The sequence below is a fragment of the Pristiophorus japonicus genome, chromosome 7 (genome assembly GCF_044704955.1).
Source record: "Pristiophorus japonicus isolate sPriJap1 chromosome 7, sPriJap1.hap1, whole genome shotgun sequence".
NCBI lineage: Eukaryota > Metazoa > Chordata > Chondrichthyes > Pristiophoridae > Pristiophorus > Pristiophorus japonicus.
Genome location: NC_091983.1, coordinates 32102538 through 32246716, shown reverse-complemented (window position 1 = coordinate 32246716; position 144179 = coordinate 32102538). Strand labels below are relative to the sequence as shown.

General features: G+C 45.4%; 2 protein-coding genes across 5 annotated transcripts; one reads left to right on the top strand and one right to left on the bottom strand.

Moving 5' to 3' along the window:
- Window positions 1-37853: 37853 nt before the first annotated feature.
- klhl31 (kelch-like family member 31) lies at window positions 37854-53921 on the bottom strand. Of its 4 annotated transcripts, XM_070884889.1 has the most exons (5): window positions 53751-53921; window positions 52730-52795; window positions 51562-51660; window positions 46389-47588; window positions 37854-40034 (listed from the first exon to the last, which is right to left on the bottom strand). In XM_070884889.1, exons 4-5 carry the CDS (start codon window positions 47558-47560, stop codon window positions 39302-39304), a joined length of 1905 nt encoding a protein of 634 aa, XP_070740990.1. In that variant the 5' UTR covers window positions 47561-47588; window positions 51562-51660; window positions 52730-52795; window positions 53751-53921; the 3' UTR covers window positions 37854-39301. The 4 variants fall into 4 exon arrangements, with proteins under 4 accessions (XP_070740990.1, XP_070740993.1, XP_070740989.1 ...); XM_070884892.1 differs by lacking the exon at window positions 52730-52795; XM_070884888.1 differs by lacking the exon at window positions 51562-51660 and having other exon boundaries at window positions 53751-53920.
- A 4-nt stretch (window positions 53922-53925) lies between these two features.
- Window positions 53926-141928, top strand: eloal (elongin A, like). Its single transcript, XM_070884172.1, has 9 exons — window positions 53926-54064; window positions 75251-75307; window positions 94483-94595; window positions 103554-104520; window positions 112319-112424; window positions 114123-114278; window positions 114851-114948; window positions 134208-134388; window positions 141903-141928. The coding sequence occupies exons 1-9, from the start codon at window positions 53993-53995 to the stop codon at window positions 141926-141928; spliced, it is 1776 nt and encodes a 591-aa protein (XP_070740273.1). The 5' UTR covers window positions 53926-53992.
- Window positions 141929-144179: the final 2251 nt, after the last annotated feature.

Here is a 144179-nt window from a genome sequence, read left to right as displayed (position 1 = left end):
GATATCTGTCGGGAAACAGAACCAATAGCATTGGTTAGGTCCTGACAGTATGATAACAAAGTGTCACTCATTAAGTGAGCATCAACTTTCCGTAAATCGATAGTTCCTGGCAGCGACATAGGTCTTCCTGTTATAATTTCAAATGGGCTTAGACCTGTAGTTCTGTTCGGGGTTGCCCTAATGCTACATAGCATTATTGGTAGTGCCTGGGGCCATGGTGTTCCTCCTTGGTGATATTTGGCAAGCTGTTGTTTCAGAGTTCGATTCATTCGCTCTACTTGTCCTGATGATTATGGGTGATAAGGACAGTGTAAATCCCATGTAATGTTCAGTAACCTACATACTTCTTGGCAGACAGCACCTGTGAAGTGTGTTCCGTGATCTGAGTCAATGCTACTCGGGACTCCCCATCGGAGAATGTAATCCTTACACAAGACCTTTGCAGTGTGATTGGCTGTGGCTCTTTTAGTTGGGACAGCTTCTACCCATCGAGAGAATCTGTCGACCATGACAAGAATGTTAGTGTATCCTTGGCATGAAGGAAGAGATATATAATCAACCTGCAGATGCTGGAATGGTCCGACAGGGGCAGGGGGCCTCAGTTGGGGCATTACCGTGTTGGGTCCAGAATTATTTTTCCAGAATCCACACAGCGGTCTGCTACCAGCTGGGCGTTTTTTAAATCCCCGACCCCACGAGCTTTTCTGGAACCGTGCCGTCATCTGTTGTGAGGCCAAGTTTCCCCACGAGTGGATCTGTTGGGCTAAAAAAGGCATAAGCGCTTGTGGCGCGACTGGCTTGTCGGTAACTCTGTCTCCAGACACCATCTTCGCATAGCTTAATTCCTGCCACAATCCATGTCCATTTTTCCCCTCGGGAGCACTCGCCTTGCATTGTTTGAAGGTCTCGTGTCAGAGTCCTGAGTGCTTTCAATCTGCACATCTGTCATGGTTCTTCTGGGGGAGCGCCCTGTGAGGCGGCATCTTTAGCTGCCTGGTCGGCTAGGGCATTTCCCTGTGCTTCCATGGTATTTTCCTTGGTATGGGCCTTACACTTCAGGATGGACACTTCCTGAGGTAATTGTATGGCCTCTAGTAAGTCTTGGACTTCTTTTCCATTTCGGTTAGGTGTACCAACAGCAGTGAGGAATCCTATTTTCCGCCACAACAGACCAAAGTCGTGAGCGACTCCAAAAGCATAACGCAAATCTGTGTAGACATTAGCTGTCTGTCCTTCTGCTATTTGACATGCTTCTGATAGGATCCGTAACTCGGCCTGTTGTGCTGACATTCCTGAGGGTAAACATCCTTTTGCCACTACCTCATATAAGGTTGTAACTGCCCATCCTGCTTTTCTGGTACCATTGTCAACAAAGGAGGAACCATCTGTAAACAGGATGAGGTCTGGGTTGTGTAGAGGCTCCTCTGCTGCTAAGTCTGCTTCTTCTGTTTCTTTTAAAATCTCCACGCAGTCATGCTCTTCACATTCTCCCCGCTCTTGCTCCCTCGATTCTGACAGCGGGAGCATAGTTGCGGGAATAACCGGGCTGGCCCGGACGATATGGCGATTAGGAGCTTCCAAAACTGCTATCCAGCGGCTCCAACTAGCTGCTGTCACCTGAGACATTCTATCATGGACAGCAACGCGTGTACGGTGTGGGGACACTTGACAATCAGCTTTTGGTCGAGGACTAGCCCCTCAGTGATCATTACCGCTCGACATGTAGCTTCCATGGCCCTTAGGCAACTTCCCCATCCGAGGGCTACCGCATCCAATTTTACGTAGAAAATAGGTGCAGGAGTAGGCCATTCGGCCCTTCGAGCCTGCACCGCCATTCAATGAGTTCATGGCTGAACATACAACTTTAGTATTCCTTCCTGCTTTCTCGCCATACCCCTTGAACCCCCTAGTAGTAAGGACTACATCTAACTCCTTTTTGAATATATTTAGTGACTTGGCCTCAACAACTTTCTGTGGTAGAGAATTCCACAGGTTCACCACTCTCTGGGTGAAGACGTTTCTTCTCATCTCGGTCCTAAATGGCTTACCCCTTTTCCTTAGATTGTGACCCTTGGTTCTGGACTTCCCCAATATTGGGAACATTCTTCTTGCATCTAACCTGTCTAAACCCGTCAGAATTTTAAACTTTTCTATGAGATCCCCTCTCATTCTTCTGAACTCCAGTGAATACAAGCCCAGTTGATCCAGTCTTTCTTGATATGTCAGTCCCGCCATCCTGGGAATCAGTCTGGTGAATCTTTGCTGCACTCACTCAATAGCAAGAATGTCCTTCCTCAAGTTAGGAGACCAAAACTGTACACAATATTCCAGGTGTGGCCTCACCAAGGCCCTGTACAACTGTAGTAACACCTCCCTGCCCCTGTACTCAAATCCCGTCGATATGAAGGCCAACATGCCATTTGTTTTCTTAAACGCCTGCTGTACCTGCATGCCAGCCTTCAATGACTGATGTACCATGACACCCAGGTCTCGTTGCACCTCCCCTTTTCCTAATCTGTCACCATTCAGATAATAGAAACATAGAAACATAGAAAATAGGTGCAGGAGCAGGCCATTCAGCCCTTCTAGCCTGCACCGCCATTCAATGAGTTCATGGCTGAACATGAAACTTCAGTACCCCCTTCCTGCTTTCTCGCCATAACCCTTGATCCCCCGAGTAGTAAGGACTTCATCTAACTCCCTTTTGAATATATTTAGTGAATTGGCCTCAACTACTTTCTGTGGTAGAGAATTCCACAGGTTCACCACTCTCTGGGTGAAGAAGTTTCTCCTCATCTCGGTCCCAAATGGCCTACCCCTTATCCTCAGACTGTGACTCCTGGCTGTCTCTCTGTTTTTATCACCAAAGTGGATAACCTCACATTTATCCACATTATACTTCATCTGCCATGCATTTGCCCACTCAACTAACCTATCCAAGTCGCTCTGCAGCCTCATAGCATCCTCCTCGCAGCTCACACTGCCACCCAACTTTGTGTCATCCGCAAATTTGGAGATACTACATTTAATCCCCTCGTCTAAATCATTAATGTACAGTGTAAACAGCTGTGGCCCCAGCACAGAACCTTGCGGTACCCCGCTAGTCACTGCCTGCCATTCTGAAAAGTACACATTTACTCCTACTCTTTGCTTCCTGTCTGCCAACCAGTTCTCAATCCACGTCAGCACACTACCCCCAATCCCATGTGCTTTAACTTTGCACATTAATCTCTTGTGTGGGACCTTGTCGAAAGCCTTCTGAAAGTCCAAATATACCACATCAACTGGTTCTCCCTTGTTCACTCTACTGAAAACATCCTCAAAAAATTCCAGAAGATTTGTCAAGCATGAATTCCCTTTCACAAATCCATGCTGACTTGGACCTATCATGTCACCATTTTCCAAATGCGCTGCTATGAGATCCTTAATAATTGATTCCATCATTTTACCCACTACCGATGTCAGGCTGACTGGTCTATAATTCCCTGTTTTATCGCTCCCTCCTTTTTTAAAAAGTGGGGTTACATTAGCTACCCTCCACCCCATAGGAACTGATCCAGAATCTATGGAATGTTGGAAAATAACTGTCAATGCATCCACTATTTCCAAGGCCACCTCCTTAAGTACTCTGGGATGCAGACCATCAGGCCCTGGGTATTTATCGGCCTTCAATCCCATCAATTTCCCCAACACAATTTCCTGACTAATAAGGATTTCCCTCAGTTCCTCCTTCTCACTAGACCCTCTGACCCCTTTTATATCCGGAAGGTTGTTTGTGTCCTCCTTCGTGAATAATAGCGAATAGGTCTTTGCCGATCCCCATGGTCTTGTGTCAGTATAGCTGTCATGTATCCTTCTTCCTCATGGACAAACAGGGTAAATGGCTTACCACTGTCAGGGATTCCCAGAGCCGGTGCCAAAAACAAAGCCTTTTTCAAACTCAGGAAGGCCTCTTCCTGTTCCTTCGTGAGGGTGATGGCTTCTTTCGAGGCATGTTTCCCCTTTAAGATATCATTCAATGGCTGAGCAAGCTGTGTGAAGGAGTCAATCCAATTGTTTTAAAGTTACACACTCCCAAAAAGGACCTTATTTCCTGAATAGTGGTGGTTTTTTTAGCAGTCCGAATGGCTGCAGTTCTATCCTGGGTAAGTTCTCTCTTTCCTTGTGAAATTTTTTGTCCCAGGTATACAACCTCTTCTTGGATATTTGTGCTTTGTCGATGTTGGCTTTATGTCCTTTCAGCCAAATGTGGTGCAGCAAAGCTCGTAAATCTTGTTCATGCTGTTCTTCAGTGTTTGAAGCTAGCAGGATATTGTCTACTTATTGGATGACTGTGGATGACAGGGGAGGTAATTCTCGCAAATGGCTTTGTAAAGCCATGTGGAATAACGTAGGGCTGTTGTGGAAACCCAGCAGTAACCGAGTCCAAGTATACTGTTGTCCTTTGTCCGTGAAAGCAAACCACTGTTGAACCTCCGGTGCCAGAGGCACCGACCAAAATCCGTTGGCCATATCTATAACCGAGAAATATTTATGTTCCAGTTTGAGGGCATTAAAAATGGTGGAGGGATCTGCGACCAAAGGAGCTTTTTGATCAATACACTGGTTAGCTTTCCTATAATTGACAAACGGCAAGTCTCATTAGATTTCTGTACCGGCCACACGGGGCTATGCGTTTTAATAAGCACTCCTTGTTTCTCCAATTGCTGAATAACCGGTAAGATTCCCGCGATGGCAGTTGGACTGATGATCTTCTGTTTAGTGCATGGAGGCTTGGTCCCTGTAAATGACGCAGGCTCCATCTGGAGTAGGCCACAATCGTTCTCATCTTTAGCTCATATCGGGTGTTCCTTCAATCTTCAAAGTTCTAATTGACCATGTCACCCGGCCATCCTCGAAATGCAACGATGAATCTACTTGGATTAGAACATCCATTCCCAAAAGGGGTTGATCTATCTAGACCAGTGTGGTTAATTCATGTGGACCCAGCCCTATAAGTACCGGTGTTGTCCTTTTAATTTCCATTTTATGGCCCCCAACTCCATCGGCTGTACATGCCCTACCATCCAACAGCAAAGAGTCTCCATATTGTAGGGGTAAGCATGTTAATTCCGCCCCTGTGTCTAAAAGACAGTCCACATCCTTATCGCCCACCCTCACAGTTATATATAACCCATTTCCCCTCTGTTATATTAGTGCGAGGAGAGGGGCCAGGGCGGGCACTAATCGTTTTTTGCTATCCCAAGTAACTCCTTCTGTTGTTGTATCGTCAGTCATTTAAATGCTTCTATGAGGTCGTTATCTTGTGACAAGCCTGGTTTGTTGGCTGAATTGTATCCCTGGCTGCGTCCTCTTCCCCGGCCGTGAACTTGCTGTTTCGCCCTGCACATCTTGGCCCAGTGACCTTCTTTCCCACAATAATGACATTTTCCGGGTAATTTTCCTATTGACTGTTTATCGAAATCCTGGGATTTCCATCCCATAGCCTGCATAGCTCGGACTTTAGCTCCCATATCCCTGACTAATTGGTTACATCGATCCGCCAACGCTGCAAAGGTAGTTCCTCTACCTTCCCAGCCCGGTATCACTACCTTAAGCATTTTGGACAGTTCTGGCTTTCGATCTGCCACGAAAGCTGCTTTCAGGGGTCCAAACTCTTGTTCATCCATTTCCTCATCCGTATTATTCATACCCGAATGTTCTAGCCACGTGCATCTAAACCGCTCGTCATACTCCAGGACCTCCTCTGTTCCTTTCTGTTGGCAGGCTGCAATTTTTCCCCAGTCTGTCTCAGCTGGACTGAAGGCTTGCAGCCAGTGTTTAATCGTCTCCCATCCTACGTTTAATTCTTGCTCATCCTGCCCCAAAGCTTCTTTTACCTTGTCGTACAATTTCCTTCCTTGTGTTTTTGGCACCATTATGGTCAAAATTTGCACTCCGTCCCAGGGATGAAGTTGATATATATTTCTTAAGCGGTCCAATTGGTCCCACGTTTTTACTCCCCCTTTCTTTGGATTGGGCAACTCCTTGGGCCATTTATCAATTTTCTCTGGGTCTGCCGGATCATGAAATAAGTATTCTTCGTACACCCTTCTCTTTGTTTTTTTGGTTCTGTCCTCATCCGCAGTCTCTTCTGATTTGACCACAACTCGTCTTTTTTTTAAAATGGGGCAAAGCGCACCCCTAATTTTTCATCCTTCGACCCTGTATCGTCGGAGGATTCAGAATCCGTATCTATTCCTCGGTCGTGTCTTCGCACTGGCCAGCAAAAGGTTATCCAGTCTAATCCCAATTACCAGCTTTAGTCCGTAACCCTGTAGGTTATGGCACATCCAACTATCTTTTAAATGTGGTGAGGGTTTCTGCATCCACCACTCTTCCAGGCAGTGAGTTCCAGATCCCCACAACCCTCTGCGTAAAGAAGCCCTCCCTCAAATCCCCTCTAAACCTTCCACCAACCAGCTTAAAACAATGCTCCCTCATAATAGACCCCCTCCACCAATGGAAATAGGCCCTTACTATCCACTATGTCGAAGCCCCTCAATATTTTGTACACCTCAATGAGGTCTCCTCTCAACCTCCTCTGTTCCAATGAGAACAAACTCAGCCGATCCAATCTGTCCTCATAACTAAGATTCTCCATTCCAGGCAGCATCCTAGTAAATCTCCTCTGCGCCCTCTCGAGTGCAATCACGTCATTCTTATAATACGGCGACCAGAACTGCACACAATACTCCAGCTGTGGCCTAACCAAAATATTATACAATTTAAGCATAACCTCCCTGCTCTTATATTCTATGCCTCGGCCAATAAAGGCAAGCATTCCGTATGCCTTCTTAACCACCTTCTCCACCTGGCCTGCAACTTTCAGGGGTCTGTGGACAAGCACGCCACAGTCCCTTTGTTGATCTACACTTTTAAGTGGCCTACCATTTAATGTGTATAACCTTTCCTCATTCGCCCTCCCAAAGTGCATTACCTCACACTTCTCTGAATTAAATTTCATTTGCCACTGCTCTGCCCACCTGACCAGTAGATTGATATCCTCCCGCAGCCCATGACTTTCCTCTTCATTATCAACCACATAGCCAATTTTAATGTCATCTGCAAACTTCTTAATCATATTCTTAATATACAAATCTAAATCATTGATATATACCACAAAAAGCAAGGGACCCAGTACTGAGCCCTGCGGAACCCCACTGGAAACATCCTTCCAGTCACAAAAACATTCATCAATCATTATCCTTTGATTCCTACCTCCAAGCCAATTTTGGATCCAACTTGCCACTTTGCCCTGGATCCCATGGGCTTTAACCTTCATGACCAGTCTACCATGTGGGACCTTATCAAAAGCTTTGCTAAAGTCCATATACACTACATCGTATGCACTACCCTCATCGACCTCCTCAAAAAATTCAATCAGGTTCGTCAAACACTATCTTCCCTTAACAAATCCGTGCTCACTGTCCCTAATTAATCCTTGCATTTCCAAATGTAGATTTATCCTGTCTTTCAGGATTTTTTCCAATAATTTTAGCACCACTGACGTTAGGCTGACAGGCCTGTAATTACTCAGCCTATCCCTTTCTCCCTTCTTAAACAAGGGTACCACATTAGCAGTCCTCCGGCACCATGCCCAGATCCAAAGAGGACTGGAAAATGATGGTCAAAGCCTTTGCTATTTCCTCTTTTAATTCGCTCAACAGCCTGGGATGCATTTCATCCGAGCCTGGGGACTTATCTACTTTCAAAGATGCTAAACCCCTTAATATTTCCTCTTTCACTATATTTATTTCATCCAGAATATCACACTCCTCCGCGATAGCAGTATCTGCATTGCCCCTTTCCTTTGTGAAAACAGACGCAAAGTAGTTACCCTTAATATATGTATAGGACATCTTAGGGTTTTCCTTAAATTTACTAGCCAAGAATTTTTCGTGCTCTCTCAGCATTCCCAATATCCTTTTTAATTTTACCTCTTAAGTTTCTATATTCCTCTAAAGATTCTATAGTATTTTAGCCGTTGGTATATGACATAAGCTCCCTTTTTTTCTCTATCCTCCCCTGTAAGTCCCTAGACAACCAGGGGGCTCTAGAATTATTATTCAATGCAGGGAGATAGAGGGAAACAAAAAGGAGACAAAAGCAAAAGACAGAAAGGAGATGAGAAAAAGTGGAGGGCAGAGAAACCCAAGGCAAAGAACAAAAAGGCCACTGTACAGCAAAATTCTAAAAGGACAAAGGGTGTTAAAAAAACAAGCCTGAAGGCTTTGTGTCTTAATGCAAGGAGTAAACGTAATAAGGTGGATGAATTAACTGTGCAAATGGATGTCAACAAATATGATGTGATTGGGATTACAGAGACGTGGCTCCAGGATGATCAGGGCTGGGAACTCAACATCCAGGGGTATTCAACATTCAGGAAGGATAGAATAAAAGGAAAAGGAGGTGGGGTAGCATTGCTGGTTAAAGAGAGATTAATGCAATAGTTAGGAAGGACATTAGCTTGGATGATATGGAATCTATATGGGTAGAGCTGCAGAACACCAAAGGGCAAAAAACGTTAGTGGGAGTTGTGTACAGACCTCCAAACAGTAGAAGTGATGTTGGGGAGGGCTTCAAACAGGAAATTAGGGATGCATGCAATAAGGGTGCAGCAGTTATAATGGATGACTTTAATATGCACATATATTGGGCTAACCAAACTGGAAGCAATACGGTGGAGGAGGATTTCCTGGAGTGCATAAGGGATGGTTTTTTAGACCAATATATCGAGGAGCCAACTAGGGGGGAGGCCATCTTGGACTGGGTGTTGTGTAATGAGAGAGGATGAATTAGCGGTCTCGTTGTGCGAGGTCCCTTGGGGAAGAGTGACCATAATGTGGTGGAGTTCTGCATTAGGATGGAGAATGAGGCGGTTGGTTCGGAGACCATGGTCCAGAGCTTGAAGAAGGGTAACTTTGAGGGTGTGAGGCGTGAATTGGCTAGGATGGATTGGCGAATGATACTGGAGGGGTTGACTGTGGATGGGCAATGGCAGACATTTAGGGACCGCATGGATGAACTACAACAATTGTACATCCCTGTCTGGTGTAAAAATAAAAAAGGGAAGGTGGCTCAACCGTGGTTATCAAGGGAAATCAGGGATAGCATTAAAGCCAAGGAAGTGGCATACAAATTTGCCAGAAATAGCAGAGAACCCGTGGACTGGGAGAAATTTAGAACTCAGCGGAGGAGGACAAAGGGTTTGATTGGGGCAGGGAGAATGGAGTACGAGAAGAGGCTTGCAGGGAGCATTAAGACGGATTGCAAAAGTTTCTATAGATATGTAAAGAGAAAAAGGTTAGTAAAGACAAACGTAGGTCCCCTGCAGTCAGAATCAGGGGAAGTCATAACGGGGAACAAAGAAATGGCGGACCAATTGAACGGGTACTTTGGTTCGGTGTTCACTGAGGAGGACACAAACAGCCTTCCGGATATAGGGGGGGTCGGAGGGTCTAGTAAGGAGGAGGAACTGAGGGAAATCCTTATTAGTCGGGAAATTGTGTTGGGGAAATTGATGGGATTGAAGGCCGATAAATCCCCAGGGCCTGATGGACTGCATCCCAGAGTGCTTGGGGAGGTGGCCTTGGAGGTGGTGGATGCATTGACGGTCGTTTTCCGGCATTCCATAGACCCTGGATCAGTTCCTATGGAGTGGAGGGTAGCCAATGTAACCCCACTTTTTAAAAAAGGAGGGAGAGAGAAAACAGGGAATTACAGACCGGTCAGCCTGACCTCAGTAGTGGGTAAAATGATGGAATCAATTATTAAGGATGTCATAGCAGTGCATTTGGAGAGAGGTGGTATGGTAGGTCCAGGTCAGCATGGATTTGTGAGAGGGAGGTCATGCTTGACAAATCTTCTGGAATTTTTTGAGGATGTTTCCAGTGGAGTGGACGGGGGAGAACCAGTTGATGTGGTATGTTTGGACTTTCAGAAGGCTTTCGACAAGGTCCCACACGGGAGATTGATGTGCAAGGTTGAAGCACATGGGATTGGGGGTGGTGTGCTGACGTGGATTGAGAACTGGTTGTCAGACAGGAAGCAAAGAGTAGGAGTAAATGGGGACTTTTCAGAATGGCAGGCAGTGACTAGTGGGGTACCGCAAGGTTCTGTGCTGGGGCCCCAGCAGTTTACACTGTACATTAATGATTTAGACGAGGGGATTAAATGTAGTGTCTCCAAATTTGCGGATGACGCTGGGTTGGGTGGCGGTGTGAGCTGCAAGGAGGATTCTATGAGGCTGCAGAGCGGCTTGGATGGTTTGGGTGGGTGGGCAAGTGCATGGCAGATGAAGTGTAATGTGGATGGGTGTGAGGTTATCCACTTTGGTGGTGGAAGCAGAGAGACAGACTATTGTCTGAATGGTGACAGATTAGGAAGAGGGCAGGTGCAAAGAGACCTGGGTGTCATGGTACATCAGTCATTGAAGGTTGGCATGCAGGTACAGCAGGCGGTTAAGAAAGCAAATGGCATGTTGGCCTTCATAGCGAGGGGATTTGAGTGCAGGGGCAGGGAGGTGTTGCTACAGTTGTACAGGGCCTTGGTGAGGCCACACCTGGAGTATTGTGTACAGTTTCGGTCTCCTAACTTGAGGAAGGACATTCTTGCTATTGAGGGAGTGCAGCGAAGGTTCACCAGACTGATTCCCGGGATGGCGGGACTGACATATCAAGAAAGACTGGATCAACTGGGCTTATATTCACTGGAGTTCAGAAGAATGAGAGGGGACCTCATAGAAATGTTTAAAATTCTGACGGGGTTAGACAGGTTAGATGCAGGAAGAATGTTTCCAATGTTGGGGAAGTCCAGAGCCAGGGGACACAGTCTAAGGATAAGGGGGAAGCCATTTAGGACCGAGATGAGGAGGAATTTCTTCACCCAGAGAGTGGTGAACCTGTGGAATTCTCTACCACAGAGAGTTGTTGAGGCCAATTCACTAAATGTATTCAAAAAGGAGTTAGATGAAGTCCTTACTACTAGGGGAATCAAGGGGTATGGTGAGAAAGCAGGAATGGGGTACTGAAGTTGCATGTTCAGCCATGAACTCATTGAATGGCGGTGCAGGCTAGAAGGGCCGAATGGCCTACTCCTGCACCTATTTTCTATGTTTCTATGTTTCTATGAGTGCATAAGGGATGGTTTTCTAGACCAATAGGTCGAGGAACCAACTAGAGGTGAGGCCATCTTAGACTGGGTGTTGTGTAATGAGAGAGGATTAATTAGCAATCTCGTTGTTCGAGGCCCCTTGGGGAAGAGTGACCATAATATGGTGGAATTCTGCATTAGGATGGAGAATGAAACAGTTAATTCAGAGACCATGATCCAGAACTTAAAGGAGGGTAACTTTGAAGGTATGAGGCGTGAATTGGCTAGGATAGATTGGCTAATGATACTTAAGGGGTTGACTGTGGATGGGCAATGGCAGACATTTAGAGACCGCATGGATGAACTACAACAATTGTACATTCCTGTCTGGCGTAAAAATAAAAAAGGGAAGGTGGCTCAACCGTGGCTATCAAGGGAAATCAGGGATAGTATTAAAGCTAAGGAAGTGGCATACAAATTGGCCAGAAATAGCAGCGAACCCGGGGAGTGGGAGAAATTTAGAACTCAGCAGAGGAGGACTAAGGGTTTGATTAGGGCAGGGAAAATGGAGTACGAGAAACATAGACATAGAAACATAGAAAATAGGTGCAGGAGCAGGCCATTCAGCCCTTCTAGCCTGCACCGCCATTCAATGAGTTCATGGATGAACATGAAACTTCAGTACCCCATTCCTGCTTTCTCGCCATAACCCTTGATCCCCCGAGTAGTAAGGACTTCATCTAACTCCCTTTTGAATATATTTAGTGAATTGGCCTCAACTACATTCTGTGGTAGAGAATTCCACAGGTTCACCACTCTCTGGGTGAAGAAGTTTCTCCTCATCTCGGTCCTAAATGGCTTACCCCTTATCCTCAGACTATGACCCCTGGTTCTGGACTTCCCCAACATTGGGAACATTCTTCCTGCATCTAACCTGCCTAAACCCGTCAGAATTTTAAACGTTTCTATGAGGTCCCCTCTCATTCTTCTGAACTCCAGTGAATACAAGCCCAGTTGATCCAGTCTTTCTTGATAGGTCAGTCCCGCCATCCCGGGAATCAGTCTGGTGAACCTTCGCTGCACTCCCTCAATAGCAAGAATGTCCTTCCTCAAGTTAGGAGACCAAAACTGTACACAATACTCCAGGTGTGGCCTCACCAAGGCCCTGTACAACTGTAGCAACACCTCCCTGCCCCTGTATTCAAATCCCCTCGCTATGAAGGCCAACTTGCCATTTGCTTTCTTAACCGCCTGCTGTACCTGCATGCTAACCTTCAATGACTGATGTACCATGACACCCAGGTCTCGTTGCACCTTCCCTTTTCCTAATCTGTCACCATTCAGATAATAGTCTGTCTCTCTGTTTTTACCACCAAAGTGGATAACCTCACATTTATCCACATTATACTTCATCTGCCATGCATTTGCCCACTCACCTAACCTATCCAAGTCACTCTGCAGCCTAATAGCATCCTCCTCGCAGCTCACACTGCCACCCAACTTTGTGTCATCCGCAAATTTGGAGATACTGCATTTAATCCCCTCGTCTAAATAATTAATGTACAATGTAAACAGCTGGGGCCCCAGCACAGAGCCTTGCGGCACCCCACTAGTCACTGCCTGCCATTCTGAAAAGTTCCCATTTACTCTAACTCTTTGCTTCCTGTCTGACAACCAGTTCTCAATCCATGTCAGCACACTACCCCCAATCCCATGTGCTTTAACTTTGCACATTAATCTCTTGTGTGGGACCTTGTCGAAAGCCTTCTGAAAGTCCAAATATACCACATCAACTGGTTCTCCTTTGTCCACTTTACTGGAAACATCCTCAAAAAATTCCAGAAGATTTGTCAAGCATGATTTTCCTTTCACAAATCCATGCTGACTTGGACCTATCATGTCACCATTTTCCAGATGCACTGCTATGACATCCTTAATAATTGATTCCATCATTTTACCCACTACTAAGGTCAGGCTGACCGGTCTATAATTCCCTGTTTTCTCTCTCCCTCCTTTTTTAAAAAGTGGGGTTACATTGGCTACCCTCCACTCCATAGGAACTGATCCAGAGTCAATGGAATGTTGGAAAATGACTGTCAGTGCATCCGCTATTTCCAAGGCCACCTCCTTAAGTACTCTGGGATGCAGTCCATCAGGCCCTGGGGAATTATCGGCCTTCAATCCCATCAATTTCCCCAACACAATTTCCCGACTAATAAAGATTTCCCTCAGTTCCCCCTCCTTACTAGACCCTCTGACCCCTTTTATATCCGGAAGGTTGTTTGTATCCTCCTTAGTGAATACCGAACCAAAGTACTTGTTCAATTGGTCTGCCATTTCTTTGTTCCCCGTTATGACTTCCCCTGATTCTGACTGCAGGGGACCTACGTTTGTCTTTACTAACCTTTTTCTCTTTACATACCTATAGAAACTTTTGCAATCCACCTTAATGTTCCCTGCAAGCTTCTTCTCGTACTCCATTTTCCCTGCCCGAATCAAACCCTTTGTCCTCCTCTGCTGAGTTCTAAATTTCTCCCAGTCCCCAGGTTCGCTGCTATTTCTGGCCAATTTGTATGCCACTTCCTTGGCTTTAATACTATCCCTGATTTCCCTAGATAGCCACGGTTGAGCCACCTTCCCTTTTTTATTTTTACGCCAGACAGGAATGTACAATTGTTGTAATTCATCCATGCGGTCTCTAAATGTCTGCCATTGCCCATCCACAGTCAACTCCCTAAGTATCATTCGCCAATCTATCCTAGCCAATTCACGCCTCATACCTTCAAAGTTACCCTTCTTTAAGTTCTGGACCATGGTCTCTGAATTTACTGTTTCATTCTCCATCCTAATGAAGAAGCTTGCAGGGAACATTAAGACAAATTGCAAAAGTTTCTATCGATATGTAAAGAGAAAAAGGTTAGTAAAGACAAACGTAGGTCCCCTGCAGTCAGAATCAGGCGAAGTCATAACGGGGAACAAAGAAATGGCGGACCAATTGAACAAGTATTTTGGTTCGGTATTCACTAAGGAGGACACAAACAACCTTCCGGATATAAAAGGGGTCAGAGGGTCTAGTAAGGAGGAGGAACTGAGGGAAATCCTTATTAGTCGGGAAATTGTGTTGGGGAAATTGATGGGATTGAAGGCCGATAAATCCCCAGGGCCTGATGGACTGCATCCCAGAGTACTTAAGGAGGTGGCCTTAGAAATAGCGGATGCATTGACAGTCATTTTCCAACATTCCATTGACTCTGGATCAGTTCCTATGGAGTGGAGGGTAGCCAATGTAACCCCACTTTTTAAAAAAGGAGGGAGAGAGAAAACAGGGAATTATAGACCGGTCAGCCTGACATCGGTAGTGGGTAAAATGATGGAATCAATTATTAAGGATGTCATAGCAGCGCATTTGGAAAGAGGGTGACATGATAGGTCCAAGTCAGCATGGATTTGTGAAAGGGAAATCATGCTTGACAAATCTTCTGGAATTTTTTGAGGATGTTTCCAGTAGAGTGGACAAGGGAGAACCAATTGATGTGGTATATTTGGACTTTCAGAAGGCTTTCGACAAGGTCCCAAACAAGAGATTAATGTGCAAAGTTAAAGCACATGGGATTGGGGATAGTGTGCTGACGTGGATTGAGAACTGGTTGTCAGACAGAAAGCAAAGAGTAGGAGTAAATGTGTACTTTTCAGAATGGCAGGCAGTGACTAATGGGGTACCGCAAGGTTCTGTGCTGGGGCCCCAGCTGTTTACACTGTACATTAATGATTTAGACGAGGGGATGACACAAAGTTGGGTGGCAGTGTGAGCTGCGAGGAGGATGCTATGAGGCTGCAGAGTGACTTGGATAGATTAGGTGAGTGGGCAAATGTATGGCAGGTGAAGTATAATGTGGATAAATGTGAGGTTATCCACTTTGGTGGTAAAAACAGAGAGACAGACTATTATCTGAATGGTGACAGATTAGGAAAAGGGGAGGTGCAACGAGACCTGGGTGTCATGGTACATCAGTCATTGAAGGTTGGCATGCAGGTACAGCAGGCGGTTAAGAAAGCAAATGGCATGTTGGCCTTCATAGCGAGGGGATTTGAGTACAGGGGCAGGGAGGTGTTGCTACAGTTGTACAGGGCCTTGGTGAGGCCACACCTGGAGTATTGTGTACAGTTTTGGTTTCCTAACCTGAGGAAGGACATTCTTGCTATTGAGGGAGTGCAGTGAAGGTTCATCAGACTGATTCGCGGGATGGCGGAACTGACCTATCAAGAAAGACTGGATCAACTGGGCTTGTGTTCACTGGAGTTCAGAAGAATGAGAGGGGACCTCATAGAAACGTTTAAAATTTTGATGGGTTCAGACAGGTTAGATGCAGGAAGAATGTTCCCAATGTTGGGGAAGTCCAGAACCAGGGGTCACAGTCTAAGGATAAGGGGTAAGCCATTTAGGACCGAGATGAGGAGAAACTTCTTCACCCAGAGAGTGGTGAACCTGTGGAATTTGCTACCACAGAAAGTTGTTGAGGCTAATTCACTAAATATATTCAAAAGGGAGTTAGATGAAGTCCTTACTACTCGGGGGATCAAGGGGTATGGCGAGAAAGCAGGAATGGGGTACTGAAGTTACATGTTCAGCCATGAACTCATTGAATGGTGGTGCAGGCTAGAAGAGCTGAATGGCCTACTCCTCCACCTATGTTCGCTGTTTCTATGTTTCTCTTTAAGGGCACATGTTTGGCCTGAGCCTTCCAGATCTCCTCTCTGAATGCCTCCCACTGTTCCCACACTGATTTATCCACAAGTAGCTGTTTCCAGTCCACTGTGGCCAAATCACTCCTTAACTTAGCAAAATTTGCTCTTCCCCAATTCGGGACTTTTATTCCAGGCCTGTCCTTGTCCTTTTCCATAACCAACTTCAATCTGTCTCAATTATGGTCACTGGCACCCAAGTGCTCTCCCACTAATACCCTTTCAACCTGCCCAGCTTCATTCCCCAAAACGAAATCCAAGACCGCTCCCTCTCGTGTTGGGCTTGTTACATACTGACTAAAAAATTTCTCTTGAATGCATCTCAAGAATTCCGCACCCTCTATATCTTTCACACTACATTTGTCCCAATCAATATTAGGATAGTTAAAATCCCCGACTATTATTACCCTCTGGTTTTTGGACTTTACAGCAATTTGCCTACATATTTGCTCCTCTATCTCCCTCCCACTGTTTGGGGGTCTATAATACACTCTCGGCAGTGTGATCGCCCCTTTTTTATTTTTCTATTTGACCCATATGGCCTCATTTGATGATCCCTCTAACATTTCATCCCTCCTCGCCGCTGTAATAGTTTATTTAATCAATACCACAATGCCGCCCCCTCCCCCTTTTATCCCCCTCTCTGGCTTGTCTAAAAATCCTGTAACCAGGAATATTGATCTGCCAAACCTGCCCCTCTTTCAGCCATGTTTCTATAATGGCTATAATGGCATACTCCCAAGTATCTACCTGTGCTCGTCGCTATACTCCTTGTATTAAAGTCGATACCATTTAGTACAGGAAGACCTCCTTACTTACTACTTACTAAGCCTTGTTTCCTCTGTCTTACAGATTTGCTTTTTAGATTCTTGCTATCCAATTTCTGCTTTACTTCCTTCCCTACTGAATTTGTTTTCAGGTTCCCAACCCCCTGCCAAGCTAGTTTAAACTCTCCCCAATAGCACTAGCAAAACTCCCTGGAAGGATATTGGTCCCGGCGCTGTTGAAGTGCAACCCGTCTGGTTTGTACACGTTCCATCTCCCCCAGAAGCGGTCACAATGCCTCAAGAATTTAAAGCCCTCCCTCCTACACCAATTCTCCAGCCACGTGTTCATCCTCTCTATCCTTCTATTCTTGTACTCATTAGCACGTGGCACTGGTAGTAACCCGGTGATTACTATCTTTGAGGTCCTACCCTTTAATTTTCTTCCTAGCTCCCTGAATTCTGCCTGTAGGACCTCATCCCTCTTTTGACCTATGGCGTTGGTCCCGATATGGACTATGACCTCTAGCTGTTTACCCTCCCCTCCTCCAGAATGCCCTTGCATCTGCTCTGTGACATCCTTGACCCTGGCACCAGGGAGGCACCAAACCATTCGGGAGTCACGTGTACAGCCGGAGAAATGCCTGTCTGTTCCCCTAACTATACAATCCCCTATCACTAGAGCTCTTTTATCTTCTCAGTCTTCTAAACTCCAATGAGTATAGGCCCAACCTGCTCAACCTTTCTTCATATGACAACCTCTTCATCTCATGAATCAACCTCGTGAACCTTAAATAACCTGTCCAGATTTTTGGGTCTTTTTTTGAGTGCTGGTCTGAAATGAACGCAGGAGCCGCATTGCAATATTGAAATGAGGCCTGTTCTTACTTCAGGCATCACCTAAAAAATGCCCCGACCAATTTAGCAGTGGCCGAAGCTCTCGTGCAGATTAGGCATGGGCCTGTGTACTGCCACATTGGTTGTTGCCACTGCGTTAGGCCAATAAAATGGATGCAATGATGTTAAATTTAGACACCACTGTTTTTAATATTTCATAGATACATTCTATTTATATCACATACTCTTTTCCTGACTTTATTTGTGTTATTCCCAGAGATTTGTTAAGATTACATTCTAAAACTTAACTGGGCCCAAGTTTCGGGTGGAGTTGCTCCTATTATTTTGGGGCAACTAGTTTAGTTTGGAGTATCTGAAAAATCGTAATTCTCGGCAATTTAGTTTGCTCCAGTTCTAGTGTGAGTTAGTTTAGTTTTGTTTTAGTTCCGTTCTTTTTTCAAAAAGGGGTGTTTTACCAGCCACTTATGCCTGTTTTGCAAGTTTAGGCAGCGAAAAGTTATCCCAAACTACTAACTTAGAACGGAGTAAGTGTTGACTTTTGTACACTCAGAAAAACCTTGCGTATACTTTAGAATTAGGCGCAGGTAAGACAGAGATTGCGGGGGTGGGGCGGGGGGGTGGGCGGGGAGGGAAGAGTTTCCAAAGCATTAAGCACCACTTTTAAAAATAAAGAACCATCATCAATAATAAATGATCAATAAATCAATAAATGAATAAATAAAAAGTTCCTACCTCACCTACCCGTTCTGGAGCACCGGGAGCCCGGCCAGGGCTAGGGGCTGCGTGCTTCGGGCCCGTCCCACACTGCCAGCAGCACACGCACACAGAAGTTGGGGGCCAGGAACTACTGCGCACGCGCGCAGCTGCTGGCTCTCTTTTTGGCCCAGGGCTGTAGCTCTGCCCCCTGCTGTTGTGCTGCGTCGCACTGACTGCTGAACAGGCCTGCTGCACTCGGAGAATTGCGAGGTAAGTTTTTGCTGCGCTTTTCATTCCACAAAATAGGCGGGCCTCTTGGAGGTGCGCCGTTCAAGTGGATATCGGAAACTTGGGCCCAATGTTCCCTAAAAGTTGTGCTAGTACTCATGCCTTTCTTGATCACAGGTTCATTTAAATAATGGGTATCCTTTTCGGTGATCAAAGCAGAGTGTTGAAAATTGAAATGCATACAGTACTTTCCCCACCACCAGATTCATATCAAAGTTTTATACCTTCTTTATGACTATGAGCATGAATGCAGCACTTATATTCCAAGGACTTAGCAAAATATAAAGAGCAGGTATACCAGTAACTGGAATAAACGGACATAAGGCTAGAGCTTCCACTATTTGTGCATGCTTAACACTCACTTAACACACATTTTACTGCTGAAATGACGTATAACACCCAGATATCGCCCATTCTGGCACAAAATAGAAACTGACGGGCTTTTTAGGAGCCTTATCGCCGAGCGTTATTTTCCCAATGGGCTTAACGCCGAGAAAAATATCACCGCCCGCCTACTTTTTTGGGACAGAATCAGCAGAATGGGCGAATTCAACGCCCATAATATCACCCAGTGTTACTTTCTGAATGGAATTAATGCCGAGATTCAATATTAACACCCGCCCTCTGTTTTTTGTCGTAAAAAGCATATTTACCCAAACTAGCAGCCATGGAGTTCGCCCATCTTCAATTTCACCACCTCGCACACATATCGCCTACAATATCGCTCGTTCAAAAAACCGCCCACAAAAAGTGGAACTAACCGAAACAAACGCCAGCAGTATGGTTTAATACCAATATTGTTCTGAAATTATAAGTATCACAGCCAATAACACCCAATCCCCGCCCACATCCCACTTTTTCCACCATTGGCATCAATCACATGTTCAACATGTCCAGGAACACAGAATACAAAGCAAAGCAGGAGCGAGGTCCCCAGCCCCCATACATTGCAACAAATTGCATACAGCCTGTTGGAGATATAACGCAGACATCACCTGCGCACATGCACCTCACTTTTTTCCACCCTCTCCTTATTCTCCCCATCTCTACTCCATCCCCTTCTTGCTCACGCGCCTGGCCGAGGAGCTCCTCGGGTGCTGCCTCATTGCGGGGGGGGGGGAATGAAGGCAGAGGCGATGGTTGGACGGGTACAGGAGTGGAGGTTGCTGAGGGGACAACATTCTCTGATGCAGAAGCGAGATCTTGGTCCTTGCTCTCATCTGTCGTTCGCAGTGGTGGTGGGGAACTTAGGGGTGGAGTGCCACGCTCTCGGACCACTGGGAGGGCTGTGGCAGCAGTGTTCCTGGCTATCACATCCAGGGACTCCGCCATGCGTGGAATGTACTCGGTCATGGTGGCCAGGTGTCGGGATATGTCCCCCAAAGCTTCGATGAGCTGGTCACCAATGTCTACAGTCCTCCTGGACAACTGTGCCATGTCTCCACTGTCATGTCACACTCGTGGAACAGACCTGCCGTGTCGACGAGGCCTCCGCAGGGTCGGCGCCATCCTGGGGACAAATGGGGTGCCCTGTGGAGAGGTGTTTGGGGCCGGCACCTCCAGAGTGGAGGCGGGAATGACCGGAGGACCAATAGATGGCCTTGGGGTGGAATGGGTTCTGGAGCGTGACTAGTTGGTTCCTCGACATATTGGTCTAGAAAACCATCCCTTATACACTCCAGGAAATCGTCCTCCACCGCAGTTTAGTTAGCCTAATCAATATGTAGATTAAAGTCGCCCATGATAACTGCTGTACCTTTATTGCACACATCCCTTATTTCTTGTTTGATGCTGTCCCCAACCTCACTACTACTGTTTGGTGGTCTGTACACAACTCCCACAAGAGTTTTCTGCCCTTTGGTATTCCGCAGCCCACCCTAACCAATTCCACATCATCCAAGCTAATTCCCTCCTTACTATTGCATTAATTTCCTCTTTAACCAGCAACGCCACCCCGCCTCCTTTTCCTTTCTGTCTATCCTTCCTAAATGTAGAATACCCCTGGATGTTGAGTTCCCAGCCTTGGTCACCCTGGAGCCATGTCTCCATGATGCCAATTACATCATATTCGTTAACTGCTCTCTGCGCAGTTAATTCGTCCACCTTATTCCGAATACTCCTCACATTGAGGCACAGAGCCTTCAGGCTTGCCTTTTTAACACACTTTGCCCTTTTAGAATTTTGCTGTAATGTGGCCCTTTTTGTTTTTTGCCTTGGGTTTCTCTGCCCTCCACTTTTACTATTCTCCTTTCTATATTTTGCTCTGCCTCCATTTTATTTCCCTCTGTCTCCCTGTATAGGTTCCCATCCCCCTGCCCTATTAGTTTAACTCCTCCCCAACAGCACTAGCAAACACTCCCCCTCGGACATTGGTTCCGGTCCTGCCCAGGTGCAGACCGTCCAGTTTGTACTGGTTCCACCTCCCCCAGAACCAGTTCCAGTGTCCTAGGAATTTGAATCCCTCCCTTCTGCACCATCTCAAGCCAAGTATTCATCTGAGCGATCCTGCGATTCCTACTCTGACTAGCACGTGGCACTGGTAGCAATCCCGAGATTACTACTTTTGAGGTTCTAATTTTTAATTTAGCTCCTAGCTCCCTAAATTCGTCTCGTAGGATCTCATCCCGTTTTTTACCTATATCGTTGGTACCTATATGCACCACGACAACTGGCTGTTCACCCTCCCTTTTCAGAATGTCCTGCACTCGCTCCGAAATATCCTTGACTCTTGCACCCGGGAGGCAACATACCATCCTGGAGTCTCGGTTGCGGCCGCAGAAACGCCTATCTATTCCCCTTCAAATCTAATCCCCTACCACTATAGCTCTCCCACTCTTTTTCCTGCCCTCCTGTGCAGCAGAGCCACCCATGGTGCCATGAACTTGGCTGCTGCTGCCCTCCCCTGGTGAGTCATCCCCCCCCCCCTCCCACAACAGTACCCAAAGCGGTGTATCTGTTTTGCAGGGGGATGACCGCAGGGGACCTCTGCATACCTTCCTTGCACTGCTCTTCCTGTTGGTCACCCATTCCCTATCTGGCTGTGCACCCTTTACCTGCAGTAAGACCAACTCACTAAACGTGCTATTCACATCATTCTCTGCATCGTGGATGCTCCAGCGTGAATCCACCCACAGTTCCAGTGCCGCAATGCGGTCTGTCAGCAGCTGCAGCCAGATACACTTCCCGCACATGTAGTCATCAGGGACACTGGAAGCTTCCCTGACTTCCTACATAGTACAGGAGGAGCATAACATGTGTCCGAACTCTCCTGCCATGACTTAACGCCTAGATTAAATTAATTTGGCAACAACTATGCTAAAAGGTTACTTACTGATAAAGAAAAGAAAAAGAAAAACTACTTACCAATCACCAGCCAATCACTTACCCCCTTGGCTGTGACGTCACTTTTCGATTTCTTTCTCATTCTTTTTTGCCTCCCTGCACCAGCTGGCCTCTTGTAGGCCTCCCTGGAAACCTGCTCCGCCTCCTCTCCGACGGCAAACTCCCGGCGACTGATGGACCTCTTGTAGGCCTCCCTGGAAACCTGCTCTGCCTCCTCTCCGATGACGAACTCCCGCCGATACTGGGAAGGCGATCGGGGGCCTTGTGTGGAGTGGGGGCGGGGGTAGAGGGTAAGCTGGAAAGGAGATCAAAGGCCTCGTGGGGGTGGGGCCAGGGTGCGGGGAGAAATCGGAGCCTTTGTGAGAGGTCTCTGATCGCGGAGGGAGTTAGGCAGGTACGCTTGATTCTGGAGGTGCGTGTAAAGGAACTTATCTCCTGGATCAAGTAGTCTTCATCTTCCATTAGCTGTCGGGTTTCCAGAGGCCAGCAAAATTCTATTTCCAGAGTCTGGGAGGCCCTCTCGGCTGATCTTCCGTGAAGCTTGGGCCGAGGCGGCTGTCGCGGTGTCGGGCATCTTAATAGTGAAACACACATCAACTCAGTGCTGATAGAGGTTCAACGACACCATTTGAGTGGTGAAACTAAGTACATGCTGCCCCAACTACTGAACTGCAACCTCTCAGCCTCTGGCTCCTTCCCTAAACATTCCATACCAGTCTATGTGTGCACTCAGCAAACCACCATTTCAATGAGGACTCAACCATATATCATCTGTGCAGGGACAAATTAAGGGGGGAGGGCAGCTGGAGCAGTCTCCCAGGGCCCAAGACTAGAGTGGGGCCCATACAGCGTCAGATTAAGGGTAAGGCTAAACAGTATTGAGATAAGTGACGTAGCAAGAACGGAGCGGAGCCACAAGGGCTCAGGCGCATGTTATTCTCCACTTGATGTAAACAGACTCTAAATGCCCTTTTTCTAGAGATGCATTCTACACACAAATCGGGGGCGAAAAAAAGGAACGAGCACCAGCTACGCGAGAAGCAAAAGAAATGAGAAGTAGCTAAACTGCTTAAACTAGATAATTTTTTCCAACTAAAAACTGAAGATCATGAAGATGAAGGCCAAGACAATGCTGTGTGGTCAACTTCAACAACAAAACCACGAGTGGCACCAGACCCGGAGTTGGCCGAATTGGAGCTCCAAGTTCAAAAAGTTGAAGAAGAAAACCAACTGGCGCATACTGAGCTGAAAGAGGCGCAACTTACGAGTGACATTGGGGTGTGGGAAGACAATATCTCAGAAGAAATGCAAAGGCAATGGATTGCAAAAGGTAGTGAAGACTGCCGAAACTGTGATAAAGACAACCAAAACCCTGCCGTGATTTATGCCAAGGAAGGATGTTGCTGATACTGCTCCAAGTCCTTCTTCACACGTGTGCACCCGCTGACAGGGCAATGTGCGGAGTGAAAGTGGCTCTGTTATTCACCTTCAAACGGTAGAGTATACTGCTTTGCTTGCAAGGTGACAGCACGAACGTAGCCACTTTATTCATGGGTTTAATGACTGGAAGCATGGAGATGAGAGAATTTCATCTCACGAAAACAGCCACCAGCATAGAGAAGCCATGGTAGTAATGTGAACTTGACAAGCAGGCACTGGTTGTGTGGATGGTCATATTGTCTTCCAGTTTGAAAATGAACGGCAGTACTGGTTAAAGGTGCTCGAGTGGGCTGTCTGTGTGATGTTTCTCTGTGAACGAGGTCTTTCATTGCGAGGCAGAGAGGAAATCTTAGGGTCTCCAAGTAATGGTAATTATCTGGGTGTATTGGTGGTTCTCGCAAACAATGATGCATTTCTTGCTGAACACATCAAGTGGTTCACCAACAAAGGCAAGGGGCATACTTCATACTTGTCCTCCACCATTTTTGAAGAACTGATTAGTCTGATGAGTGGCAAAGTACTTGAGATGATTATCCAGGAATTGAAATCAGCGAAATTTTATTCAATATTTGTTGATTCAACGCCAAATATCACACTCAGATCACCTGGCATTTGTCGTCTGCTGTGTTCCACCGACTGGTCCTCGGGATAGGTTCCTAAAATTCTTGCTGATAATTGGTCATACTGGACAAGAAATAGCTGAAATAATATTGGCCTTTCTGGATGAGAATGAGATCACCATACAACATTTTTGCAGACAATCTTATGATATTGCTTCAAATATGAGTAGGAAATACATTGGTGTCCAAACTATCATCAAAGAGCAATGCCCATATGCGACGCTTATACCATGCACTGCACACTCACTCAACCTTGTGGGGAAAAACAGTGCCGAATGCAGCCCAGTGATCGTGACATTTTTTTGACATTGTACAAAAGTTGTACACTTTTCTCTCTGTATCGATGTATAGCTGGCGACTGCTTTATGAAAAACTAAAGTCTTTAGGGCTGTCTGTCATCAAACAGTTCCTGCTACTCAATGATTAGCAAGGTATGAAGCAATGTCAGCCCTACTCAAAGGTTACACTGTCATATACAAATTGTTGGAATTCCTGGCAACTGACGTGGAACATTGTCTGCCAAAATGAAGCTCAGTTGATCCTTGACAAACTGGGCGAACTGGATTCAGCTATTCTCATTGTTATTTGGAACACAGTCTTGAAGCGTTTTCACCTGACCAATCTCTCGCTTTAAGAGACCGGCTTGAATCTGAATGTCATGGTGTCCTTACTCGAGTCCCTTGTCGATTTTGTCAAGATCCAGTGGATAGAGTTCGAGGACTGCAAAGTGCTAGGGATTAAACTGTGTGGCCACAACGAGTATAATTTAGCTCAGAGGCGCATGGGATACGCAACCTATGACGATGGAGCTGCTGAAAGCACTGTGCCATCACCCAAGGAGAAATTCTAAACTGAAGTGTTCCTTGTCATCATTGATCAACTAATCAGTACCTTGAAACACCGCCTTGAAGCATACAAGGAAATCAATTATAAGTTTGGATTCCTGTCCAAGCTAGCAGCTCTCTCGACTCATGAGATCAAGCAAGCCACAGCAAATCTTGCCCGCTCCTATCCCAAAGATCTGGAACCTGTGATTGAAAGTGAATTCATCCAGTTTTCTAGCTTGGTGACATCCTCAACAGAGCTTCAAAGTTCAATTTGTGTCAAACAAACCAAGTCAACAGAGCTGGGAATGTACCAATTCCTCCATACACATACCTCACACAAACCTTTTCTAACATTGAAATAGCTCTTCGGATATATCTGTCCCATGATGGTATCAAATTGCAGTGGTGAGCGGTCCTTCTCCAAACTAAAATGCATCAAGGATGAGGTCAGGAACCGAATGGGACAAGATCAACTTAATAGTCTTTCAATCATGAACATCGAGAGCGAAGTACTGAGATGACTTGACTTCTCGAAAATCATTGACAAGTTTAGCCGACAAAAATCTAGAAAAAGTCCAATGTAATGTTATACCTGTAGTTGCCTCTGTGGAGAAAATGGAGTGCAAATGACAAATGATGGTCTTCCAAAAAAATTGCGCTGTCTTGTTCTAAATTGTTGCCATCTTCGATTTAGTTTCAAAATGTAAAGATTTTTTTTATTAAAGCATTGTTGTTTACTGTTTATACAGGGTTTCATCAAGGTATCGGTTTGATTGTTTGGAAACATAATAAAATATTAAATGAGTGTCATCATAGTATCAATGGGAACATAACCTGAGATGTAGACCTGACCTGACCTTGACCTGATGCATACTCAGTATAGTGTCCTGTGACTTAGCTCACTAATGTCATATACTGCAGGATGTGAATGGGAGTAGGGGGCCCATGGCCGAGGTACTGCCTGGGGTCCGAGGCATCATTAATCCGTCCCTGCATCTGTGCCTACTCACACTTGTTGCATCCTTTCATTTGTTGCTTAGAATTACAGCTCCTTAAGCTGCGCATCCTTCCACATCCCTGGCTGGACTGTTACTCACCAATCTTTCTTTGCACATAACTGTCATGAGCAGCATAGAGCCGAAGGTGGAGAGGGCAACTGCGCCAGCTCAATGATGTGGAGGAAAGGCGCTGCAGTCTGCAGCCTGGGCCAGAGCTGGTCGAGGGTGTCCTAGAATGGCATCTGTAGCATCTGGACGTGAAAGAGAGCAGCCTTCCACCAGCCCTGCTGCAGCCACAGGGGGAAGACACTGCGGCGTAGTTCTAGATTAGGTATACGTAAAAGGGGCTATAAGGAAATGTACAAGGGCGAGTGAAAGATGTTATGTTGTTGCTGCACTTTTTGTTCCACAAATGTCGATTGGAAACTTTGTTTGTTGTTGTGTCTCATTTCAGTGTGGGGAATCATATGTGTCAGGGCTCACTGCTGAGAGCATGGGGGCTGCACAGAGGAAGGTGCAAGTGGCGAGCACTTAATCGGAACCGAGCTGCTGTGAGATGGTCGCGACCTCCCTTGCAGGATCCGGATGGTGACGGCTTCTCCTGCGTGTCGCTAAGCCTCCTTCTGCATCTCCTGCTGAACCTCCTCCTCCTCCTCCACTTCCTCCTCCAGCGCAACGGCTATATCGTCGGCCAATGGCTGTACCCTCGATTGCCAGCTTGTGAAGCATGCAGCAGACGATGACGAATAGGGACACACGGTCAGGTGAGTACTGCAGGACTCCTCTTGAGGGATCAAGGCAGCGGAAGCGTTATTTTAAGATTCCAACAGTCTGCTCAATGATGCCCCTGGTGACGGCATGACTGTCACTGTAAGGTTTCTGGGCAGGAGCGGTGGGGTTGCGGAGGGGAGTCATGAGCCAGGTGCATAGCGGAGCCAGCCGTGACCTTCATTTGAGGGCTCAAACACACCTGGCACAGATCTGGTGCAGGATGAAGGCATCGCGGCTGCTGCCAGGACAGTGGGCATCAGCGGCCACGATTTGGTGGTTGTGGTCGCACACCAACTGCACATTGAGTGAGTGATATCCCTTTCGGTTTCGGAAGATCTCCGGATTGTTCTGCAGCGACCTCAATGCGACGTGGGTGCAGTCTATTGCGCCCTGAACTCTGGGGAAGCCCGTTATCCTGAGGAAGCCAGTTGACCGCTCCATCTGCTTCTCTCTGGTCATTGGAAATGAGATGAAGCCCCTCCTCCTCTTGTAGAGAGCATCTGTGACCTGACGGATGGAGCAATGGGCGGCAAACTGGGAGATGTTAGAGATGTCTGCCGTGGCTCCCTGCAAAGATTAAGTGGCTTAGAATTTGAGGATGATGGTGACCTTGGCTTCCACTGAGAGGGCCATACTCAGCCTTGTCTGAGGCTCCAACTCTGCCTGCAGGAGATGGCAGAGCTCCGTGACCATGTCTTTCCTAAATTGCAGTCTCCAGAGACACTGCTCATCAGTCAGTGAAAGAAAACTGGTGACGGAAAACCCTTGCAGCATCGGGCCTTCCGCCACCATGTCTTGGTCTGGCCACCTCCTCATCGCCCAGTGCGTCCTGGTCGTGACCCTCTGCTGCTGCTGTTGCCTTCTCCTCTCTTTGTCCCTTTCTCTCTGGCTGTGTGGGTCTGCATTCCTGCCCCTCCTCCTCGCTGCATGTCCTTCCTCACGGCCTTCTCCAGGGCCTCCTCCACGCCTTTCCCCACCACCCTCTCTATGGCCAACTGCTAGCCAACTATATGCCCACCTCCCATCTGCCTGTGGGATCATATCTCTCTCCCGCTCTTGATACCTCTGCATCCCTAATTGCTGGCACTGTTGTCTTCTCCGAAGCATCCTGCGATATAGAATGTGGAGGAGGCGGTCGATTGCCACCACGGACCCCATCAGTTGCAAGCAGTGGCTGGCTCTGCTAATCGTCACTGTGTAAAGCAATGGGAAGGATGGCAGGCAGTGTGAATGGAGGGCCAGTAATCAGTGAAGGCGGCTTCAGCTGCCAAAAGTACAAGCCCTGAACTCCTCAGAAACGTTTCACTGACAAAAGTAGTAGCATCCTCAATGCGCCTTTAAATAGCGTTGGCGGTTCAGCCTGCCGATTTGACGGCGACAGGAAAAGCTGTTGTTGGCACCGCCAAGCGTTGCTTAAATGATTTCGGGGCAAGTCCTCTTCCGGGGCGGTGACCAGGCGCGGCGCACGGTGATGACGTCATTCTCGCTGTGTGCGGACGGTGGTGGAGCGGGGCGGTAAGCATTTGTGCCTCCTCAGATTAGGAGGGCAATGTCGTGATCGTTGCTGCGGCCTACCCGTCCCGGCGGTGACTCCTTTCCGGCCCGTTACCACGCGGTTACGGGCCTTTAAAAACACAAGCAATTTCAGCTCCTCGGTGTGTTTTATTTTTTCTACATGAAGAAAAAAAATAAAGGAATGGAAGGACTTGACCAATGGATACAGCAGCTTTGTCTTGGCTGCCGAGTGTGACTTTTGCTATGTGATCACAGCAATCAACATTGAGAAATGTTAGGAATGTGATATTTAATCACAAACCTATTTCAACATTCATCCCAGTTTAAGTTCCAGAATGAAAGGTTACAGTTTATAAAACCAAAATGATTGAGTTTCTCTCCTAATGAGTCAGATCAGTTTGTGTGAGGATGTTGAAGAGATTCTTTGTTTATAAGTTAAGATTAATCTTAATTCTGAAATAGTCAATAGGCTATTTATGGACATTTGTAACCTTGGGCATTATAGGAAGTGTGTTTCAATGTAGGAAGTATTTCTATTTTATGTTTGAAGGTTTTTCAATTTAGCTTTATCTCAGTCTTGCAGTAGTTGTATTTTGAGTGGAGAAGATCAGCCGCAGTGTTATACAGTACTTGGCCCTGTCGTACACTCAGAAATGTGGAAAATAGCCATTTTTTAAAAAAAAAAGCTTCAACACACTGGTTTTATCACTTGAAGTCATACATTATTTCAAATTACAGAAGTAAATAAATGAATGTATTCCCAAGCACAAAATATGTTGTATTTGTTTGTGTGACTGAAATGACCAAATAAACAATTAAATGATAACTTGTGTCTGTCTGCATGCTTGACACAGTTAAATGCTGATGCAAAGGCATTTAACTGCCGGAACAATTTATTGCAGACTTAAGATTAGAATACAACAGTAGGGATGAAACTATATGCTATATTAATATGGTTCTGTTTCTTCTGACTCCTGCTGGAATGTTCATGTGTATGGACTTTGGGTGAGGACGAAATCAGGCTTGGCTGTGATACAGAACACCAACAAAAACTTTGCCCCTGAATTTTAAAATCTGTTGATAAATTCCAACTTGAAGTTTCACCAAAAATACAACTGATTTGCAGCTAAGATTTCAGCCTTAAAAATGCATTTTGTTTCAAAATATGCAAGATAAACTTGCAAATCTTGTATACTTTGGAAACAAATCTATTGGATCTACACAACCATATATGCACCAACGTTAGAATCGTCGACCAGGCTAATATCCACAGTACTGAAGCACTGACCACACTTGATCAGCTCTGCTGGGCAGGCCACATATAGTTCGCATGCCAGACGCAAGACTCCCAAAGCAAGCGCTCTACTCGGAACTCCTTCACAGCAAACGAGCCAAAGGTGGCCAGTGGAAACATTACAAGAACACCCCCAAAGCCTCCCTGATAAAGTGCAACATCCCCACTGACACCTGGGAGTCCCTGGCCAAAGACCGTCCTAAGTGGAGGAAGTGCATCTGAGAGGGCGCTGAGCTCCTCGAGTCTCATCACCGAGAGCATGCAGAAATCAAGCGCAGGCTGCGGAAAGAGCGTGCGGCAAACCAGTCCCACTCACCCCTTCCCCTCAACGACTACCTGTCGCACCTGTGACAGAGACTGTGGTTCTCGTATTGGACTGTTCAGCCACCTAAGAACTCATATTAAGAGTGGAAGCAAGTCTTTCTCGATTCTGAGGGACTGCCTATGATGATGAAAACAAACTTTGTCCCGTTCACCACATAGATGGGCTAAAATAAGTTGGACCAGCTCTTTGGCCCCCTAATTTAGCCAGAACTGTGCAAATGTATAATGGCCCTAATTCGAATGTTTTACATCTGTAGAAAAACAGATAGGCCTAGAATATATTTGATACTGTTTCTCGCATTCTTTTCACTTATTTTAGTCTTCCCTTCTTGGTACAATCTATTGGTTTTTAAATCCCAAATTTAACTATGACTTTGTATGTAACCTGCTTTCCACTTTTTCCAACCTTGGTCGTGACCTACGTAATGGGCCTTCGACCTTCATCTAGATTTATTGCCAAAAAACAAAGTGAGTTTGGCAGTTTACCTGCTGAGACTGAAAGTTGATCCGTGAAGACAACAAGACCGCAAGCATGCAGTGGCTGTTTTGCTTGGAAATGCACATGGAATATCATACACTAATCGTAAACCTCTTCAATTGGTGTTCCGTTAACAAAAATGCTGGTCAAAATTCTTATTGGTTTTGTTTGTGGGTGGATAATGGCCCATTCATCTATATAAAAATGAGTTGATAAACCTAATGCTGAATGAAGTTTATTAATACATCTTTGTCACAACATAGATGGTCTGTTTTACAGCTTTTGTAGTTTATATTTTTGCCAAGTTATAGAATTGTTCTGCTGATTGTCATTTATTGAACAGGGTCATTGGAAACCAATAAATGGGACATTTCTAAAAACAACAACAACTTGTATTTATATAGTGCCTTTAACGTAGTAAAACGTCCCAGGGTGCTTCACAAGAGCGTTATAAAACAAAATTTTGACACTGAGCCACATTAAACGAGAAATTAGGGCAGATGACCAACAGCTTGGTCAAAGAGGTAGGTTTTAAGGTGCGTCTTAAAAGAGGAAAGAGAGGTAGCGAGGCGGAGAGGTTTAAGGAGTGAATTCCAGAGCTTAGGGCCTTGGTAGCTGAAGGCACGCCCAACAATGATGGAGCGATTAAAATCATGGATGCCCAAGAGGCCAGAATTAGAGGAATACAGATATCTTGGAGGCCAGAGGAGATTTCAGAGATAGGGAGGGGCAAGGCCATGGAGAGATTTGAAAACAAGGATGAGAATTTTAAAATTGAGGTGTTGCTTAACCAGGAGTCAAGGTAGGTCAGCAAGTACAGGGGTGATGGGTGATCGGGACTTGGTGCGAGTTAGGATACAGGCAGCAGAGTTTTGGATGATCACAAGTTTACATAAAGGTTACACAGGGTAGAATGTGGGAGAACAGACAGGACTGTGTTGAGATAGTTAAGTCCAGAGGTAACGAAGGCATGGATAAAGGTTTCAGCAGCAGATGAGCTGAGGCAGGGGAGGAGTCAGACGATGTTATGGAGGAGGAAATAGGCGGGGGGGAGGGTCTTCGTTGTGGTGCGGATATGCGGTCGGAAGATTATTCCAGGGTCAAATATGACACCAAGGTTAAGAACAGACTGGTTTAGCCTCAGGCAGATGCTAGCGAGAGGGATGGAGTTGGTGCTTAGGGAACAGAGTTTGTAGTGTGACGGAAAACAATGGCTTATTTTTTTGGAGGAAATTTCTGCTCATACAGTACTGGATATCAGCAAGCAGTCTGACAATTTAGAGTCATTGGAGAGATCGAGAGAAGTGGTGGTGAGGTAGAGCTGGGTGTCGTCAGTGTACGTGTGGAAACTGATGCTGTGTTTTTGGATGACCTCATTGAATTTTTTGAAGAGGTAACAGAGAGACTAAACAAGGGCAATGCACTAGATATAATTTTTTTACATTTTCAAAAGGCCTTCGATAAAGTACCAGATAATAGACTAATGAAGAAGGTCAGAGAATGCGGAGTCAGGGGACAAGTAGCAGAATAGATAACTAACTGGCTTCAAGACAGAAAGCAAAGAGTAGGGGTAAAGGGCAGCTAGGTGGGAAGTGGTGTTCCACAAGGATCAGTGCTGGGACCTATGTTAATGATTTAGACTTTGGAATAAAATTATAATTTCTAAATTTGCAAATTACATCAAATTGTGAGGGCGGGGGGAAGAGAACAGAAATAGTCAATACTGAGGAGGACTGCAACAAATTACAAGAAGACACTACTAAACTTGAAGAATGGGCATATAATTGGCAAATGAAATTCAACGCAGATAGATGTGAGGTATTACATTTTGGTAAGAAAAATAGAAAAGTCACATATTACTTGGAAAGTCTGAATCTAAGTGGGGTAAAAGAGCAAAGGAATCTCGGAGTACAAATACACAAATCACTAAAAGTAGCGACATAGGTTAACAAGGCCATAAAAAAGCAAACCAAGCACTAGGGTTTATTTTTAGAGGGATTGAATTGAGAAGTATAAGAGTAATGCTAAACTTGTATTGAACCTCGGTTAGACCACACTTGGAGTACTGTGTACAGTTCTGGTCACCATATTATAAAAAGGATATAGCGGCACTGACTGGAGAGAGTGCACAATAGATTTACAAGGATGATACCAGAAATGCAAGGGTTTACCGATCAGGAAAGGATGAACAGGCTAGGTCTCCTTTCTCTTGAAAAGAGAAGGCTGAGGGGTGACCAAAAGAGGTCTTTAAAATTATGAGAGCTTTTGATAGAGTGGATACAGAGAGAATGTTTCCACTTGTGGGGAAGAGCATAGCTAGAGGCCATCAATATAAGACAGTCATCAAGAAATCCAACGGGGAATTCAGAAGGAGCTTTTTTACCCAGAATGTAATGAGCATGTTGAACTCGCTACCACAGAGAGTGGTTCAAGCATATAGTACAGATGCATTTAAGGGGAGGCTAAATAAGCATATAAAAGAGAAGGGAATAGAGGGTTACGCTGATAGTTAGATGAGGAAAGACAGGAGGAGGTTCGAGTGGAGCTGACAGAGCAGTTTCTGTGCTGTATATCCTATGTGATGTCGCCAAGGGGCAACATGTAGTTGAGAAATAGGAGGGGGCCAAGGATAGATCCTTGGGGGACACCAGAGGTAACAATGCGGGAATAGGATGATTCTCTGACTATGATTAGATAGATAAGAATGGAACCAGGATGTCATTTGTGACTTTGATAAGAACCGTTTCAGTACTATGGCCGGACGGAAACATGATTGCGGGTGGGGGGGGCGGTGGGGGGGGAAATTCAAACATGGAGTTCCGGGAAGGTGCACATGGATTTGGGAGGCAACAATACGTTCAAGGACTTTGGAGAAAGGAGGATGCAGATGGGGTGGATTGCAAGGACAGGGGGGGTCAAGGGTTGTTTTTTTTTATAAAGAGGGGTAATGACGGCAGAGGGGACAGTATCTGAGGAAAAAGAACTGTTAACAATTTCAGCTAATATGGGAGCCAGGAAAGGAAGTTGGGTGCTCAGCAATTTATTGGAAATAGGGTTGAGGGAGCAGGAAGTGGATCTCATGACCAAGATGAGCTCAGATCTGGATATTGCCATGTGCAAGAAGTACACAGCATTCTACAATTTTATACATTTTCTAAAGCTCCTGTTAAAACTTACAAATGTTTATGAAAGTCTACAACTTGCACTTATCTACTGTCTTTAACATATTGAAATATCCCAAAACACTTTACAAAAGGGATAGAACAGACACTGAGGAGAGAGGAGATTGGGGAGATGAACAAAGGCATAATTGGAAAAACTTTAAAGGAGCCTTTTGAAGATGACAAAAGGATTTAGACAGAGAATGATAAATCTGTGCCGCTGATGGAGGAGTGGCGGAGGAGGTGCTGGGAAACAGGGTGAGCACTGAAATCACCGCCTTGGAGGACGGGGAAGTTGTACAATTTAATGAGAACAGGGCTGATTGGTAAGCAGGACTCAGTGGAGGATACATGGGCAGTAGAGGTTTAGTTGAGTTGGCGTTTATGTAAGATGAAGCTTAGGAGGCAGTAAAGTGTAGGTGAAGAAGGGATTGATAAGGGGTCTTGCAGCAGTGAGGTTGACGTATGGAGAGAGCCAGGAGATGTTGTGGAGGTGAAAATACATAATCTTGATAATGGACAGGATATTAGGTTGGAAGCTCAGCTCTGGGTCTAACAAGAGTTTGTACACTTGGGATCAGCCTGAGTGAACTGCAAGGAAGGGGACGGAGATCAAAATTAGGGTATGGTCTTACCAGTGCGATAGTTCTTGCTTACCCATGATTTGATGTTGGACAAGCAATCAGACAACGACTTGTATTTATAAAGTGCCTTTAACAGAGCCGGCAGGGAAGTGGAGCCGAGTCCATGATCTTATTAAATGGCGGAGCAGGCTCGAGGGGCCAAATGGCCTACCCCTGCTGCTATTTCTTATGTTCTTGTGCTCTAACATAGTGAACTGTTTCAAGGTGCATCACAGGACTATTATGAGATAAAAAATTTGACACCAAGCCGCATAAGTAGAAATTAGCACAGGTGACCAAAAGCTTGGTCAAAGAGGTAGATTTTAAGGAACGTCTAGAAGGAGTAAAGAGAGATAGCGAAGCAGAGAGGTTTAGGCAGGGAGTTCCAAAGCTTAGGGCCTAGGCAACAAAAGGCATGGCCACCGATGGTTGAGCGATTATAATCAGGGATGCTCAAGAGAGCAGAATTAGAGAAGCGCAGTTAGAGAGGGGCGAGGCCATGGAGGGATTTGAAAATAAGGATGAGAATTTTGAAATTGAGGCATTGCTTAACAGGAAGCCAATGTAGGTCAGTGAGTACACGGGTGATGGGTGAGCGGGACTTAGTGCGAGTTAGGACACAGGCAGCCGAATTTTGGATCACCTCTAGTTTATGTAGGGTAGAATGTGAGAGACCAGCCAGGGGTGTATTGGAATAGTCAAGTCTAGAGGTAACAAAGGCCTGGATTAGGCCTTCAGCAGCAGATGAGCTGAGGCGGGGTGGAGACGGGCGATGTTATGGAGGTGGAAATAGGCAGTCTTGGTTATGCTGTGGATATGTGGTCGAAAGCTAATTTCAGGGTCAAATATGACACCAAGTTCGAACAGTGTGGTTCAGCCTCAGACAAAAGTTGGGAAGAGGGATGGAGTTAGTGGCTCGGGAACGGAGTTTGTGGTGGGGACCGAAAACAATGGCTTTGGTCCCCCCAATATTCAATTGGAGAACATTTCTGCTCAACCAGAACTGGATGTCGGACAAGCAGTCTAACAATTTAGAGTCCGTGGAGAGGTCGAGAGAAGTGGTAGTGAGGTAGAGCTGGATGTCATCAGTGTACATGTGGAAACTGACGCTGTGCTTTCGGATAATGTCACCAAGGGGCAACATGTCGATAAGAAATAGGAGGGGGCCAAGTTTAGATCCTTGGAGGACACCAGAAGTAACGAAGCGGGGGTGGGAAGAGAAGCCGTTGCAGGTGATTCTCTGGCTACGATTAGATAGGCAAGAATGGAACCAGACGAGTGCAGTCCCACCCAGCTGGACGGTGGTAGAGAAGCGTTGGAGAAAGATAGAGGGGTCAACCATGTCAAAGGCTGCTGACAGGTCAAGAAGGACAAGGAGAGATAGTTTAGCTTTGTCACAGTCACAAAGGATGTCATTTGTGACTTTGATGAGAGCCATTTTGGTGCTGTGGCAGGCGTGGAAATCGGATTGGAGCGATTCAAACATGGTATTGTGGGAAAGATGGGCACAGATTTGGGAGGCGACAACACGTTCAAGAACTTGAGAGGAAAGGGAGGTTGGAGATGGGGCGATAGTTTGTAAGGACAGTGGGGTCGCGGATTGTTTTTATTGAGAGGGGTGATGATGGCAGATTTGAGGGAGAGGGGAACAGTACCTGAGGAGAACCGTTAACAATGTCAACTAACATGGGAGGCAGAAAAGGAAGTCGGGTGGGCAGCAGTTTGTTGGGAATAGGGTCAAGGGAGCAGGAAGTGGGTCTCATGGACAGGATAAGCTCGGAAAGGTCGCAAGGGGAGATCAGAGAGAAACTGAACAAAGTTGTGGTTTTAGGGCTAGGGCAGGGTGGATCCTTAGAGGAAGTTTGGCCTGATGGGCTAGGGGAAGGAAGGGAAGATGGTCTCAATCTTAGAGACAAAAAAGTCCATGAGCTCCTCACACTTATTGTCGGAGCTGAGGTGGAGACTGGGGAGAGGAGTTGAAAAAGACGGTTAGCAGTGGAGAATAGAATCCTGGGTTTATCTTTACATTCCAGAACGAGTGGAGAGTGATACGAGGAAGTGGTCAGAGTTGGTCTAATCTGCGATTGACACGATGGGAGTGCAGAGGCCACAAGAGATGGCAAGGTCGAGGGGGTGGCAGTGAATATGGGTTGGAGAGTTCATATGGAGGGAGAGATTAAGGGAGGATAAAAGGCTAGTGAACTCAGTGGCGAGAGAGCATGATGAATTGAGATAGAGGTTGAATTCATCAAGGATGAGAAGTCTTTTGGTGCAGAGGCTGAGGGAGGAAAGCAGTGAAGAAATAATCGGTAATAACATCTTTATGGTACTTACATAGGCGGTAGAGAACGAGAATTTTAAATGAGAGGTGAGAGGGGTGGAATAGGGTAAGATGCTGAAAGGAGGAGAAAGTGCCGGAGTAGTAGGGGGACAGACCAAGGTGTGATTTGCTGATGAGAGCCACACGTCAGTCTGGGCAGGGCAAGTGGTGGAAGTTATAGCCGGGCGGAGAGGCTTCATTTAAGGATAAGGTGTCATCACCCCTCAACCAGGTTTCCGTCAGGGCCATGATGGTGAAGCTATCATCTATGATAAGCTCATGGATGGGAAGGGTCTTGTTCGCAAGTGAACGGACGTTCTGGAGGAAGATAAGAAGAGGGTCAGTGATGGCTGCCTCACTGCCTGCGCCCACAGTGTCAGCGCTGGGGGGGGGGGGGGGGGGCGGGGGGGGAGATGGCAAGATTAGCCCCAATGGGCGCGCTGGGCGGGAAGGTCGACGAGAGAGTGGGATGGGACAGTTGGAGTTGCTGCTTGTAAGGAGGCAGCGATGAGTGTCTCGATGGGCCTTTCGTAGGATGCCAAGAGAGGCACAGAAGAAAGCTGTAGGCTTATCTAGGAGAGAGTCAAACCTGGGACGGTGGCAGGAGAATAGGAAGGTCAAAGAGTAATGAAGGATTGGGGTAGGGATTTGGGAGGGCCAAGTATCTGAGAGAGGAGAGAAGAAAGGAGGCATGACAACAGGAGAGAACGGTCAGGGAGGGATAAAAATAATAACTTTTATTGATTATAGTGCCTTTAACATAGTAAAACATCCCAAGGCGCTTCACAACAGTGTTAACAAGATAGAACAGATAAATTTGACATCGAGCCATAAAAGAAGAAATTAAGGCAGATGACGAAAAGCTTGGTTAAAGAGGTAGGTTTTAAGGAGCGTCTTAAAGGAGGAAGGACAGGTCGAGAAGTGATGAGGTTTAGGGAGGGAGCTCCAGAGTTTAGGGCCCAAACAACTGAAGGCACGGCCGCTGATGGTTGAGCAGTTATAATGAGGGATGTTCAAGAGGCCATAATTTGAGGCATAAAGAAAATAAAGAGAAAAGAGACAGCACAGTAAGAGTTGTGGAAGTGAGGGTGGTGGCAGAAATTGTGATATTGTGATATCTTGATATTGTGAGCATACATAAGAAAGCTGACTCAATGCTTGTGGATAATATCACTGGTGTGCGGAACCATGGGGCTTGATGGAGGTGACCACGTGTGTTTAGGAGATAATTCATTGCAGATATGCTATATTGGGACATGTATCATTGAAAGCATGAGAGGGTGGTGCTACAGGGATGGATCACAAAGAAGTAACAGTGGAGAAGGCTTGAGTGGTCTATGATGTCCAGAGCTGCATTAAGACATGGGGAGATAACACATTGCAATCACAAAGAAGGGTGACTTTGAACAGATGCTGTAGCCTGGACAGAAATCAGAGTGAATGTATTTGAACAGTGAGTGGTGGGAGAGTTGTGCATGAGACAATCTAGCAACAAGCTGTTTTGAGGACACAAGAAAAGAAAATTAGATTAGAAGTGAAAGTGGTAGTTAAAGGGGTCGAAGGTGAAATTCTACAATGCCTGTAGAAAAGAAATAATTTATAATGATACAATGGGGCTCATGGATATGAAGGTGCAGCGGGGAATTGTGGTTTCAGGATTGGGTGGGGGTGGGAGGGGGTGAAACTGGTGAGGGAAGGTCGCGGTAAGTCAGGTGCATTGGCTGTGGAAGAAGAGAAGTCGGTTGAGGCAGGGGAATGGATAACCTTAATAACGGGAACACAAAATTCCATGAGTGTTGGCAGGAAGTATAGAGGGAGTAGATGTAGGGAAGTGGTTGATGCTGGAGGAATGAGAGATTGTCATTACACTCCAGGATAATCTTGAAACAGTAAGACGAGTCAGCCACATCGAAGGAGAGGCAATATTGCTTGCAATATTCAACCCATGGCCAGTTGTATGCCACATGACTCATTCTGAATGTATGTTACATTACATTTCCCTCAGTTTGTCTTATTATTCTAGAACATTTAAAATAGCTAACACATAATCCTCTAAAGGCTTATAGATAAATGTACAATCCGCTGTGGTACTGAGTTACACTGCACAAAATGCTTTAATTCACAAAATAGTAGGTTAAAGCATATGATTAATAAAACATTGCTGTATTAACAAAGTTCAAGTGTGCTTAGGCTAAATAGATATTCTGTTGTTAAATGCATCTGTTTTACTGCTGAGTAAACAGCCTTGGGTGTGGTGAAACCAGCTCTCAAATTCCCCTGCAGAGTTCACCAAAAACCTCTCCAGAGCTTACCAATATTCTCCACGGATTTCCACTATTTATCGCTGACCATTTCCTTTCCCGTGTTCACAGCAGAAGGCAACTGAAATGTATATCGTTTCAATCTGATTTACAGAGACATCAGTTATAAATTGAGAAATAGCATGCCGTTCTCTGAATGATTGTCACATCATTCAGAATTCTGAAAATGCTTCAACCTCAGCTAAACATTTTTGTCTGCATTGCATTGAGTGGAAAAACAAAGGGAAGTTCAGCCTTTGGAAATTGGGCCCTGGTTCTCTTGTCAAAGGTTAGGTGACTAGCTCTTACTTCACACTTTCCCCAATAGAGTTACAGGTCAGCTCATTGCAGTGGATACTTTAAAAATAACTCAATTTCCACTGGAAAAAAACTATGACTGTAATAAATGAACTATGAAACCAATAAACTCTCAAATCTTTTAGTTTTAAACATTAGTAAAAAATTTGGCAGTTTGAGAAATGTTGAGAGCACTAAATAAGTGTATTATCCTTGGCTGAAGCTAACTGCCTTTGTGACTACAGATACCTGTCGATGCAAGTCACACTGGGTCTGAAAGGCACATGTTTCGGATGGATTTTTCTCCCCCCTGTAAACAACTAACTTAAGCACAGCATCATAATATGTACATCTTTTGAAGGCAATGATCTGCATCATTGTTCCAGTGGTTCCCTTTTAATTTAATTATGAAAATCATTTGTATCTAATTTTGAAAGCTGATTTAAGCATCAGTTTAAGCCTGAGCTTCTTTTTGTGAAATGATTTGATTTTGATTTAATAGGTGGTCATCAGATACTGACTGGAACCGATGATACTGAACTGGTACTGGATTCTCGTGTTCTTTGACTCGGCATGGTAAAAACACAGCAGGATAAGCCGACTGTGGCCTCTGGCAGGTCATCTTCATCGGTCCAATCATTAAGATCTGGGTTAAAACACTGGACACATTTCTTATATTTCTTTTCTACCTCATTCCAACCTCCCACTAGATAGATTTTACTGTCAAGAATTGTAACACCAGCAGTACTGACACCAACATGGAGAGGAGCAGCGTAGCTCCACTGCCCAGTATTTGGGCTGTAACATTCAACGGGGAGCACATCAATCCTCTCACCCCGAGCTCCTAGCTGACTTCCGCCCAACACATACGCACGATCTGAAAGGGAAATGGCACAGTGCCACCCTCTGGGTGTGCTTAGATTAGCCTTATCCTGCCAACTGTCTGCTGACAGATCGTAGGCACAGACCGATCGGGAATATGCATTATTGATGTATCCTCCACTAACCAGGATTTTCCCATCTATGACAGCACTAGCATGACAGCACCTGGCTACTTCTAAGGGTGTCTTAAACTGCCACTTGTTGGTTGCTGGAACATAGCATTCAACAGAGGCAAGAGGACCATCTGAATTCCTCCCCCCAATTGCAAAAAGTAAACCATTATAAACATTTAGGCTGAAGTGGGTGCGTCTCTGGACCAAGTTTCCCAGATGAATCCAACTGTTGAATCGAGGATCATATCTGTAAAAATGAATAAAAAGAAAATACAAATATTTATACAACTAGTCTTCATAATCTTTTCCAACAATAGCTTAAGAATTTGTTTGCAGTAACCCAAGAACTTTGACTGCAAATCATGGAACAGAATACAATACTTTCAAGATCTTGGGGATTAGTTAAACGTTGAGTTACATAAGAACATAAGAACATAAGAGTTAGGAACATGAGTAGGCCATCTAGCCCCTCGAGCCTGCTCCGCCATTCAACAAGATCATGGCTGAGCTGGCCGTGGACTCAGCTCCACTTACCCGCCCGCTCCTCATAACCCTTAATTCCCTTATTGGTTAAAAATCTATCTATCTGTGACTTGAATACATTCAATGAGCTAGCCTCAACTGCTTCCTTGGGCAGAGAATTCCACAGATTCACAACCCTCTGGGAGAAGAAATTCCTTCTCAACTCGGTTTTAAATTGGCTCCCCCGTATTTTGAGGCTGTGCCCCCTAGTTCTAGTCTCCCCGACCAGTGGAAATAACCTCTCTGCCTCTATCTTGTCTATCCCGTTCATTATTTTAAATGTTTCGAAAAGATCACCCCTCATCCTTCTGAACTCCAACGAGTTAAGACCCAGTCTACTCAATCTATCATCATAAGGTAAGCCCCTCATCTCCGGAATCAGCCTAGTGAATCGTCTCTGTACCCCCTCCAAAGCTAGTATATCCTTCCTTAAGTAAGGTGACCAAAACTGCACGCAGTACTCCACGTGCGGCCTCACCAATATCCTGTACAGTTGCAGAAGGACCTCGCTGCTTTTGTACTCCATCCCTCTCGCAATGAAGGTCAACATTCCATTTACCTTCCTGATTACCTGCTGCACCTGCAAACTAACTTTTTGGGATTCATGCACAAGGACCCCCAGGTCCCTCTGCACTGCAGCATGTTGTAATTTCTCCCCATTCAAATAATATTCCCTTTTACTGTTTTTTTTCCCCAAGGTGGATGACCTCACACTTTCCGAAATTGTATTCCATCTGCCAAACCTTAGCCCATTCGCTTAACCTATCTAAATCTCTTTGCAGCCTCGCAGTGTCCTCTACACAACCCGCTTTCCCACTAATCTTTGTGTCATCTGCAAATTTTGTTACACTACACTCTGTCCCCTCTTCCAGGTCATCTATGTATATTGTAAACAGTTGTGGTCCCAGCACCGATCCCTGTGGCTCACCACTAACCACCGATTTCCAACCCGAAAAGGACCCATTTATCCCGACTCTCTAATTTCTGTTAGCCAATCAATTCTCTATCCATGCTAATACATTTCCTCTGACTCCGCGTACCTTTATCTTCTGCAGTAACCTTTTGTGTGGCACCTTACCGAATGCCTTTTGGAAATCTAAATACACCACATCCATCGGTACACCTCTATCCACCATGCTCGTTATATCCTCAAAGAATTCCAGTAAATTAGTTAAACATGATTTCCCCTTCATGAATCCATGTTGCGTCTGCTTGAATCCACTATTCCTATCTAGGTGTCCCGCTATTTCTTCCTTAATGATAGCTTCAAGCATATTCCCCACTACAGATGTTAAACTAACCGGCCTATAGTTACCTGCCTTTTGTCTGCCCACTTTTTTAAACACAGGCATTACATTAGCTGCTTTCCAATCCGCTGGTACCTCCCCAGAGTCCAGAGAATTTTGATAGATTATAACGAATGCATCTGCTATAACTTCCACCATCTCTTTTAATACCCTGGGATGCATTTCATCAGGACCAGGGGACTTGTCTATCTTGAGTCCCATTAGCCTGTCCAGCACTACCCCCCTAGTGATAGTGATTGTCTCAAGGTCCTCCCTTCCCACATTCCTGTGACCAGCAATTTCTGGCATGGTTTTTGTGTCTTCCACTGTGAAGACCGAAGCCAAATAAACGTTTAAGGTTTCAGCCATTTCCACATTTCCCATTATTAAATCCCCCTTCTCATCTTCTAAGGGACCAACATTTACTTTAGTCACTCTTTTCCGTTTTATATATCTGTAAAAGCTTTTACTATCCGTTTTTATGTTTTGCGCAAGTTTACCTTCGTAATCTATCTTTCCTTTCTTTATTGCTTTCTTAATCATTCTTTGCTGTCGTTTAAAATTTTCCCAATCTTCTATTTTCCCACTAACCTTGGCCACCTTAAATGCATTGGTTTTTAATTTGATACTCTCCTTTATTTCCTTGGTTATCCACAGCTGGTTATCCCTTCTCTTCTTTTTCACTGGAATATATTTTTGTTGAGCACTATGAAAGAGCTTCTTAAAAGTCCTCCACTGTTCCTCAATTGTGCCACTGTTTAGTCTGTGTTTCCAGTCTACTTTAGCCAACTCTGCCCTCATCCCACTGTCGTCCTCTTTGTTTAAGCATAGTACGCTCATTTGAGACACAACTTCCTCACCCTCAATCTGTATTACAAATTCAACCATACTGTGATCACTCATTCCGAGAGGATCTTTTACTAGGAGATCGTTTATTTTTCCTGTCTCATTACACAGGACCAGATCTACGATAGCTTGTTCCCTTGTAGGTTCTGTAACATACTGTTCTAAGAAACAATCCCGTATGCATTCTATGAATTCCTTCTCCAGGCTACTCCATGCGATTTGATTTGACCAATCGATATGTCGGTTAAAATCCCCCATGATTACTGCCGTTCCTTTTTCACATGCCTCCATTATTCCCTTGATTATTGCCCGCCCCACCTTGAAGTTATTATTTGGGGGCCTATAAACTATGCCCACCAGTGACTTTTTCCCCTTACTATCTCTAATCTCCACCCACAATGATTCAACATTTTGTTCATTAGAGCCAATATCGTCTCTCACAACTGCTCTGATATCATCCTTTATTAACAGAGCTACCCCACCTTCTTTCCTTTCTTGTCTATCTTTCCGAATTGACAGATACCCCTGTATGTTTAATTCCCAGTCTTGGCCACCCTGCCACCACGTTTCTGTAATGGCCACCAAATCATACCCATTTGTAATGATTTGTGCCGTCAACTCATTTACTTTATTTCGAATGCTGCGTGCGTTTAGGTGGAGTGTTTTAATACTAGTTTTTAAACCATGATTTTTAGTTTTGACCCCTCCTGCAGCCCCTTTATATTCAGTGACCCTTGGGTTTCTCTGCCCTCCACTTTTACTCATCTCCTTTCTGTCTTTTGCTTTTGTCTCCTTTTTGTTTCCCTCTGTCTCCCTGCATTGGTTCCCATCCCCCTGCCATATTAGTTTAACTCCTCCCCAACAGCACTAGCAAACACTCTCCCAAGGACATTGGTTCCGGTCCTGCCTAGGTGCAGACCGTCCGGTTTGTACTGGTCCCACCTCCCCCAGAACCGGTTCCAATGCCCCAGGAATTTGAATGCCTCCCTGCTGCATCACTCCTCAAGCCACGTATTCATCTGAGCTATCCTGCGATTCCTACTCTGACTAGCACGTGGCACTGGTAGCAATCCTGAGATTACTACTTTTGAGGTCCTACGTTTTAGTTTAGCTCCTAGCTCCTTAAATTCGTCTCGTAGGACCTCATCCCTTTTTTTAACCGATATCGTTGGTACCAATGTGCACCACGACAACTGGCTGTTCACCCCCCTGTAGTTTTCAAATCAACCACCCTCCTTGAACTGAGGCTCTAATCCATGTCTGTTTATGTGTTTTTTTTTTAATTCTTGCTCTCCTTGTTTGAAGACAATGACAATGGTTTGCAGTTTCATGGGCAATGCTTTGCCAAAGTATCATTTTACCAGCAATCATAATGTTCTTCAAGGGGGACTGGATGGTATTAATTGGTTTATACTTTGTACTTTCAACTTAGGACCTAGAGGCTGATTTTCATCTCGGCCGCCGCCCACCTAAGTGCCGCCGATGGCTGCCGAGATACCGGACGGTACTTTGGGCGGGATATTCATGGCCGAGGTCCCTCGAAGGTTGGCGGGTGGCAAATGGACGATGCACGCTGCCAATCTGGACGGCAGCGGACGGGAGGTCTCATTCTCGGCAGCAGAGGCGCTTGCCGCCCAAGTGCCGCCGAGGATGGAGTCAGGCCCACGGAGGGTTGGAGACCTGGAAAAAAAAAATGCAGCAGTAAAAAAATTAAAAAACTATCAGAAGACCCCCATGTAGGTAAGTCGCTGTGGAAAAAAAAAACTTAAAATGTTTCACTTACCTTTTTTTCAGGTTCTTCATACTCACCGTCGGGGACAGACCAGCCTCCAGCCAGTGGTCCACCCGTGTTCTGCCACCGAGTCCCGCTGACTCCCACCTGCAGGAATCTGGGAGCTCGGCGGACGGGAACTCAGTTGCGCCACTCGGCCGGCCGCTGATGTCAGCGGGCTGTTCCTGGCAGCTCTCCCCTCCTGCCCGCTCCAGGCCACCTCCAAAGTGGCACTGGGCGGATCAAGAAGAGCTATGTCGGCGGCAGTGGGCGGCAGTCAGCGATAGCGGGTGCTGAGGTGGTGAATTTCAGCCCCCTAGTTTGCAATACAGTCTGGAATGGATCAAAATCTTTACCCTATGTGAAATAAGTTTGAACTATTTCAACCCAGTCTCCAATCAGCTCAAGTAACCAACACAAAACTGATCATAATCAGCATTAATGCCGTCACCTCACTGGTGTAGAAAGGGTCCTCTTCTGAGGACTGGGTTGAAGCTGAGTAAAAGGGCTTTAGTCTACAACTAGTCCATGTTGCATTTGAATGGGATTGCTCGGTGCCAACACTGGGTTTAAAAAAAAGTGGAAAAGTGTTCAGTTCCCCGTACTGACATTGCTTCCCTTGAAGAGGAGTAAGGAAACATCATAAATGATGTGCTTCATATTCTTGTCAAAAGGTAAATTTTATGTTAAATTTGTGAATCATTAATAATTCAGTGTTGCATTTTGCTAGGTTTTAGGGAGGGCATGTATTTTTTTTTTATTTTGAAGGTTAACTTTTTTTTTAGCTTTTCAATGGTAATTTTCGAAAAAAAAAAGAATCTAACTGCTATAGAGGCAAATCTCATGATACAATTTACTATTTACTTTGTTACAATGAGTAAGATGAATAAAAATTTAACAAGATTAATGTTTGTATTGGCATTTTGGAACATGAACTAATTCTGGAATCATACTGGCAGTTAAAACATTCCTATTACATGCTTAATTGTGCCATTACTGTTATGTCGATCATCTTCAGATTATGTGATCAAAATCTGTGCATTTTCATAATTAAATTTAAAACAGCAGAAGATTGAAAATAATCCATGCTTACGGTAGGGAAGCACAAAGCTTTCTTTGTTTAATAAGAGAGGCACATTTCAATATAATTAGGAACACCAAAATTATTTTAACTCTTGGAAGTGTTGCCAAAAAGCAATCTCACTAGGGCCATTAATGGGGTTCTCTTTGAGCGGTAGTGCTCTCCAGTTGATGCTTAAACATTACATCAGAAATTGGACCATATGAACATAATCTTTAGCCCGGATTGGCTGAAAAATAGCCTTTCTATGTGGTTTACAATCAATGAGACACAAATTTGCAGAATGTGAACCCCACCTCCAAAAAATACATCAGACTTTAAAAAAAATGAGGGGGTTAGAATCTAGCACGTTAATTTGAAATAAACTGAAAGTTAAAATATTTTTTTAAAACAAGAGAGAAGGTGGAGGAGAGCATAAGGGAAGAAAAGATGTTGAGCAGAAATAGTAAAATTATTTTCTGCTATTTTTGTAATTTAGTCTTAATACTTCAGTGCTAAAATTACTTTCAGTATCCAAGTAACTTTGTTGCTATGAGATTAGGGTTTGAATCAGTGTCATGGTGCACGAGGTGAAAATGTTACAAAATGTCTGGAAGCTTAGAATTTCATGCAGATACTGATAATCCAAAGGTTAAATGAGAAGTATTAAAATATTACCATGCATTTGTGAAACATAAAATGTATCATTGAGAAACAGCTAAGAGTACTAATATTTTGGTTGGTTTGTCCTAGCTAGGAAAATTAAACCCTGATAGGAACAAGATGAATGTGAGAATAGGTATACTTAATTTAAATCAGCATTTAAAGCTATACTAGAACATAAAAGAAAAACATGGAAATCCAAAAAGGAAACACAATGAAAATGACCTTAATAGCATTCCACTACAGCGAGAGATGGTTACAATCAACATTAAAATGCAACCTCAATCCATAATATTGTTCCAAAAATATTTTATCCCAAAATGCTTAGTAGAAATTTTTAAATTTCATTTGTCATGTTTCTATTTATTGGGGCATGGAGTCTATTCTGGGATGTTACTGTGAGATGTTGCACACTTGCATCATATTGATTCTTTGTAATGTCTATAGAGTTACCTGCAGAAGTTGCTCACAGCATGCTTGGCCTGATTCCTGGCATCATTTTGATCTTCTCCACCGGCAACATACAGGAATCCATCCATCACAGCCACACATTGATTGAAGCTTTTGTAAGGCATTTCAGCAAGTTTGTTCCAAACCCGTTCAGGATCTCTGTATACAATATCTCTGCTAAGTGACTTTTCTGTTAGTGCTGGTCGGCCCCCCACCATCACTAAAACTCGGAGGCCACTGCGCACCTTTGTTCTTCGGGACTGCAAGGTGTTCTGCTGATAGGGAAGCAAGTGGTAATTCATGGCCTCTACCAGAAATCTGTGACATTCTAGGTCTTGCATCATTCTCGGCACAGTCTGAACATAGTTCACCAGGTCTTGTGCTGAGATGGTACCAAACCGAATGGTGTTCAGTAGATCTGCTGCATACTTCACCCTTTTATTGTCAAAATCCAGCCATTTCATTGCAATCTGGAATGCTGTGATTTCTGATGGCAACTGCAGGTTATCATCCAGCATAAATTCCATTATTTGTTCAAAGGTGAGTTTCAAGAAGTGGTCCCTTTCTGAAAACTCGAGGAAATTGTCACGAATGAATTTATGCGCTGCTTCCTTGGTATTTTTGAGTCCATAAGTTTCTGCAATGTTCGCGATGTACATGCAATTCTCAACATTGATTTCCTGCATCAAAAAGTCACAGCACATCTTTATGAGAGAGTGCATCTGGAGCAGGTTGGCTGTTGCTATTGTGCTGCCAATGGTGTACAATGACAGCGTTATCTTTCCACAATAGGCGTAAGTAATAACTGTGACAAGACCAACGGGAGCTATGTCACTGAGGTCTACTCTCGGGGTGGATGGATCTTTCTTCAGAATATTCCTGAAGTACTCACTGCAAGAAGCCATCACCACTTTGTGAACATCAAAAGATTTGGTTTTTGTAGCAATGGTTAAATCACACAGAAACATTTCTTGTTTCATTCTGCTGAGTGCTTCCAAGAGACTGGAGCTGTAGGATGGGTTGGATATCTCAGTGGAAATACAGTTAAAACCATTGCCTCCATCTAAAAGGCCATTCACGCCATTCAAATGGATGATTGTACTTTCTTCTACAATGACAGCCCCCTCCTTGTTCTCCGCTTTACTCTTTTTAACACTTTTCTTCTTTGGTGCCATGGCTGTAATGCTGTGTCACAGTCACAATCTGGAACATATGGATTTATTTACAAACTTAGTACATATCTCTGTAACGCTCTTAATAAATGCATAAATATTTAAAAGTCCTAATAAGTTATAGACATATAACATGCATTATATTATGGAACTTGGATTGCAATTCTCCTCCCCCAGTAAAGTTAATCTTGCAGTTGTCTTTGCTTATCATGTTTAATATATTAATAAATCAATCTTAAAATAAAAAGAAAAAAATCATAAATTTTGAAAATCTGAAACAAAAATCAGAAAATGATGGAAATTCACACCAGGTCACTGCTGTGCATTTCCAGCAATTTCTGTTTTTACTTTGATCTTAAAGTAATATTGTCATAAGAATAAACATTTTTTACATAACTCTTTGACACCACTGAAGTTACTATATCTACATTTTTCCAAGATCACAAACCTTAGTTTCTACACAATCAAGCTTTGTGTTAATTAACTGAATGAACATTTGATGCATGTTAAGTTTGTTAATGTTAAACAATACGGTGAGAAATATAGTGGTTTAAATAAGATTGGAACAATCAAAAGCACATATCAAGCTACAGTAATTAATAGGATGCTGTGGAATCTCAAATTGTATACAATGATACACCCACTTTAGAAGTCCTCAGCACCAATTGCAAAAGGAGCCCAGAAACAGGCAGCAACCACCTGAATAAGGAGGATCCAGGATGGGCCTGGTTCCTCAGTTCCTCAACCTGCAAAGCCGAGTAGGCAAGCCGGGGCCTAGCTTGATCACTCACCAGCGCTGTACCACCACATTATTCACTGAACCTTTGGGAATGCTCCATAACTTCCCAGTGGCAGAAGGTGGATAGTGGCATTCCACAAGAATCAGTGCCGGGACCACTGTTGTTCACAATTTATATTAACCAATTAGACTTTGGAATCAAAAACACAATCTCTAAATTTGTGGATGACACCAAATTGGGGGGGGTGGGGTGGGAGGATCGGGGGGTGTTTAGTCAATACTGAGGAGGACTGCAACAAATTACAGGAGGACATTAATAAAATTGCAGAATGGGCATATAATTGGCAAATTAAATTCAACACAGATAAATGTGAGGCATTACACTTTGGTAGGAAGAATAGGGAGGTCACTTATTGCTTGGAGGGCGAGTCTAGGTGGGATCTAGAGAAACAAAGGGATCTCAGAGTACAAATACACAGATCACTAAAAGTTGTGACACAGGTTAGCAAAGCCATAAAAAAAAAGCAATAGGATTTATTTCTAGAGGTATAGAATTGAAAAGTAGGGAAGTATGCTAAACCTGTAAAGAACCTTGGTTAGATCACACTTAGAGTACTGCGTACAGTTGTGGTCACCATATTATAAAAAAGATATAGACGCACTGGAGAGGCTGCAGAGAAGTTTTACAAGGATGATAGCAGAAATGCGACTGTATACATATCAGGAAAGGATGAACAGGCTGGGTCTCTTTCATTTGAAAAAAGGCGGAGGGGTCTTTAAAATTATGAAAGGTTTTGATAGAGTGGATACAGAGAGAATGTTTCCACTTGTGGGGAAGAGCATAACTAGAGGCCATCAATATAAGATAGTCATCAAGAAATCCAATAGGGAATTCAGAAGAAACTTCTTTACCCAGAGAGTGGTGAGAATGTGGAACTTGCTACCACAGAGAGTGGTTGAAGCGAATAGTATAGATGCATTTAAGGGGAGGCTCGATAGGCATATGAGGGAGAAGGCAATATGCTGCTAGATTTAGATGAGGAAAGAAGGGAGGAGGTTTGAGTGGACTGGCTGGGCTGAATGGCCTGTTTCTGTGTCGTATATCCTATGTAATCCTATAACTGAGTTGAATGCTTACTGCTCTCAAGAGTGCAACAATATTTTACAAACTGCATTGAAATTGCTTTTTATTTCAATTTTCAAGTAACCATAATCCAAAATTTTCCCATCAGTAAATATTTCATTCATGTTGAACTGAAATACATCATTTATTCCCAGTTAAAAGTCTTTGAGTAGCATATTTTTCAGTACAAGTGAAATAAATGCATAAAACAAAAAGCAAAATCTGCAGATCCTGAAAATCTGAAATAACAACAGAAAATGCTGGAAACACTAAGGGAGATACCAAGGAGTATCTGTGGAGAGAGGAAGGTAGGATAGGCGTTTCAGGTCGATGACCTTTCAGACCCAAGGTTCTGATGAAAGGTCATCGACCTGAAATGTTAACCCGACCGTCCTCTTTTCACAGATGCTGCCTGACCTGTTGAGTGCTTCCAGCATTTTCTGAAATAAAAAAAGACTTGCAATTATATAGCACCTTTAATGACCTCAGGACATTCCAAAGCGCTTTACAGCCAATTAAGTACTTTTGGAGTGTAGTCACTGTTGTGATGTGAGAAATGCGGCAGCCAATTTGCACACAGCAAGCTCCCACAAACAACAATGTGATAATGACTAGATAATCTGCTTTAGTGATATTGGTTGAGGGATAAATGTTGACCAGGGGATAACTCCCCTCTCTTCTTCAAAATAGTGCCATGGGATCTTTTACGTCCACCTGAGAGGGCTGACAGGGCTTCGGTTATCGTCTCATCTGAAAGACAGCACCTCCAACAGTGCGGCACTCCTCAGCACTGCACTGGAGTGTCAGCCTAGGTTTTTTTTGCTCGAGTCTCTGGAGTGGATCCTGAACCCACAACCTTCTGACTCAGAGGTGCAAGTGCTATCCGCTGAACCACGGCCATGTTGTACAGTGTTTACTGAGTATCATATTCAGACAATACATACACTATGAAACAGGCTCCCTGGTAACTCAGCAAGTTTACCTGGAAGGTGGCTGAGCCACATGAACTTAAAACAATCACTTTCACTAGAGAAAAAGTACTAAGCAAAATAACGGGACTAAAGGCGAACAAGTCCCCTGGACCTGATGACTTGCATCCAAGGGTCTTAAAAGAAGTGGCTGCAGAGATAGTGGATGCATTGGTTGTAATCTATCAAAATTCCGTGGATTCTAGAGAGGTTCCAGTGGATTGGAAAACCACAAATGTAACCCCCCTATTTAAGAAAGGAGGGAGACAGAAAGCAAGAAACTATAAACCAGTTAACCGAACACCTGTTGTTGGGAAAATGCTGCGGTCCATTATTAAGGAAGCAATAGCAGGACATTTAGAAAACCATAATGCAATGAAGAAGAGTAAGCATGGTTTTATGAAAGGGAAATCATGTTTGACAAATTTGCTGGAGTTCTTTGAGGATGTAACGAGCAGGGTGGATAAAGGGGGACCAGTGGATGTCATGCCTTCTGGAAATCCAACTACATTCGATAAGGTGCCACATAAAAGGTTACTGTACAAGATAAAAGTTCACGGGGTTGGGGATAATATATTAGCATGGATAGAGGATTGGCTAACTAACAGAAAACAGACAGTCGAGATAAATGGGTCATTTTCAGGTTGGCAAACTAATTAGTGGGGTGCCACAGGGATCACTGCTGGAGCCTCAATTATTTACAATCTATATTAATGACATGAATGAAGGGACTGAGTGTAATGTAGCTAAATTTGCTGATGATACCAAGATACTTGACCAGCTCCGTTGGGCGGGCCACCTTGTCCGCATGCCGGACACAAGGCTCCCAAAGCAAGTGCTCTACTCGAAACTCCTACATGGCAAGCAAGCCCTAGGTGGGCAGAGGAAACATTTCAAGGATACCCTCAAAGCCTCCTTGATAAAGTGCAACCTCCCCACCGACATCTGGGATTCCTTGACCAAAGACCGCCCTAAGTGGAGGAGGAGCATCTGGGAGGGCGTTGAGCACCTCGAGTCTCGTCGTCGAGAGCATGCAGAAAGCAAGCGCAGGCAGCGGAAGGAGCGTGTGGCAAACCAGACTCCCCACCCACCCGTTCCTCCAACGACTGTCTGTTTCACCTGTGACAGAGACTGTAATTTCCGTATTGGACTGCTCAGTCACTTGAGAACTCACTTTTGGAGTGGAAGCAAGTCTTCCTCGATTTCGAATGACTGCCTATGATGATGATGCTGATGAGGTGGGAAAGCAAGTTGTGAGGAGGACTCAAATAATCTGCAAAGGGATATAAATAGGCAAAAATTTGGAAGATGGAATATAACGTGGAAAAATGTGAGGTTATCCACTTTGGTAAGAAAAATAAAAAAGCAAATTATCATTTAAATGGGAAGAGATTACAAAATGCTCCGGTACAGAGGAATTTGGGGTCCTTGCATGTGAAACTCAAAAAGTTAGCATGCAGGTACAGCAGGTAATTAGAAAAGCAAATGGAATGTTGGCCTTTATTGCAAAGGGGATGGAATATAAAAGAAGGGAAGTCCTGCTACAACTGTACAGGGCCGCACCTGGAGTACTGCGTACAATTTTAGTCTCCTTATTTAAGGAAGGATATACTTGCATTGGAGGCAGTTAAGAGAAGGTTCACAAGGTTGATTCCTGAGATGAAGGGGTTGTCATAGGAAGAAAGGTTGAGCAGGTTGGGCCTATACTCATTAGAGTTTGGAAGACTGAGAGGGGATCTTATTGAAGTGTATAAGATTCTGAGGGGGCTTGACAAAGTAGATGCAGAGAGGATGTTTCCCCTCGTGAAGGAATCTAGAACTAAGGGGCTAGTCTTAGATAAGGGGTTGCCCATTTAAAATGAGGAGGAATTTCTTCTCTCAGAGGTTTGTGTGTCTTTGGAATTTTCTACCCCTGAGAGCTGTGGAGGCTGGGTCATTGAATATATTTAAGGTGGAGATAGATGGATTTTTGAGAGATAAGGGAGTCAAGGGTTATGGGGAGAGGGCAGGGAAGTGGAGTTGAGCCCAATATCAGATCAGCCATGATCTTATTTGGTGGCGGGGCAGGCTCGAGGGGCCGGATAACCTACTCCTGCTCCTATTTCTTATGAACCAGCAAGATCCAACATTTGATCTGCAGTCCATGATGCATTAGTTGATCTCAGCCCAGGATGTGGTAGGGCTTTATAACTTGGAGTAGGGAAGGAAACAACAATGTGGAATCCAGCTCCTGCTCGTTACTTAGCAACTCCTACTGGAAATGTGCAAATGTGGAGGCTGGGTGAGGACAGGGTTGAGCTCAATGCTCCTGTGATGAGGTTGAATAGCCTGCCGACACTCACCGTCAAGGCTCACACATGAATAACAGGCACTTGGGCACGATTCTGGAACGTTGTGCAATCGAATCCCTTCAACAAAACCGAGAGAGGAAGCGAGGAAAGAACATTTGTGAGAAATAAGAGTTTATAACTTTAGAATTTTGTTTGTTAGCACACAATTTGTTCTAAACACAATTATTAAAACATGTTTATATCTAAAGATCATATGCAGATTCAAATGACAAAAATCATTAACTTAACCTGGTGAAGGAACTCTCTCAAAACAATGAATAAACAAAACATGGACTATATATCTGAAGTAAAAAAACTATTTTTTAAAAGTTCAAAATGACATTAAAAAAAATAAAAGTGTAGGATTTAATCGTTGATATTCTAGTTAGTAATCAACACATGGAGCGGCTGGCAAAGGACTAAGGTCCGAGTGAGCTGAAGCTTCAGCCCCCTACATTCTTTCTCTCCTTGCATCTGCTGAAGGACATCACCCATCTCCAAGAATAGTAACACTGCAGCTCAGAACCCAGCAGCTCTCACAGGGCTTTCCATATTAAGATTGGTTCAAATAAAGATACTGCCATTCTGGCAAAAGGTGGTTTGGGGGAAGGGTCGACATTTCATTCATTAGAATTAATTTATCAGCATAAAACAGCTACTTTAAACCAAAAAGGAAATCATTTACTTCAAAGGGGAGTTATCTCACACACTAACGTTAAAGATCTGAATTCATGTACAAGCACTCAATGAGTTATTTAAACTGATGTTATAAGTAAAGGCATGACAAAAAGTTAACACTTGTCATCATCTAATACTTCCATTTAACAATCTCTAACATAAACTGATATACAGTGAATCCATTATTAAGAGATCGAAATAATGTAACGGATTTTTTTCTTAATATAAGAATATTTAGTTGTATAAACGCGTTCCTTTTGAAATTTAATCTGAATATAAACCTACAAGTTGTAAGTTAGAATACAAAGTTACTGCTTTTTAATGGTCTACCGATTTCACACATAGGAAAGCCTACCCCTAATGATGAACTTTCTTCCTGTAAGTATTGGAGGACGGCCGTGTGTTCTCTCGCCTCTATTGCTGAAGACTGTCAAGACAAAGCCGGCGTCGGCTCGGTAAAAAAAATGATTCTGCGCATTGCATCTCTGTTAAATCAGGAGACTGGGTAGCTTTCAACGCGTTTCCGGGAGTGGAGCTCAGCTCACTTACAGCAGCAGCCTCAGGTGAGCCTGTGTGCTCAGTCTGAAGGAGTCAAGTATGGCAGAAGAGATAGTGCAAAATATATTGCATCTGAAAGAACGACTCGTCGAGGTCAGCGACCCAAATAAGGTGTGTTTGTGGGGTAAAAGTTCCAACGTGAACTGTCCCCGTATTGCAATTGTTCACAACATTGTTACCTACACAGGCAGAAGTGAGGTCTGGGGTACTTCAGTGCTCAGGAAGGAAATGGAGCAACTAATTCAATTCTCGGGTTGATGTGGCGAAATCTTATACCAATGTGTTACTCTGTTCTACTTCATGGAATTAGAGTTAAAGTAGGCAACAAAATCTATTCAGTTGCTACCTGAAAATTATTTGGGCCCTTTGTATGGTTTACTTAATTATATGTAGAATGTGTATATGAAGGATGGCAATCTAGACAAACTACCAAAAGCTGGCTCAGTGGCTGTAAGAAAACTGACATAGACTCCCCGCCCCCCCCAAAAAAAGTTTGCAATTTAAAAACACTTCTGAATAGAGACTGATGACCTATAATTGCACTGAAAATGCAGTCTGGGCATAGGAATGTTAGCTGAAGGTATACCCAGCATTCCATCTTTCATTTCTGGTGGTAAAATTGTGGGCTACTTTGGTCCTATATGGTCCTGTATCACTTGATAAATCTGATCAGCCCTCCTGCTGTCTAAATTATCTGTTTCCTGAAAAGAACATCAACCATTTTTGCAAATTAAGTGATGTTACAAATTTGGGTCTTCCATAAATACTTTCTTGGGTTCTGTTGTTCCCATAAGTGGTTTGAGTCTGGCAGTTTTATTGGAGCTGCCTGACATAGTCCTGTATCTACTTGTATAATCTTCAACACACTAGTAATGTAATGGTGACACAGTCTTATGACCTGGACTGGATTTTTGTGTCCTTTCCGAGGATACGTCATGCTCCTGAAGGTAGATGAAATAAACAGTTGGTGAAACCAAGTTTGATATGAATCAACGAGCTGCTTTTTTTTGACATGTAGAGCACAAGGGTAGGATCAGAGTCGCCATTCAATTGGTACAACAATATCTTCATTTAATATCCAATAAAAAAAGTAGTGTGCTTCCCCCACATCAGCTTACTTGACATAAGCAAAGTGTCTGCATTTCTAACCTCTTCACCTCTGTGCTAGCTCACAAACTTTCCCTTTAATGAATCTGAGTGCTTTTGCAGCTTTCCTCTTTCTAATGCTTCATTTTCTGTGTGTCTCTTTTTAAACCTCCCTCTTCACCGATCGAGATCAAAGAGCTTTTTAACACAATTGGTGTGAGGTGCTCTTCGGTTATCCAAAACAATTACTTATTGTTCAGTTTCTGGGAGAAACAACTTCTGCTTAGCCACCTATTGTCTATGGATAAGAAAACTGAGATTCTTGCCAAGTAGGCTCAGCTGGTAGTGTCTGCATTGGCCTGAACCTGTTTCTTGACAATAGTGTGAACTTGAGTGGTAGCCAAGTAAATTTGTACAAACGTGATTCGGTCTGCTTGGTAAGCCGTATGCATTTGGAGTATTTTATGCAAGTTCAGCTTCTTGTCACGTATTCAGTTGTGGCTTTTCTAGTAAGTTAGAGGATGGCTATGGAGGCAGAAGCATGAGAACATAATGTACCTATTCTGCATGGTAGCTACCTGATATTCCAAGATCATTTTTGGCTTGCACTGGTTGAACCAGTGGCTGCACACTTATCAATCTGAAAGTGGTGGGGTGGTGGGGGGAATGGTAGAAGATCATGCAGGTAAAGGAGTAATAAAGTAGTGTGTGTTACTTTTAATTTAAAAGTGTATTACTCCAGCCATTAACTCTCACCACTTTACATGTCTCACTGCAACATACCCCTATTGCCAATTCTACGCTGATCGATCTTTCATCTGCTTCACCGGCTCAAGTTCCTCCTGCTTGAGTCCATGGCTTCGCTCTGCTTTGCCCTAGAGATGCTCTGCTGTGCTAATTGGCTCTATTGGTTGTCCCAAAGTAGCACACTATCATTTCCCCCAACCCCACTCATAGTCACATAGTATTTACAGCACAGAAACAGTCCATTCAGCCCAACAAGTCACCTGGTGTAAACTTCTATAGATTTTTCCTGTTTCTCTCTCCCCTCGCCAGCCCATTGCTTCCCTTTAACAGTCCTTCCACCATCAGTCCACTTGTCCCTTTAAAATGCCTGCTCCCTTGCAAATGAGACCCTTCCCATCCATGACTTAGTCCTTGATGAATCCATTGACATCCTAGATCTAACCAAATTCTTTCTCGCTGACAGTGATACCATTCCTCCCCATATTAAAGCCATTATGTCATGTGCCCACAGTGGTAAAGCTCTCAAATCTACTCCCAGCTCCCTTTCTGGCATTCACTCCAACCTCATCCCTTGTTTTGAATGAGCTGTGAAACCAAGGCCCTATTTGCTTTCTCGAGTAAACTTAAAAGATTCAATGGCACTACTTAAAGAAGAGCAGGGGAGTTTTCCTAGTGTCCTGCAAATATTTACTGGGCCAGGCCGTCACACTGATCCTGCCGTTCCCTGGCCTGCTCCGATGGTGCTCACAGGCCGCGGGCTGCTCAGCCTGCTGGGCCAGGCCGTCATACTGCTCCTTCCGCTCCCTGGCCTGCTCCGATGGCCAGGGGCCGAGCACCATCGGAGCAGGCAGGGAATGGCAGGATCAGTGTGGAGGCATAGCACTCCAGGGAGCAGCACATGCTGGAGCAGGAGAGCAACGGCAGTGAAGAGGGACGTCACCGAGATCGTGGGCAGGAGTGGCGAGGTCAGGGTGAAGGAATGGCGAGAGATTGTAGAGGGCCGTGATCGGAGCCCAGAAGAGGCGTGGGCCCAGGGGAGGCATAGGCTATCCCACACTGCGATATGTGTGTGCACTAGGCCTGTGCACTAGGCCTGTTCAGCAAAGCTGGTCTCCAGTCGTCTTGGTTAATCGTTGCCCGTGTGGTGGCTGGTGGCCACCACACATTTAAAAAAATCCACGCACAGGCATCTTCCACCCTTCAAGATTTAGTTCAGGACTTGGAATTTTAGGTCCTTCATTGAAACACCTGTGAACTTTTTGACGTGGAAGCAAGTCATCCTCGATTCGAGGGACTGCCTATGATGATGCAAATATTTATCCCTCAATCACCATCAGTAAAACCAGATTATCTAGTCATTTTACTCATTGCTGTTGCTGGGACTTTGGGTGCAATTTGGCTGCCACATTTCCTTGCATTACAACCTGTAACTTCAAAAGTGTTTTAATTGGCTGTGAAGTGTTTTGGGATGTCCTGAGGTCATGAAAGGTGTCATTCAAAATGCAAGTTTGTTCTTTTCTGGTTCTCCACTCTTATTGACCTACTGAAAGTTCCTTGTTTCTGTTTTCAATGCCCTTATTTCCATCCAAACCTTTGTAGTCGTCCACTCCTGCTGCTCCCTGTGTTCTCAAATCTGAGTGTCACAGGCTCAAGTGCAGATTACGAATGACTGACATCCTTGTCTGTTGCCAGATTTGACTCAACTCTCTGAAACCTTTGTCGGTTGATATAAAGGGGAGGCTTTCAGCGCTCACTGTTATTAAAGTGTAAATTGGACAGCAATTTCCAGCGACCGCACATGCGCAGTTAAACGCACAAATCAGGAAGTCGCTGTCCGAGTTGCCCTGTTCCTTCAGAAACTTTGTCATAATGGTATCTCGCTGAGAGACACAGCATTGAAATGCATGGCAGGGAATGAAGTTGCTGTTTTTTGTTTGTTTGGAGCTGATTTGATGTTAAATATTCTTAATTGACACTTCCTGGTTTAGACTCTGTGCTGCTCAGTAATCATTCTTTAATCTGATTGGTTAAGGAGATGCACAGTTGCTTACCCTGTCCACACAAGTCTCCGATCCCCTGCAGAGGGTGGTGTACTGAAATGGTATTCTAATCACAGCAAGTTCCAGTGCAAAAGCCCATAGAAAGTCTGTGGGCAAGTGTAATGAATGGCTGCGTTATTACGTTCTGCTCTATTACTGTAGGATTGTCATTGGCAAGTGCATTCCCGAACCCTTACTAATAACTTCCTATTCAAGTTTCTTAAAGCTATCATTCTCACAGCTGATGACTGTTGCAAGCAGTTGGCTATCAACAATGACAACTTGCAGCATCTTTAACGTAATAAAATGTCCCAAGGCGTTTGACATGAGTGTTATAAGACAAAGGTTTGACACCAAGCCATATAAGAAGAAATATGGCAGATGACCAAAAGCTTGGTCAAAGAGGTAGGTTTTAAGGAGCATCTTAAAGGAGGTGAGGCGGGGAGATTCAGGGAGGGAGTTCCAGATCTTGGGGCCTAGGCAGCTGAAGACACGGCTACCGATGATTGAACGATTATAATCAGGGATGCTCAAGAGGGCAGAATTTGAGGAGCAAACATATTTCTGGGTGGGGTGGAGGAGAAAGGCCATAGGGGGATTTGTAAACGAGGATGCGAATTTTGAAATCCAATGGAGGTCAGTGAGCATGGGTGATCGGTGAACAGGACTTGGTGTGAGTTAAGATACGGGCTGCTGAGTTTTGGATGACCAAGGTTGCGAACAGTATGATTCAGCCTCAGACAAATGCTAGGGAGAGAGATGGAATCGGTGGTTAGGGAACGGAGTTTGTGGCAGGGACCAAAGACAATGGCTTCAGTCTTCCCAATATTTAATTGAAGAAAATTACTGCTCATGTAGTACTGGATGTCGGACAAGCAGTCTGACGATTTAAAGACTGTGGAGGGATCGAGAGAAGTGGTGGGGAGGTAGAGCTTGGGTGTCATCAGAGTACATGTGGAAACTGATGCCATGTTTTCAGATGTCACCAAGGGGCAGCATATAGATGAGAAATAGGAGGGGGCCAAGGATCGATCCTTGAGGGACACCAGAGGTAACTATGCGAGAGTGGGGAGAGAAGCCGTTGCAGGTGATTTTCTGGCTTTGATTCGATAAGTAGGAATGGAACCAGGCGAGTGCAGTCCCACCCAACTGGACGATGGTGGAGAGGCAGTGGAGGAGGATGGAGTGGTCAACTGTCAAAGGTTGCAGACAGGTCGAGAAGGATGGGGAGGATAGTTTACCCTTATCACACTCTCAAAGGATATCATTTGTGACTTTGAGTGCCGGTTTAGTACTGTGGCAGGGGCGGATACTGGATTGAAGGGATTCAAACATGGTATTCTGGGAAAGATGGGCACAGATTTGGGAGGCGACAACATGTTCAAGGATTTTGGAGATGGGGTGGTAGCTTGCAAACACGATGAGGTCGAGTTGTGTTTTTGAGAAGAGAGGAGATGACGGGAGATTTGAAGGAGAGGGGGACTGTACCTGAGGAGAGAGAACCGTTAACAATGTCAGCTAACATGGGAGCCAGAAAAGGAAGTCGGATGGGCAGCAGTTTAGTGGGAATAGGGTCAAGAGAGCAGGAACATAAGAACATAAGAATTAGGAACAGGAGTAGGCCATCTAGCCCCTCGAGCCTGCTCCGCCATTCAACAAGATCATGGCTGATCTGGCCGTGGACTCAGCTCCACTTACCCGCCCGCTCCCCATAACCCTTAATTCCCTTATTGGTTAAAAATTTATCTATCTGTGATTTGAATAAATTCAATGGGCTAGCCTCAACTGCTTCCTTGGGCAGAGAATTCCACAGATTCACAACCCTCTGGGAGAAGAAATTCCTTCTCAACTGGTTTTAAATTGGCTCCCCTTATTTTGAGGCTGTGCCCCCTAGTTCTAGTCTCCCCGACCAGTGGAAACAACCTCTCTGCCTCTATCTTGTCTATCCCTTTCATTATTTTAAATGTTTCTATAAGATCACCCCTCATCCTTCTGAACTCCAATGAATAAAGACCCAGTCTACTCAATCTATCATCATAAGGTAACCCCCTCATCTCCGGAATCAGCCTATTGAATCGTCTCTGTACCCCCTCCAAGGCTAGTATATCCTTCCTTAAGTAAGGTGACCAAAACTGCATGCAGTACTCCAGGTGCGGCCTCACCAATGCCCTGTACAGTTGCAGCAGGACCTCCCTGCTTTTGTACTCCATCCCTCTCGCAATGAAGGCCAACATTCCATTCGCCTTCCTGATTACCTGTTGCACCTGCAAACTAACTTTTTGGGATTCATGTACAAGGACCCCCAGGTCCCTCTGCACTTCAGCATGTTGTAATTTCTCCCCATTCAAATAATATTCCCTTTTACTGTTTTTTTTTTCCAAGGTTGATGACCTCACATTTTCTGACATTGTATTCCATCTGCCAAACCTTAGCCCATTCGCTTAACCTATCTAAATCTCTTTGCAGCCTCTGTGTCCTCTACACAACCCGCTTTCCCACTAATCTTTGCGTCATCTGCAAATTTTGTTACACTACACTCTGTCCCCTCTTCCAGGTCATCTATGTATATTGTAAACAGTTGTGGTCCCAGCACCGATCCCTGTGGCACACCACTAACCACCGATTTCCAACCTGAAAAGGACCCATTTATCCCGACTCTCTGCTTTCTGTTAGCCAGCCAATTCTCTATCCATGCTAATACATTTCCTCTGACTCCGCGTACCTTTATCTTCTGCAGTAACCTTTTGTGTGGCACCTTATCGAATGCCTTTTGGAAATCTAAATACACCACATCCATCGGTATATCTCTATCCACCATGCTCGTTGTATCCTCAAAGAATTACAGTAAATTAGTTAAATATGATTTCCTCTTCATGAATCCATGTTGCGTCTGCTTGATTGCACTATTCCTATCTAGATGTCCCGCTATTTCTTTCTTAATGATAGCTTCAAGCATTTTCCCCACTACAGATGTTAAACTAACCGGCCTATAGTTACCTGCATTTTGTCTGCCCCCATTTTTAAACAGAGGCGTTACATTAGCTGCTTTCCAATCTGCTGGTACCTCCCCAGAGTCCAGAGAATTTTGGTAGATTATAACGAATGCATCTGCTATAACTTCCGCCATCTCTTTTAATACCCTGGGATGCATTTCATCAGGACCAGGGGACTTGTCTACTTTGAGTCCCATTAGCCTGTCCAGCACTACCCCCCCTAGTGATAGTGATTGTCTCAAGGTCCTCCCTTCCCACATTCCGATGACCAGCAATTTTTGGCATGGTTTTTGTGTCTTCCACTGTGAAGACCGAAGCAAAATAATTGTTTAAGGTCTCAGCCATTTCCACATTTCCCATTATTAAATCCCCCTTCTCATTTTCTAAGGGACCAACATTTACTTTAGTCACTCTCTTCCGTTTTATATATCGGTAAAAGCTTTTACTATCTGTTTTTATATTTTGCGCAAGTTTACTTTCGTAATCTATCTTTCCTTTCTTTATTGCTTTCTTAGTCATTCTTTGCTGTCGTTTAAAATTTTCCCAATCTTCTAGTTTCCCACTAACCTTGGCCACCTTATACGCATTGGTTTTTAATTTGATACTCTCCTTTATTTCCTTGGTTATCCACGGCTGGTTATCCCTTCTCTTACTACCCTTCTATTTCACTGGAATATATTTTTGTTGAGCACTATGAAAGAGCTCCTTAAAAGTCCTTCACTGTCCCTCAATTGTGCCACCGTTTAGTCTGTGTTCCTAGTCTACTTTAGCTAACTCTGCCCTCATCCCATTGTAGTCCCCTTTGTTTAAGCATAGTATGCTCGTTTGAGACACTACTTCCTCACCCTCAGTCTGTATTACAAATTCAACCATACTGTGATCACTCATTCTGAGGGGATCTTTTACTAGGAGATCGTTTATTATTCCTGTCTCATTACACAGGAAGTGGGTCTCATGGACAAGATGAGTATGGAGAGGTCAAGAGGGGAGATCAGAGAGAAACTGGAGAGATGCAAGTTCAGGGCTAGTACAGGGGGGAATCTCAGAGGAAGTTTGGCCTGGTGAACTAGGGGAAGGAAGGGAAGTGGCAGAGGCAGCTGATCGGATGGTCTCAGTCTTTGATACAAAGAAGTCCATGAGCTCCTCACACTTGTTGTTGGAGGTGAATGTGATGGAGACAGCGGAGAGGGGTTTAAGAAGACGGTTAGCAGTTGAGTAGAGTTGATTAATCTAGAACTTCACTAGTTCTGCTTATCTATCATCTGTGTCCTTGACCACCGCAACTGATTTCCCCTTCCTATTGCCTATCAATGAAAAAGGCCATCCTGAATGCAAATCTTTCTATGGCCTTGTTCCAGCCTAACTCTGTGATCTCATTCAGCTCTTTAATCCCTGTTGATGTCCTCCTTTTTTCCAAATCTGGCCTAATGTGCTTTTCGCTCTCCCTCTACTTGTTTAACCTTTGTACTTCATTGGCTGTAAAGTGCTTTGAGACATCTGGTGGTCGTGAAAGGCGCTATATAAATCCAAATCTATCTTTTGATGTTGGAGCCTTCAGCCATCTTGCCACCATGTTCTCTCCTTTTGCGTGACTCCCAATGGTAAATTGTGCTGGCATATTTTGCTATATTAAGTCTTTATGAATCCAAGATTTAAAAAAAAACATCTTACTCTTAAAATCTCATGGCAAATATATAAAATTGTTTAAATGACAATGAAGCCACAAAAAATCCGTGTTTCATATCATTTTTGCTTCTGATCTACTTCGTAAATATATATGCTTGAAACAAACTATATGTTTGAACCCCTCCAATCAGGTTTCTGACCTGCCACAGAATTAAAACAGCCTTTATCAAAGCCACAACTTGCATCCTATGTAATTTGACCATGGTAAACTATCTCTCCTCATCCTTCTTAACCTTGCTGCAGCCTTTGACATGTTTAGCCACGCCATTCTCCAACACCTCTACTCTGTTGTCCAGCTGGGTGGGACTGCACTTGCCTGGTTCCATTCATATCTATCTAGTCATAGCCAGAGAATCACCTGCAATGGCTTCTCTTCCCACTCATGCACGGTAACCTCTGGAATCCTCCAAGGATCTATCCTTTGCCCCCTCGGCAACTTCATCTGAAAACACATCATGCTTCACATGCCACTGACTATACCCAGCTTTGCCCTCCACTGCCTCTGATTTGTCACACTGCTTTTTTGACATACAGTATTGGATGAGCAGAAATTTCCCCCAATTAAATATTGGGAAGACTGAAATCATTGTCGTCGGTCTCCGCCACAGTACTCTGTTCCCTAGTCACCGACTCCATCACTCTCCCTGGCCACTGTCTGAGGCTGAACCAGACTGTTCACAACCTTGGCGTCCTACTTGACTCTGAACTGAGCTTCCGCCCCCATATCCTCTCCTCACCAAAACCGCCTACTTCCACTTCCATAGTATCACCCATTTCTGCCTTGCCTCAGCTCATCTGCTGAAACCTCATCCATGCGTTTGTTACCTCTAGGCTCGACTATTCCAATGTTCTGCTGGCTGGCCTCCTACCTACACCCTCTGTAAACCTTGAGCTTATCCAAAACTCTAATGCCCGTGTCCTAACTTGCACCAAGTCCCGTTCACCCATCACTCCTGTGCTCGCTGACCTACATTGGCTCCTGGTCCGCAACGCCTCAATTTCAAACTCCTCATCCTTGTTTTCAAATCCCTCCATGCCTTGCCCCTGCCTATCTCTGTAACCTGCTCCAGTGCTACAACCCTCTTGGATCTCTGTGCTCCTCCAATTCTGGCCTATTGTACTTTCCCAATTTTCGTAGCTCCACCATTGGCGACATTGCCTTCAGCTGCTCGAAGCTCAGGCATTCCCTCCCTAACCCTAACTGCCCATCGACCTCTCTTTAAGACGCTCCTTAAAACCTACCTCTTTGATTAAACTTTTGCTTTTCTGTCCTCGTGTCTGCTTGTGTTGCTCAATGTCATAATCGCTTGAGTTGTTTGATAATTGCTCCTATTAAGCACCTTGGCAAGTTTTACTACGTTAAAGACACTAGATAAATACAAGTTGCTGTTGTATGCCACATTGTCTGATGTAGTATTCCCTCAATGTGTTTTAATACATACTATGATCACTGATACTGCAAACGTGTTTATCTTTTAAGTTGTTTAACATAAGTATAACTAAGTCATAGTTTGGTGCACATTACACAAGTATTAATAGCAATAGATGCTGCTGCTGTTTGTTGAAACAAATTAAGCTTGTACGAAGGCGAAGCATAGAGATTCCGCGGGAGAGATATAAAGAACGGCTAAGGGATACTAAAAGTAGTAAGGTCTACAAAAAGGAATATGAGAAAAGGCTTGCGAGGGATAGTCAGGACACCACTGAAGGTTTTTAACAAATATGTGAAACGAAAGAAGGTTATGAAGAGTAATGTGAACTCCTTAATGGCAGACACAGGTTATATTGTAATTGGTAATCGGGAAATGGCAGCCTTACTAAGTAACTCTTTTGTATCGGTCTTCACAGTGGAGGATGAGGATAAATACCAGAGATATGAGAAAAACTAAAAATAAATCAAGCGGAGAAACTAACTAGATTCAATATAAGTTTTTTTTTTAAATGGTGATGGAGAAACTAATGAGATGAAAGATAGACAAATCTCCAGGACCCAATGGTTTCCACCCCAGGGTATTAAAAGATGAGGAAATCCAGAAGTGTAAGTCATGATCTTTCAAAATACTCTTGATTCTGGAATTGTCTCCTTGGATTGAAAAATTGCCATTATTTAAGAAAGATCGGAGAGATAAACTAGAAAATACACTTATTGGTCGAATGTCTGTTGGGGAAGCTATGAGAATCTGTTATTAGGGACAGAGTGGCTGTGCATATGGACAAGGACACGACTGCTGCCAACGAACCAGAAGTCGTTGCGCATGCGCAATTCTAGCTTTTTTGTTTGTTGTCGTCGAGCTTCCCAAAATGAGGAATAAAGAAGTGGATTTAGAAAATTCTGTTAGAACCGTTAATTTTAAATAAAATTCGGTGTGAGTTTATTTTTTAAAGTTGTTTGTCTTTCGAGACAGTGGGTCTTAAACTGGAAAAATCACCAGTAACATTAACGCAACCTAGTAACATATTAATCAAACTATTCATGAAACAAAGTTAAATTAGTCCAGCCATAGTAACCTGAATGAATTTTTATTAGTGATGTGCTTCAGCACTTCTCCGATCTGTTGTGGTGAACGTGGCCCAGAAATTGCGGTCGGAGGCTTCCCACGGGCGGATGCCTCTGACCGAAAGTACATGGTGGCCCCAGAGGTTAGGAGACTTCTGGTTCTGGGCCTGTATGCAGAGGCCTGCCGAGAGACCCACGCATCCCAGGGACTTAAGTGGTTTGTACACATCGCTGGGATCACGTGGGCCGGCCCAACCTATCAAAATGAGGATATTCCCATTCATGCATTTGGTGAGTTCTGTTTCTACGGAGCTGCCATAAGTATGAATGGGAATACCCCCAAAACACACAAACACATATACATTTAAAAAACACATTGCAAATTTAAAATGAATTAAAATGCAATATAATTAAATATTTAATACAAACATTTATTTTTTTGAAATGTTTAAAATATGTTTTAACAGTGTTAAAAATAAACTTTCCTTAATGGAGAGGGTATGTTTTAAAACTCTTACCCTGATAAAAACAGACCTTACTCCTGCTTTTAGCAGGCATAAGAATTTGAAGGACATTTGCTGGGCAGGAGTTGGGCAAAGAGTCCAACTCTCCGTCGGCGGAGGCCCTTTTCCTTCGGATGCAGTGGATCTCCGATCGTAAGTTCCGAGTTTAGGCGCATGTGCTTCGCATACCTAAACCCGGAACTTACTGGGCGCCTAAGGGCACTTGTGCACTTCATATGATTTCAGGCCCATTATTTTTAAAATTTGGGACCTGACCGTTGTGCGCAGAATGCCTCGGCAGCTTCAGGTAGCTTCTGGTTCGTTGGCAGGAGTCACTACGTTGGGACAAACATAAACTGATTAGAGAGAGCCAGCATGGGTTTGTGAAGGGTACATCGTGACTAATTAACATGGTTGAATTTTTTGAAGATGTAATTAACGTGGTGGATTAGGGAGTGTCGAAGGATGTCACTTGTATGGAATTGCAGAAGGCACTCGACAAGGTTTCACCTAAGAGAATGTTAACAAAAATGAGAGTGCATGGAATTGGAGGCGATCTATTGGCTTGGGTAAGGAATTGGTTAGGGAGTAGGAGACGGTAGGTATACCTTGTCGAATGTACTCCAATTGGCAGGATGTACATTAATGATTTAGACGAGGGGATTAAATGTAGTATCTCCAAATTTGCGGATGACACTAGGTTGGGTGGCAGTGTGAGCTGCAAGGAGGATTCTATGAGGCTGCAGAGCGACTTGGATAGGTTAGGTGAGTGGGCAAATGCATGGCAGATGAAGTATAATGTGGATAAATGTGAGGTTATCCACTTTGGTGGTAAAAACAGAGAGACAGACTATTATCTGAATGGTGACAGATTAGGAAAAGGGGAGGTGCAAAGAGACCTGGGTGTCATGGTACATCAGTCATTGAAGGTTGGCATGCAGGTACAGCAGGCGGTTAAGAAAGCAAATGGCATGTTGGCCTTCATAGCGAGGGGATTTGAGTACAAGGGCAGGGAGGTGTTGTTACAATTGTACAGGGCCTTGGTGAGGCCACACCTGGAGTATTGTGTACAGTTTTGGTCTCCTAACCTGAGGAAGGACATTCTTGCTATTGAGGGAGTGCAGCGAAGGTTCACCAGACTGATTCCCGGGATGGCGGGACTGACCTATCAAGAAAGACTGGATCAACTGGGCTTGTATTCACTGGAGTTCAGAAGAATGAGAGGGGACCTCATAGAAACGTTTAAAATTCTGACGGGGTTAGACAGGTTAGATGCAGGAAGAATGTTCCCAATGTTGGGGAAGTCCAGAACCAGGGGATACAGTCTAAGGATAAGGGGGAAGCCATTTAGGACCGAGATGAGGAGGAATTTCTTCACCCAGAGAGTGGTGAACCTGTGGAATTCTCTACCACAGAAAGTTGTTGAGGCCAATTCACTAAATATATTCAAAAAGGAGTTAGATGAAGTCCTTACTACTAGGGGAATCAAGGGGTATGGTGAGAAAGCAGGAATGGGGTACTGAAGTTGCATGTTCAGCCATGAATTCATTGAATGGCGGTGCAGGCTAGAAGGGGCGAATGACCTACTCCTGCACCTATTTTCTATGTTTCTATGTTTCTATGTGACGAGTGGTGTCTTCCAGGGATCTATATTGGGGCTGCAGCTTTTCACCTATATTTAGAAATTACTCCAATGAAGGAATAGAGAGCCGTATATGTAATACAAAAGTAAAATACTGCAGATTCTGAAAATCCGAACTAAAAACAGAAAATGCTGGAAATACTCAGCAGGTCAGGTAGTATCTGTAGACAGAGAAACAGAGTTAACGTTTCGGCTCAATGACCCATCGTTGATGTTTGTTGACGACACTACGTTAAGTGGCACAGTAAATAGTGTAGATGGGAGCAGAAGGTTGTAAAGGGACATTGATAGATTAAGTGAGGTGGCAAATGGAGTTCAATGTGAGAAGTGTGAGGCCATCCATTTTTGACCTAAAAGATCGATTGCAGTATTTTTCTAAATGGTGAGAAGCTGGAAACTGAATAAACAGAGTTTTTGGAGGTCCAAATACAGAAATCACTAAAAGCTAATGAACAGGTACAAAAAAATAATTTAAAAAGGCTGATGGAATGTTGGCTTTTATCTCAAGGGGGCTGGAATACAAAGGAGATGAAAAGTTGTGTTGCAGCTGTGCAGAGCTCTAGTTAGACCCCATCTGGAGTACTGCATTCAGTTCTGGGCACCGCAACTTACGAAGGGGATAGTGGCCTTGGAGGGATGCAGTGCAGATTCAGCAGAATGATACTGGGCACGTTGTATAAATTAGGCTTGTATTCCCCTGAATATAGAAGATCAAATCCAAGAGAAATGCAGGGAACAGCACCAACCTCTTTACGTGGCCGCCTTTGACCTCACAAAGGCCTCCGACACTGTCAAACGTGAGGGATTATGCAGCGTGCTCCTCAAATTCGGTTGTCCTCAAAAGTTTGTCACCATCCTTCGCCTGCTTCATGATGACATACAAGTTGTGATCCTGACCAATGGATCCACCGGACCCAATTCACATTCAGAACGAGGTCAAGCAAGGCTGTGTCATCGCACCAACCCTCTTCTCGATCTTCCTTGCTGCAATGCTCCATCTCGCCCTCTGTAAGCTCCCTGCTGGAGTGGAGCTAATCTGCACAACAAACAGGAAACGGTTCAACCTCCCGCCTCCAGGCCAGATCCAAGGTCGTCCCATTCTCTGTCATTGAACTGCAGTACGTAGATAACACCTGCGTCTGCGCACAGTCTGAGACCGAATTCCAAGCCATCGTCAACACCTTCACTGAAGCGTAGAAGAATACTAAACATCTGTAAGACAAAGGTCCTCTACCAACCTGCCCCCACCACACAGTACTGCCGCTCGATTATCAAAATCCACGATGAGGCCTTGGACAATGTGGACCATTTCCCAAACCTTGGGAGTCTACTGTCAACAAGGGCAGACGTCGATGAGTAAGTCCAACACTGCCTTCAGTGTTCCAGTGCAGCCTGAGGAAGTGTTTGAAGACCAGGACCTCAAACTCAGCGCCAAGCTCATGGTCTACAGAGCAGTAATGATACCCACCTTCCTATATGCCTCAGAGACAGGGACCATGTACAGCAGGCACCTCAAAGTACCACCAACGTTGCTCCGCAAGATCCTGCAAATCCATTGGCAGAATAGGCACACCAACGTCAGTGTCCTCGCTCAGGCCAGTATCTCCAGCATCAACCACTCTCTATCAGCTCTGATGGACGAGCCACATCGTTCACATGCCCGATACGAGACTCCCAAAACAAGCGCTCTATTCAGCTCTGACACTGCAAGCAAGCCTTAGGAGGGCAGAGGAAACGCTTCAAGGACACCCTCGAAGCCTCCTTGGAAAAAGTGCAACATCCCCACCAACACCTGGGGATCCCTTGACTAAGGCCGTCCTAAGTGGAGGAAAAGCATCCGGGAAGGCGCCGAACACCTCGCGTCTCTATGCCGAGAGCAAGCTGAAGCCAAGTATCGACAGTGGAAGGGGCGCGCGGCAACCCAGGCACCCCACCCACCCCTTCCTCCAACCACTGTCCGCCCCACCTGTGACAGAGGCTGTAAGTCCACATTGGACTCATCAGTCACCTGAGAACTTTTTATAAAAATGTGGAAACAAGTCATCCTCGACTCCGAGGGACTGCCGAAGAAGAAGGGAAGATGGAAGATTAAGCGGTAAACGAATTCAGGTGTTTATCATGGTTAAAGGAGTTGATGGGATACATAGAGAAACTATTTGCTCTGGTGGGAGAGGCCAGAATAAGGGACATGGCCTTAAATTTAGAACTAGTTTGTTCAGGGGTGATGTCAGGAAGTACTTCTTCACACCACACCAGGTAGTGGAAATCTGGAACTCTCTTTCCCCCCCCCCCCCCCCCCAAAAAAGTTGTTGAGGGTGCAGGGGTCAATTGAAAATGTCAAAACTGAGATTTAGATTTTGGTTCGGCAAGGTTATTAAGGGTTATGCAACCAAGATGGGTAGATGGAATTAAGATACAGATTAGCCATGATCCAATTGATGGCGGAACAGGCTTGAGGGGCTTGAATGGCTTATTCCTATTTGTATGTTCCTAAGCCATTTTTTGTGTGAAACATAGAACCACAGAAGGAGGCTATCTGCTCCGTTATATTAGTGATCGCTCTTTGTTTGATAAATCATACATAAATACCACTGCCCCTCTCCTCCACTTTTTGTCGCTTTAAAAGATGTAATGGTGTCTGCTTCAATGACTCTCTGTGGAAAAGAATTCCATGCTCTTAAATTCCTCCTAACCTTACTCTTCACTTTCATAGTCACTGATCCCCAAACACAGGGAATAGGGTAAATAGGGAAAGATGATCCAAACCTTCAGGTATTATAACCTCTCTTGGGTGTCCTCTTGGCCTTCTCTGCTCCAGTGGGAATGTACTCAGTTTGGATGTCGGCATGCTCAAAACTTAAGGTTACATTTTAGTGTGGGATATGATTTCATTTTGGGACCTTTTTTATAAAGATGGGTAAATCCTGATTTAAGGCCTTAATTAATGGCTGAAGGAACTGAAATATGCCTGATCTCATGAAAAGTGTGGGTTTTACTGACTCCTAAATACTCCATCTACAATTAGAATTTTTGGTCCTGTGATGTTTGAATATGTTTAATTTTGTGTTTGCTTTGCTTGTTCTTGGTTGAACTACTAGTTGTTAAATAGAAGCTGTTTGTGTTGTGCTTCGAAGTGACAGAAAGCCAATAGTTGGGTTGAGCAAAGAAGAGACCTAATCTAGCATGACTCGTGCTGTCCTGTGATCATGCACCTATTGCCTTCCTTTATTGTGGTATGTCTCTTGTGTATGAACCAGATGGGCCTCACTATTCTATTTTTCCTGCTGAAGTTGAAATGATGTGAGGCAGCAATAAGAGACATGCACACAAAAATAGTAATACTGTGCACTAATTTCTATGAATGTTGGGTAACCAGGCTGAATATAGAAAGTTCAGAGGGGAAGTGAAAAAAGAAATGAGGGGAAAAGATAGAATATGAGAATAGATTGGCAGCTACCACAAAATAGAATTCAAAAGCCATATAAATAGTAAACAAGAGAAGGGCTGGGCTCGATTAGGGACCAAATTGGAGACCTACGCATGGAGGTAGAGGGCATGGTTGAGGTAGACGCCTCAAATCACTGGAGAAATACCGCCAACGATGTCTCCGCAAGATCCTGCAAATCCACTGGGAAGATAGACGCACCAACATCAGTGTTCTCGATCAGGCCAACGTCCCCAGCATCGAAGCACTGACCACACTCGACCAGCTCGCTGGGCAGGCCACATCATCAGCATGCCCAACACAAGACTCCCAAAGCAAGCGCTCTACTCTGAACTCCGACACGGCAGGCGATCCCCAGATGGGCAGAGGAAACATTTCAAGGACACCCTCAAAGCCTCCTTGATAAAATGCAACATCCCCACCGACACCTGGGAGTCCCTGGCTCAAGAGCATCTGGGAGGGTGCTGAGCACCTTGCATCTCGTCGCCAAGAGCATGCAGAAATCAAGCGAGGCTGCAGAAGGAGCATTCAGCAAAGCAAGCTCCCCACCCATTGTCTCCTTCAACGACTGTCTGTCCCACCTGTGACTGACTGTTCAGTCCAATATGGGAATTACAGTCACCTGGGGACTCGCTTTGAGTCTTCCTTGATTTCGAGGGACTGCCGATGATGGCGATTAAATGAATAGTTTACATCTGCCTTTACCAAGGAAGAAGATACTGCCAAAGTCATAGTGAAAGAGGAGGTAGTTGAGATACTAGATGGGATAAAAATTGATGAGAGGGTTCTTAAAGTAGATAAGTCACTAGGACTGGATGGGATGCATCCTTGGCTGCTGAAGGAAGTAAACATTGAAATTGAGGTACTGGCTGTAATCTTCCAATCCTCCTTGAATAGGGGACTGTAACAGAAGGTTGATGAGGGCAGTGCAGTTGATTTGGTTGTACTTGGAGTTCTAAAAGGCGTTTGAAGTGTTACAGAACAGACTTGCCAGTAAGCTGAAGCCCATGGAATAAAAGGGACAGTGGCAGCATTGGTACGAAATTGTCTAAGTGACGGGAAACAGAGTAGTGGTGAATGGTTGTTTTTCGGATTGGAAGAAGGTATACAGTGGTGTTCCCAAGGAGTCTGGACTATCCACTGCTTTTCTTGACATATTAATGACTTTGACTTGGGTGTACAGGCATTATTTCAAAATTTGCAGATGACACAAAACTTGGACCTATAGTGAACAATGAGGAGGATAGTGGAAAAAACTTCAAGATGACATAGATAGGCTGGTGGAATGTACGGATACACGGCAGATGTAATTTAACACAGAAAAGTACGAAATAATACAGTTTGGTAGGAATAAGGAGAGATAATATAAACTAAAGGGTGCATGAACAGAGACCTGGGGGTATATGTGCACAGATCGTTGAAGTTGGCAAGGCAGGTTGAGAAAGTGCTTTTTTTTTTAAAAAAAGCACACGGGATCCTGGGCTTCCATAAATAGAGGCACAGAGTACAAAAGCAAATTTACGATAAACCTTTTATAGGAAGGATATGAAGGCCTTGGTGAGTGTAGTGTATAGAGAAAGAGTCAGACTGAACACTGAGCTCAAGGTAAAGTGTGACCTTAGTCTTTTATTGCAGGTCTCCAGAGTGCCTCTCCAACCTGTGAAGCCTCCTTAAATACCTGTGCTCCCAAGGGATTATGGGATCCCTTGGAACTCTGGGGAATGAGCCCTCTGATGGCTGTACAGAGTAAATACAAGTCCACATATAACCGTGAGGGTGTAGGAAAGATTTCCAAGAATGGTTCCAGGGATGAGGGACTTCAGTTACGTGGATTGACTGGAGAAGCTGGGGTTGTTCTCCTTAGAGCAGTGAAGGTTGAGAGGAGATTTGATAGGCGTTCAAAATCAGGAGGGATCCAGACAGAGTAGACAGAGAGAAACTTTTCCTCTTGGTGGAAGGAGCGAGAACCAGAGGACACAGATTTAAGGTGATTGGCAGAAGACCCAAAGGCGACATGAGGAAAAACTTGTTTACGCAGTGAGTGGGTTAGGATCTGGAATGCACTGCCTGAGTGGGTAGTGGAGTCAGATTCAATCATGGCTTTCAAAAGGGAATTGGATAAGTACCTAAAGTAAAAAAAATTGCAGGGCTATGGGGAAAGTGCGGGGGAGTGGGACTAGCTGAAGGGCACTGGCAGAGAGCCGGCACAGGCTCGACATGCATTCTGTGCTGTAACCATTCAGTATTCTAACCATTCATGTGAATCTGACCCATTATGTATGGTATTCCTTGGCGTAAACTTGTTGTTATATGTAGTGATTTAAAAAAAATACAAATGGTGGAAATTTGAACTAATAAATAATGCTTGAAATTCATACCCTTCAGTATCTGTAAAGAGTAAAGTTGGACCCCTGTATCTATTCTGCAACCAGGTTTAAATTGTGTTTAGAAATAATAACACTGAAAAAAGCATTTTCAAATCATGCTAGATTTACCTCACAAACTCCAAAGACTTGCATTTATATAGTACCTTTCAAAACCTCAATGTCCCAAAGTGCTTTACAGCTAATGAAGTACTTTTGAAGTGTAGTCACTGTTGTAATGTCGGAAAAGTTGTCTTAAGACTTGGGTAACTAAAGTTGGCTCTGCTCTACTTTTTTCCTCTTGTCCTTCTGTTCTGGTTTAGTAACTAATAGCTACATAATCCCGCGAGCTGAGCATAGCTTCTGCCAAAAAGTAAAGCTGTTGTAAGTTGTACACATGCCATGTAGAGTAGATGGAATTTGACATTGATGAGCCACACTCGTGATGCAGAGCCATATTCTGTTTATTTTATCAGCTGGATGGAGCCAGAATGCAAGTAGTGTACATCTTGTATTTGCATCCAAAAATACTATATCCTGATTTTATAAATGCTACTCAACGTGACACAATTTAAAGGTACCAAATATTTGCATCTTCCCTTTGTTAACAATATCTCTCATCACAAGACTAAACTTAAAATACATTTTTTTACATTACAAGAATACGTAAAATAAACGAGCTCCAAGGGATCACTGTCTTCTATTAAATATTTAAGTTGGAAGTTAAATATTTTCTTTTTTAAAAAAAATCCCTTGATCCAATCTGTCTAATTTGTGGTTACAATTTTAACAAAACCTCACTGTTTCCAATTTATTTAGAGAACATAAAAACAGATATGAAAGTGTCTCCAAGTATTACATTAATTGTGGTTGCTTTAAGAGTTGAAGTTTGCCAGGCAGGAGCTTCCAGGCTTGTTTCTATTTTCATTCATCTTTACAAATTATATTTACTTCCTTTTTCTCCTCTTTCCTCTTCCTCTTCCTCCCGATATTTTTCCCGATTGTGCTCTTCACTGTTTCCCCGGCCATGAGGGTAGGCACAGGAGCCTGTGTTAGCGCTGCTGTTGAGCTGGCTACCAGGCGATGTGTGAACATGAGACAGATTTCCACCACCATCTTTTTTGGGTGAATTGCTTGGCATCTACTGGAGGGCATGGCCTTAAGAATGTACTGTGTGGGGCTGATGGGTGCAAATCTGTTTCCTACCATTCTGTGCTTCAGCAATACAATGTGCCACCATCTAACTACATTTTGAATATTCCTCTGACATGATTTTCTCACACAAGCATGTTATGCAAATACATGCTCCTAACATCTTAGCAGAAGAATATATTTACACAATCCAATGATTTGCAAACATAAACTTCTGCCAGCAAACTTTTGACAGTTATTGAAATGAAAATGTACATCATGAAGCAAAGCAGGAGTGAGAATATTGAAAGCATAGCTGTAAAATTCTCTGGTAATCTTTCTTTCATAATACGCCCACCACTATTCTCTGCCAAATGCAGCTGATGCATTTTGCATGCACAAGAAATGGCATTAGAATTTTTGGGACGCAGACTCAAGAGTGACCACTGCAGATGCTTCAGTACAGTACATGTAGAACAATTCTTAAATTCTTAGTAAATGGAATGTATCCTGATTTATCTTGCGTCCTTGATGCATTGTTGCCGTGAACGTAACTGCCCTGTGGTAGCTTTGAGTTTACACTGATTTCCGCAGCGTACGCTGTGAACTTGCTTTTGCCGGTGATTAGAATTAAGGTCAGCCCCAGCGAGGTCAAGCTATTTTTGCTGCCTGTGTAACTGCTGTCATTTTTAAGTTGCTCATTTATAGTACATGGTAAATGGAGTAGGCCAATCTAGCATTCCCATAGATAGGCACTGAGCTCACTGCAGACTCAGCCATTCCATGCTTCTAAGAGGACAGGGGTCATTTGCCATACATGGTACTTAGCCAACTAAATTATTGAATCTTAACATTAATGTTATTAAATGTTGCTATTCTAGTTAAATAAATGTTTAAAGATTGTATTCCTTCAAAAATTACAGAAACCATATTTTTGTGATACACTTTAGACATTTTGCAGAATTTAGTAAGTGAAATGTTCAGCAATTAAAAGTAATGACTTGGTGTAGATTTTCTTTCCTCTTTAACTGTAAATTTTCAAATACAGTATTTCTAATTATTAGCAAAATCCTGGCTAAGTTTCTGTGAAATGGAATGCATTTAATCTGTCACAAAACACCCCTTGCCCCTCTTCTAAAGACACCTATTTTTGGATCCCTTCTAGGTTCTGAAGTTGTTGAAGCGATTGCAAGATTTAAATATTACAGTGGATATTCTGGTGGTAAGATACAACATCTGTATAAAACATTTTGTCACTTAAACACAGATTTGCACTGTTCTATTCAGAAAATCTTGATGTAGGTCTGATTGAAGTGTGCATGTGTGAAATGAGCTATTTGTGTAAATGTGTGAAAAGATTGAGACTTCTCGTGCATAAACTCAGCTGGGGAGTCCTTTCAGTAATTGCCTGACATATCTTTAGAAAAACCTTTGAGTTGCTTGTGCAAATCCCTTGGTCAATCAATAGGCCCCGCCAGCTTACGAGAGCACAAAAATTATTGTACCATGTAATGTGACAACTGCCCTGCCAAATCGGTCCTATTTTTAAAGATGCCACAAGTGAGAGTGGATGTTACCGGATGAACCTTCGCTGAAAAGCCTCACCCTGCAGGATATTTACAATTGCAGGTCAACTGAATTGGAGCAGAATCTGCATTAAAGCAGCCACGGTAAAATTTCTCACATCATTTGGAACTATTATTGGTTACTAACTTGAGAAAACCACTTTTTCTTTGCAAAAACTGTTGAGCCAAACATCCAAGGTGTCCATTTACACTATGTATGAAAGAAACTATGGTACACTAGCCATAAACTAGTTAAAACTAAGCAGTGCTCCTGAATTTTGTGGCTTATGACAAATGACACACATTTTGAAGTAGTAGCTTCCTTTTTCTACCTGTCCTAGCAGGCAGATTGAAAAAATTGATATCGTAGCTTTGTGCCTCAAGAGTGTCTCACAACATACCTTTTTAAATATGGTAAAAGCATTGCACGCCACAGAGCAACAAACAAATTGGCTCAAATATGAAGTTAACCATGCAAAGCAAGCAAAAAACAGTTCCAGTCACTTAAGATTCACTAAGAATTCACTCAATTCAAACTCGGCAATGTGGTACCAGCTCTGAGAAACAATTTTTTTTTTTCACATTTGACCACTTTTTTCTTTCTTCACTCCGGTCAGTGCATAATATTTTTGTTTTCTAAATTACAACTTATTCACAAAACTGGTCATTTAGGGCCCAAGTTTCGGGCCGCGCCTAGAACGGCGCAGCCCCGACCTGGACGCCCGTTTTTCGTGCCACAAAGTGCGCCTAAAAAAAACTTACAGATTCTCCGGCTCCCTGCTGGTCCTCTTGAGTCGGGCACAGCGCAGCACAAGCTGTGGGGGGCGGAGCTAGGTCCCTGCGCTGAAAACAGTGCCGGGACCTCTGCACATGCGCGCTACAGTGGGCGCGCATGTGCAGTAGCTCCAGGCGCCCAAAACTATGTGGGAGGGGCCCGAAGCATGCAGCCCCTAGCCCTGGTCGAATGGCCTCACTGGGGCTGCGTGAATAAGGCTGCCTCCCTGCCTCCCACGCCCAGCTCCTGCTTCCTCCCGACCCGACTCAACTCCCGCTTCCCCCCCCCTCCCCCCGCCCGCCCCCGGACCGGACCCGCGCTCCCCCTCCCCTCCCCTCCCCTCCCCTCCCCCACCCGACCTGACCTCCCTCTCCCTCCCACCCTCCCGCCCCACTTCCCCGACCCGACCCACGCTCCCAACACCGGACCCCGGACACGACCCGAACCAATGCCACCTACCTGTAAATCTGGTGCTGGGGATGTGCCCTGCTCGAAGTCTTGGGCCCGGCCGGGCCCGGCCCGTTCAGCTTCCCCCCCCCCCCACCCCTTCTCCTTCCCCCACCCCCCCACCCCTTCTCCTTCCCCCACCCCCCCACCCCTTCTCCTTCCCCCACCCCCCCACCCCTTCTCCTTTCCCCCACCCCCCCACCCCTTCTCCTTCCCCCACCCCCCCACCCCTTCTCCTTCCCCCACCCCCCCACCCCTTCTCCTTCCCCCACCCCCCCACCCCTTCTCCTTCCCCCACCCCCCCACCCCTTCTCCTTCCCCCACCCCCCCACCCCTTCTCCTTCCCCCACCCCCCCACCCCTTCTCCTTCCCCCACCCCCCCACCCCTTCTCCTTCCCCCACCCCCCCACCCCTTCTCCTTCCCCCACCCCCCCACCCCTTCTCCTTCCCCCACCCCCCCACCCCTTCTCCTTCCCCCACCCCCCCACCCCTTCTCCTTCCCCCACCCCCCCACCCCTTCTCCTTCCCCCACCCCCCCACCCCTTCTCCTTCCCCCACCCCCCCACCCCTTCTCCTTCCCCCACCCCCCCACCCCTTCTCCTTCCCCCATCCCCCCACCCCTTCTCCTTCCCCCATCCCCCCACCCCTTCTCCTTCCCCCACCCCCCCACCCCTTCTCATTCCCCCCCCCCACCCCTTCTCCTTCCCCCCCCCCACCCCTTCTCCTTCCCCCCCCCCCACCCCTTCTCCCTTCCCCCCCCCCCACCCCTTCTCCTTCCCCCCCCACCCCTTCTCCTTCCCCCCCCAACCCCTTCTCCTTCCCCCCCCAACCCCTTCTCCTTCCCCCCCCAACCCCTTCTCCTTCCCCCCCCCAACCCCTTCTCCTTCCCCCCCCAACCCCTTCTCCTTCCCCCCCCCAACCCCTTCTCCTTCCCCCCCCCAACCCCTTCTCCTTCCCCCCCCAACCCCTTCTCCTTCCCCCCCCAACCCCTTCTCCTTCCCCCCCCCAACCCCTTCTCCTTCCCCCCCCCAACCCCTTCTCCTTCCCCCCCCAACCCCTTCTCCTTCCCCCCCCCAACCCCTTCTCCTTCCCCCCCCCAACCCCTTCTCTTCCCCCCCCCCCACCCCTTCTCTTCCCCCCCCCCCACCCCTTCTCTTCCCCCCCCCCCACCCCTTCTCTTCCCCCCCCCCCACCCCTTCTCTTCCCCCCCCCCAACCCCTTCTCTTCCCCCCCCCCACCCCTTCTCTTCCCCCCCCCCCCACCCCTTCTCTCCCCCCCCCCACCCCTTCTCTCCCCCCCCCCCCACCCCTTCTCTTCCCCCCCCCCACCCCATCTCCTTTCCCCACCCCTTTTCCCCTTCTCCTCTTCCCTTCCCCCTCTTCCCTTCCCCACCCCTTTCCCCTTCCCCCTCTTCCCTTCCCCACCCCTTTCCCCTTCCCCCTCTTCCCTTCCCCACCCCTTTCCCCTTCCCCCTCTTCCCTTCCCCACCCCTCTCCCCTTCCCCCTCTTCCCTTCCCCACCCCTTTCCCCTTCCCCCTCTTCCCTTCCCTTCACCCCTTTCCCCTTCCCCCTCTACCCCCCTCCTCCCCCTCCCCTCAGTGGCTGTGTTTCTGACAGCGACAGACAGAGAGTGAGAGACACTGACACAGACACACTGGGGGTGGGGGGGTGGGGCATCCTAGCACGCTGTTGGAGGGCTCCTGGTGCTGCAGTCAGTAAGTAGAAAATGTTTTATTTTATTGATTTTTTAAATTATTTCTTAATTTTCTTTGATTTTATTGGTTGATTTATTGATGTTTTTATTATTTATTATTGATGATGGCTCTTTATTTGTAAAACTGAAGTGTTTAATGTTTGTAAACTTCCCTTCCCTTTAAACCCACCCATTCCCTACGCCTGATTTGTAACCTACGCCTGATTTTCTAAAGTGTAGACAAGGTTTTTTCGAGCGTACAAAAATCTTCACTTACTCCATTCTAAGTTAGTTTGGAGTAAGTTTTCACTGACAAAACTTTGAAAACAGGCGTCAGTGGCTGGACACGCTCCCTTTTTTAAAAAAAAAAAAAAATTCTGTTCCAAAGTGAAACTGTTCTAAGTGACTAGAACTGGAGCAAATAAATTTGAATTTCTAAGATACTCCATTCTACACCAGTTGCTCCAAAAAATCAGGAGCAACTGAGGCCGAAACTTGGGCCCATAATGTTTTTTTTAAAAAAATGCCTGCTTTCAATCTCCCTTCCTAGACCTACCTTTTTGAAGAAGCTTCAGTTGGAAATTTTATCAGGGCCTTGGGCGCCATGCCTTGTGAGATGTAATTAATGAAGTTATTCACAGCTGGGAAGCCCTGGTTGTGCAAAGGGTTCTGGGTAGCATTCTTCAAATTCTGGTGATATTTTTGCAGTGGTTGAGTCATTGGGAATGGATCTGACTGGAGGTAAGTTGCCTAGCAGGTGTGAATTTGAGTTCTATCTTTAGTCCATACCAGCTGCTTACCTATATCATCAACTAAGTTGTGTTGCATTTTGTTCCTGTCTGTGTCATCTGCCCTGCAAGTATTAGATTATACACCTTTTGGCATTGTATTCTCTGGTTTGGTATGCAGGTGCAGCATTGAGAATCTGGAACCCTTGGAACTGAGGCTGTTCTGGATTCTGGGCTTTTCCGGACTTTCGATCGTCTTTCTGACGTCACGAATCCGGAAACTCCCGAGCCCAGGTTTGGGTATTTCCGGATTTCGGAACATCAGAAAGGTCCCCATCACCACCTCCCCCCCCCCCAACCGAGGAGCTGTTTGGGCCGCCGGCCTCGTCGATGAGGTCGTCTGGTGTGGCCCCAGCGCTGAGGAGCTGTTCAGGCGAGGAGGATCCGAGGTAAAGGCAGCGGTGGTGAGGCGAGGCCCAAGGTTGGGCAGCGGTGGGACCCCGAGGTCAACGGGTCCGGATCTCCGAACATTTTACGGATTCCGAACGACTCTGCCACTGATCAGTTCAGATTCCTGAACTCTGGACTTTTGACGCTGCACCTGTAGTGAGTTGTCATTGTTGTATTCTTCAATGTGATCCAGCATTAAAATATTCTGCAACTAGCATTCCAAATGGCCTAGTGGACAAAAGCATTGTCCACCCAGTGCATTATTAAACTCCGCTCAGATTGGTTGCAGTGTTTTAAGTCCACACTGTGTCTTACCTAGACAGTATTTAGGAGACAACCATTGTTCTCAGCACCCCTGAGATAGGGAATGGAAAAGCAGCAGTCAGGGTCTCTGCTATCTAGTGACCTTTCCTGGGACAGTAAGTGTGTGGACATTGGATAAGAACAGGATCAGACTGAGTTGTGACAGGCATTACTGATGAATGGCCAGTTGGCAGCACAGGTGGAATTGTACCTCAACAAGAGTCGCTACCTCCAGGAGAGGAGGGGAGAAAATATGGAGGGAAAAAAAAGTATTGCGAGTGATAGCTTTGCGGACTTTGCAACTTTCTTTGTAGCCTAGTGAGCACCATTATACTTCTATTGTGAATAGTTTAATGTGGACATTGTGAATCATGGACTGTAGTCTCTTATTACTTGTGGACATCAATGGTGTTCTCAGTCATTTTTAGACAAGAAAAGACTGCGGTTTATGTAATTTGCCTTCAAGCATCCTGCAAGTTGCGTGATACAACAACGACTTGTATTTATATAGCAGCTTTAACGTAATGAAACGTTCCAAGGTGCTTCACAGGAGTATGATGAGGCAAAAATGTGACACTGAGCCATAAGGAGAAATTAGGCCACGTGACCAAAAGCTTGGTCAAAGAGGTAGGTTTTAAGAAACGTCTTGAAGGAGGAAAGAGAGGTAGAGAAGTTTAAGTAGGGAATTCCAGAGCTTGGGGTCTAGGCAACAGAATGCTTGGCCACCAATGGTTGAGTGATTTATAATCAGGGATGCTTAAGAGGGCAGAATTAGAGGAGCGCAGACACCTCGGGAGTTGTGGGGCTGGAGGAGGTTACAGAAATGGGGAAGGGTGAGGCCATAGAGAGATTTGAAAACAAGGATGAGAATTTTGAAATCGAGGCTTTGCGTAATTGGGATCCAATGTAGGTCAGCGAGCACGGGTAATGGGTGAGTAGAGGGACGTGATCGGGGCCCAGGAGAGGCATGAGTTTGGGGCCCAGAAGATGCGACCCAGGGGCAGCATGGGCCAGCCTACACTGCGATATGTGTGTGCACTAGGTCCATGCAGCAGAACTGGTCTCCAGTCGTCTTGTTTAATCCTTAGCACTGGACCAAGACCGAGCTCTGTCAAGCCCGTGTGGTGGCTGGTGTGCAACGGCCACCACATGTTTTTTTAAAAATCCACGCACAGGCATCTTCCACCCTCCAAGATTTAGTTCGGGACCTGGAATTTTAGGTCCTTCATTGAAACACCTGTGAACTTTTAGACATGGAAGCAAGTTGTCCTCGATTCGAGGGACTACCTGTGATGATGATGATGGATAGGTGAGTGGGCCTTGGTGCGAGTTAGGACGTGGGCAGGCGAGTTTTGGATCATCTCTAGTTTACATAGGGTAGAATGTGGGAGGCCAGTCAGGAGTGCTTTGGAATAGTCAGGCAGTAACCAAGGCATGGATGAGGGTTTCAGCAGCAGATGAGCTGAGGCAAGCGTGGAGACGGGCGATGTTATGGAGGAGGAAATAGGCAGTCTTGATCATGCTGCGGATATGTGGTCGAAAGTGAATTTCAAGGTCAAATATAACATCGTGGTTGCGAACAGTCTGGTTCAGCTTCAGACAGACGTTTGGGAGAGGGATGGAGTCAATCATCAGGGAACGGAGTTTGTGATGGGGAACAAAAACAATGGCTTCAGTTTTCCCAATATTCAAATGGAGAAAATTTCTGCTCATCCAGAACTGGATGTGGGACAAGCAGTCTGACAATTTAGAGACCACAGAGGGGTCGAGAGAAGTGGTGGTGAGGTAGAGCTGGGGGCCATCAGTGTACATGTGGAAACTGATGCTGTGCTTTCAGATGATGTTGCCAAGGGGCAACATGTAGATGAGAAATAGGAACAAAATAAAGGAGTTGTGGATGAATCGTAGCAACCAATCAGTCTACAACAGACCCAGACATGAGGTGAAGAAAACCCCTTTGGTGGAGAGCTTTGGAAACCATGGGTCCAAAGTCACCTGTTCCTCCCAAACACACCACACTTGCCACGTGATGCCTCAAATTACTCATATACTCTATTCCCAAAATATTTCTGAAAGAAATCTATCCAATTTACATTTGACTGAATGACTACTATCTGATTTCATCATCTCCCGAGGAAGCCTGTTTCTTTTCATTCTTTCACTGTTTTTCTCTTGAGTCCTTGATGATTTCTCTGTGTACATCAGCACAAACCAACAAGAAAATCTTACTATAATTAGAATAGCAAACAAATTCGTGTGTGCCATATTTAAAATGATGTGCACAGAAAATGTGTCGGAATAAAAAAACTTTCATATTTACCAATGGAATGAAATGCCAACAGATTAGAATAGAATGGCATTTTCACATCTATTTGACGTTTTAACCTTGTGTTATGAAAAATAATTGAAATCTTGTATAATGGTCAGAGTTCTGCTTTTATCTTGAGAGATTATGGAACACGTGAGCCTATTTGCTGTAACTGTTGCATTCACATTTTAGTTAATGCCTCTCTGCCAGTAACCTATTGTCTTCCCTCTTGCAGTTCAGGTTGTGACACTGTTGCCTATAAAAGAGCTGCATTGTTCTCCTAAAAAAGCAAATAAAATTCTTTCTCCTTCATTCAACTTTATCTTCCTATGGAGAAAAGGTATCTTAAAGCACCACCATGTGAAGAACTCTGTATTATTTCATTCCACATTTGAGCACGCAGTCACCTCCCCACTCGGTTTGTTTGTCGGCCTTGTTTGTAGCTGCACACTTAGTTCGTTTTCACCCAGTGTCAGGAACAGTATTGCCTGTCATTTATTCATACCGGTGAAACATGTTTATCTACATTTTACGAGGCCATGGTTTCCGACATTACATGTGATGTTTATGCTCTTAAATATCTGGTTGGTCAGGCATACTTCGGTGGATCTGCTCTGGTTTATATGGGCATCTGTTTCGAGATCTTTGTTGAATGTCATGGGTTAAGTGCCCATAAAATGTACTTTGTTGACATGCAATGATTTCCACAAATGTTAGGCCTGCTCTAAACTTAGCGAAAGCAGTCATCAAGACCACTTTGTTTTCTGTAAGATAATCCCTTGGAAAAAAGAGCATCTAATACCAATTCCTAAAGTGCAGATATACATTTCTGTTCCTCCTGTTTATGCTTTCAGTAGCGAACATGTTTCCACTTGGGGGAGTCCAAAACTAGAGGCCATAAATATAAGCGAGTCACTAATCAATCCAATAGGGAATTCAGAAGAAACTTCTTTACCCAGAGAGTGGTGGGAATGTGGAACTCACTACCACATGAAGCAGTTGAGGTGAACAGCATAAATGCATTTAGGGGAAGCTAGATAAACACACGAGGGAGAAAGGAATAGAAAAGTTTCCTGATGAGGTTAGATGAAGAGGGGTGCGAGGAGCTTCGTGTGGAGTATAAACGACAGCACAGACTAGTTGGGCTAAATGGCCTATTTCTGTGCTGTACATTCTGTGTAATTCTATGCTGCTGAAGCCCTAATCCCATGCCTTTGTTACCTCTAGACTTGACTGTTCCAATGCACTCCTGGCTGGCCTCACATTTTACCCTACGTAAACTAGAGATGATCCAAAGCTCGGCAGCCCGTGTCCTAACCCGCTCACCCATCACTCCTGTGCTCGCTGGCCTACATTGGCTTCCAGTTAAGCAATGCCTTGATTTCAAAATTCTCATCCTTATTTTCAAATCCCTCCATGGCCTCTCCCCTCCCTATCTCTGTAATCTCCTCCAGCCCCACAACCTCCGCGCCCCCCCCCCCTCCCCGATATGTCTGCACCCATCTAATTCTGCTCTCTTGAGCATCCCTGATTATAATTGCTCAACCATGCCTTCTGTTGCCTAGGCTCCAAGCTCTGGAACTCTCTGCCTAAACCTCTCTGCCTCACTACCTCTCTTTCCTCCTCCAAAACATACCTCTTTGACCAGCTTTTAGTCACCTGCGCTAATTTCTACTTGTGTGGCTTGCTGTCAAATTATTTTTTTAGTCTCTTAATACCCCTGTGACGCACCTTGGCACATTTCAGTATGTTAAAGGTGCTATATAAATGCACATTATAATTCATAGTTCAAAGAAGGTATTGGATTCAAGTAAGGATGATTCTTGGGCTGGATCAATAAAAGGTACAGTAGTTCTGTCGTGATCTATTTTCATTTGATAAGGCTGGGGCAAGGCATCCAAGTCCTCCTAGGGTTTGCATTTCCAGTAACACCTCTGCTCCAGCTTGAAACTGTCCAGCTTCAAAGGGCTGACTGACACTGGTATTGAAAAAAAGTGAAAAGGCCTCAGTCCTCACCCAGCCTGCCCAGTCTGCAGCTCCATGCTGACAGAAATTCTGATGAATACCAAAACTAGGCTAAATGGAAGGAACCAATTTCAAGCATGTAGAACTGATGTAATTGTGAGACTGAAACATTGTTAGTGAACACCCTACTTCCCCTAAAGAGATTTTGCAAAAGATTCTTTCAGCATTGTGCCCTCCTTGGTATATACAGATTATTTGAACTTGTGTAAAGGGAACCGAACCTATCTTCACTGACAGCACTAATGGGAGCTTTTGATAAATGGCAAGGAGGATTGTGAAAGACTTGAGGGCCACACAGACAGGCTAGCAGAATGGCAGACAGGTGGCAAAGGTAATCTTAATATGAGTAAGTGTGAGGTAATACAATTTGGGAGGAGATGGAATGGGATTATACATTCAGTGGAACATGCTGAAGAGTGCGGATAAACGGTGACGCCTTGGGACAAGTTTAGATCGATAATGCCATTAAAAACCTCAAACCGCTTGGGATTTTATCATTAGAGGTGTACAGTACATGAGTAACAAAGTGATAAATTTATACAAAATATTGATTCGGCCACAGTTAAAATATAGTGCAGTTCTTGATGCTTCATTATAGAAAGGACATTAAACTCTAGGGAATGTAGATAATGCCAGGGATGGTAATTGATGCGCAAGCGGCAATTTCACTAGTCATGTGACTAGTAGTTGCCTGCGACGGTTCCTGAGTTAAATACCAAATTACACACTAGACAAATGATAGTATCGTTAATGTTTGTTTAATACAGGAAAAGTACAAGACTCACTATTTATACTCTATTTAACTCTGGTTAACTCTGCAGAAAGGCATTCCAAAGGGTGTTCCTTTTCGCTCACAATACTCTGTCTGTTCAACTCTGTTTAACTCAACATACACTCATAGTTACCCATTATGTCCCGGGTGATCAATCCGGTCCTGACACTGTTCCTTCAAGGGTCGCTCCCTGGTCCCTGCTTCTGTCGAGTGTTGTTTCCAGGTTCTCGCTACAGATTGTCCGAACTTGTCTATCTTTATACCTTTTTTGTCCCTCAGTTAACCATATGTGTTGCTACTAATTGCCTGCTTGTTTCTACAAGGTAGAGACATTCTGCTGTTATCTCAACTTGTCTCTTGCCTCCAAGAGTTATTATCAAGTGGAGTCTTCCTTATCGTGTGGGAACCTTATCTTGATCAATTAAGTCTTTTCTTACCACCCCCTGCTGTGGCCACAGCTGGTCCTGTTATGGTAACTCCCTCCTGTCCATTGGTCTTTAATCTGTTATTCCTAGCCTGACCTTTTGTTCGGTCATTAGCAATTGCCGGAACTTTGTTAATTGGCATTCAGTATTTACACACTATCTCTTACCCAGGGCGACTCCTTTGAATTTGGTTTTATTATCCCATAGCTTCCCAGCTGTTTTACAACTTTACCTCATCTCTTATCTCATTGATCCTGAGGTTAATGCCTGCTTGTTTTTTGTGCAAGAGAGTTTTAGTTTTTTAGACCCCAGGTCTGAACTAACTTCTTAATCCTTTCTGATATTTCCACAGTCCTCCCTTTGATCAATATATGATTTGATTACAGTAGGGTTTTGGCTTCACTACGAGGTCCCTTTAGTCTATTTTGTAACGCTGTTCCTACCTATACACATCCCAGCTGTAGCTCCAAACTACGTACCAATTTTCTCTCATATGTTGCCATTATTAACAATAATTTTTCTAGCATTGATATCAAGATGACCGTAAGATGAGAGAAAAGTCTGATCCAGGGGTGGATATTCACATTCTCTTCCCAATTCCAAATCTCGTCCCACCAAGTGTCGATCTTAATTCGGGTAATTTTGGCTTCAATGTCTCTGGTTTTATTTCCACTTTTCGTAAATTCTGTAGACCAAATTTAATTTATGTCTGATTTCCATTAAGTGTTCCTTTTGTAACTGGATGTTGATGTCACTTCTGGCAAAGTAAGTTTCCAACGGAGTTTTCAAGGTTACCTGAACCGTGATATTAACGTGTCGTCTTCTTTCGATATTAATAACTTCCTTGTTCCCAATTCTCATAGATATCAACGATTTAGTGCAGAAGTTTGGTTTGGGTATCTGGCAAATTTGTGTTCCGTAATGGTATGTCTTTTTGATGGCGGTGAAGCAATAAATCCCATTTCCCAAATAAGCACTCCTGAAGAATGTTTGGGCCTTCACATTCTGCATGGTCAGAGTACAGTTCTGAACAGTGCTGTTCTTGAAACCACACTGGGCCTTGTTGGTAGGATAGATTTTGTATGGACAGAGTACAGTCCAGGTAGTTTAGCTGCATTGGTGCAGACTGGTCCCAGTCATTTCTGCAGGTAGATTTACCGCACATGATTTCATATTGGTCAGGCCTATCCATAATCGGTCTTGTATGGTTCCGATATTCCTTGCGTCGAACAATAATGCCGGTCTGGTTATTGGATACTGGTATCCCTAATGTTATTCGAATCGCTGGCATTCCTGTTGGCCCGAAGCATTCCTTGTTGAACCACATCTTGCAGTGTTCTTGCAATTGGCATCCGTCTGAATTTGGGTATTATTAATCCAGGTAGGGACTTTACCCTCATTGGCTTCCTACAGGTTTTCCTGTAATTGTTCTATCATCCAGTTTCCATAAATACTACACAGAACTTGCACCTGAGTTTGATTTTCTGCTGTCTTGGCAGTATTGATTAATTGGTGGATAGACTTTCCAATACGGTGACCATTCTTTTCTCCAGCTTGCTGCCATCGTTTCCTGCCTCCGCTACATGTCTCTGATTATCATTTAAACTATTCAAAACCTGCTTTATTTGTCCGGTCAATCCTTTTATCTTAGCGTTCAAATTAGTAATATCTAAAGTATTGATTGTGGCCATTCCTGCCCCATATGCTGTACCTATGTCATTTATAATGTCTCTTTTCCGCCTATTCTTACTTTCAGTTTCCCTCAGTCTTATTTCTTGTATATTACAAATCAAATTACAGTCATAAACAAACACAAAATCATTTGTCCATATTTCAGCTGATTACCCCATTCGTTAGGTATGTCCGGAAAGTGTTCTGATTTGTGGTATGGGATTACTTTTGGCACATAGGTCCACCCTGCAGGATAATAAAACATAGTATCAATTGCTCTCCTTACAGAGTAGGTCTTCTCAACCTCCTCGAACCCGGGGCGGAGCCCAGCAAAGGTATTGGATGGTTCTAGTCTACGCAACTGTATTCCTTTCTCTCTCTGGGAACCACCGTCCTCGTTTCCTTTTCCTGGCCGGGGGGGGGGCCGGGGAGTTGGGTGGCTCGAGGTGTGAGACTCATAGCTTTGAAATTCTGTGACAAGTCGTCCGTTGGACTTGGTGCTGTTTCATTGTGGGAGACGTGGGCTTCACCAGGTGTCCCTGGGCCAGCTACCTTGTCATCTTCTGAATTACTATCTCCTTCTGTGGTGGCTTCCTCTGAACTACTTGCGGCCTCTAAATTTTGGGTAGGTGGCAAGATGGGTATTATACCTTGGGCTGGGATCGGGTTAACTGCTGGGTCGGGTGGGACGAGCTCTGTCTCCCCTGAATCTAACATGACGTGGTACATGTGACTGTTTATTTTTCCAAAGGGTTTGAGCTGCCACTTATACTTCCCTTGGCCATCGATGACCTTGAACACTGAGGCACTAGTCTTTTCCATTATACTAAATGGTCCTGCATATTTAGGGGCAAGAAAAGTTCCTTCCTTCTGGATTTTTACCATTACATGGTCCCCGATTTTTAGTTCCCATGGGTGTACCTTTCCATCAAAGTAGGCCTTATTTTGTATGTTTGTTTCCCAGTTTCACTGCGGCAGCTATTCTAGGCGTTTCCAAATACTTGATCAAGTCTGACATGTATTTCTCTGAAGACAGGGAAGTTTTCTGGATTTCATTCAAATCTAATCCCATGAAGGCTTGAACACCTTCTGGTCATTAGCTGGTGGGGTGAATAGCTTGTAGAGGCTACCACTGTGTTTCAGTTGGCCATTAATACATAAGGGAGGACCGTGTTCCAGGACCTTGTTCCAGGTTCTGCTGCACTAATTTTCGTAACATTGTTTTTAATGTCCGATTCATGCGCTCTACCACTCCGCTTGATTCCAGGTGGTAGATGATATGGAATTTCTGTTTTACCCCTGCCAATTGCATGACCTGCTGCATAACTTGTCCTGTGAAATGTGTTCCCTGGTCAGAATCGATGACCTCTGGCAATCCCCATCTGGAGAACACTTCTTCCATAAGTATTTTTGCGGTTGTGGCGGCCGAATTATTGTTAGTTGGAAATGCTTCCATCCATTTGGAGAATACGTCCACCGTTTCTAGGATGTATTTCTTACCACCGGGACAGGTGGGTAAAGGTCCTACATAGTCTATCTGAAATTGAGTCCAAGGGCCCTTGCCCTGTCTAGTATCTGCTAATTCTGCCTGGTTTTTGTACTGTGTTAGATTGTTCTGAGCACATATCAGGCAGTTTTTGACATACCCTTCCACTTCTTGCTGTATTCCAGGCCACCAGCATAGCTCCTTCAATTTGGCCGTGGTCTTATCTATTCCTTGATGCCCATTGATATCGTGGCATTGGTAAATCAATTCTCCCCTTTCTGACACCGGGACTACATATTTGCCGTCTTTGTTCTACTATCATGGAGCTGTAAATTTTGTCCTAGGTATGGTTTGGGACTTGGGTTTCCGAATTGTATGTTTTTAAGATCAGGGTCTGTAGCCTGACTGGCTGCCAAGTCCAATATAGGGCGGGTAACAGCAACTGGTGCCATTGGTACGGTTTTTACATTTTCCAAGGGGTCCCATAGGAAACCTGTATGGGCTGCTGCTTTTGCTAGTTCATCCACCATTCGGCTCCCTAAGGGGGTATTCTTAGCATGTGCTTTGACTTTGGTTATGACTTACGGACCCTTGGTTTGTATCAAAAATCAATTTTAAAAGTGGGGCTGTAGCTAGCGGCCTTCCGTCTGCGGAGGTGAAACCTGTAGTTTGCCAGATGGGCAGCAAGTCAATCAGACTGTTACATGTGTAACTGCTGTCGGAATAAATTTGGACAGGCGTCAGGTAGTCTTCTGGGTGCATGACGACGTAGGCGATCGCGCTTAGCTGTGCAATGGGAGCTCCTTTACTCCTTTCTAATTTAATTGGGGTCTGTTCTAAAGCCTGTTTGCCGTCCAGGGTCATTTTTATTACTGAGAATCCTGTGCACTGCTGCCCATTTATAATTGCGGAAGAGCCGTCCAAGTAAACGTGGGTTTTAAATTCGACTTTGTGACTGTTGTCTCTTCCTCCCTCTTTCTGACTGAAAGGGACCATCTAAGGTACCTGAAGTCAGAATCTCGCACTGATGTGGGCCGCCGGGGTACAACATGTTGTGAGCTAGATTAGTGATCTTGGACTGGTACTGGACTGCAATGTCCTGACCTTGGAGAAGGAGGGTCCATTATGTGATTCTGGGAACTGACTGAGCCTACCTTGAGATTTCCATCCATCAGCATTTTGATGGGTGTGTGTGGCGTTAAGATAATAATGTGGCCTTGTCCAATTATGGAGGAGAATTTATGTACCGCCTAAAAGATACTGAGAAGATTCTTCTCACAGGGCTGGAAAGTTGCTTCCACTGGTGTTATGAAGCTACGGATTGGAGTTTGTCGTGATGGTGCTGTAACAGTACCCCTGAGAGGCCTGTGTTATCAGCTTGATTCCAAGCATTTTTTTAAAGCAAAGTTTTAAGTTCAATCTTGCACCATCAGTAGTCCGGCTTAGAAGGAAAAAAAACAGAAACTCCATTGTGGCTTTTTCGTGCCAGCCCAATGGGTTAATTCATCAATCCTGATCCTTTTTCTGATACTGAGGGAAACATCCACTCAAATTCAAAACTTAAAACTTTCTTAAAATTTTAAAATGCTCAAAATATTTACATTCAACTCTGCAAAAAGGTGTTGCTTTCTGAAGTCTGGTGCAGAGATTTATCTTTTTTTTTCGCATTTTAAAAGTTTGACAAACACAACAATGGTACCAACAATCTGTAAAGCAACACCATGCATACCAATAGCATTCATTGCAATCCTTCTGTCGTCATCATAAGCAGTCCCTCGGAATTGAGGAAGACTTGCTTCCACTCCTGAAGTGAGTTCTTTGGTGGCTGAACAGTCCAATACGAGAGCCACAGACTCTGTCACAGGTGGGATAGATAGTCGTTGAGGGAAGGGGTGGGTGGGACTGGTTTGCCGGACGCTCGTTCCACTGTCTGCGCTTGATTTCCGCATGCTCTCGGCGTTGAGACTCGAGATGCTCAGTTCCCTCTCAGATGCACTGCCTCCACTTAGGGCAGTCTTGGGCCAGGGACTCTCAGGTGTCAGTGGGGATGTTGCACTTTATCAGGGAGGCTTTGAGGGTGTTCTTGTAGTGTTTCTGCTGCCCACCTTTGGCTCGCTTGCCATGAAGGAACTCCGAGTAGAGCACTTGCTTTGGGAGTCTCTTGTCTGGCATGCGAATTTTGTGGCCTGCCCAGCGGAGCTGATCGAGTGTGGTCAGTGCTTCAATGCTGGAGATGTTAGCCTGGACGAGGACACTGATGTTGGTGCGCCTGTCCTCCCAGGGGATTTGTAGGATCTTGCGGAGACATCGTTGGTGATATTTCTCCAACAACTTGAGGTGTCTACTGTACATGGTCCATGTCTCTGAGCCATACAGGAGGGCAGGTATTACTACATGAGCTTAGTGGCAGTTTTGAGGGCCTGGTCTTCAAACACTCTCTTCCTCAGGCGGCCGAAGGCTGCACTGGCGCACTGGAGGCGGTGTTGGTTGTCGTCGGTGCCTGCTCTTGCTGATGGGAGGCTCCCGAAATATGGGAAGTGATCCAGGGCCGCACCGTACTCCACGCATAATAGCATTCCCTCCCTTTTCTCCACTGGTCACAGATTCTGGAATTGGTCAGAACATATTTTTTTTATTTTTAAATACCCAATATATGTGATTGCCTCATGTCCAGAACTAGAGGTTTTCACACAGTTTAAACCAACCAAAATTCCATAGTGGCCAAAATGAAAGTTTGGTTTTCACAGGTTAATTAACCTCTAACTCCAAATTAATTCAAACCAATTTCAAACTAACCAGTGCCAGATGAAAAACTACAGACCCACAGACAAATAAACATCTATATGGTTTTTTAACTTTACCATTCACACTGACTCATTGCACACAATACATTTCATAACTTTTCAAACATCCATAGCAGCAAATTCTAGGTTCTATTTTCTTAGATTCGTAGGAATGCTTTTCTATTTTTTTTTGTCTCAAACAAATGGCTTATTAGCGTAAACACACTGCTTCCCTGGACCACCAATATATATTGCCATGCTTGGTACTTCTTTTTGGATCCCGCAGGGTCCTGCTGCTCACCTTGTTTCAGTGTTTCCTGAAAACTCTTGCTGTCAGCTTTCGGATTTTCAAAACTGCTTTTGCAGCTACTGAGGATCTGCTTCAAGTTCACATACCCCAGCTCCGGGTTACCCTTATTTTGTTGGAGGACTTGAGGGGGCCGTCTTCTCTAAAAGCATGCATAACCCCCTGTTGCACAATCAATTTATTTTCCAACTCATCTACTTGGTTTTGAGCCTCTGTATACTTTTGCCTCATTTTCTCATTTCGCTTGTTATTTTCTGCCATAGTCATACTAGAGGTCAGATGCAACGTATGGAGTTTGTTTTATCATTTTGGAGAGTCTCAATTTGATTAGCTTGCTTTGCCAATTTAAGCCTCAATCCCTCAACTTTGTCTGTCAATTTTCCTACATCTGTCTGAACTCCTGATTTTTTTGTGCTCCCATTGGTTTTGTTAAGGTCTCTCTGCTTAAGTAATTCTGCATAACATACTGCCATTAAGACACATTTAGACTCCCTCTTTTTTTCTGAGTTTTGTCGAAGAATGATTCTCCTCCGGGAAATCCGGGGGAACTCATTGTTTCAAGCCATCCCCTGACAATCTTGATCAGGGTCTGGTTAAACTGCTCTTCCCATGACTGGGAGATTCAACCTTTTCCTGTCATTTCTCTTTCTTAATTTATTTTAACTCAGAACAGTCCCATCTGGGTCGCCAATGTTGCGCAAGCGGCAATTTCGCTAGTCGTATGACTAGTAGTTGCCTGCGATGGTTCCTGAGTTAAATACCAAATTACACACTAGACAAATGATAGTATCGTTAATGTTCATTTAATACACTACTCACTACTTATATTCCTATAATTCTCCGATACAGAAGTACAAGATTCACCACTTATACGCTATTTAACTCTAGTTAACTCTGCAGAAAGGCATTCCAAAGGGTGTTCCTTTCCGCTCAAAATACTCTGTCTGTTCAACTCTGTTTAACTCAACTCTGTTTAACTCAACATACACTCATAGTTACTCAATACGTCCCGGGTGATCAATCTGGTCCTGACACTGTTCCTTCAAGGGTCGCTCCCTGGTCCCTGCTTCTGTCGAGTGTTGTTCCCGGGTTCTCACTACAGATTGTCTGAACTTGTCTATCTTTATACCTTTTTTGTCCCTCAGTTAACCATATGTGTTGCTACTAATTGCCTGTTTGTTTCTACAAGATAGAGACACTTTGCTGTTATCTCAACTTGTCTCTTGCCTCCAAGAGTTATTACCAAGCGGTGTCTTCCTTACCATGTGTGAACCTTATCTTGGTCTTTTCTTACCACCCCCTGCTGTGGCCACAGCTGGTCCTGTATTGGTGACTCCCTCCTGTCCATTGGTCTTCAATCTGTTATTCCTAGCCTGACCTTTTGTTCGGTCATTAGCAATTGCTGGAACTTTGTTAATTGGCATTCAGTATTTACACACTACCTCTTATCCAGGGCGACTCCTTTGAATTTGGCTTTATTATCCCATAGCTTCCCAGCTGTTTTACAACTTTACCTCATCTCTTATCTCATTGACCCTGAGGTTAACGCCTGCTTGTTTTTTGTGCAAGAGTTTTAGTTTTTTAGATCCCAGGTCTGAACTAACTTCTTAATCCTTTCTGATATTTCCACAGTAAACTATCATTGAGAAGATACTTCAAATAATATGATTTCCACTGGAGCAGAGAAGGAGGATGTTATGTATGTAGAAAGAGGCAGACTGAACACTGAGCTCAAAGTAAAGTGTGACCGTAGTCTTTTATTGCAGGTCTCCAGAGTGCCTCTCCAACCTGTGAGGCCTCCTTAAATACCTGGGATCCCTTGGGACTCCAAGGGATGAGCCCTCTAGTGGCTGTACAGAGTAAATACAAATTCACAGATATAACAGGAAACTTAGATTTCTTAAAATGCTGAAGGGTTTTGATGGGATGAAAAGGAAAAGTTATTTCCGTTGGCTGAGGAGTTAGTGACTGTGTTATCAATTTAAAATTGTCACTCAAGTGAAGAGAGGTTAGGAGAATTTCTTTTTCATGAGTATGGATGTTATGACACTGGGAATGGTTGAGGCATAAACCATTGCATCTTTTTAAGGGAAAACTGGTTAACTATTTAAAGCAGAGGAAGGTACATGGCCCTTGGCTGAGTAGGATTAGTAGTGAATTGCTCGAGTACAGAGCTGGCACTGTGCAATGGACCAAATGGCTGTCTCCTGTACTTAACCAATGTGGACCAAGTTGCTCATACAGCTGAGCCTTTGCGCTAGTCTGCCATAGATACCCTGGACACAGAGGCCAGGTGCAGTCTGAGACATTTTACTCCGTATACATGCATGCTTTAAGATTTCACGTTTTCTTGTAGAATTTCAAGACAACCTGGAACTTCCTTTCTTGGGGGACCATCTTTTTGGTCATTGAATTAAAAATCACTTTGGAAGCTTCAAGAAGCCTGAAAGCTGGTCAGTGACTCACCATAACATGAAATTAATGAATCAGGTGAAGGATGGTATGAATGAAATGTCTGTATGGAACAAGTCTGAGCTAAAAATTTGTTTCTAATATGGCCACAATCTTAAATTTGTCAATTCTTGAAACCTAAATAAGTGGCTTACCCCTCCTTATTGAAGCTTTTCAAGTTGGTCAGAATGACACTTTTTTTTTGTAGGAAACGGGAATAGGAAAAACAGTAAATGGATTCAGGAAAAATAAAGTTGTTGGTGAAATTGCCAAAGATTTAGTATGCCAGTGGAAAAAATTAATTCCTCAGGAAAAATCCAGGTAAGTTATCGCCTATAGCTTTTAGATGGTTTTCTAAATTGAGATTTATTCAATACCAATGCCAATTCTGTGTTCCTCGAATGTTGTGGGTATGTAGTGACTTCAAAATATTTGAATGTAAAAAAAATACAGGCTTTAAAGTTCCAGTGGTCAGAGGGGACAGAGGCTGGTTTCTACGGGGCATGAGGCTAGGAATGTAGACAGAGCCAAGTTATGCCAGGATTTTGCACTGACCCTATTAAATGCCAGTGGGGGAGACCATGGGCACATCAAGGGGCCGTGTCAGAGGGAGTGCTTGGGTTTCCCTAGAATTCTGCCCATTCCGCCCTCGGTAGACCTCAACAGAATTGATGCCAGCTTGAGAGTTGACATGAGGCAATTTTTGAAATTTGGTGATCTCCGATCCAGACGTTTGCCAACTTATTGATTTCCTCATATGCCTTTTTCAAATACACATCGATAGAATATGCTGTGCGAGCACATTGTTCTTCTTTTTTAATTGTATAATATAAATTAACGAAAATATAATAAATAGGTGGACAGAGCTTTTACAAGATTGATTTTTTTCTGATTCTCATCTTCACTGGCTGCAAAGTGCTTTTGCGACATACTGAGGTCACGAAAATCACCCCAAGTGCAAGGTCCAATTTTCCTGGGTCATTTGCACCGGTTTTTTTTTGGTGCGTGTTTTTTCTGGCGTAATTATTTAATTCAAAGATTCCCCTGGAATCTGCGCCGGCGTAACTGCTTTAGTTATGATTTTTCTAGGTTAGGTTTCTTTGACGTTCCCTCATGTCTACGCCAGTTTTCAGCATTTTTCATAGTGTGCCCCCAAAATTTTTATCCTAGGTCGGCGTATCTGGCCACTCCCGCAAAACCTTCTGGTGAGTTAACAGAAAGCAGCGCACTTTGAAAAATTGGCGCTGAAAGTCGCCATTGTTTTTCATCGCGGTTTTTGGAGGGAATCTCTAACACTTGAAATATCCATAATAAAATAAAACTTTTTTTTAAACCTATCAACGGAGTACATGGAAGTTTCTTGGATTTCTGAAGTTTTCACTTTTTTTTTTACTCGCACGCCACCACCGAATGTCTTCAAGCAGGGCTGGAGGGGGCGGTTGTAGCTTTGGCCGTCAGAATCGACATCACACCTGGACACACGGTTTCGGGGCTTGGCTGGAAAACAAGCCCAGGGGAGGGAAGAGGGAGTTGGCGATCGGAAGGCTTCTGCACTAAGCCCGGGGGGGAAAGTGGCAATCGGAAGGCTGCTGCACTAGGCACAAGACTGCAATAAGTTTGGCGGGAGGGAGGGAGGGAGAAGGGGAGAAGTTACAAGTCTGCAATTAGTTGGAGAGGGAGGAGAAGTCACAAGGCACCTGGGTGTGGTCCATCCACACAGACCTTTGGGAAAGAGAACAAAGAAGCTGTCCTTTCTGCCATTTTGAGCTTCTTCCAAAGGTAAAATTTAAACATGGGGGCAATACTGACAATGCCATACCTTGTGCGAGCCTTCTGCATGATGGGGCTACATAGGAGACGATTGATTCGACGTCATCACATGAGGAACATCAGAGCCCGTAGGGTGCTGGGCAGGAGGCCTTACCCACGTCGGGTATATCGAGACAGGCATTCGTACATGAACCACAGTGATGCAGATTGTGTCAGATGGCTGCGTTTCCGCAAAGAAGTTGTAACTGAGATCTGTGAGTTGGTGAAAGCAGACCTGCAACATAGAAGCATCTGGTGGACTGCTTTGTCAGTTGAAGTGAAGGTTACAGCTGCACTTTCATTCTATGCTTCCAGATCGTTTCAAGCTACAACTGGGGATGTGAGCACCATTTCTCAACATGCAACACACGTCTGCATTCGGCAGGTGACCGCTGCAGTGTATGCATGGAGGAATGACTACATAAAGTTCCCCATGACTACCCAAGCAATGCATGATGGGGCTGTGGGCTTCTCCAGGATTGCTGGCTTCCCAAAGGTACAGGGCTGCATTAATTGTACCCACATCGCCTTGCGAGCACCTTTTTTGGAGGATTCTGAGATGTACAGGAACAGAAAAGTCTTCCACTCCATTAATGTACAGCTTGAGTGTGACGACATGCATCGCATCATGGAGGAGGGGACACAATCTGTAAAATGACATACAGACTGTGAGTGGGCAAAAATTTGGCAGTTGGAAAGTGAGAGGTCATGTATTTTGGCAGAAAAATATCAAAGAGCAAGTTATTATTTAAATGGAGAAAGATTGCAAAGTGCTGCAATACAGTGGGACCTGGGGGGTACTTGTGAATGAAAAACAAAAGGATAGTATGCAGGTACAGCAAGTGATCAGGAAGGCCAATGGAGTATAAAAGCAGGGAAATCTTGCTACAGTTATACAAGCTATTGGTGAGGCCACACCTGGAATACTGCGTGCAGTTTTGGTTTCCATATTTCCGAAAGGATATACTTGCTGTGGAGGGAGTTCAGAGAAGGTTCACTAGGTTGATTCCGGGGAGGAGGGGGTTGACATGAGGAAAGGTTGAGTAGTTGGGCCTCTACTAATTGGAATTCAGAAGAATGAGAGGTGATCTTATCGAAACGTTTCAGAATATAAGGGGCCTTGACGAGGTGGATGCAGAGAGGATGTTTCCACTGATAGGGGAGACTAGAACGTGAGGGCATGATCTTAGAATAAGGAGCCGCCCAGTAAAAACTGAGATGAGGAGTAATTTTTTCTGAGGGTTGTAAATCTGGAATTCGCTGCCTCAGAGAGCTGTGGAAGCTGGGACATTGAATAAATTTAAGACAGAGATAGACAGTTTCTTAACCGATTTAAGGGAATCGGGAGTTATGAAGAGTGGGCAGGGAAGTGGACCTGAGCCCAAGATCGGATCAGCCATGATCTTATTGAATGGCGGAGCAGGCTCGAGGGGCCGTATGGCCTTCTCCTGCTCCTATTTCTTATGTTCTTGTTTTCTTATCGTGTCAGTCGATGCAAGATACCCTGGGAACACTGATGATGCGTTCATCCTACGCGAGAGCATTATATCTGCCATGTTTCAGCAACAGCCAGAAGGGCGCAGCTGGCTACTGGGAGACAAAGAGTATGGCCTCACCACCTGGCTCATGACGCCCCTATGCATAACCCGGATGGAAGCTGACCGGGAATACAACATGTTGCACATTGCAACGCGCAGCATCATAGAGAGGACCCTTGGCCTTTTGAAATACCGTTTTCGATGCCTGGACCATTCCGGAGGCCACTTGCTGTACTCCCCTGAGATTGTTGCTCAGTTCACCTGTTGTGTGCTGCATGCTATCATAAGGCAGCAGCAGCTGGTAGCAGATCCACCTGAGGTGAGCATGGCTGATGATGAGGAAGATGCAGATGACGAGACGAAGCTGAGGAAGCCATGCAACTACCTGAACCCGGAGCATGACGACGACGGAGGAGGGCGGGCTGTCATGCCCCTTTAACGATTGCTGGAGCCTTGCGTCAGCGGCTTATCCGTGAACGCTTTGCTGCCTGAAGGCTCAGCGGCAACTATTCCACACGGACCATGTTTACTGTTTGGACCTGTTCCTTAATGTTGTGTTGTTAATGGAACAAATGATGGAAATGATTCAGATTTAATGTAAAATATATTTTATTCAAAAGTTTAACAGTTCTTTGTACTTAACTTCGATAAAAATTGTTCTTGTATCAAACTTTAAAGTTTTCAGTTACGATCACTTAAAAACTCTAAGATCACTTACTAACTTTTAAATTTGTAAATTTACATAACTTACAAAAATCTTTTAGTTTGAGAACAACAGTAACAATAATAATAACAGCAGCAGCAAAGAAAGGCTGCACCCATCTCTCCTTATTCTAAGACCGCCCGCCGTGCTTGTTCTTGGTGACTCCACCACCCCTGCCCGCCGTCGGTAGTGCAGTGTTTCTGGAGTTGGTACCAAGCTTATTCTTTCTAAGTGCGTACCTGTTGAGGGAGGAGATGGGGGGGAGGCGGCAATGTGGAGTGCCTGGCTTGGGGCTCTTCAGAGGCTGGTGTGGGAGTGGCAGTTGATTCTGTCAATGGGCACGGGGTCTGGGCGTGTTCCCTTATTGCAGTCACTAACTCCAACATTCTGTCTCTCATGCACCCTGACAGTGTCTCAATGACCTGCAACATTCCCTCCCTCATGTTGAGCAAAACTGTCTTGGCTACTTGTGACATTCCCTCCCTCATGGTGACTGACAACGCATCAGCTACCTATGACATTCCCTCCATGGTCACTGACATGGTCCCCATTTGTCGTGAGATTGCTGTTACTTCTCCTGACAGTCCCTCTACCTCATCTGATGGGGTCCAGGAGTGATTGCGTAAGGTCAGTGCTCTCCCCACTCATTGCCATCATCTGAACCACATCTGTTAGATCCTGCACCTCGGGGGAGCACGGTCGAGCTCTCCTTCCCCCTCCTCACCCTAGGTGTGGCTCGCATCCCACTACTGGGACCCGCAGCCTCGGACATTACGAAACCATGGAACGTCCCACCAACACTCAAACCACTGGTCATGCAAGGGGCTGGCACCTCAATGGGCGGCACCTGCCCACCAAAGTCAGTAAAACAGTGGGGACTTCATCCATCTCCATCCCCTCCCCCTCACCCGCATGCTCTTGGTCTGGAAGGTGGGATTGGAAGATGTTCTCTTCAGGCTTGTCCTCATCTGAATCATCATCTGCATCATCCGGGTCGGTCTCAAGTTCTGCAAAATATAACAGAACAGACAAATGGTTAGCAACAGAGGAGGGGGCAGAGTGGGCGGCATGAGTAGGCTCACACAGCGCAGGCAGCAGGCTGATTTGAAGGACCACGATGAATGATAGCACATTGCATCAACCGAAGTGTAGCTGATGGAGACATCCCCATGAACTGAAGCATGGCTAGCCCGTGCAGTACTTAACATTTAGCAAAGCCAGACTCTGGAATTTGCAGGACTTATCCCCTCCCTCGAGTATGGGCCCAGCTTGTGCAGTGGTGGTTGCTTTTCTCCAGGCAGGACCCATCAAAGCAGCGACCCTCTCTTCCAGTGGGTGCATATTCGCCAGGCCGCCTCCTGTTCGGGTTCTTTCTCGTTTGTTGTGGGCCACTTTATTCTACAAAGATGAAAATGCAACTTTTTAAAGAGAGGGTGACTTTCTGCTGGGTGGGACATATACAGCTGGTCACATTTACAATTGCAATGCCATTGAATAAATGAAAATATTACTTCCACTAACTACTTGACCAAGGTCCTGCCACTTTTTACACTGCCCTCCATATCTCGTGGTGGTCACCATTGTGCAGTAATCTTCTGCAACTTGGTTCCAGCGTTTCTTCATTTCTTTGGGTGGAAATTTTATGTGACCTCTGCTGGTGTCCAGCTCCTTCCATTTGGCCTCAATCACAGTAACTAGTGCCTCCACTTCTGCCTGTAAGAAATTCTTGGTCCTTGCACCGCGTTGCATCTTGTATTGCTCTCACACAACTGGCTCTTTAAAAATGGTCGATTGCCAACCCAGAGCTGTACTGCGCATGCGCGTCCATTGAACAAAAGTCACTTTTTTTTTTTTGTCGCGCATGCACAGAAGCTGCGGCATCGTTTTTTGGCGTAGACAGCAGGCTCCACCCCCTGAAGCGACTGAACATGCTGCGTGATGCCAAATTTGAATTATACATCAAAGAAACTTTGGCGAAACATTTCTGGCCTAGAAAAAGGGGGGTTATGCCAGAAAACGGGCTTGGGCAAAATTGAGCCCCAAGTCTTTGTTTGTTTCTTCCCTTCGACTCCATTCCAGACTGTCGGGTGATTTTTAAATAAAAGCTTTATAAAAAAAACATGAAAATGTAATTTAAAATTAAGAACTGAAAATGAAAGCATAAACGTTGAACGCCCAACAATTTGATTCCCAAGGTGAGCTGATGTTTTTTTTGAGTCAGCCTCATCATTTTTGCAGTAGGATCTGTGAAACTATATGATTCTCTTGGTAGGCATGCATTGGTATCACACGAACATTTGGGACTATATCTGGAGAAGTTGAGTCTCATTATTGTGTACCACTACTCTCACACAACTGCATAAATGTGTGAGGATGGGACAAGCAGGCATGTGGATATATGGTGTTGTAGAAAGTTGAACTAATTATTAGATATTTTGAAACCAGGGAATTAGACGGTGCAGTGTGTAAGCATATTAGCCTGTCGCCTCTGGGACTTGGGTAAATCCACCCAAAGTGACTGTATGACATTCTTCTCTGGTGGTTGTAAGGGTCTTGTGTGAAGTAGGTGTTGTGTTCCTAACACAGATGAGACTGCACACAGGGAGGTTAGAGTAACTGTGACCTCAGTCTTTATTAAGACACTCCAGAGTGAGGAACAGGCCTTGGGGGCCGGCATATATACAGTGCTCCTAAGGGATGCTGGGATCCCTTGGGACTTCCGGGGATGTGCTCCCTGATGGCGGAACATGTGAGTGCATGCTTTACAGATACACAACAGTAAGTTTGTCCTTAAGCCAACTCCCAGAACGCATGGCATTCTAGTATAAAATTGCAGAACAGTTGGGACTGAATTGGCAGTCTTACTTGGACTACGTGTTTTGGAAATGTGAAAATATTGCACTGATGCAATAGGAGCTATTCTTAGGTTGGGCTTCGGCATATCGTTAAACCAGAGTTTGTGGAACGTTACTCTGTATGTAACTGTTATTCCTGACCCTGGAGTACTTGAAATTGGAAAAGTGTTTCTTTTCCCCATTCTAACTTGTATCAATTGCATCGCCTCCAAAAATTCTAAAACAAAAATATGTTTTCAAGGCTGTGTTTTTTCATGTGGTCAAATGAGCCATACACAGCAAGTTGAATTATGGATCATAAGGAGTTGGTTGACCTGAGCTCGGGTGATCAACAGAAAACTGCTTTCATTTGGAATTACATTTTTTAAAACTGCATTAGGTGGGGGAGGCCTTAGGATCCCTCGACAAGGGAGAGCAAACGTTGATCGGGTTCCTGCTTTTAATAAGTATCCAGAGATCCTTGTATTAAGCACACCTCTCTGGTGACTGGCTAAGTATGGGATTTGGTTCAGTTGTGATAGTTTCCAGTCAAATAGCCTGCCTCACACACACACAATGCTCAGCTGTGCAGTCCTGGAGGGCTACCACTGTCTGGGGAGTTGTAACCCAGCCACAAGTTGCTACCTTTAGGAGAGAAAGGTTAAAGGAAAAAATTGGAGGAAACCTTCGTCTACTTTTAGGGTCTGTTATTGGCATGAAGCACAGCCAAATTAAGTGGAGCATGATCAGGACCTTTTTACTATGGCATGATCTCAAGCTTCCCTTTGGACAGATCTGAAGTATTGTTTCCCAAGCTAGTGATCTCTGTCAATAAAGTGATTCATGGGTACGGTAGCATAGTGGTTATAATTATAAAGCTAGTTATAATTATAATTATAAATCAGTAATGGTGACCATGAAACTGCCGGATTGTTGTAAAAACGCATCTGATTCACTAATGTCCTTTCGGGAAGGAAATCTGCCGTCCTTACCTGGTCTGGCCTATATGTGACTCCAGACCCACAGCAATATCCCCTGAAATGGCCTGACAAGCCATTGGGAGTACCTTCACCAAACGGACTGAAGCGGTTCAAAAAGGTGGCTCACCAGCACCTTCGAGGGAAATTTGGGATGGGCGACGCCCACATCCCGTGAATGAATACCGAATTTTAGGCAGTTTTTTTTGTTGCTTTCACCAGGAGTGGGTTGGATTTAAACTCCGATTTCAGAGGTGAACGGATTGTATGTTATCCCATTGCACCGCCCAGTACCTGGATCTACTTTATTATTTTTAGTTAAGATATATTTAGCACGAGAGCTGTCCCTCCAGCCCTACATTAAATGTGAGGAAACACTATATAACATGTAAGTTGTAGGGTGTTCGTTTTCTACTCTACTTTGAGTCATAGACCTCGGGAATTACAGGAAGGACTTCACGTATCACAAAGTTTAGGCTTAAACCCAACTGTTAGTTTATTACACACAAACCAACTAAAAATTACAGAACAAAACTTTTTCGAGATTGATTAAATACATACAATCGCCCAGCCAGCCAGTTGTTGCTGTTGTCGATTGTAGGCTTGTGGAGCTCAGGAAGATGTTGGGTTCTAGATGCTTGCTTCGTGATCGTTGTTTCTTTGACTTCCTCCCATGAGCTGTTGTTCTCCGCTCTTACATATATACCCATTTAATTATACACCTCTCCTGCTGGGCTGCTTTTCAGTTAATGCGTCTTGATGGCTGTGATGATGGGTTTGGATCGATTTGGATGGCCACAATTCACACACGGAATTGACAGGGCAAAAGATAACTCCTTATCTTTTGTGCCCCATTATCCAAAAATGCATGCCTTGTGGGATCCTTTGTTGTCCTGGGTTTTTGCAGACTTGTAGTCTCCATAGGGAATTGGTTTCCCCCTCTGGCCAATTAATCCATGGGCTCCTCTGCTTGATTGTATCAAAACCCTTTGTCGCGATGTTAATCGGGTCTCGCTCCCAACCCCAGAAATATATCCATTAATCAGTTATGAGTCACCACCTGCTTCAGGCTGGCGCCCTTTTTCCAGCCCAACTGTCCCAAAGGTTTTCCTTTTAAACATGTTGGTCTGTAGCCTCTTGCTGTGCCTTGATCATGAAATGTGTAAACATTACACAGTGCAAGAGTAAATGATTAATGACATGTAACCTTGGAAATGGTAGAGGAATAATCAGTAGGTTTGGGGAAATCAGTGAATTATGCATCCAAAGACTTAATTTTGCTAGTATGATATTTTTGTGTATATTGTACATGCACGTTAGGACTGCTAAGATTTATTTTGTATGCAAGTATTTATTGAGGTTTTTTCTCTTCAATTGGTCCTTAGTTTTATTGAAATGTCTCTTTTTCTGAGCAATAGCAGTGACCAGAATGAAAGAGAGAGCAATATTGACCATGGCCATCTTGGGAAGAAGGATAGAGAAGAAAATACAAACCAGTCATCTGGGCTCTCTAGTCATGAAGAGACTTTGCATGAAACTGATGTGAATAAATCTGCAAAACTCTTAAATGAGGAAGGATATCCAGATAAAAGAGATGAGGTTATATCTCATCAACGACCTTCTAAGATCATTCCTGATCAGCTAGAGGCCAGTGAATACAAACCTTCACGGAAGGAAAGAAAAGAATACAGCCATTGTTGTTCAAAAATCAATTCGCTCCCTACTCAACAGTCTCTTGAGATTCAGAAATGTGAAAAAACAAAATCTCCACACAAGAACCAAAATAACTCTTGTAGAAAAGATAAAAAGTCTACCGGTGGCCATCAAATCAAAAAGTCCACTACAGACCAACATGAGAAGCAGTCTTCACTGGAAAGCTCTGCTGCATCCTGCAACACACGCCAGGAAAAGTCTCATTCAGAGAAGGGTACTCCTGAAAATGGTAAAAAGAATAAAAGTAAATCTGTGGACGAAACCAAACGTACTAAATTATCTAGCAAGATGCAGAAATGGTCTGAAAAGGAGAAGGGAAGTTTTGGATCAGGCAAATCACAGGACATATCACGTATGACTGAAGACCGCGATAAAGGCTGTAAAGTAGAAGATGTATCCACATTTCAAAATGAAGAAGAGTTTGAAAAACCTGCTATGGCTTTTGAAGCCTATCTAAACTATCAGGAACCAAAACGAAAAGCAAAAAAAACCAAAGAAAGAATTCATTCATCTATTCCAGGAAAACACGCACACTCTAAATTGATCACCCCTATAAAGAAGGAGAGTGTTGGATCTGGCTCATCCAGCAGTAAGGAAAGCAGAATCAAGAGAAATGCTGACAAAAGAGAGCAACGTGAGGAAGACATTTGGTATGGAACACCAAATAAAAAGGTACATTTTTGATTTTTTTTTAAAAACTGTGAATCCAAGCAGATGTAGATGTTGGAGCAGGAAGGAAGCAAGTTGCAAGGGTTTAAGTAGGAAGCTCTAGAGGGTAGAGGTATGGTGGTTGAAGGAGCACCCACCAATTGTACAGCTTAAAGATGACTCACAAGGAGCAGACCAGCATCAGAAGAGAAAAGGGTAAGTGCAGTTGTGAACTGGCCTAGCAAGCTTTCTGTTTGTATTTGGGATGCTGGATAGCAAAATATCCATCAGCGTTTCACAACGTTACTTGTATTGCGTTCAAGTACCGCGCTCTTGTTTTACGTTTAAGGCTGACAAAGATCAGAGTTTGCATGGGGTGTGGCCTTGGAGGCAGTGGAGCATGGCAAGAACCAGATGGTAGAAGTGTGGGCTTTGAACAGGTAAGGATATGGGCTGCAGCAATCTGAATTCATTACAATTTATGGAATGGAATCAGGGATTTCAGTTAGGTGAACATTAGAGAAATCGGCATTCAGTTGATAAAGGCATGGATTAGAATTTCTGCATCAGTGAGTGAGAGGCAGAGACAGAGGTCAGTAATGTTTGAAACGGTGGGGGAAAGCAGTCTTGTTTGGAAGGAACCGAAACTTCAGATCAACAATATGTTAGGGTTCTGAAGTACAAGACATGGCCCGTGGCAAATAGGCTCCTACACAAAGTAAAAAGGCCCAAGCATTACATTTCCAGGCATAGATGGTATTTATCAGAGTACGGAGAGAGACTCGGGACCCTGATTTGGGAGGTATTGAGGACTTTTTGAGGAAGTCACTGGACATTGTGGAAATATCAGTAGACTGGAAAGAGGCCAAAGTGGTGCCCATATTCAAAAGGGTGACAAATCAGATACAGACAACTATAGACCGATTAGTCTGACTTCAATTCGGGTATAAACTTACAGATTATCTGTACTGTAATAACAATAAACGGCATGGATTCAGAAAGAGAAGATCCTACCTGACCTTCTTGTCTTCTTTGAAGTTACATTCCAAGTGGACTGTGGTAACCTCCATGACGTGTTACACCTAGATTTTCGCGCAGCATTTGTCAAAGTTCCACATGAATCACTGTCCGTCGAGCTCAAAGCTGTGGGGATTCAGTCAAAATAATTCAGCATTCAAATCTAAGATTTCTAAATCTCTGGTGTTAAATTGACAGAAATTCTTTTAAAACAATTTGGAATAAGTTTATTAAGCACACACACATGCAAATAGCCTATTGATCACAACAGCAGTCTATTAGTATCCTCCGGACTCTAATTAATTACAACGATATTGCAATAAAAAAAGGTATATGTTACTTCCCTCTGGAAAAGCACAAGCACATGGCGTTCATCCTTCCTTCTGCTGTGGAGGGAGGTTCCTGCTTTGCCATGTGCTAAGGTGAAGAGACCCAGCAATCTTTGGCTTGACTTTTTATATGCCTTAAGGCCATTCCTTCTCCGCCTTAGGATTGGGTATTGTTTCCGGGGCCGTTCCTGATTGGCTTCTCCTCATACATGTGTCTGTCTGGAGGGCTGGTGCCATTCCTTGATTAGGTTAATGGCTTTCCAATTAATGCCTTTTCTGGTTTGGTGAAGCCATGCTTCCTTTGTAACTTGAGCTCTCTCCAGCCAGAGGAGACATGAACTTGGGGAAGGCATCCATTTTCTCTCTTCAAACTTGTCTTTTCACATAATCTACAGAAGTCATCTTATAAGGTGCCACGTAAGGGATGTGTTGTAAATTATGGAATGTTATTAAAGGGAATGCAGCTAGGTGAATAGAGCAATATTAAAGAGATAATATTGAAGAGACAATCAGCAGAGTAGGGAGAAGTGAATGTTTGGGATTACTGGTCGTGGGCAATAGTGTCCCAGGAATCTGTGCCAAGACTTTTTTTGTTCTACCATTTGTATAAATGATCTGGATACAGGCACAGAGGAGCGATATTGAAATTTACTGATCCAAAATTAGGGGCATTCTAAGTGGTGAGTAGAATGTCGAAAGGTTAGTGGAGTGGGAAAATAAATTGCAGATATATTCAGTGTAGAAAAATGTGAGATGGTCCTTTTTTGTGGGAAAGGAAATGTATTGTAATTTTTCTATACTGGGATTTATTAAGTATTTTGAAGCATAGACTATGGGCTCAATTTTCCCCAATGCCGTTTTTTGGCGTATTTCAAGAGTTACGCCCGACTACAACAAAAAAACTTGAAAGTTTCCCCGTTCTAATATTTGAAATTGGTGCTGCGCAGCCTGTCCTTTAGCTTCGGGGGGGGGGGGGGGGTGAAGACTAATGTCTGCACATGCGCAAGAAAAAACTTCCATTTTCTATGTGACTGCTGTGTGCGAGCATGTCTGGTATACCGCCCAGTCTGCACTCAGCCATTTTTAAAGAGCCATTGTGTGTGAGAACTTTAATTCTGAGTGATGTATCAGAGCTGCAATATGCAACGCGGCTCCAAGACCAAGGGCTAAATTTTCACCTTTTATTTCCGGCATTTATTTGGTGGTTTTCTCGGCGGGACAGCTGTTTTTGGGAGAGAAACCACCCGGCGAAAGTTTCCCCCTTAGTTTTTGAATGGTACCGCCCAAATCTCAACGCCTGCCGCGGGCAAATCGCGCCGAGAAAATCGCCAGGGCGGAAGTTTGGCCTCAGCGGAAGCCTGTCCAGATCGCCGAGGGAACCGCCCTGTGAAAGCTGCTTAAACAGAGCGGTAGGTGAGTACTCTGCAAAGAAAGGTAAGTTAAAGGTTCCTTATTTATTTTTTAAATTGTAAAATGGCGATTAGCTTTAAAACTGTCTAGGGAATGTTTTTTTAACTTTTTTGTTTTGGTGACATTTTTTTTTAAAGTTTTTCCCCCCCCTCCCTAGGCCCAATCGCAGCCTCTGAGTAAATTTTTCTTTTTAAATTTAAGAACCGCCGTTTCACTTAGTTTCCCCTTTAACCGCCGAGAATGCTGGTGCAAGATCCATTTTTAAAACTTAATTCTGGAAATTTTTGCCAGCGTTACTTGCAAAACGTTAGCGATTTTTCTGGGCGGGCAATCAAGCATTGAGGGGCTCTCAGGAAAGTCTAGCTCCAAGAATTTCTGGCAGAACGAAGTGGAGACCCTGGTTACTGTAATTCAAGTCAGATGGCATGAGCTGGATACCAGCAGAGGTCAAATAAAAGTTTCACCCAAAGAAATGAAGAAACGCTGGAACCATCTTTCTCGAGATTACTGTGCAATGGTGACCACCCCGAGGTCTGGAGGCCAGTACAGAAAGAAGTAGCAGGACCTTGGTCAAACAGTTAGCGTAAGTAATATTTTCATTTATTCACTGGAATGACAATTGTAAATGTGAGCATCTGTATGTCCCACCCAGCAGAAAGACACCCTCTCTAAAAAGTTATATTTTCATCTTTGCAGAGGAAGGTGGCCCACAACAAAAGAGGGCGAACTCGAACAGGAGGAGGCCCGGCAAATCTGCACCCACTGACACCTGTGGAAGACAGGGTCGCTGCTTTGATGGGTCCTGCCTGGAGAAAAGCAGCCACCACTGCACAAGCTGGGCCCACACTCGAGGGAGAGGCTAAGTCCTGCAAATTCCACAGTCTGGCTTTGCTAAATGTTAAGTACTGCGCAGGCTACCCATGCTTCGATTCATAGGGATGTCTCCATCAGCTAAGCTTCAGTTGATGCGGTGTGCTGTCATTCATCGTGGTCCTTCAAATGAGCCTGTTGCCTGCGCTGTGAGCCGACTCATGCCATCCTGCCCCCTCCTCTGCTGCTAACTCTTTGTCTGTTCTGTTATATTTTGCAAAACTGGAGGCCAACCCTGACTAGGCCGAAGCCGAAGCAGAAGAAGACTCCGACGCCGACGAGCCTGAAGAGGAGGACATCTTCCAGACCAAGAGCATGGGGGTGAGGGGGAGGATGAAGCCCCCACTGTTGTACTCACTCTGGAGGAGGTGCTGGTGTAGCCCATTGAGGTGCCAGCCCCTTTGGTGAGTGATACGAGTGTTGGAACACTGCGGTTTCTCACAGTCTGAAGCTGCGGGTTCCAATGGGGTGCAGCAAGGTACACCCAGGGCCCCACCGTCCGATGCTGCGGGTCCCAGTGGGATGCAGCGAGCCATGCCCAGGGTGAGGAGGGGAAGGAGAGCTCGACAGTGCTCTCCTGAGGCGCAGGATCTAACAGATGTGGTTCAGATGATGGCAATGAGTGCGGAGATCATTGACCTTACGCGATCACTCCTGGACACCATCAGCGTGGTGGGTGATGAGGTATCAGAACTGTCGGGAGAAGTAACAACTCTCTCACAAGAAATGGGAACACTGTCTGGGCACATGAGGGAAGGATTGTCTCAGGTAGCTGATACACTGTCGGTGAACATTAAGGGAGGGAATGTTGCAAGTAATTGAGACACTGTCGGGGCACATGAGGTAGGGAATGTCGCGAGGAGCTGCTGCAATAAGGGAACATGCCCAGACCCCGAGGCCATTGACGGAATCAACTGCCACTCTGACTCCAATCCCCAGACCAACCTCTGAAGAGGCCCAAGCCGGGCCTTCCACATTACCGCCTGCCCACGCCCTCCCATCAAGAAGTGCGCATTACCCGAGATGCTCGAAAGAATAAGCTTGGTACCAACCCAAGAAATGCTGCGCCACTGCCTGTGGGCAGGCGTGGAGTCACCAAGACCAAGCGCAGCGGGCAGTCTTAAAATAAGGTGGAGGAGAGATTGCTGCTGTTGTAACTATTGTAACTGTTCTCAAATTAAAAGTTTTTTGTAAGTGATTTTAAATTTACAAGTTTAAATATTTGTAAATGATAAAGTTTTTAAGTGATCTTAACTGAATACTTCCAAAGTTTGATACAAGAATATTTTTATTAAAGTTAAGTAAAGTACAAACAAGTGTTAAACTTTTGAATAAAATATATTTTAAATTATAACTGAATCATTTACATTATTTGTTCCATTATTAATACATTTTTGAATTGAAAAAGAATCATTTCCATTATTTGTTCCATTAACACAACACAACATTATGGAACAGGTCCAAACAGTAAACATGGTCCATTTGGAATAGTTGTCGCTGATCCTTCAGGCAGCAAAGCGTTCATGGATGAGCTGCTGGCACAAGGTTCCAGCAATTGTTAAAGGGACACGATGGCCCTCCCTCTTTCACCATCTTGCTCCGGATTCAGGTAGTTGCATGGCTTCCTTGTCCTCCTCCTCCTCTTCATCTACATCTTCCTCCTCATCAGCCACTCTTGCCTCAGGTTGGTCCTCCACTACCAGGTGCTGCTGCCTCACGATGACTAAGTTATGCAGCATGCAGCACACAACAGTGAACTGACTGACAATCTCAGGGGAGTATTGCATGTAGACTCCGGAATGGTCCAGGCATCTGAAATGCTGTTTCAAGATGCCAATGGTCCTCTTTATGATGCTGTAAGTTGCAATGTGCGATTATGTTGTATTCCCGGTCAGCTTCCATCCGGGTTACTTGTAGGGGCATCATGAGCCAGGTGGAAAGGCCATAGCCTTTGTCTCCCAGTAACCAGCTCTGCCCTTCTGGCTGCTGCTGAAACATGGCAGATAAAGCGTTCTCACTTAGGATGAAAGCATCATGGGTGCTCCCAGGGTATCTTGCATCAATTGCCATGATGTGATGTATAATGTCACAGACAAGCTGCACGTTCACGGAGTGGAAGTCTTTTCTGTTCCTCCACATCTCTGAATCCTCCAAAGGTGCTCGCAAGGCGATGTGGGCACAATCAATGCAGCCCTCTACCTTTGGGAAACCAGCATTTCTGGAGAAGCCCACTGCCCTGTCACGCATTGCCTGGGTGGTCATGGGGAACTTTATGTAGTCATTCCTCTGGGCATATAGTGCAGCAGTCACCTGCCAAATGCAGATATGTGTTGCATGTTGAAAAATGGCACACACATACCCAGTTGTGGCCTGGAATGATCTGGATGCATTGAAGCAAAGTGCAGCTGTAACCTTTACTTCAACTGACAAAGCAGGCCTCCTGATGTTTCTAGATTGCAGGTCTGCTTTTATTAACTCTCAGATCTCGGTTACAACTTCTTTGTGGAAACGTAGCCTTCTCACACAGTCTGCATCACTCAGATGCAGGTATGAATGCCTGTCTCGATACACACAATGTGGGCAAGGCCTCCTACGTGCTCTGGGGTTCCTCAGGTGATGCTGCCTAATCAATCTTCTCCTCCGCAGCACCATCATGACATCATCTGTTATATGACATCATCTGTTTTTAAAAAAAACTTTTTTTTAAAAAAACAGGCTTGCACGAGGTATGGCATTGTCAATATTGCCCCCATAATTTAATTGTAGCTTTGCAACAAGCTCAAAACAGTAGGATAAAGCACTCACACCTTCTTTCCTCTCTCTCTCTCTCTCTCTCTCTCCAAGGTGTACGTCCTGGTATGGACCACACCCTGGTCTGCGCAAGCGTAATAGGCTTGCTTATAACAGGAAGCTAGGCATTCAATGAAGACATTTGGGGCAAAGTCTAATGCAATTCTCTTTGATCTTTTCAAAGGACCACCCCACTACCGAACGTTTCCTCACCGGGCTCGAGGGTTGGAGCATCGGCCGGCAGAATTGCTCCCTCGTCCAGCAGGGGAGTGGTACTTTGAAAAGAATTGCATTAGACTTCCATTTTCTCCTTTTTGACTTGGACACAGGCTCAGCTTCCATTACCTCACCCCCCCCCCCCCCCCCACCCCTGGGCTTCTTTTGAAGCTGCTGTATAGCCTAAGGGTTCTCATCCCTTACATGAGTGGCTAGCAGTTCAGTTCAGCTTCCACCCTGCCCCCCCCCCCGCCCCCTTCGGGCTTCTTTTGAAGCTGAGCCCATGTCCGGGCGAGGGAACGATTCTGCCGGCCAACACTCCAACCCTCGAGCCCGGTGAGGAGACATTCGGTGGTGGGGTAGTACTTTGAAAAAAATTAAAGAATTGCATTAGACTTCCATTTTCTCCCTTTTGACTTTGAAACAATTAAGATTTATTATGCATATTCTTTGCCTTCATGACTCCCTCCAAAACTTTGAAAACAATGGCGTCTTTCTGCGCCGATTTTGTAATGTGCGCTGCTTTTTCTGAGAGGTCACATGCTGTTCTAGGAAAAATGTAAGTTGGCCAAACTTGCTTAAATGTGAAAAACTGGCGCAGACATCAGGTTACGTCCCCCTTTGACGCAAAAAATTCATAACGTAAAAAAATCATACCTAACTGAATTACGCTGGCGCAGAAACTTAGAGATTTTTATTAACACGGAAAAAAAAACGGTGCACGGCACAGATAATTGGGGAAAATTGAGCCCTATAATCTAATTTAAAAGGGAATTGGATAAGCATTTGAAATGGAAGAAATAAAAGGACAGGTTAGGGAAATGGGATTGAAGTTTGCAACAGAACTAGCACCAGACAATGGGCTGATTTGGTCTGCCTGCGTGCTATAATTTCTAGGATTCCATATGCACTTCAGGCTTGGGTAATTTGGATGCTGGATAGCAAAATGTTCACCAGCTTTCCATTCAGTCACTTGTCACAGAACAACAGTGTAACTGAGTTGAATGTGCAACTTCCTCTCTCCATTCATTGAAGTGCATGATGCCAGTTTTTATATAATGGTGGGTGGGGAAACGATATACAATGTTTGGTGCACTCTTTATTCAAATAACTTTGTTCGTATCAGAAGTTTTATTATTGTTTTGATAAGAGAAATCCAATTTTACTCAGCTTCTTGTGTGTTTCTACAGGTGAAAATTGATATTAATAATTTGTTAGATATCCCATTGCCTAAATTTCTACCAGATGTTACTGATGTGCCTTCTGATAGTCCACCCACATCACCAGTCAAGAAATGTAAGTGAATCATGTACATTTTACTAGGTATTTTTCCCTTTGCTGTAACTTTTATTTTACATTCATGGGAATCTCTCCAGTATCTACGTTATCTAGCTTAAATGACTAGGCTGGAGAGTATCTTCCACCAATACCCATAGCTTGTTATCTGAATGTGCAGAACAACCCAGTGTTGCTGGACTAAGCATTGTACCTTTACCTCTCCCCACAGCGAGGCAATTGTCCGCCACTCTGAACCTTCCCATAACAATATATTTGAGTGTCAGCTGTGGCTCAGTGGGTAGCACACTCGCCTCTGAGTCAGAAGTTTGTGGGTTTAAGTCCCACCCCAGGGACTTGAGCACACAAATCTAGGCTGACACTCCAGTGCCGTGCTGAGGGAGTGCTGCACTGTCGGAGGTGCCGTCTTTCGGATGAGATGTAAAACGAGATCCAGTCTGCTCTCGGGTGGACGTATGCCACTATTTTGAAGAAGAACAGGGGAGTTATCCCCGATGTTCTGGCCAATATTTATCCCTCAATCCATATAACAAAAACAGATTTATCTGGTCATTATCACATTGCTGTTTGTGGGAGCTTGCTGTGTGCAAATTGCCTGCCATGTTTCCCACATTACAACACTGACTACACTCCAAAAAAAAGTACTTCATTTCCTGTAAAACGCTTTGAGACATCTAGTGGTCATGAAAGGTGCTATATAAATGCAAGTCTGTCTTTCTTTGAGATCAAAAACTCACTCATTTACTTTTGATATTTTATATGCATTTTAAATGATCCTGCTGGATACTTTTGTCAGGTTAATGTACAAAGGTTTTGAAGATAATAGTCATTGCAGTTAAGAATTGGTTCTGAGAAAGAAATTGGAGAAGCCAGCTATAAATTGTTTGAGCATAAATGTTTAAAAAGTATAATGTTAACTGACTAGCCATCTCAGGCAGTAAGTAAGGATAATGTAACTACTAATATTTAAAAAGTTATGTGCAATAAGTAGGTGAAAAGTAAAACTCTTCAACCTGCAGTGTTTTAATTATGTAGGTCATCTACAAGTATGTCACTGGCCTGTGCCAATTAGGCACTGAGACTGCAGGGGCTAACTGTCCAGTTGAAACTGGTCATTTATTGTGAATTATCTGCTAAGGGGAAGAATGAATTACATTTAATATGTGAGAAAGTAATGGGACTGGAGACAAATCTCCAGGACCTGATGGTTTGCATCATAGGGTGCTAAAAAGAAACGGGTGTGGAAATTGCAGATGTGTTGAGTCAAAATTTGCCAAAGCTCCCTAGATATGGGAATTCTATTTCCATTTATTTAAGAAAGGAGGGAGGAAGAAACCAACAAATTACAAACCTATCATCAGGGAAAGAGTGACAGAGCACTCGAGCAAGTATGTGCTGCTCAGAGAGTCACACAAAGGGGAGTGGAAATCTGGAAGTTATTCCCCCAAATGTTAGATCAAGTGAAAACTTCAAGATTAAGATCAATAGACTTTTGTTGGGCAAGAGTATCAATGACTGGAACAGGGGTAGGTAAATGGAGATGGGGTACAGATCAGCTACAAATCTAATTGAATGGTGGAACCGGCTCTAGGGGCTGAATGGCCCATTCCTGTTCCTAATTACTGAAGTTTAGTTAATTAAATGTAATTTTCTTGTATCTGAAATTGAAAATTGTCTTTCTCCTTCTCTTTATACCAGCAGCAATAGCCAACATTTCTGATAGCACGGTGGAGTTTACTGGTCGGAGATTAAACTGTAAAATGCAGGTGTACTCTGGCTCTAAAACAACAAACATTGTGAAGATGATGTCTCTGTATGAACAGTGCATTCGAGTCCTCCAGAACAACATTGACTGTAAGGAATTAGGAACACAATTTTCCATTTCTTTTTAAAAAAAAAAAATAGATGCCAGAGGAGAAATAAAAATAGAAATGGTACAAACAATATGGCACTTTATCATAATGGGTCTTTTCACAAACATTTTGTATCTTTTCTTCCCTGTATTGTATGTGCACGAATCAATCGAGAAAACAGATGATCACTTCTTTCTAGCTTTTGGACGGTGCTGCTCTATAATTGCCTGCGGATCATCCTGAAGGACCCTTAAGCTGAATCTCGAATAGAAAAGCATGCAACCCAGCATTCCTCTATTACACATCAGTAAAATGTTAATTGCATGTTTATGAAAATATTTAAAACTTTTTTTGTTTTGTGGACTATTGACCTTTTATGGAACTAAATGCTCTTTTTTACATATTCCAAAAATTGTAACTTTACTAAAGCAGAAGGAATGATTAAAATGTGTCCAAACTTTATTTTTGTAACTCAAGCAGTTACAGGTAATCTTTACAGTCAAGTGCGCTTATGTGGACAAAATGTTGATAATCTCAATTTTAATTCTTCCTCTTTTTCCCTCATCTCTCAAGCTATTCATGAAGTAGGTGGTGTGCCATTTGAGATTATTGAGCCAGTGCTTGAACGATGTACTTCAGAACAGCTCTATCGAATTGAGGAATGCAACCCGGTGAGGAAACTCGTAAGACCCACGTTCATATTGACCAGTAAATAGCAACTGACTAGCACTATTTCAAAGTATGTTCTTGGACTACCTTTCTAGTTCATGATGGCAAAATATCTGGGGTGTACGTAGTGAAGTATAATTAGTTTAAAACTCCCAGCCATTCTGTACCGTGTTTGCCTTAAGAACAACTGTTGCAGTAGTATTACTTTAGTCCTAGATATAATTTTAATTTTTGTTTCATCTCTGGAGCTTGAGTTTTAGTCTTCAGAAAAAATTTTGTCCTAATTTTAGTCTAGTCCTTTGCTCACAAACTTTCGTTGTAGTTTAACTTTAGTCAAGAATGTAGTTCCTGGCTCCCATATTTTTGGTTGCGTCTTCATTTTCATTCAAATTGTTTTGCCTCTTGCACAACTGAAGTCCAGAAAAATAAAGTGAAAAGCTTATGCTTAAATGATGACTAATGTTTGATTTGTTGGTTTAAATTTCCAACTGCTCTTAAAGTTGTGGACCATTGACTGTGTTTACATTTATTTTGCTTCTATATCTTGAATTTCAGTTTCATATTTGCTTTAGTCACCAAGGTATTTTGTCCTTATTTTAACTCTAGTTGTCAAAGTTGTTGCAGTCCTTGACTCCTTTATTTATCATTTGAGTCGATGTAAACAATGCTGCTCATTGGGCATCATAATAACTCTCTGCCGTTTTTGGAATACTATTTTAATCTGGTCACCCATTTTAATCTGAATTGCGTCCTATCAGTTAATTAGCTAAAAGAGTAAGTTTTCCCAACACTTCAGAATTGTATCCCTTTTAAGAATGGCTCTTGTTCAATGCCTGAATTTTTAAATCTCACTTGTTTAAGGTGATTAGGCAACTAAATAGGTTGTCCTTTTTTAGGTAGGTCTGTGCTTTGATAATGACCACATTTTGGTATATGTTCTATAATCGATCAGGAAAGCAATATTTTTATATTCAGAAGCTTTTAATAAAACTTGAAGTTTATTTTAATGTTTTGGTTTTTTTTTCTACCTTTGTTTAGATTATTGTTTAGCCTTCATATTTTACAGATGCAAGCACACACACCTATCCATGATATCTATATAAGCTGTCTTTGATGAGCAATATCACTACATAAGACAGTGTTTTAAGTTTAAAATAAGCAAATTTACTTTACAAAGGATGAACAAGCAAATATTTAAGTGATACATATTTAGAATACAAATCCTATCGAGCTCCTCCACGAAACTGAATAAGCGATTTGAAAAACTACAGATCCTTAAATATCCATGGAAACATTTACTGGAATTTTCTGCATTTTGGATAACTACATTCAGAAATACAGGGTAACATGCTATCACACACAAACTAACAAATCACACCGTTTGTGTTTGAAAGTAGCTTGACTCCTCTTTCAAGCTTTTTGAATGAATCTTGGTATTGAGTTAAGCTTGGCACAAGATTTTGATTGTAACTGGCTATCGAGCTCCTTAAATATTGTCCGGATTTGAAAGGATAGACACCAAGTCAAAACTAGACAAAAAAACTTCCTTTTTTCACTACCCTAGATCATTACAGTATTTGCTTTAATGTTACTAATGCCGAATATGTAGACTAAGCATATGTACTATAAGGTATGTACTTGCACTTCCACTACTGTGAATCCTGTTTCAGAAGCCATAATGATGCCATGTCCTTAAATTTTCCTGTTTGCTTTGAGTATTAGATCAAATATTTACATGCTCATCCTTAATAAATAAATAACTGTGAATAACTTGCATGTCGACTCATAACAAGCTCACTACTTTCATACTTTTCTGTAAACTTAGTGGGACTGAGGAACAAAGTATTATGACACAAAGATGCACTGTTGTACAAAAGGGTATCATCTGTGCAGCATTTGAAAATGAAGGTCCCTTGTATTTTTATTTAAATAGCACATTAGATTTAAGCATATGCACCTATTTATATGAATTGGTCTGAAGTTGGATAGCTGCGTGCTCGAGTAACTGAGACAGTTCCTCTCGACACTTGGGCCGGAATTTTCTGGGGTGGTAGCGGGTGTGATTGTGGCGGGTCAGGTGGGAAAGTTGTTGTTTTTGGGAGCGGGTTGAGAACCCGCTGTCACCCTGCCCACCCACACCTGTCCCCCAGGCACGTTTTATCATTGCAGAGCTGACCTGACCGGCAGTGGCAGGTGACCTAATTGAAATCATTATCAGGTAGTTTTCAGGCACGAAAGAGTCTTTTTTCACTTTTTTTTACATTTTTTAAATGGCCACAGGATTTACGCAGCTTGGGAACCACATCTGTCAAGCTGAGGCGGGAATTCAGTGGCCATTGCTCCAGGTGATTACTTGACAACATCAAATGTACAGTAAAAGCTCCCACCTGACAGATAATCACTTTGCTCAGGCAGAAGATGTTGCTCAGTCCATTTCCAGCACAGATTCTGCAGGCTGCAAGTCTTTCCAGCAAATTCTCCATCAGTGTCACATCATTGGAAGAACTCTCTCACCATTAACCGATTGCTTCTGTCATCCGTACTTCACCTGCCATCTATTCCATCAACATGGATGCTGTTTATATTCTCTCACCTTGGTCCTCAGAATCGAATCATGATAAGCCCCAACATCAGCAGCACCAGACACACCAACAGCACCAACCTTCTCAGCAATCAACTGATGCTCTCAGGACACACGGCATCAGCAGCCGAGCATATTGCTGCCCAGGAGGCCAGCGATGGCCTCATCATGGCCAAATTTAGTTAACTTGACACTGTACACCCTGGCTGCCACATGATGCACCAGGTTGGCACCACCCCACACCAACACCATAAAGTTTCCCTGTAATGACCAAGCCATTTCTTTTACATTCATCACCGTTGCGAGGGTACCGCTGTGTCTCACCATACACTGCAAGACACTGAGCCACTGCCAAAGGTGCACACAAATCTATCCAAGTGTTGAAAATAAAGATGTTTGACACCACATTAACAAACTTTATATAAACATTGACTAAAACACCCAAGTGGCTACCCTTGTGTGCGTGCTGTGAATCCCTCCATAAGTATAACCTGGGTGCAGCCCTCTGCCTCTGTGCCGTCATTCAGTGATTGCAGCACTCCAATGCTGTAGTGCACTGACAGCACTATGTTAGATTAAACATCAATTCTAAAGTGGCCATGGTCCCTTTTAAAGATCCCGGCTGAAAATGCATCATGAATGACGTCACCAGACCCGCTCTATCTCATTGGGCTGGGTAATACGCGGGGCGGCTTAATAGGCCCCATTAAGGTAAGTTCATTTTCAACAGCGGGATGGAGCCAGCAGCGGGGTCGCGACCTACCGCACAGACACCGCCCACACCGGAACCACCCAGGCAAAGAAAATTCTGGCCTTTAATTTCAAAAATATCATGAATTTGAGTGTTCTGGTTGCTGTAACTTAATCTCTTTCCTCTATGGAATGACATGTGTTTTCAGCTCTGTTGTTGAATGGAGTGCTATAGGAAAGCAAGGCGTGTTTCCTGGCTGACTCCAACTTGCGTCACAGTTTTTAGAGGCCGATAATGAAGCAACAAGCATCGTGGCTGTTGCAAAATCTGTGATTCAATAACTCTTGGTGCAAATTGTTTTTCATAAGATTAACATCAACATTTTTGCAATGTTTACTGGAGGGTTTCTCACTTACCAGATGTGGTTTGAGTTATATTATCCATTACCATACATAGAAATACAGGTCTACCCAGCACTGAAACAGGCCATTCAGCCAAACTGGTCTATGCTGGTGTTTACATTGCTCACGAGCCTCTTCCCATCCCTCTTCACCTAACCCTATCAGTATGTTGTTCTATTCCTTTCTCGCTCGTGTGTATCTAGATTCCCTTTAAATGCATCTGTGCTGTTTGCCTCAACTACTTCCTGTGGTGCGTGTTTAACATTCTTGCCACTCTCTGGGTAAAGACGTTTCTTCTGAATTCCCTATTGGATTTATTAGTGACTATCTTATAGGGGAATCTAAAACTAGAGGTCATAAATATAAGTGGAAACATTTGCTCTATATCTACCCTATCAAACCCTTTCATCATCTTGAAGGCCTCTATCAGATCACCCCTCAGCCTTCTCTTTTTGCAGAGAAAAGAGCCCAGCTTGTTCAGCTTTTTGTGATAAGTATATCCTCTCAGTTCTGATATCATCTTGTGACTCTCTTTTGCATCTTCTCCAGTGCCTCTATATATCCTTTTTATAATATGGAGACCAGAACTGTTCGCGGTGCTCCAAGTGTAGTCGAACTTATATATTTAACATTACTTCTCTGCTTTTCAATTCTATCCCTCGAGAAATGCACTCCAGTTCTTGGTTTACCTTTTTATGGCCTTATTAACCTGTGTCTCTACTAATAGTGATTTGTGTGACTAATACTAGATCCCTCTGCTCTTCTACCCCATTCAGACTCTTGTATTCCAAGCAGTATGTGCCTTCCTTATTCCTCCTACCAAAATGCACCAGCTCACAATGTAACTATTTTGAAATTAATTTGCCAGCTACATGCCCATTCTGTAAGTTTATTAATGTTGTCTTGTATTTTGTTGCATTTTTCCTCAGTATTGATTACTTCCCCTTCTCCACCCCCCCCCCCCCACACACACACACACACACCCAAATGTGGTTTTGTCCACAACTTCAAAAATTGTACTTTGATTCCCGAATCCAAATCATTTAATGTAAATTGTGAACCCCAGTGACCCTATCACCGATCCCTGTGGAACACCACTTTTTGGCAGTCTGTGTAACTACCCTTAACCCCTACTCTGTTTTCTGCTTTGTAGCCATCTTGCTATCCATTCTGTTACTTGTCCCCTGATTCTATATACTGCGACCTCAGTCATGAGTTAACCTTATTGACGGTCTCTTGAAAATCCAAATATATTGCATCTAATAGATTGCCCTTGTCTACTCTTTCTGTTACTACTTCAAAGAACAACAACTTCCATTTATATAGCACCTTTTTAATTTAGTAAAGCATCCCAAGACACTTCACAGGAGCAGTATCAAAAATAATTTGACACTGAGCCACAGAAATATCAGATGACCAAAAACTTGGTCAAAGAGGTAGGTATTAAGGAGCATCTTAAAGGAGGGGGAGAGAGGTGGAGAGGTTAAGGGAGGAAATTCCAAAGCTTAAGGCCGAGGCAGCTGAAGGCATAGCTGCCAAAATGGAGCGATGTTAAAATCGGGGGGCATAACGGGCCAGAATTGGAAGAGGACAGAGATCCTCTTTTTAAAAAATTCGATATGGGATGTGGGCATCGCTGGCAAGCCCAGTATTTATCGCCCATTTCTAATTGCCCTTGAGAAGGTGGTGGTGAGCCGCTGTCTTGAACCACTGTAGTCCATGCGGTGAAGGTGCTCCCACAGTGCTGTTAGGGAGGGAGTTCCAGGATTTTGACCCAGCGACAATGATATATTTCCAAGTCAGGATGGTGTATGACTTGGAAGGGAACGTGGAGGTGGTGGTGTTCCCATGTGCCTGCTGCCCTTGTTGGTGATGGAGGGAGTGAATGTTTAAGGTGGTGGATGGGGTGCCAATCAAGCATGCTGCTTTGTTCTGGATGGTTTCGAGCTTTTTGAGTGTTGGAGCTGCACACATCCAGGCAAGTGGAGAGTATTCCATCACACTCCTGACTTGTGCCTTGTAGATGGTGGAAAGACTTTCGGGAGTCAGGAGATGCGACACTCGGTACAGAATACCCAGCCTCTGACCTGCTCTTGTAGCCACAGTATTTATGTGGCTGGTCCAGTTTCTGGTAAATGGTGTCCCCCAGGATATTGATGGTGATGATAATGTCATTGAATGTTAAGGGACAGTGGTTAGACTCTCGCTTGTTGGAGATGGTCATTGCCTGGCACTTGGGTGGCGTGAATGTTACTTGCTACTTATCTGCCCAAGCCTGAGTGTTGTCCAGGTCTTGCTGCATGCGGGCATGGATTGCTTCGTTATGAGGAGTTGCAAATGGCACTGAACGCTGCAGTCATCAGCGAACATCCCCACTTCTGACATTATGATGGAGGGAAGGTCATTGATGAAGCAGCGAAAGATGGTGGGGCTGAGGACACTGCCCTGAGGAACTCCTGCAGCGATGTCCTAGGGCTGAGATGATTGACCTCCAACTACCACAACCACCTTCCTTTGTGCTAGGTATAACTCCAGCCAGTGGAGAGTTTTCCCTCTGATTCACATGGACTTAAGTTTTACGAAACCACATTCGGATTTCATCTCCACAAGGACTGTGCAGTGATCACTGCTACCAATGCTGTCATGGACTGATGCATCTGCGATTGGTAGATTGGTGAGAGCGAGGTCAGGTAGTTTTTTCCCTCATGTTGGTTCTCTCAACACCTGCCACAGGCCCAGTCTGGCAGATATGTCCTTCAGGACTCGGCCAGCTCTGTCAGTAGTGGTGCTACCGAGCCACTCTTAGTGATGGAGATTGAAGTCCCCCACCCAGAGTACATTCTGTGCCCTTGCTACTCTCAGTGCTTCTTCCAAGTGGTGTTTGACATGGAGTACTGATTCATCAGCTGAGAAAGGGTGGTAGGTGGTTATCAGCAGGAGGTTTCCTTACCCATGCTTGACCTGAAGCCATGAGTTTTCATGGGGTCTGGAGTCAATGGGCAGGTAAGAGTCAACCACATTGCTGTGGGTCTGGAGTCGCATATAAGCCAGACCGGGTAAGGACGGCAGATATCCTTCCCTAAAGGGCATTAGTGAACCAGATGGGTTTTTAACGACACTCCGGTAATTTTATGGTCACCATTACTGATACTAGCATTTTATTTGAGATTTTTTAAATTCCCCGGCTGCTGTGGTGGGATTTGAACTCGCGTCTCTGGATTACTAGTCCAGTAACGTTACTATTATGCCACCATTCCTCTTAATCTTGGAGGGTGATAGAGCTGAAGGAGGTTACCGAGATAGAGAGAGATTTGAAAACACAGGTGGGAATTTTAAAATTGAGGCATTGCTGGACCAGGAGCCAACTTCGATCAGCTAGCACAGGGGTGGTGGGTGAATGGTATTTGTTGCGATTTAGGCTACGGACAACAGGGTTTTGATGAGCTCCAGTTTATGGAGGATGGAAAATGGGAAGCTGGCCAGGAGTGCATTGGAATAGTCAAGTCCAGCGGTAACGAAACCATAGATGAGGGTTTCAGCAGCAGTTGAGCTGACGCAGAGCGGAGTCAGGCGATGTTATGATGGTGGAAGGAGGCGGTTTTGGTGATGGAATGAATGTGGTCAGAAGTTCAATTTGGGGGTCTCTGTCTCTCTGTCTTCTCCCCCCCCCCCCCCCCTTCGCCCTCGCCATAGCGAGGGGATTTGAGTACAGGGGCAGGGAGGTGTTGCTACAGTTGTACAGGGCATTGGTGAGGCCACACCTGGAGTATTGTGTACAGTTTTGGTCTCCTAACTTGAGGAAGGACATTCTTGCTATTGAGGGAGTGCAGCGAAGGTTCACCAGACTGATTCCCAGGATGGCGGGACTGACCTGTCAAGAAAGACTGGATCAACTGGGCTTGTATTCACTGGAGTTCAGAAGAATGAGAGGGGACCTCATAGAAACATTTAAAATTCTGACGGGGTTAGACAGGTTAGATGCAGGAAGAATGTTCCCAATGTTGGGGAAGTGCAGAACCAGAGGTCACAGTCTAAGGATAAGGGGTAAGCCATTTAGGACCGAGATGCGGAGGAACTTCTTCACCCAGAGAGTGGTGAACCTGTGGAATTCTCTACCACAGAAAGTTGTTGAGGCCAATTCACTAAATATATTCAAAAAGGAGTTAGATGAGGTCCTTACTACTAGGGGGATCAAGGGGTATGGCGAGAAAGCAGGAATGGGGTACTGAAGTTGAATGTTCAGCCATGAACTCATTGAATGGCGGTGCAGGCTAGAAGGGCCGAATGGCCTACTCCTGCACCTATTTTCTATGTTTCTATGTCTCTCCCCCACCCCCCCCTCGCCCTCGCGCGCTCTGTCTCCCCCCCCCCCCTCGCCCTCGCGCGCTCTGTCTCCCCCCCCCCTCGCCCTCGCGCGCTCTGTCTCCCCCCCCTCGCCCTCGCGCGCTCTGTCTCCCCCCCCCCTCGCCCTCGCGCGCTCTGTCTCCCCCCCCTCGCCCTCGCGCGCTCTGTCTCCCCCCCCTCGCCCTCGCGCGCTCTGTCTCCCCCCCTCGCCCTCGCGCGCTCTGTCTCCCCCCCCTCGCCCTCGCGCGCTCTGTCTCCCCCCCCTCGCCCTCGCGCGCTCTGTCTCCCCCCCCTCGCCCTCGCGCGCTCTGTCTCCCCCCCCTCGCCCTCGCGCGCTCTGTCTCCCCCCCCTCGCCCTCGCGCGCTCTGTCTCCCCCCCCTCGCCCTCGCGCGATCTTTCTCCCCCCCCTCGCCCTCGCGCGATCTTTCTCCCCCCCCTCGCCCTCGCGCGCTCTGTCTCCCCCCCCTCGCCCTCGCGCGCTCTGTCTCCCCCCCCTCGCCCTCGCGCGCTCTGTCTCCCCCCCCTCGCCCTCGCGCGCTCTGTCTCCCCCCCCTCGCCCTCGCGCGCTCTGTCTCCCCCCCCTCGCCCTCGCGCGCTCTGTCTCCCCCCCCTCGCCCTCGCGCGCTCTGTCTCCCCCCCCTCGCCCTCGCGCGCTCTGTCTCCCCCCCCTCGCCCTCGCGCGCTCTGTCTCCCCCCCCTCGCCCTCGCGCGCTCTGTCTCCCCCCCCTCGCCCTCGCGCGCTCTGTCTCCCCCCCCTCGCCCTCGCGCGCTCTGTCTCCCCCCCCTCGCCCTCGCGCGCTCTGTCTCCCCCCCCTCGCCCTCGCGCGCTCTGTCTCCCCCCCCTCGCCCTCGCGCGCTCTGTCTCCCCCCCCTCGCCCTCGCGCGCTCTGTCTCCCCCCCCTCGCCCTCGCGCGCTCTGTCTCCCCCCCCTCGCCCTCGCGCGCTCTGTCTCCCCCCCCTCGCCCTCGCGCGCTCTGTCTCCCCCCCCTCGCCCTCGCGCGCTCTGTCTCCCCCCCCTCGCCCTCGCGCGCTCTGTCTCCCCCCCCTCGCCCTCGCGCGCTCTGTCTCCCCCCCCTCGCCCTCGCGCGCTCTGTCTCCCCCCCCTCGCCCTCGCGCGCTCTGTCTCCCCCCCCTCGCCCTCGCGCGCTCTGTCTCCCCCCCCTCGCCCTCGCGCGCTCTGTCTCCCCCCCCTCGCCCTCGCGCGCTCTGTCTCCCCCCCCTCGCCCTCGCGCGCTCTGTCTCCCCTCCCTCGCCCTCGCGCGCTCTGTCTCCCCCCCTCGCCCTCGCGCGCTCTGTCTCCCCCCCCTCGCCCTCGCGCGCTCTGTCTCCCTCCCCTCGCCCTCGCGCGCTCTGTCTCCCCCCCTCGCCCTCGCGCGCTCTGTCTCCCCCCCCTCGCCCTCGCGCGCTCTGTCTCCCCCCCCTCGCCCTCGCGCGCTCAGTCTCCCCCCCCTCGCCCTCGCGCGCTCAGTCTCCCCCCCCCTCGCCCTCGCGCGCTCAGTCTCCCCCCCCCTCGCCCTCGCGCGCTCAGTCTCCCCCCCCCTCGCCCTCGCGCGCTCAGTCTCCCCCCCCTCGCCCTCGCGCGCTCAGTCTCCCCCCCCTCGCCCTCGCGCGCTCAGTCTCCCCCCCCTCGCCCTCGCGCGCTCAGTCTCCCCCCCCTCGCCCTCGCGCGCTCAGTCTCCCCCCCCTCGCCCTCGCGCGCTCAGTCTCCCCCCCCTCGCCCTCGCGCGCTCAGTCTCCCCCCCCTCGCCCTCGCGCGCTCAGTCTCCCCCCCCTCGCCCTCGCGCGCTCAGTCTCCCCCCCCTCGCCCTCGCGCGCTCAGTCTCCCCCCCCTCGCCCTCGCGCGCTCTGTCTCCCCCCCCTCGCCCTCGCGCGCTCTGTCTCCCCCCCCCTCGCCCTCGCGCGCTCTGTCTCCCCCCCCCTCGCCCTCGCGCGCTCTGTCTCCCCCCCCCTCGCCCTCGCGCGCTCTGTCTCCCCCCCCCTCGCCCTCGCGCGCTCTGTCTCCCCCCCCTCGCCCTCGCGCGCTCTGTCTCCCCCCCCTCGCCCTCGCGCGCTCTGTCTCCCCCCCCTCGCCCTCGCGCGCTCTGTCTCCCCCCCCTCGCCCTCGCGCGCTCTGTCTCCCCCCCCTCGCCCTCGCGCGCTCTGTCTCCCCCCCCTCGCCCTCGCGCGCTCTGTCTCCCCCCCCTCGCCCTCGCGCGCTCTGTCTCCCCCCCCTCGCCCTCGCGCGCTCTGTCTCCCCCCCCCTCGCCCTCGCGCGCTCTGTCTCCCCCCCCTCGCCCTCGCGCGCTCTGTCTCCCCCCCCTCGCCCTCGCGCGCTCTGTCTCCCCCCCCTCGCCCTCGCGCGCTCTGTCTCCCCCCCCTCGCCCTCGCGCGCTCTGTCTCCCCCCCCCCTCGCCCTCTGATATGTCCTTACTATACAGTATAAATGCACACGAGGCCCATACTTGAGAGAGGGTCACTCTGTGACCAGTGACGTTTATTAGCCAGCACTAAAGTGATGAAGGTGGGTGGAGCTTCCCCTTTTATACCTGAAAGTCCAAGTTAGGTGTGTCTCCCACAAGTTCACCACCTAGTGGTCAGTGTTCTCATGGTGTACAACTTAGGTGAGTTTATACATGGGTTACAATGCTGGTTGAATACATGACATTACCTCCCCCCCAAAGTCTTATTGGGATCACAGGTTAAGTCTCTCTGGTGGTTTACACTCCCTTGTAGAGCGCCTGAGTTGGGGCTCCGGTTGTTGGGCGCTGGTCTGAGTGTCTGCTGTTTGCGGTGCCTCAGGTCTGTCCGGACTGCCCACAGTGACTGGGCTCTCCTCCCTTTGGTTCCTGTGTTTGGTCACCTGTGGAGGAGTGAACTCTATATCGTGTTTTTCCTCTGCTGCTTCTTTGGGGTTGCTGAACCTCCTTTTTGTTTGATCCACGTGTTTGCGGCAGATTTGTCCATTGGTAAGTTTAACTACCAGAATCCTATTCCCCTCTTTGGCAATCACAGTGCCTGCGAGCCATTTAGGCCCTGCAGCGTAGTTGAGGATAACGACAGGGTCATTGACATCAATACATTGCGCCCTTGCATTCCTATCATGGTAATCACATTGTGACTGGCGCCTGCTCTCAACAATTTCTTTCATGGTGGGGTGTATAAGGATGACCTGGTTTTGAGCATCCTTTTCATTAGCAGCTCTGTGGGTGGGACCCCTGGGATCTATTGGCCAACAGGAGGCGTGATAAGCGTCCCCTGTTTGATTATCTGCACTGCTCGTTCCGCCTGGCTGTTTGAGGCCGGCTTAAACGGTGCCGTTCTGACATGGTTGATACCATTTCTTGCCATGAAGTCCTCGAATTCAATGCTTGTAAAGCATGGGTCATTGTCGCTGACCAAGATGTCCGGTAGACCGTGGGCGGCGAACATTGCCCATAGACTTTCTACCTTGGCAGAGGATGTGCTTGAATTGAGAATGTCATACTCGATCCATTTGGAGTAGGCTTCAACTACAACCACAAACCTTTTTCCCATGAAAGGACCTGCATAGTCCACATGGATGCGTGACCATGGCTTGGCGGGTCAGGGGCGAAGGGGGGCTTCCCTGGGCGCATTGCCCAGCTGGGCACACTAAGTTCCAGGTCTGCATCTATCCCTGGCCACCAAACGTGTGACCTGGCAATTGCCTTCATCATGACAATGCCCGGGTGCTCATTGTGGAGTTCTCTGATGAACATCTCTCCGCCCATCTGGGGCATGACTACTCGGTTTCCCCATAGTTGGCAATCGGCCTGAATCGAGAGTTCATCCTTGCGCATGTAAAATGGTTTGAATTCCTCAGGGTATGCCCCGTACATGGCTGCCCTGTCCCCATTCAGGACACATTTCTTGACTAAAGACAGTAGCGGGTCTTTATTTGTCCAGACTTTAATCTGACAGGCTGTCATGGGTAAGACTTCGCTTTCAGAAGCTTCAACAGCCATGACCATCTCAGCAGCATGCTCTGTTGCCCCCTTGGTGGTGGCTAGTGGGAGCCTGCTGAGTGCATCGGCGCAGTTTTCAGTGCCTGGACTGTGCCGAATTGTATAGTCATAGGCGGCTAACGTGAGTGCCCACCTCTGTATGCGGGCCAATGCATTTGCATTTATGGCCTTGTTGGCCAAAAAGGACGTTAGAAGTTTGTGATCTGTCTCCAGCTCAAATTCCTGCCAAACAGGTACTGGTGCATTTTATTTTTACTGCATATGCACATGCAAGCGCTGCTTTTTCTACCATCCCGTAGCCCCTTTCTGCCTGGGACAGACTTCTGGAGGCATAAGCTACTGGCTGTAACTGACCCTTGGCATTAACATGCTGCAACACACACCCGACCCTATAGGACAACACGTCGCACGTTAAAGCAAGTTTCTTACATGGGTCATATTGCGTTAACAGATTGTTAGAGCACGAAATTTGTTATGCTCCATCAAAAGCCCTTTCCTGGCTGTCCCCCCAGACCCATTCGTGACCTTTGTGTAGGAGCTCGTGTAGCAGCGCTCTCAGCGTGCTCAATTTGGGAAGAAAGTTACCAAAATAGTTCAGGAGCCCCAGGAATGAACGCAGCTCTGTCATGTTACGGGGTCTGGGTGCTCTCTGGATCGTTTCTGTTTTGGACGCAGTAGGTCTGATCCCATCTGCTGCTACTCTCATCCCCAGGAATTCTACCTCTGAAGCTAGGAAGACGCGCTTTGCCTTTTTCAGTCGCAGACCTACCCGGTCCAGTCTGCGTAGCACCTCCTCCAGGTTGCGGAGGTGTTCTTCAGTATCACAACCCGTGATGAGGATGTTGTCTTGAAAAACCACTGTCCTTGGAATCGACTTGAGGAGGCTTTCCATATTTCGTTGAAAGATCGCGGCGGCCAAGCGAATCCCGAACGGACATCTGTTGTACTCAAACAACCCCTTGTGTGTCATGATGATGGTCAGCTTCTTCGACTCACTCGCCAGCTCCTGGGTCATGTAAGCTGAGGTCAGGTCCAATTTTGAAAAAAGCTTGCCACCGGATAGCGTCGCAAAGAGGTCCTCCGCTCTCGGTAGCGGGTACTGGTCTTGGAGTGACACCCGATTGATGGTGGCCTTGTAATCACCACATCTCCTGACCGACGCATCCGCCTTGAGCACCGGCACAATCGGGCTCGCCCAGTCACTGAATTCGACTGGCGAGATGATGCCTTCCCTCAGCAGGCGGTCCAATTCGCCTTCTATCTTTTCCCGCATCACGTACGGCACCGCTCTGGCCTTGTGGTGTACTGGCCTGGCGTCCAGGTTTTTGTGAATCACTACCTTGGTCCCCATAAAAGTGCCAATGCCAGGTTGAAATAGTGAGTCAAATTTGTCCAGGACCTGTGAGCATGATATTCGCTCCACAGAAGAAATTGCATTGACATCGCCCCATTTCCAGTTCATGACAGCCAGCCAACTCCCCCCCCCCCCCCCCCCCAGCAATTCGGGACAATCCAGAGTGGCAACCTGTTCTCCGAATCTTTGTGGGTCATGACTACCGTGGCGCTGCCTAGCACCGGAATGATCTCCTTTGTATATGTCCGTAACTGTGCGTCAATTGGCAATAATTTTGGACTCCTAGCCTTGGACGTCCAGAACTTGTCGAACTGTTTGATACTCATCAGGGACTGGCTGGCCCCTGTGTCTAGCTCCATTGATACTGGGATGCCATTGAGGAGCGCTTTCAATATTATCGGTGGCGTCCTGGTGTATGAAATATATATGTGCTCCACATGAACTCACTGAACTTCAGCTTCCAGCGATTTTCCCCCAGTGTCCATTTGGCCTCGTAGGGCTTACATCGTCCCCGTCCTCCTCATACATCAACCTGGCTGCAGGCTTCCTGCACATACGTGCCAAGTAACCGCTAACGTTGCAGTTTCTGCAGGTATATTGCTGATACCTGCAAACTCTGGCTGTGTGTTTGCCTCCACACCTCCGGCATGAGCCGTTGTTGGAAACAAAAGGTCCATTACCAGTCGATCGTCTCTGACTGTCTCTGTAACTGTCCTTAAGCGCACCATTAACAGGTGTTGATGGCCCCATTACTGGCCGCATTGTCCCTTGCGATGGCATGAATCGCCATTCAGCTAGCCATTGTCTCTGTTGAATTCCCCCTTTCGGTTCGACTACATGATCGGGCATGTCCGATTGCCCCTGTCTGCCTGGAGAACTGTGTGCCGCGTTAACAATGTTGACTCCCTGTCCATTTGCTGCATTTACACCAAGATTTTGTCAAACATCATTCTGGTCTCTTCCTCCCCTGAGATAAATGTCTGGGCCATCAAATCCGCTGTTTCCAGGGTCAAGTCTTTGGTCTCGATCAGTTTCCTGAAAACCCCAGCGTGCCCGATGCCCTCAATAAAAAAAAAAAAAGTCTCGCAGCGTCTCCGCTCTGCATGCATCTGGGAACTTACATCGGCTCGCCAGTCGCCGGAGGTCTGCCACGAAGTCTGGAACGCTTTGCCCTTCTCGCCGCCGGTGCGTGTAAAACCGGTGTCTCGCCATGTGCATGCTGCTCGCCGGTTTAAAGTGTTCCCCGATCAACTTACTGAGCTCTTCAAAAGTCTTGTCCGCCGGCTTCTCTGGCGCTAGAAGGTCCTTCATCAGGGAGTACGTCCTGGACCCACAAACCGTCAGGAGATGAGCCCTGCGTTTGTCGGCTGAATCCTATCCCAGCCATTCCTTAGTGACGAAACTTTGCTGTAGTTTCTCAATAAAATTGTTCCAATCATCACCAACACAGTACCTCTTGTCTGTGCACTAGTGGCCATGCTCACGTGGTTTAAATCCCAGTTTCTCGTCGCCAATGATATGTCCTTACTATACAGTATAAATGCACACGAGGCCCATACTGGAGAGAAGGTCACTCTGTGACCAGTAACCTTTATTAGCCAGCACTGAAGTGATGAAGGTGGGTGGAGCTTCCCCTTTTATACCTGAAAGTCCAGGTTAGGTGTGTCTCCCACAAGTTCACCACCTAGTGGTCAATGTTCTCACGGTGTACAACTTGGGTCAGTTTATACATGGGTTACAATGACTGTTAAATACATGACACGCTCTCTGTCCTCTCTCTGTTCTCTCTCCCCCTCTCTGTTCTCTCTCCCCCTCTCTGTTCTCTCTCCCCCTCTCTGTTCTCTCTCCCCCTCTCTGTTCTCTCTCCCCCTCTCTGTTCTCTCTCCCCCTCTCTGTTCTCTCTCCCCCTCTCTGTTCTCTCTCCCCCTCTCTGTTCTCTCTCCCCCTCTCTGTTCTCTCTCCCCCTCTCTGTTCTCTCTCCCCCTCTCTGTTCTCTCTCCCCCTCTCTGTTCTCTCTCCCCCTCTCTGTTCTCTCTCCCCCTCTCTGTTCTCTCTCCCCCTCTCTGTTCTCTCTCCCCCTCTCTGTTCTCTCTCCCCCTCTCTGTTCTCTCTCCCCCTCTCTGTTCTCTCTCCCCCTCTCTGTTCTCTCTCCCCCTCTCTGTTCTCTCTCCCTCTCTCTGTCCTCCCTCTCTCTGTCCTCCCTCTCTCTGTCCTCCCTCTCTCTGTCCTCCCTCTCTCTGTCCTCCCTCTCTCTGTCCTCCCTCTCTCTGTCCTCCCTCTCTCTGTCCTCCCTCTCTCTGTCCTCCCTCTCTCTGTCCTCCCTCTCTCTGTCCTCCCTCTCTCTGTCCTCCCTCTCTCTGTCCTCCCTCTCTCTGTCCTCCCTCTCTCTGTCCTCCCTCTCTCTGTCCTCCCTCTCTCTGTCCTCCCTCTCTCTGTCCTCCCTCTCTCTGTCCTCCCTCTCTCTGTCCTCCCTCTCTCTGTCCTCCCTCTCTCTGTCCTCCCTCTCTCTGTCCTCCCTCTCTCTGTCCTCCCTCTCTCTGTCCTCCCTCTCTCTGTCCTCCCTCTCTCTGTCCTCCCTCTCTCTGTCCTCCCTCTCTCTGTCCTCCCTCTCTCTGTCCTCCCTCTCTCTGTCCTCCCTCTCTCTGTCCTCCCTCTCTCTGTCCTCCCTCTCTCTGTCCTCCCTCTCTCTGTCCTCCCTCTCTCTGTCCTCCCTCTCTCTGTCCTCCCTCTCTCTGTCCTCCCTCTCTCTGTCCTCCCTCTCTCTGTCCTCCCTCTCTCTGTCCTCCCTCTCTCTGTCCTCCCTCTCTCTGTCCTCCCTCTCTCTGTCCTCCCTCTCTCTGTCCTCCCTCTCTCTGTCCTCCCTCTCTCTGTCCTCCCTCTCTCTGTCCTCCCTCTCTCTGTCCTCCCTCTCTCTGTCCTCCCTCTCTCTGTCCTCCCTCTCTCTGTCCTCCCTCTCTCTGTCCTCCCTCTCTCTGTCCTCCCTCTCTCTGTCCTCCCTCTCTCTGTCCTCCCTCTCTCTGTCCTCCCTCTCTCTGTCCTCCCTCTCTCTGTCCTCCCTCTCTCTGTCCTCCCTCTCTCTGTCCTCCCTCTCTCTGTCCTCCCTCTCTCTGTCCTCCCTCTCTCTGTCCTCCCTCTCTCTGTCCTCCCTCTCTCTGTCCTCCCTCTCTCTGTCCTCCCTCTCTCTGTCCTCCCTCTCTCTGTCCTCCCTCTCTCTGTCCTCCCTCTCTCTGTCCTCCCTCTCTCTGTCCTCCCTCTCTCTGTCCTCCCTCTCTCTGTCCTCCCTCTCTCTGTCCTCCCTCTCTCTGTCCTCCCTCTCTCTGTCCTCCCTCTCTCTGTCCTCCCTCTCTCTGTCCTCCCTCTCTCTGTCCTCCCTCTCTCTGTCCTCCCTCTCTCTGTCCTCCCTCTCTCTGTCCTCCCTCTCTCTGTCCTCCCTCTCTCTGTCCTCCCTCTCTCTGTCCTCCCTCTCTCTGTCCTCCCTCTCTCTGTCCTCCCTCTCTCTGTCCTCCCTCTCTCTGTCCTCCCTCTCTCTGTCCTCCCTCTCTCTGTCCTCCCTCTCTCTGTCCTCCCTCTCTCTGTCCTCCCTCTCTCTGTCCTCCCTCTCTCTGTCCTCCCTCTCTCTGTCCTCCCTCTCTCTGTCCTCCCTCTCTCTGTCCTCCCTCTCTCTGTCCTCCCTCTCTCTGTCCTCCCTCTCTCTGTCCTCCCTCTCTCTGTCCTCCCTCTCTCTGTCCTCCCTCTCTCTGTCCTCCCTCTCTCTGTCCTCCCTCTCTCTGTCCTCCCTCTCTCTGTCCTCCCTCTCTCTGTCCTCCCTCTCTCTGTCCTCCCTCTCTCTGTCCTCCCTCTCTCTGTCCTCCCTCTCTCTGTCCTCCCTCTCTCTGTCCTCCCTCTCTCTGTCCTCCCTCTCTCTGTCCTCCCTCTCTCTGTCCTCCCTCTCTCTGTCCTCCCTCTCTCTGTCCTCCCTCTCTCTGTCCTCCCTCTCTCTGTCCTCCCTCTCTCTGTCCTCCCTCTCTCTGTCCTCCCTCTCTCTGTCCTCCCTCTCTCTGTCCTCCCTCTCTCTGTCCTCCCTCTCTCTGTCCTCCCTCTCTCTGTCCTCCCTCTCTCTGTCCTCCCTCTCTCTGTCCTCCCTCTCTCTGTCCTCCCTCTCTCTGTCCTCCCTCTCTCTGTCCTCCCTCTCTCTGTCCTCCCTCTCTCTGTCCTCCCTCTCTCTGTCCTCCCTCTCTCTGTCCTCCCTCTCTCTGTCCTCCCTCTCTCTGTCCTCCCTCTCTCTGTCCTCCCTCTCTCTGTCCTCCCTCTCTCTGTCCTCCCTCTCTCTGTCCTCCCTCTCTCTGTCCTCCCTCTCTCTGTCCTCCCTCTCTCTGTCCTCCCTCTCTCTGTCCTCCCTCTCTCTGTCCTCCCTCTCTCTGTCCTCCCTCTCTCTGTCCTCCCTCTCTGTTTCGTATGGAGAAAGAGTCAGTCTGACTCTGAGCTCAAAGTAAAGTGTGACCTCTGTATTTTATTGCAGGTCTCCAGAGTGCTTCTCCAACCTGTGAAGCCACCTTAAATACCTGTGTTCCCAAGGCATTATGGGATCCCTTGGGATTCCAGGAGATGAGCCCTCTGGTGGCTGTCGACCAAATACAAGTCCACATATATAATCTCTCTCTCTCTTTCTCTTTCTCTTTTTCTCTTTCTCTTTCTCTTTTTCTCTTTCTCTTTCTCTTTCTCTTTCTCTCTCTCTCTCTCTCTCTCTCTCTCTCTCTCTCTCTCTCTTTCCCTCCCCCCTACCCCCCCTCTCGGCCCCCCGAGAGGGATTTAGAGCACGGGAGAGACCCGGGGCCTGCTTCTTGGCACCATGTGGAGGAAATGATTCTGGGTGGGGCCGGGGGGGGGGGGGGAGCAGAGCTTGACGGGGAGGGGCTTGACAGACACATGTCTGTCCAAAAAAAAAAAGTGTCGTACAAATAGTTAAACTGATTTTTTTTTTTTCGTCGGTTCTTTCCCCGACATTTTTTGGGGGAGGTAGGCAGTGTTCTTACAAAATAAATTTGTGCCTTGCATATGTCTTTGCTCGCAGATGATCAGAAGACCATAAAGTGTAATGGGGTGTGTTGAGATCCATAGTTGTGAGCTCTTGATCTTGACCATGTCACCCGGTAGACGATGAGCAAGGACAGGGAGGGAAATCCGATGGTGAACGATTAATGTTGTTGTTCTGCTTAAATAAGTTTTTATTTTAACTTCTGTGTACACATTTTCAAGTGCAGTAACTGCCATTGATACTTTGGCTTGATCTTTAAACATAATTTTAGGATCAACACCATGAGCAGTTCTTCATGTTTCACTTAGGCTCAAGAAAATCAAGTATCTGTTTAGCTGGATATAGTGATGGTTCTTTTTCTTGAACCTCGAACAATTTTTTGTGAAATGGTTTTTAACCAATAATTTAGTTCATGGCTCAAGAAAAGATTCTCCAAATCTACTGGGGCATAAATCAAATGTTTGACTGTATTGAATTAAAGTGCATCACCATACTTCAAAATGAATTTGACATTTCCTAAGGCCTGAAGAATATGCATATGGGGGGAGGGAGGAGAGGGAATGCATTGCACAGTAAACCTCATGATGACAGCTTAAATTGATGGAATCCAAATGAATGAAAGTCAATTGTGAAAGTGTCTTAATGCTTTTTATATATTAAGAGCAGTTATCAAATAACAATAACATTTGCCTGCACTCTAGTGTGTAGCTGAACTTCTGTGATCCATTCTGTGGTAAATCACAGTCATTTATATTTTTTAGAAATAGCTTCTTTCAGTTCCGTGTTCAGTACTTGAGTTTACAATGTGTCAAAATGATGGTTAAAAATCATGTGCAAAAGCTGCATGTTCATTGAATGACTTGTACCATCTTTATGATGAGCTCCTTGGGTGCTTTGTGTTTATCTTGAATAGATCTTTATTGAAGAGACTGGCCATTTCTGGATGAAGCACTGTAAAAAAGATTTCAAAAGTGAGGAGCCCCATGAGTATGAATCATGGCGTGTGCTGTATCTGAGGCTTTACGACGAAAGAGAACAGAAACTGAAAATATTGACACAAAGCATTAGTACTGCACATGCTAATAAGCCCAAAGGTCAGTGTGAACTTGGTATGGTGCTCACCTTTTTAAATGTAGGCCATGAAACATATAAGTTGGCAAACCATTATAGCGATGCAAAGGTTCAAATTGAAATCATTAATATATTATTGAATCTGGAGTTTGCTAGTCACTATAGACAGGCAACCTCTATAATCGGGTTGTTAACCTACCTCAGTTAATGTACACTTGAGAAGAATTTAAATAAAATGTCGTAAGGTGACCAAAAACATGCAGTTCAGCACAACTGCGTAAAGAATTTCAGATATAACATTGTAATAATCTTTTGCTGGAAATGTTGAGCAAATTTTGAGGGGCACGATTTGGGACAGTTGAAGGAGGCCATGCAATAAACATGCATTGATCTCTCCTATTGAAATAAAACTCTCATGCCAAATTTCACAAGTTTTGCTAAGGCCATAAAAACAGGGCATATCAGTGCTAGAACTGACGAGGCCTGCTCAGTCGGCCGGCTTGTAGTTTTGTTTTGCGGCATTTGAACTATTTTGCTGCTAGCTTTTTGGAGTTGATGCATTGATCATTGTGTCTATATTTTTCAGGTTCCTTTGGACTAATCTTTAGCATAATCCCCACTTTTGCTGTGCTACACTTCAATTTAAAGTGCCAAGTAGCTGCAGCAATCCAAGTTCCACCTATTAAGTTTTGGGTGTACTGCTGCATGGCCTGGCCGGGGAGGGCCAAGGGATGCAAGATCATCTGCAGATCCAAAAGGCACCGTAGATGCTATGTGCTTATCTTACATTACAAAGTTTAGCGAGGCTTGTTCCCCATGCTGCAGGCACCCATGCCACACAGTTTTTAGCATAAAACCAGGGCTTAGGAAACTCTTAACGATCACACAATAAATGCAGTGTAATTTACAAGAGTATATTAGTGGGCTATATTTGAAGTAATTGGAAAAAATTATGTTTGGTTAGTCATTTAATATTCGCACAAATATGTCCTTACTATACAGTATAAATGCACAGGAGGCCCATACTTGAGAGAAGGTCACTCTGTGACCAGTTACCTTTATTACCAAGACCTCAAGAGGCAGACGGTGGGTGGAGATTCCCCTTTTATACCGGAAAGTCCAGGTTAGGAGGGTCTCCCACAAGTTCGCCCCCTGTGGTCAGTGTTCTCAAGGTATACAACTTAGGTCAGCTTATACATGGGTTACACCAGCAGTTGAATACATGACATCACCTTCCCCCCCCCCCCCCCCCAAAGTCTTATTGGGATCACAGGTTAAGTTCCTCTGGTGGTTTACGCTCCCTTGTAGAGCGCCTGAGTTGGGGCTCTGGTTGTTGGGCGCTGGCCTGAGTGTCTGCTGTTTGCAGTGCCTCAGGCCTGTCAGACTGCCCACAGTGACTGGGCTCTCCTCCATTTAGTTCCGGTCACCTGTGGTGGAGTAAACTCTACGTCGTGTTCTTCCTCTGCTTCTTCTATGGAGTTGCTGAACCTCCTTTTAGTTTGATCCACGTGTTTGTGGCAGATTTGTCCATTGGCAAGTTCAACGACCAAAACCCTATACTCCTCTTTGGCAATCACAGTGCCTGCAAGCCATTTGGGCCCTGCAGCATAATTAAGGACAAAAACAGGGTCATTGACATCAATACATCGCGCCCTCGCATTCCTGTCATGGTAGTCACATTGTGACTGAAGCCTGATCTCAGCAATTTCTTTCATAGCAGGGTGTATAAGGAATAACCTAGTTTTGAGCGTCCTTTTTATTAGCAGCTCTGTGGGTGGGACCCCTGTGAGTGAGTGTGGTCGGGATCTATTGGCCAACAGGAGGCGTGATAAGCGGCTTTGTAGGGAACCCCCTTGGATTCTGAGCATCCCCTGTTTGATTATCTGCACTGCTCGTTCCGCCTGGCCATTTCAGGCCGGCTTCAACGGTGCCGTTCTGACATGGTTGATTCCATTTCCTGCCATGAAGTCCTGGAATTCAGTGCTTGTGAAGCACGGGCCATTGTCAAGACATCCGGTAGACCATGGGCGGCGAACATTGCCCGTAGACATTTTACCGTGGCAGAGGATGTGCTTGAATTTAAAATGGCACACTCAATCCATTTGGAGTAGGCTTCTACTACAACCAAAAACATTTTTCCCATGAAAGGACCTGCGTAGTCCACATGGATGCAGGACCAGGGGCTAAGGGGGGCTTCCCTGGGTGCGTTGTCCAGCTGGGCACATGTGTAGCACCTGCGAACACAAAGTTCCAGGTCTGCATCTATCCCTGGCCACCAAACGTGTGACCTGGCAATTGCCATCATCATGAATGCCCGGGTGCTCATTGTGAAGTTCTCTGATAAACACCTCTCTGCCCATCTGGGGCATGACTACTCGGTTTCCCCACAGTAGGCAATCGGTCTGAATCGAGAGTTCATCCTTGCGCCTACGAAAAGGTTTAAACTCCTCAGGGCATGCCCTGTACGTGGCTGCTCAGTCCCCATTCAGGACATATTTCTTAACTAAAGACAGTAGCGGGTCTTTATTTGTCCAGACTTTAATCTGACGGGCTGTCACAGGTGAGCCTTCGCATTCGAAAACTTCAACAGCCATGACCATCTCAGCATCATGCTCAGCTGCCCCCTCAGTGGTGGCTAGTGGTAGCCTGCTGAGTGCATCGGCACAGTTTTCAGTGCCCGGTCTGTGCCGAATTGTGTAGTCATAGGCAGCTAACGCAAGTGCCCACCTCTGTATGCAGGCCGATGCATTCACATTTATGGTCTTGTTGTTGGCCAAAATGGACGTTAGGGGTTTGTGATCTGTCTCCAGCTCAAATTTCCTGCCAAACAGGTACTGGTGCATTTTTTTTTTTTTTTTTTACTGCATATACACATGCTAGCGCTTCCTTTTCTAACATCCCGCAGCCCCATTCTGCCCGGGACAGACTTCTGGAGGCATAAGCTACCGGCTGTAACTGACCAATGGCATTCACGTGCTACAACACACCCCCGACCCCATAGGACAACGCATCACACGTTAAAACTAGTTTCTTACATGGGTCATATAACGTTAACAGTTTGTTAGAGCACGCAATTTGTTATGCGCCTTCAAAAGCCCTTTGCTGGCTGTCCCCCCAGACTCAATCACGACCTTTGTGTAGGAGCACGTGTAGTGGCTCAACAGCGTCTAACAGCATGCTCAATTTGGGAAGAAAGTTGCCAAAATAGTTCAGGAGCCCCAGGAACGAACGCAGCTCCGTCGTGTTACGGGGTCTGGGTGCTCTCTGGATTGCTTCTGTTTTGGACGCGGTAGTTCTGATCCCATCTGCTGCTACCCTCCTCCAGGAATTCTACCTCTGGAGCTAAGAAGACGCACTTCGCCTTTTTCAGTCCCAGCCCTACCCGGTCCAGTCTGCGTAGCACCTCCTCCAGGTTGTGGAGGTGTTCTTCAGTATCGCGACCCGTGATGAGGATGTCTTCTTGAAAAACCACAGTCCTTGGAATCGACTTGAGGAGGCGCTCCTATTTCGCTGAAAGATCACGGCGGCTGAACGAATCCCAAACGGACATCTGTTATACTCAAACAACCCCTTGTGTGTCATGATGGTGGTCAGCTTCTTTGACTCACTCGCCAGCTCCTGGGTCATGTAAGCTGAGGTCAGGTCCAATTTTGAAAAAAGTTTGCCACCGGATAGCGTTGCAAAAAGATCCTCCGCTCTCGGTAGCAGGTACTGATCTTGGAGTGACACCCGATTGATGGTGACCTTGTAATCGCCACATATCCTGACTGACTGATCCATCCGCTTTGAGCACCAGCACGATCGGGCTCGCCCAGTCACTGAATTCAACTGACGAGATGATGCCTTCCCTCAGCAGGCGGTCCAATTTGCATTCTATCATTCCCGCATCACGTACGGCACCGCTCTGGCCTTGTGGTGTACTGGCCAGGCATTCAGGTTTATGTGAATCACTACCTTGGTCCCCGTGAAAGTGCCGATGCCGGTTGAAATAATGGGTCAAATTTGTCCAGGACCTGTGAGCATGATACTCATCCACAGAGGAAATTGCATTGACATTACCCCATTTCCGGTTCATGACAGCAAGTTAACTCCTCCCCAGTAGTGTGGGACCATCCCCCGGGACAATCCAGAGTGACGATCTATTCTCCGAATCTTTGTGGCTCACGACTACCGTGGTGCTGCCTCGCACCGGAATGATCTCCTTTGTAAATGTCCGTAGCTGTGCATCAATCGGCAATAATTTTGGCCTCCTGGCCTTGGACACCCACAACCTTTCGAACTGTTTGATACTCATCAGGGACTGGCTGGCCCCCGTGTCTCGCTCCATTAATACTGGGATGCCATTGAGGAGCACTTTCATCATTATCGGTGGCGTCCTAGTATATGAACTGTATATGTGCTCCACATGAACTCGCTGAACTTCAGCTTCCAGCAATTTCCCAGTATTCATTTGGCCTCATGGGGCTTACATCGGGCCCGTTCTCCTCGTACATCAACCTGGCTGCAGCCTTCCTGCACATCCGCGCCAAGTGACCACTGACGTTGCAGTTTCTGCAGGTATATTGCTGATACTTGAATGCCCTGGCTGGGTGTTTGCCTCCACACCTCCAAACAAAAGGTCCATTACCAGTCGATCGTCTCTGACTGTCTCTGTAACTGTCCTTAAGCGCACCATTAACAGGTTTTGATGGCCCCATTACTGGCCGCATTGTCCCTTGCGATGGCATGAATTGCCATTCAGCTAGCCATTGTCTCTGTTGAATTCCCCCCTTGGGTTTGACTGCATGTTGGGGCATGTCCGATTGCCCTTGTCTGCCTAGAGAACTGTGTGCCGCATTAACAATGTTAACTCCCTGGTCATTTGCCACATTTGAGCCAAGATTTTTGCCATAAATCACTCTGGTCTCTTCCTCCCCTGAGATAATTGTCTGGGCTATCAGAGCCGCCGCTTCCCAGGTCAAGTCTTTGGTCTCAATCAGTTTGCTGAAAACCCCAGCAAGCCCAATGCCCTCAATAAAAAAAGTCTCGCAGCATCTCCGCTCTGCATGCATCTGGGAACTTACATAGGCTCGCCAGTCGCCAGAGATCTGCCACGAAGTGTGGAACGCTTTGCCCTTCTCGCCGCCGGTGCGTGTAAAACCGGTGTCTCGCCATGTGCATGCTGCTTGCCGGTTTAAGATGTTCCCTGATCAACTTACTGAACTCTTTGAACGTCTTGTCCGCCGGCTTCTCTGGCGCTCGAAGGTCCTTCATCAAGGAGTACATTCTGGATCCACAAACCATTAGGAGATGAGCCCTACATTTGTCGGCCGAATCCTGTCCCAACCATTCCTTAGTGACAAGACTTTGCTGTAGTCTCTCAATAAAGTTGTCCCAATCATCACCAACACAGTACCTCTCTTCTGTGCTGCTAGTAGCCATGCTCGCATGGTTTAAATCCCAGTTTCTCGTCGCTAATAATTTGCCTTACTATACAGTATAAATGCGCAGGAGGCCCATACTTGAGAGAAGGTCACTCTGTGACCAGTTACCTTTATTACCAAGACCTTGAGGCCGACGATGAGTGGAGCTTCCCCTTTTATTACGGAATGTCCAGGTTAGGTGTGTCTCCCACAAGTTCGCCCCTGTGGTCAATGTTCTCAAGGTCAGCTTATACATGGGTTACAATGACAGTTGAATACATGACACGCATAACTTTCAGTTACAAACCTTGTCCACTTCTGGTAAATGTGTGTATATAAAACACCTTGCTGTACAAATGCTTCTGGCTAACATTTTGGTGATTTAGCATTTCAACATGAGCAAATTGGTATTGGGATAAAATATCTGAATGCAAATTATCGGGAGGTACTCCACAATTATTTTTGTATATTTTTTCGCATCTTTGTGGGTTTTTTGTTCCTGTTACGCAAGCGTGAAGGTGCACGCTACAAAACATGAAAGCCAAAGTGACTCTCTTCTCTTGAAAGATGGTATTTGTTCTTTGAAAACTATTTCAAAGTGTTAAGTGCAACTGTCACTTCCTGCCTTTTGCAGCTGTTAATAGGGTGAGACTCTGAATTGGCCTACTCATTCAATTTAGCATTGGAAGTATCAAAAACATACGAGTATTGAAACATGCAGTCGGCCAATCGGGATCTGCAAAGAAGAAAGACATATTAATGTTTCGGATTATCATTTCTGTGGAAGAGTCACACACCTGAGCCATGTAGCTGTCTTTCCTCTTTACAGATGCTGACTAGCCTGCTTATTTCTAGAATTTGCACTTTTATTTCAGATTTTAAGCATTTGCAGTTTTTTTCTTATTTGTATTGTGTACACCAAATTTTTCACTTCCAAAGAGTCTTATCATGTACTTCGGACATCCCAAAGCACTTTATCGCCAATAGTTTACATTTTGAAGTTGGTCACTGATGTTTCATAGGCAAACATGCCAGCCAATGACCACACAGGCCCACACAAACAACAAATGAATGATTGACCTGATTACCTGTTTGATGATGTTGGTTGAGGGAGAAATGTTGGCCGCGAAAACTTTCTCCTTTTCATTCTTTCAAATAGTGTCACGGATATTTTACTTTCTTTGTAAGCTAGTTTAATGTCTCACCTAGATGACTCCTCCAAAAATGCAACACTCCCTCAGTGCTGTACTGAAGTGTCAAGCTAGATTATGTATTCAAGTCAGTCATGACTTGAGACGTAATGGGCTAGAATTTCCCCAAAGCCCGCCAATGCCTGATTGCCACCCAAAAAACCACTAAAGCGGGGAAGATTATCGCCAGTGAAAACTTGCCGAAATTTTTTTTTAAATCCGCCCAGTGAAAAATATGGGCCTTGCACTCCCAAGCTGGGCGAAAAAGTGTCATTTTGGCTAGATTGGATGGTGCCTAAAGAAAATGGGTGCTAAATTTACCCCGAGGCTGTGGATTGGGCCTAACATGAGAAAAAGAATAAAAATAATTTTTTACAAAACCTAACTTTAAAAAAAAAACCAAAAAACATTCCCAACACACTTTTAAATTAAATCACCCCATCAGATTTTGAAAATAAATTGTTTTTTTTACTATCACTTACCTTTTTCTTGCAGACCTACTTACCTACTGCCCAGCAACGCTGATCTTCGTGGGTGGTTTAAAACATTTTTTTTTATACTTACCCACGGGTCCCCGCTCAGCCGAAGATCGCGCCAGGGCGCTCTGTGGATGTTGCACTCCGGCGGTCCGCTCCCCAGCGATACTTCAAAACTGCCAGCGTGCCTCAGCTGGGGAATTTTTCGCTGACCCGGTTCTCGCCCAAAACGGCCAATACCGCCGAGAAACCGGGCAGTGAAACAGTGCAAATTCTAGTTGACCCAATTGCATTGCTTGGTATGACATTTCCAGGGTCCCGGTAAGGTAAGGAACCATCATGGTCAACACAGCCATCGACCGTTTCATTGCTGTTTGAAATGGTTACAATCCCCAGTCCCATTCCTAAACTGATATTGTGACAATCTTTCTGGGCATTTGTCTAAATTTCATTACGTGTTTTATTTTAGAATCTATTCTCCATAGCCGCATCTGAGGAGAGGGGAACTATTTCCTTCTAAACTTATCTCTTGTGAAGCTTTTTAATTTGCCCTAAAATTCTGCACTTACAGTCTACGTTAATGTACCTTTATCACTTGGCACTTTTAAAGTAAAAACCTGGGTCGTGATATCCCTAAATTTTCCCTTTAATAAAAAGATATATACTAAGTCCTGTTTTGAAACTTAACTAAGACTCAGAATCACCCTTTTATTCTCTGAATTTTCCACCACATTAGTTTTCAAAATTTTGACAGTTGAGAGGAAAAAATTGCACATAATCCAAATGTGGCCCCATCATAATGTAAATAAATTGTAGTTCAATAAACTTCTTTATGAAGGCATTGTATAAAATGAACTCCGGAGCAACAACCACTAATGTCTAGAAATGAAAGTACCAAAGACTATTTTAGACTAATTCCTTGATCTTTTTGTATTCTGAGTTAAGTTCTTGGTATTCCAAATGCAACCAAACCTATTCGGTCAATGCAAAGAACTTCCTCGTGTCTTAGGCAATTCTGGGAGGTTTTTTTTTTTTAAACATTTTTTTAGAATTTTGGTTCAGAATTTAAATTAAGATATCACCTTGAAACAAATCCGATTGTAAAAATGGGGTCAACTTTCCAATGACTCCACCAAACCATCATAGTGAAGTTGGGGATGGCATCAAACAGGAAATTAGAGATGCGTGCAATAAAAGTACAGCAGTTATCATGGGTGACTTTAATCTACATATAGATTGGGCTTGAAATAAACTGGTAGCAATATGGTGGAGGAGGATTTCCTGGAATGTATAAGGGATGGTTTTCTAGACCAATATGTCAAGGAACCAACTAGAGAGCTGGCCATCCTAGACTGGGTGTTGTGTAATGAGAGAGGATTAATTAGCAATCTTGTTGTGCGAGGCCCCTTGAGGAAGAGTGACCATAATATGGTAGAATTTTTCATTAAGATGGAGAGTGACACAGTTAATTCAGAGACTAGGGTCCTGAACTTAAAGAAAGTTAACTTCAACGGTATGAGATATGAATTGGCTAGGATAGACTGGCGAATGATACTTTTAAAGAGTTGACAGTGGATAGGCAATGGCAGACATTTAAAGATCACATGGATGAACTTCAACAATTGTACATCCCTGTGTGGCGTAAAAATAAAACGGGAAAGGTGGCTTAACCGTGGCTTATAAGGGAAATTAGGGATAGTGTTAAATCCAAGGAAAAGGCATATAAATTGACCAAAAAAAAGCTGCAAACCTGAGGACTAGGAGAAATTTAGAATTCAGCAGTGGAGGTCAAAGGGTTTAATTAGGCCGGGGAAAATAGAATATGAGAGTAAGCTTGCAGGGAACATAAAAACTGACTGCAAAAGCTTCTACAGATACGTCGAGAGAAAAAGATTAGTGAAGACAAATGTAGGTCACTTAGTCAGAATCAGATGAATTTAGAATAGGGAACAAAGAAATGGCAGACCAATTGAACAAATACTTTGGTTCTGTCTTCACTAAGGAAGACACAAATAACCCTTCTGGAAACACTAGGGGACCGAGGGTCGAGCGAGAAGGAGGAACTAAAGGAAATCCTTATTAGTCAGCAAATTGTGTTGGGAAAATTGATGGGATTGAAGGCCGATAAATCCCCAGGACCTGATGGTCTGCATCCCAGAGTACATAAGGAATTGGCCCAAGAAATAGTAGATGCATTGGTGATCATTTTCCAACAATCTATAGATTCTGGAGCAGTTCCTTTGGACTGGAGAGTAGCTAATGGAGGGAGAGAGAAAACATGGATTTATAGATCGGTCAGCCTGACATCGGTGGTGGGGAAAATGTTGGAATCAATTATTAAAGATGTAATAGCAGCGCATTTGAAAAGCAGTGACAGGATAGGTCGAAGTCAGCATGGATTTATGCAAGGGAAATCATGGTTGACAAATCTTCTAGAGTTTTTTGAGGCTGTAACTAGTAGAGTGAACAAAGGGGAGCCAGTGGATGTAGTGTATTTAGACTTTCAAAAGGCTTTTGACAAGGTCCCACACAAGAGATTGGTGTGCAAAATTAAAGCACATGGTATTGGGGGTAATGTACTGACGTGGATAGAGAACTGGTTGGCACACAGGAAACAAAGAGTAGGAATAAACGGGTCCTTTTCAGAATGGCAGGCAGTGACTAGTGGGGTACTACAAGGTTCGGTGCCGGGACCCCAGCTATTTACAATATACATTAATGATTTAGACGAAGGAATTGAATGTAA

Bases quoted from the DNA above. Each gene is read 5' to 3' on its own strand.
- klhl31 (XM_070884889.1), bottom strand. From the start codon at position 47,560: ATGGCACCAAAGAAGAAAAGTGTTAAAAAGAGTAAAGCGGAGAACAAG. The intron at 40,035-46,388 runs GTAACTCTATAG...TCATTTTTACAG, and splicing joins GCTGTGAGCAACTTCTGCAG to ATATGATCCTCGATTCAACA.
- eloal (XM_070884172.1), top strand. From the start codon at position 53,993: ATGGCAGAAGAGATAGTGCAAAATATATTGCATCTGAAAGAACGACTC. The intron at 54,065-75,250 runs GTGTGTTTGTGG...GATCCCTTCTAG, and splicing joins AGGTCAGCGACCCAAATAAG to GTTCTGAAGTTGTTGAAGCG. The intron at 114,279-114,850 runs GTAAGGAATTAG...TCATCTCTCAAG, and splicing joins CCTCCAGAACAACATTGACT to CTATTCATGAAGTAGGTGGT.